At 41.4% G+C, this 110,722-nt stretch overlaps 1 protein-coding gene across 1 annotated transcript; it reads right to left on the minus strand.

Moving 5' to 3' along the window:
* Window positions 1–15,386: 15,386 nt before the first annotated feature.
* On the minus strand, window positions 15,387–87,787 carry CLMN (calmin). The gene is made up of 13 exons (XM_058853627.1): window positions 87,576–87,787; window positions 38,571–38,632; window positions 36,014–36,109; window positions 34,444–34,527; window positions 31,847–31,939; window positions 30,419–30,606; window positions 28,419–28,612; window positions 27,378–27,460; window positions 24,849–26,162; window positions 23,556–23,734; window positions 22,283–22,346; window positions 21,216–21,277; window positions 15,387–19,717 (listed from the first exon to the last, which is right to left on the minus strand). The coding sequence occupies exons 1-13, from the start codon at window positions 87,655–87,657 to the stop codon at window positions 19,564–19,566; spliced, it is 2,655 nt and encodes an 884-aa protein (XP_058709610.1). The 5' UTR covers window positions 87,658–87,787; the 3' UTR covers window positions 15,387–19,563.
* Between the last annotated feature and the right edge of the window lie 22,935 nt (window positions 87,788–110,722).

The following is a 110,722-nucleotide window of genomic DNA, read 5'->3' on the forward strand; positions in this document are numbered from 1 at the left end:
ACGGATCTGGGGGAATGGGCTTGTTCCATCGCACGGCACGCCCTAGGGGAAAAAGGTGATCCCTTTTGGCAGTGTGGATAGAGAGCAGAACTGGGCTGTCTCATGACTGTGTAACAAAATCCCACCTTCCACACACATAGCCATTTCCAACAGAAGTCACCTTCCTGCCACAGGCAAAGTGCTACTTTTCCACTGGGGAGTCTTCAGTCTTTGCTGGTGCAGGGCCCAGAAGGTGGAAGAAGAAAGGACAGCTGGAGGTGGTTGTGTTATGTGGGCTCCCAAGGCAGCATTTCCTTCTGTCATTGCATGAGACAGATTGTTGCCTGGCTGGACCACTGGTCCCACTCCAGCATCTTGGCAACACTCCATTGATTCGGTAGGTGTTACTGGTGAATATTTTTTAAAGTGCCCTGAAATGTCTGGGCAAAACCCTTCAGCCAGAGATGAATGAGTTACATTTGTGTTAAACCAGGGGACCAAGTGAGAGTCTCCTATTGATTGCATGTGGTTGCACAAGGACTAGAGGGTGATCGGCCTTGGTGCCTGATAAAGAAGATGACCATAAATGCGATGCCACTTCTTGCCAGCCACTGCCCTTGCAAGCTGTGCGGAAAGCAGTGTGTTTTCAATGGCAGATGAATGTTGCTGGACATCCAGCTTTTCCCATCTGCTCTCTATCAGGGACTTGACATCGTAACACAACTGTGCCTATGAAATCAGTATAAAAAAATAAAGCTGACTGGAGCACTCCTAAGGTTCATTTCAAACAACCTGAGTAAAATTACTTCAGATTCAAAGCAATCTAGAGGTCTGGAGTATTAACAAATTAAGTATTTTTATTTTCTTGGCACAAACCTCTGCTGCTGTTCAGAGCACATCTTCTGTAATGCCCACCATTATGTTGTTAAATGTTACAGTACTAGGTATTTTTCTAGGATTTTCTAGGATTGAAAGGGCATCCTTCTGTTTTTTTTATGGATGGAAGAATAATTATATCCCATGACAAAAGCTGAGGAAGAAGAGCAGCTGTTCAGACTTATCCAGTGGGAGCTGTCAGAGCATATGGGTCTGGTTTTCCAATTTTAGGTGAAGTACTGAAGGAAATTGGCATTCTTGATTCCTTCTAACATAAAATAGAGCAGAAAGAAACACTCCTTAGTGCAGGCCATGGTTAAATAATGAATTTTATCCATTTCAAGTAGGTTCAAAGGGAAAGCAAGCAGAATACTTAGAAAACAAAACAGACAAATGCCAGGAGAATTCTGGAAGTTATTTTCTTGTAAAACCGGGTGTCTCTCCACAACTACTTCCTCCTTGAGCCTGCCTGCTGACAGGAGTTTTTGATATAAAAGCACAGGATAGAATCTCTGCTGTTCCTTACAATCCTGTCCCCACTACCCTCTCTCCATTCTAAGAAACAGATATTTGATGTCATATATTTGTGTAATCAGACCTAACCTTCAGAGTTTAAGCCCAAATTAAAAATTTACTTTTACATTGATTTCACAAATTCCTTACAAAGATTTTTAAAGTGAGATGAACTCATCAATGTGAGATACAATTGAAAAATTCCACATATTTCAAACTGGTTGGCATTCAGAGTTTGGTAAAAAACACAAACAACCAACCATAAAAACAAAGCAAACAGGCTGTGGGATGAAAAGGACACACTGTCCAACTATTAAAATCTGAAAAAGAGTAAGTAATAATGTACCAAGTGACAGCCTTCCCCATATCTTTAGTACTATAAATACAGATACTTACTTTAGAGGTAACTTGTTAGACAACAAGAAATTAGAGACATTTATCTCCCTTGTAAAAAAAAAATCCGTAATGGATGGGGAGTGGAGGCTTTTGTGTCTTTTTCTGTTGACTAAGATTAAAAAAAGATTCTGTTTGGGTTAGAAAAGAGGAAAACTGACATTAAAAATCACTTTATCACAGTGAATTGTCTTTGCTCATGCTACAGAGCTCACTAATCCCACTGGTGGAAACCAGGCATTTTGGCTCCACTGGTCACATCGGGTTCTAAAATGGACTCTGAAGAGATTCCTTCCTGCAAGACAATGGTGACCTCTGTTGTTCCCTGCGGTTGGTACCAGCCATGATGTCTTCTGGCCTCGTGTCGCACACTGGTTCAGCAACACACTTTGAAACAAGCTGGCAGTTACCTAGGAAATACATACCCAAGTGTTGCATTCTAGTTTCTGGCCAGGAAAAGATGTGTCTATTCTGCACTCCACGTGGGAAATTTGTCCTTGAGGCTTTCCTCTCAAGAAGCCCCTAATCTGGCTACCAGGTTTTCCAGCTCATAGCTGTGAGCAGGAACTGCAGGAAAGAGCAGTTGCAATCATTTTAAACCACAGTGCTAATAACAACACCTGCAATGTATTGTTGTTGTAGTTGATAGCTTGAAATGTATTTTTCTCATCTTTTAGTTGTGATTTCCCCCCCCCCAGCTTCTCTTTCTCCTAACTGTTTACCTGGCGTCAAGTTACCATGGTTACTGAAGTTTCTCTCCTCAGCCCCACGGCGAGAGGCCGGATAGAGTAAAGAGAAGACCCTGCTAGCATTTCCAGCTGCTTGAAGTTTCTTTAGCCCAGGAAAGCACGGGGCTGAGAGAAGAGAGACCCCTCTTTCCAACACGGAAGTTTGTAACTTTGTTTTTCCTGTCCCAGGATGCCTCTGAGCTATGGAAGCTGAGAGGGCATGCTTATCTTCCCTTTCTTTCCCCCCTGTGTTGCCAGGAAACCAAGCCCCCCCTCTCTCCCCCTCTGTCCCTCTGTGGAGAATACTCCTACACCTCTGTGGGCATTTGAAGAAGTTGGTGTCTGTTATTTCTTATCTTGATGTGTGTAACCTTGATTTGTAGAAAGTTTGTAAGATGTACTAACTGAGAAAAATAATTGGTTCTTTCTCTGATGTTCCCACCCTCCGAGAAACCCTGTTAAAAGAAACCCCCCAGACCCCAAATCCTTGGTCTCTCGTCCTTTGGATTCCCCTTCACAGAAATAAACTGTGGAATGCAAACCAGAGAGAGAGTCCCCCCCTGATTTCTTTACTCGCTCTATAGACTTGGATTCTTGAAGAAAATCAGTGAACCCCACAAACATATGCTGGCTCGAAACTCGAGTGAAGAGAAACCTCATCACTGAGCTAGCCGGGCCACTCGAGAAGATCGAGTCAGGATGGCGCCCAGAACGTGAGGCTGGCCTGTCCCTCAATAAAGGGGACAGAAGAACCACGGAAGGTGAGATTCTGACCACCGCTGGGACGACATCTACCCCAGAAACGTCTCTTCGCTGTTCTAAGTGGAAGACGTGTTGGGGAGAAAAGCAAGAACCCCTCAGCACCGAGGGGCTGCTTTTGAGAGCGAGACAACGGCAGGAGCATTCTGAAGACTGAATTCCCCAAAGGGGGGAAGTGGTGAAGAGGGAGTGGGTGAGAGAAGAGTCCCATCCCAGGTGAAACTTCTGGATGCAGAGCAGTTTGGAGCCGTTGGTGAAATAGCTGCGACGGACAGGTGAGATCACAGAGATGGGTGCAAGACTGTCTGTAGCACAAAGGGGGATTTTTAATCAAGTGATTGGCATTTTGCAAATTGGAGAGAAACCATTTTCTAAGAAAAAAGTGAAAAAATTAGTGAATTGGGTTTTTTTAAATTTTCCTCAAGTGTCTCCTGCAGATGTAACTTCTGTTTCCTTTTGGAACAGAGTGGGGACAAAATTGACTGAATCTGTGAATGCTGGAGATAGTTCAGCAGAGAAAGTAATCCATTTGTTTGTTTTGATTAGACTAACCCTTATTGAGAAAGAAGAAAAAAGGTTACCCAATCCTAACCCTGATAACCCTGTTTCTTTACCTCAACCCTGTTACCCTAAGCTGGGGGAGTCCTCTCAGCACCCCTGTTCCAGGAGCTCTGGCCAAGCTGTTGGAAACCTTTCCCTAAAACCCATCCCAGCTCCCTCTCCTACCCCTCTTTATCCTGAATATCCCTCTCCTTTTGTTCCTGGTGATCTTTTGGGTACACAAGATGGAGGAGACCACATGGTGAGTCTCCCCCCAAGTGTTACACAAAGGGCCCAGGAACTTCAAAATGGTGGTGAGCACATGGTCGACCCTCGAGTTGCTTCTTCTTCCCACAATCCCTTTGTTTCCCCTCCCCCCTTCAACCCTTTCCTCCCTCAAAACCTCCCCCCTCCTGGTCCTCCAGACCCTCCCTCCTCTGCCTCAGCCCCACCCCTCAGGGGTGTCTCCCTCCCAAGGCACCCCGCCCCTGACCCCTCCTACCCCCCCTGCAACCCCGCCTGCCCCCTCTCTGCTGCTGGCTCCCAGGTCACTCCCTCCAGCTCACACAGTGTGGAGAAGGGAGGGGGTGAAGGGACAAACCAGGAACAGAGGCCTGCCTTCTTTGCAGCACCTGTAACTTCTGGGAGGGGAGGAGCATTACCAGAATGGAATGCAATGTCATTTCGGTTGAAAATGGAATTATGTAAAGCAGCAAAAGAGTTTGGAAAGGAAAGCCAATTTTTTAAAAGTCTTTTAAAGGCAACCCTCTCCTCCAACCAGTTCGTCCCCCATGATTTGAAGGATTTGTTTTCCTGCCTTCTATCCCCAGGAGAATATTTGCTCTGGGAAGGGGCTTGGAAAAGATTGTTGAAAACCCTTTTGGGAGAATTACTGAGCAGTGATTTTGAAGCTTTAGATGAAAGGGGTAAAATAATTACCATGAATCATTTATGTGGTGAAGGTGATTGGAGTGAACCTATTGACCAGGCCCAAAATTTGCCAAAAGGAGTTAGAGAGAAAATACAGAAGGCTGCAGAGAAAGCATTTTTTAATATTCCTCTTTCTGAATCTGTTGTTCCCTATGTTCAAGTTAAACAACGTTTTGATGAAAGATTTGTAGATTTTGTGAATAGATTAAAGGTACAGATTGAAAGACAAGTGCAGAATACCACCCTGCACTCTGACTTGCTGTTGGAAATGGCTCGAGTGAATGCGAATGAAGCCTGCAAAGCACTGATTCGGGTGCTGCCGAAGGATCCACCACCGACCTTGACAACTTTGATTGAGATGTGTACGGATGTAATCAGCACTTCAGTGCCAAGGACTGAGGATTCCCAGAGAACCCCAGGAAGGATTGCAGCCACAGCTGTACCTACTCTGCCATCGCCAGCCAAGCCGAAGGGACCATTCACCTGTCATCGGTGTGGACAGCCAGGACATTTTGCAAAGTTCTGCCAAGTGCCATATCCTAACAAGCAAGGACAGGGAAACCGGGAAAAGGGAGGGGGTCCTCAGAACCAAAAAAACTAGATACACAGCGCGAGTCTATTCCGCGCAGAGACACAAGTGGAATAGAGGTCACAGGTGGAGGGAAAATTGAATGTGATAACACTCTTAAATGTGACATTTCTCACAGGTCTGACTTCTGCCACCGAAATAACACCAAGGGTTGTGAGGTTTGGAAGCCAAAATTACCTCTCAAATTGTTCACTGTGAAAGATCATTTTTTTAGATCTCGCCACTGGACGGTTGTTTCCGTTGACCCGCTGAGGGAAAAACTGACCCCTGACCTGAATTGTAAGTTTCTTGTTATTGGGGACACAAAAAACACACCCCCAGAGATTGAAATTTCTCCTGTCACTCTTTCAGCTGACTTGGATGCACTCATCCTTTTGGCACGGTGCATCAACCCACCATTCTACCTGGCACAAGGGCAAGTAATTGCTCAAGCTATTCCCATTCCATCAGGGATCCCAGTAGATGATGTAGCACCTCAGATCTACTGGGCTCAAGCAGTGGGAGAAAACAAACCCATCATCTCATGCCATTTGAAAAAAGGTAGTGAAGGCATGGGAATGACAGGCATGATAGACACAGGAGCAGATGTGACTGTCATCCCTGAAAGGAGATGGCCACCGCAATGGGAACTGCAACCGATGGTTAACCACATCCAAGGTATAGGGGGAGCCCAATTGGCCAAGATATCAAAGGAACCCATTCAGATTAGAGGACCTGATGGGAAAATAGCATCTATTCGCCCCATTGTCACTGACTTCCAGGTTCCCCTGTGGGGAAGAGATGTCATGTCCCAATGGGGAGTCCACCTTGAAATTCCGAAAACACCTCGGGATTTTTGATTGCGGCCACTGAGAAGCGCCAGACACAGAAACTAGAATGGACCACAGATTCCCCAATTTGGATACCCCAGTGGCCGCTGAGTAAAGAGAAATTAAAGGCGCTAAATGAGTTAGTAGATGAGCAATTAGCCCAAGGCAATATTGAACCTACTTTTAGCCCTTGGAACTCCCCTGTGTTTGTCATTAAAAAGCCAGGGAAGGACAAGTGGAGATTGGTTCATGATCTGAGAGAAATTAACAAAGTCATTGTGGACATGGGACCTCTTCAACCAGGAATGCCGTCTCCTGCCATGCTTCCTCAAGATTGGGAATTGGCTGTGATTGACATCAAAGATTGTTTTTTTAAAATTCCTCTAGACTCTATCGATGCCCCCAGGTTTGCTTTTTCTGTGCCTTCCCTCAACAGAGAAGCCCCAATGAGAAGGTTTCATTGGAAATCCCTCCCTCAAGGGATGAAAAATTCACCTGTGATTTGTCAATGGTATGTTGCCGCCTTGTTATCCCCTGTGCGAGCTGAGGTGGGGGAAGCCATCATCCTGCATTATATGGATGATGTGCTAGTGTGTGCCCCCCAGGAAAAACTGCTCCAGTCCACACTGGACCGGGTGACTGAAGTTTTAACAACTGCAGGACTCACCCTTCAGGAGGAAAAAGTACAAAAGATACCTCCTTGGAAATACCTAGGTCTGGAAATCACTGCAAAAACAATTGTTCCTCAGAAATTGGCTTTTAACAGCAATCCCAAAACCTTAGCCGACTTGCACTCTCTATGTGGAACACTGAATTGGGTTAGGCCTTGGCTAGGCATTGCCACTGATGACCTAGCCCCTCTTTTCAATTTATTGAAAGGGGGAGATGAGCTGAGTGCTCCAAGGACACTGACTCCAGAAGCCAGGGATGCTTTAGAGAAGGTAAGCAGCATGATGGAGAAGAGACAGGCACATAGATGCCATCCAGAGCTGCCTTTCAAATTTATTGTAATGGGGAAATTGCCACACCTTCAGGGGTTGATTTTTCAGTGGGACAAGGACCAGAAAGACCATTTGATTATCATAGAGTGGGTCTTTCTCAGTCACCATCGATCCAAAAATATTACAAGGCCACAGGAATTAATGGCCCAGCTGGTTGGAAAGGCCAGGCTGAGACTGAGAGAACTTGCTGGTTGTGATTTTTCATGTATACATTTGCCCCTAAGTCTCTCTGAGGAAGAAACCTCCTCAGTGAAGATGACCAGGGAAATGTTTGAGCACCTCTTGAGGAATCAAGAGACCCTGCAAATTGCTCTGGAGAATTTTACTGGGCAGATTTCAGTTCACGCCCCTGCACACAAATTGTTTAATTCAAAATTTAATTTGGTACCAAAAGATAAGAGGAGTCAGAAGCCCCTTGAGGCTTTGACTGTTTTTACTGATGCTTCTGGAGCATCCGGAAGGTCAGTAATGACCTGGAAGGATCCTCAGATGCAGCAGTGGGAATCAGATGTTGATTATGTAGAAGGATCCCCTCAAATTGCTGAGTTAGCAGCAGTGGTTAGAGCATTTGAGAGATTTTCAGAACCATTCAATTTGGTCACTGATTCAGCTTATGTAGCAGGAGTAGTTTCCAGAGCAGAGAATGCAGTCCTCAAGGAGATCTCAAACAGAACTTTGTTTGAATTGCTCTCAAAATTGATTTATGCAGTGTCCCATCGAGAACATCCTTATTTTGTTATGCATACCCGGTCGCACACGGAATTACCTGGTTTCATAGCAGAAGGGAATGACAGAGCTGATTCCCTGGCTGCTGCCCCTGTTGGGCTGGCCAGACTCCCTGACCTGTTTCAACAGGCAAAATTAAGCCATGAAATGTTTCATCAAAATGTACCAGGTTTGATTCGACAGTTTAATCTGAAACGAGATCAAGCCAAAGCCATTGTGGCCACATGTCCCCACTGTCAGCGCACAACTCTGCCATCCCTGGGTGCTGGAGTCAATCCAAGGGGACTTGAAAGCTGTGAAGTATGGCAAACTGATGTAACACACATTCCTGAATTTGGACAGGTAAAATATGTACATGTATCTATTGATACCTTCTCAGGAGCAATTTTTGCCTCAGCCCATGCAGGAGAAAAAGGTGTGCATGCCACAAAGCACCTGTTGCAAGCTTTTTCTGTGCTAGGAATCCCTAAAGAAATTAAAACAGATAATGGACCAGCATATATTTCGAAAGTGTTTAAGGAATTTTTGCAAGAATGGGGAGTGAGACACAAGACAGGAATCCCCCACTCTCCAACAGGTCAAGCAATAGTAGAGAGAGCACACCAGTCACTCAAAAGAGTTTTGAAAAATCAATGGAAAGACAAAGTAAAGTTAACACCACAAGAAAGATTATGCAAAGCCCTGTTCACTCTCAATTTTTTAAACTGTTCTATGGAAGATCAAAACCCCCCAGTGGTTAAGCATTTCTCCCCTCATAGCAAACACAAGATCAAGGAACATCCACCAGTGTTGATGAGAGACCCTGAGAGTGGAAAAATTGAAGGTCCTTACAAATTAGTGACATGGGGAAGAGGATACGCTTGTGTATCAACACCCCTGGGTTTACGGTGGGTCCCACAGAGGTGGGTAAAACCGTACATTGAAAAACATCCCACAAGACCCCCTGATATTTCAGTGGCAGAAGTTAAAAGAACAAACAGGTATTTGGGTGGAGAAGGAAATCCAGATTCTCCATTCTACCCTGATTTTCCTCTGTTGAATCTGTTTATTGATGAATTCAGCTAATGTTTTTTTTTTGTTCCTTGTTTACCTGTATTTTAGGAAGAAACCATCCCCAGCGGGGATTTTCGGGATGGCTGTCTTCTGTTTTTCGGACTGTTTTAGGGTTTTTTGCAATTGTTGTTGTTGTTTTGATTATGTTTTTTGTTTTGTAACGTTGGTGTGTTACCACCACCACCAAGTTAATTTCTCCTGCACCTCAGATAAATGCTGTGGAATTCCCAAATCCCAACACAACCCAAACCCCTTCCCCTTGGTTTGAAGAAGTAAAACCGAGTTCCCTTCCTTCTTTTAGAAAAAATTAGGGGGAGATGTTGTAGTTGATAGCTTGAAATGTATTTTTCTCATCTTTTAGTTGTGATTTCCCCCCCCCCAGCTTCTCTTTCTCCTAACTGTTTACCTGGCGTCAAGTTACCATGGTTACTGAAGTTTCTCTCCTCAGCCCCACGGCGAGAGGCCGGATAGAGTAAAGAGAAGACCCTGCTAGCATTTCCAGCTGCTTGAAGTTTCTTTAGCCCAGGAAAGCACGGGGCTGAGAGAAGAGAGACCCCTCTTTCCAACACGGAAGTTTGTAACTTTGTTTTTCCTGTCCCAGGATGCCTCTGAGCTATGGAAGCTGAGAGGGCATGCTTATCTTCCCTTTCTTTCCCCCCTGTGTTGCCAGGAAACCAAGCCCCCCCTCTCTCCCCCTCTGTCCCTCTGTGGAGAATACTCCTACACCTCTGTGGGCATTTGAAGAAGTTGGTGTCTGTTATTTCTTATCTTGATGTGTGTAACCTTGATTTGTAGAAAGTTTGTAAGATGTACTAACTGAGAAAAATAATTGGTTCTTTCTCTGATGTTCCCACCCTCCGAGAAACCCTGTTAAAAGAAACCCCCCAGACCCCAAATCCTTGGTCTCTCGTCCTTTGGATTCCCCTTCACAGAAATAAACTGTGGAATGCAAACCAGAGAGAGAGTCCCCCCCTGATTTCTTTACTCGCTCTATAGACTTGGATTCTTGAAGAAAATCAGTGAACCCCACAAACATATGCTGGCTCGAAACTCGAGTGAAGAGAAACCTCATCACTGAGCTAGCCGGGCCACTCGAGAAGATCGAGTCATATTGTGAGATAAATCTGCAGGTATGGTTATGGAGAAGGAAATTGGAAGAAAGAAAGAATCCATTTTGAACAGATTCCATTTCTAAAACTGAAGCTTAGATTTTAACAAGGTGTTAGGTTGCATGAATCTTTGTTTCACCCTAAAATGCATTTTAAAAGAAAACTGGCATGCTTTCTCATTTCAATGACCCAGACTTTGTAATTCCAAGGATATTTTCCTTAGTGCAAGAAAACTTTGGTAATTTTTTTTTTTCCTTTCTTTTTACCCCTTTAAATTACTGACAGAGGATATGAGCTGATGTAGTTTGGAAACTGACCCTTCTCTTCTGGCAAGATTTCCCTGCTTTTTCCTTGTATTTCTCCAGACTGATGATTTCCTCCATCATCTTCTACTTACAGTCCCTATAGTGTCTCTATCACAGTGACACATCACTAAAGAAACTAAATGAATTTAAATCACTGGTAAGGAAGAAGGAGAAAAATAAATGTTTTGTTAGGAAAGAAATCCCTTTTTGATTCCCTATAGTTACCAGTGGATGAAAACAAATGGGGAACAAAATTTGTATCAACCATAAGATTTGTATTCAACTCTGAGCTTGTAATTGTGTTGGCTGTTCTGGAATATTTTTAAACCAAAATTGGCTTCAAACTTCTCTAGAAATCATTTTTGGCTTATTTTGATGCCACCAAACCTACAATGGGTATGGATGCTATGATTAATTTTCCTATAAATTTAGAAATACATCAAAAGTAGTCATAAAAGACTTTGGTCTGACTAAAAACATTTCCTGAACATGGACAGCAAGAAGGAAAAGTTTTGCTCAGGTTTACTGATGATGTCAGACCTTGAATAGCTGAGCACTGTACTGTTTCCTTTCAGGTTTGTGCCAGTAGGAAACTAGAGGAGCAAGGGGAAAAGGCTCTTCTTTTTTACCTTTTCTAAAAATGGGTGCAAGGTTTCTCTTTTTCCAGCCATCTGGGACTTCACCTGATGGGGTTTTTCTCCTGAAAGAGGGGAGCAATTTCACAAGTAGCTGCAATGGCACAGTGCAAAAGATCTGTCATACAACAGTTAACAGGAGCTCCTCATGTCTTGAGATATACCCTTGTTAATGCTCATTTACACCTCAGAACCAAGAAATACCACTTTACAACGTATAAATCTATGTTGATTCTTGGTAACATGCAGAAAATACATATCAGCAGAGTGATCAATCTGTTCCCCAGGGTGCAGAGCAACCATAAAAAAGAAATGTAAAAAATAATCAATTCAAAGTATTTACAGCAGATGGAGCTATACATTTTGCTTTGATCATATGTTATATGATACTCCAAGCTAAAGTGTAGTTTGCCAAGGACTGTGGTAAGCCAGTGGTACTGTGTCACCAAGGAATGGAGTTAGTCACAGAAGGCATCTCATAAATTGCTGCAATTAGCTCTCCTGGAAATGATCTGTGTAACATCAGTAGAAGCAGCAACTCAAGAAAAGATTACCACCTTATATTGGTGTCTTAATGGAGATCACAGCTCAAGTCAAAGGCTTTGCTATATCCACTCACCAGTTTGAAGGTTCTCCAGCTCCTGCTGGCTTTTGTTTACTGCCCAGGTAAAGTGAGCCCTGAAGAGAGGATGAAGGTTTCAGTTTACACTATGAACAAGAATATGTGTGATGGCCACAGGTTATCCTTAGGAGGCCTGGGCTCCTGCACAGCCCAAGTACATACTCAGTATCAGCTCCTTATCTGAAATGAACCCTGTGCTTGTCTTTGTTGCTGCCGAGATCCAGATAGATCCAGTGTTTTTCCAACACTGTATGTGCATCATCTTCAAGCTACAAAAATTGTGATTACACACCAAGGATAAAGGGAGATTATTTTTGAGTTTCTGTCAGAATTACTTTTATCCCAGAGTAGTTATAAGAAAACCAGTCCAACAGTTCCTGTCTTACTGTATTTGAATTTAAGTTTGGATCTCATACCACCGTAAAAGTTTACTCTGCTTCCACACACTGAGGTGATCCATCTTGCCTATTTGAACTTCACACCTTCCTATCCCCAGTGCACTTGAAAATTCCTAACTACAGTGTCATTAGCAAAAAAAAAAATAAAAAAATTAACCCAATTAAAAACAAACCAAAACAAAAAACAAACCAAAACAACACAATCAACAAAAAAAAAAAACCAAAAAAACCCCACCACCGAAGTGTATTTAGACAGTTTAAAGTCTTGGTAATGAAAAGTGGTAGTTCCATGCCACTGGAACATTTGGTTCTGGAATCCCTGGAAACATTTGGTCACACTGGACAGGTCTTTGAGCAACCTGATGGTGGAGGTGCCAATGGCAGAGAAGTTAAACTCGATAACATTTAAAGATCTCTTCCAGCCCAAACCGTTCTGATTCTAGAAATCTGCATTGCTAACAGGACTGGACCCAAATATCTCAAATTCTCAACAGCACCATGAATATTTTCTTGCTATGTACGCTTAGGTGTGGGGGAGGGTGGTTCAACAGGCAGGTACAGCTGCTCCAGGAGTGGTTAGAAACACTTTGAAAACATGTGGGATGATTCAATTTTGCAGAAGGATTAAAGGAATATTTACAAGTCCAAAAGCATGAAATTTTTAGTGAAGAAGCATTCCTATGCCTTTCCCATATGCCATTTTCTTTCTTTGTGTTTATCCAATTTAGATATATTTTTCAGGACACACATCATGGGGCTGATTTTGAACTGACTTGCAAATCTATTGTACTTTATTTTATTTTTCTCATATACTGCAAAGGGAATTAAGGTGTAGGGGGAAGTACATAGCAAATGTAAAATGGTACTGCAGCTACTAATTTACTAACCCCCAAGTCTAAACATGTATATAGAAACAGCCCAGATAAACAAATCTGTGGCTTCCTTTTATAATGCCAATTTCTGTGTATTAATAAATTAGAAATTTTTCCTCTTTATAAAAATTTAAAATTCATCTCTCCTAAAAAGTGCATTTAGTTTCAGGGCATGAAAATGTGTAAATAGATAAAAATAATATATAATAATAACAACAATAAATTAAACAATTAGAATCCACAAATACAAGCCCACAGGTAACAGATTAGATACAGGAAGCCTGTCCATTTATTTCAAAATTGGAGATTCTGTAAAATAAATTGGAGCTATTCACTAGTAAATACTATTCTTATTACAGCATAACAGTTTCTAAAAACATTTTGTTTACCAGCTATACAGAAGAATTTAGTTATTTGTCACAAAAAATTAGCTTTGATCAACTAGTGCAAACATCCAATACAAGCCCCTGACTGAAAGTGTTCAGAAGAAATGTATTTGAAAGTACATGAAAATGCATTTCCTTCAGTATATCTGGACACCACTCAAATCCTCCCAGCATTTGTTCTCGTTTTAAAAAAAATCATAATTCCTCACCACTTTCCAAAGAGAAACATGTATTTTAAATATTACATTCCTTACTTACAAATTACTTATTTAGGACAAAGTCCCTCATTAACTCTTTAGCCGTGTAGCACTTTACGTTTTAAACTAGAGAACTTTAACAAGAAAGGTAAAACAGTTTATTCAGCTTTTTACACAGCAGTATACAATAGCACAAAGTGGTATGCCTACTAAAATGTTTTGTTCAAGACAAAAGTACAACTTTTTATTACAGTAAAAATATTTATTTGACTTGTGTAACTTATTTGGCATTAAAATGTGACTGCGTTGTTTCTGTCAAGAACTCAGCAGCGTATATGTTGAAGGTTACTTGATTCACATCAGACCAGTCATTTTGAAATAAACAAGAGTGATTTTCTGGTTTAGTTTTAATAATGGCCCTGTACAAACTGGTCCTTGGAGACAGAAAATCTATTCTGTGAATCAAAGAGATTCCATGAAGGCCCAGTGAAAGTAATGGAACTATATGAGAATAAGATATTACCTGGCCCTAACACAGCAGCAACGACCTGGAACTAGCCTTTCTTGGAATGGTAGGTTTGAGTACTTCTTACTAAGGTAAAATCCTTTTTATTGGTCCTTCTAACATTTTCATGAAGAAAAAAAATACTAATCACTCAGGGGTCAATTTTATGTTCCAGAGACACAAACTTAGACATTTCCTCCCACTGTGGGGAGAAAATAACATGGGTCTCATCTTCTAGTATCAGCAGTAGCAGCTGCTTGGAAAGGAATTGTCAAAAGTGCCACTGAGGTGAAGAAGGTTTTCCATGTCTTCCATTTAGTGGAGGAAAGAAATACTTTGATGTTCCACAATTTAAGATAACCCTGAAATGACTATGGCACTTGAAAAATAAGGATTAATTTTTCATCCTTTGCGAGCTCTGGAGCTGTGTGAAGTGATGGACAGAGCAAGCGAGCTACTCCACAGAGAACATAACTTTTCCTTATAATTTTATGTGCATGTATCCCATCCTCCTGCATGAATGGCTTCATGACCTTGGGCTGGTATGGGTGAGGAAAAGCCATACTGTGTGTCCTGTTTATATACAAACCTGGAACGTGAACAATGGTAAGTTGGGCAGCTGTAAATTAGTGGTGTGCCAGGGGAAGTTATTTACTGGAAAAAAACCTGCAGAAATACAAAGGGTTTAGTGTTTTTTACCTTCAGTCAGATCTGTTACCTATAAGCTCAATGGAAACAGCAGGCAACTTATTGCCAGGGTATGAGCTTTCAGCTGTAGCAGTTTGGGAACTTCCATGGCCATACCCAGACTGAAACCTCACCCTTGTTTTCCAGTTATTTGTTCCCTGCTGCTGTTCTCTTAATTGAAGATAGAAGTAGATGTTAACTTCCTCTCCTTAGAGGGTTGCTTCTGCAGAATTTAGGCAAACAAATGCTCTGTGTAAAATGGGAGTAACTGCAGTGAGTGGTGTATGGTTGATGTACATTGGATTTGCATGGGCATTGCATAGGCTTCAGCAACTTCCTGGCCTATGTGGTTGATGTTGATTTAAGTGCCCTCGGGGCCAGATCTTGTAGTGTGCTTAGCACACAGATGTGTTGCACTGACTTCCACAGAAGTAGAGGAACTGAACACATCACTGGATGCATTCACGTTTGTGCTTGGCAAGAAAGGACTCCCAAGTATTTAAAGCTACCATAAGTGATAATGCACTATTATAATTGTTATTGTGTTAGATGGCTGAATGTGATATACATTTGCCAAATGAATCTCCTAAAGCTCAGATTCTTTGAGGATTAGTGCAGAGAACCTTAAAAACCCCCAATGGTACCCTTGTAAACTCAGTGGAGCACTACTTGAATAGAGAAGTTACAGTCATACTGAACAGGAGTTAACTGAGAGTGTCCAGAAAATGTACGGGACTTAAGTGTGTTTAGATGCCAAATATCAACATGTAGAAATTTCAGCCTCAGGAAGTTTTAATGGAAGAAAGTAGCTCAATCACTCAGTATATTTTGCAACTTTAGCTGGAAGTTTAACATCACAAAATGGCTATGCAGCTTTAAGAATCACAAAATGTATTCAATAATTTTCCCTGCTTTTCAGATCTGCTGTTCATTAAAAGCTCTTCTCCTGTTTGCAGTTTCCAGTTTTCAAATGGATGACACAACCAATGCATAGCTTAATGTTCATTCTCATGAGTCATAATTAATAAATAATCATATCACATACATAGAATTTTACAGGTACTCTTAAAATGGTTTTACAGTTCTATTAAATATATAGTTAAAATAATCACTGCTATATAAAAAAAATCATTTTAAAACAGCTGAACTCTCAAGCTTTGCATAAAATTCTGTAGACACATTCATTACAATCTAGAAACTCAATAAAAATACATTTTAGAGCTCAATCTCTCAAAAATATTCATGGCATTGAAAATTGATTGTCGTTTTTTACTGTAGGCTGTGCTTGCCCTGCCTTTGCACTGATAATTTCCTACAATTTGGCAAAAGCTATATTCTGGTCAGTTTGTAGATTATGTGACTATTTAACTCATTTCCTCAACTCTAAGTCATCTGCCCCATAAATGTTTAGTGGGGTTCTGTCTTTAATAGTGTATCTTTCCTTGCACTTTCTATAAAATCATGATGAAACACTTTGCAGTTAAGTTTCATAACTACAACAACATTAAACCATCCTATTACAGCTGCCACTCAGTCTTTAATGCTGCTTCTGTGAACACCAAACATCCTTTATCCAGTGATCCTCAGGCACTTCCTGACACATTTCACAATGCTCTGCTACCCACATTTGCTCAAAACCAGCAGGTTTTAGAAAGAGTCTTAACAGATCAGTATCTGTTGTATCTGAATTCAGATGCTAAATCAATATACCAATTGTGGCCAGTTCAAGCTTAGCATTTTTCAACCCAGGCAAAAGTTCAGCAAAACCTCCTGGTCAGACCCTGCACATATCGGCTGGAAAATGGGTAGACAATGGATTGGCCACCAGGTTTTATATCCTCCACTACCACCAGCCAGTCCTCTGGGAAGCAAGTTAAAATAGGCTTTGCCATAATAAATGTTTCATAATCAGGCTTTTAGGCAGTAGCTCAGAATAGACCACAAATGCCAAAACCAAGCAGTGTTTCCAGAACAGGGCACTTGCATTTAAGGAATTGGATCTTGCATTGTGGAAGAAGAGATGCAGGCTCGTGAGTCAGTTTAACTGGGAGAAGCTGCTGCTTCTGCAGATGTCAGTCTTTACAGTTCCAGGTAAAGGCAAAACTCTTGAAGAGTTCAGTTGTTTTTTAAGTATAATTGACACCACCAGTTAAATCACTCTTAGCGCTTCACCCTGGATCTTCTCACCCATGGAATGGCTGGGTAAGGTACACTGCTTCTGTTATAGCATACAAAACAAACCCAAAAATTGAAAGCAATGTAATACCAAGTATCATGGAATGGCTTAGTATTTTTTTTTCATCTATTTTGGATGGAAGAAGCAATTTCTGTCACTCAGTGGGATAGGCTGGAGTTTGTACATCAATTGAAACACTGGCTGAGATGACCAATGCAATTGCAGGATGCTGCTTGACATTTGAACTGCTCATTTCAATGAATCAGTCACTATTCATCAGTGGCAGGTAACAAAGAAAACCTTGGGTTTTCTCCTTGGACAAAAATACTGTGTAATGACATTTCTGGCATAGCATGTTCCCATTCACCTTTCCATTCTTTGTGGATGTCAGTTGTTTAGCTAAGACATCCAAAGAGCTCCTCATCCTGATTAATTTTCTTTGGAGGAAGGAAGGAAAGAAGAAGGGAGCATACTTGATTGAACTTTGATAGCTGTAAAGCCCTATAAAGGGACTGTAATCCAACTCCAAACAGCCTCTGCTGAAGATTAACACACATGGAAGAACCAGAGTAAAGATACAAAGGCTCAGCAAAAGTTATCATAAACCAAAGAAGCCTATGAAGAGTGGAACAGAATGAAAAGCTGTCAACAGTTTTGCTCCAAACTAGTGTAGTACACTACTGCTTGCTGCTATTAAATAAATGCTGTACCCCAGCCTGGTATTCCCTGGTTTTCAGGAAAAGCATAAAACGTTTCTTGTACTAAGTTTTATTCTTTCAGAGGAAAAAATCGCTAATCCTTCAACTTTCTATTTTAGCCTACTTCCAGAAAGCACCTTCAAAAATTCTTACATTGGTTTTCTTTTGGAAGAAAGCATCGCTGTCTTCCACAACAGGCACAAACAAGTTCATGTATTACAAATCAGCTGACTCAAAATCTTGACTGTTTTCATGAACAAGATGAAAGAAATGTATTTTTTTTTTACTTAAGCTGATTTAAACCAAATTAAGTTGGGACATTTGGATCTCTTCCTCACCAAGAACAATAGATCTTATTTCTAGGTTCATGGAGTGAATCCAGCTCTAGTCAACAGTGACAGGACAGAATAGGAAAGATTTCAGCTTTCTTGAAAGCTGTTCAGAATTTTATCTTCAATGTTTAAGATCTGTCATTCCTTACTTCTATTGAATTCTAACTGCAGGTCAGAATCTAAATCCCAGGGGAACAAAATGCTGATGAAAAAGAATGAAATGTGATGCATGGTTAGGATTTCCCCAGCAGATAACATGACTACAGACAGGTTTTAAATACCTGCAAATAAATTGCTATATATTTTGATGTATCTTGATTCTATTAGTTCATCTGAGAACTTAGCCAGGGTAGGGATACACCTTATGCTACAACAAAGTATGTAAAACTTACAGCCATGTCATTTAATTTTCACTCAGTGTAAAATTTTAGGAAGCACATTGCAGTCAACCTTCTGAATTTTCAGGTGGAAGCAGCAACGTGATGTAGTCTCATAAAGCATACCATGAAACTGAAAATGTGCCAAAGGGAAGTAGTGACTTCACTAAAAGTCACATGGAGAAAAATTGCTGCTATGAAATTGAAGACTTCTCTTTTGTCCTATAAAACATGGATTACACCTTCTCTGGCAAAAATCCTGTATCAAATTTCCTAAAGTGATTATTGATGTGGACAAAACTTACAAGAGGCAGAAGCAGCTCAACTGTGCCCATGGATAAGCCACAGGAATCTCTTCAGTTGCACTAGAAAATCAATACTGGTTGTTAGCATTGCTCTGTATTTAGTTCTACATCTGTCATTTCTATCTCAATTGAATTGGACACAAAAGATATTTCTAATTCTTTTACTATGCCCTAGTGCCTTAACAGTAGCCTCAGCAAAGCTAGTTACCTATTATTTTTTGTATCAGCAAAAGACAGAAATCCTTATGCGATTTGTAAATAAAAGCAGCAAAGAAATTGAAGCAGAAGCAGACTCAGAAGCACTGAGGTACTTTTAAAAAACTTTAGTTCCTGGCCTGAGAGTTCCCAGAGTTCCCATATAAACTCTCCTAAGAAACAGCTAGGATGTATATTCTTCATACTTCTTCATACCCAATTTATTCCTGCAAATCAAACATACCAAAAGGTGCAGGATAAAAATTACTTTAAATCTTAAAAAAAATTAATCTTCCCTACTCCAATAAACCCTCAACCTGATTTTGATCCTCCACTGGATTTGCTAATGGAACTGTAATCAATTCCTGGTGTGTGATTCACCGCCTGTAGCTCTGCCCTGCCTCCAACTCTTTCAAATGGAAAATATGAAGAAGCATTTCTAGCCTTGCCCTAGCAGGTGGGCACATCCAGAGGTAAGTCAAAACCATCCCTCTTCCACAGCTATCAGGCCCTATATAAGAAAATGAAGCCAGAAGAATAATTTTTGAAGACTAGAGCTCTGAATTGTTCATACTTCTACTGATAATTATCTGGTTTTATTTAGCATCTTATAAAGCAAGGCACAAATGTACAAAATTGCATCTACTAAATCAGATAGTTTTTATATATATTTACACAATTACCATAATATAAAATGTGCTCTGACACTGCCATAGCACAACAGTAGTGGAATTGAGGACAACCTGATAATAAACACAAATACCAGGTCCTGGATTTCTGTTTGTGCTTCACCTGAAGGAACATATTCATATGCAGATACACAAAGCAATCCAGACACCATCCCTTTATTTTCCACACCTCACTCAGATCAAACTTTGTTGCTAAGAAGCTGTGGAAGGAGTAAAAGGCAGTAGACCAGCACCCAGAAGAAAATGACAAAGTAGAATATCTCTGGCTGCTCAAAAATAGCTATCTCATGAGTTGGTGCTGGAGTCTCGCTTGCTTCCAAGTCCTTTTTCTTCCTGAAAACAGGAGAAAATTCATTAAGAGGCAAAGAAAAAAAGAAGAAACCTTCTGTGTTAGTAATTACTGTGAAGATCAGAGGTTAGACTAAAAGAAAGCAGTTTAATGAATCTTTTCAGTCTGGTCAGTTGGAGGGCCCCAGCTGGACTGGGAGGGGCATACTGGGCATTAGCAGTGTGTTCCTTCCAGAGTCAACGTATATAAGAATCAATCTTCTGAAAACTCCAGACAAATTCTCAGGTAGTTTAAGTAAGTGCCATTACAGCACAGCCCTCTGATGTAATGTGATTCCCACCTGTCAAAAATATGCCCTTTGATTTTCAGAACAGTAAACACAGCACTGGGCAACACATCTCACACACAGTTTTGCTTATTCACTGGATCTGACTTCATATACTTTCCCCAGATCATCTACTTTCAGAGCCCCTCATGCTAGGCACTAGAATATTAAACAGAAAAAGCTCAAGACTTCCAACCAAGGAACCAGCTAGCAATTGGGGTTTGCAGGACGACTTCAAAATTTCAACTTTCCAAATTTCCAGCTGTGGTTCATAAGGGCAAAGCCCGATGGATTCTGCCAGCACCACTGAGCTCTCACAAAGACAAGGAAAGGTCTTATTTTAAAAGGCACAAGATGGTTCAATCATTTTATATTTTTCTAGTACTGTAAGAAAAACACTCCAGTAAACTGTTTTTAATCTACTTCTGGAGAAAAATGGTGTTTTTCTCCTTGGAGCCTCCTACTGGATATATACCTGAGTATTACACAAAATTCACTTAATATCAGCGAATTGTACAACTGATACAACTGTAACAACTATTCATGTATTTTTTTAAACAGAGAGACAGGCCAGTGGATCCTGATAATATTATGTGTGTTTTCTATGTCTAAATATAACAATCATTTAACCTAGAAGTTCTGAGAGGTACTATTCAATATCAGCTAAGAGGCAAAACCTAAAGCAGTCCTTGTTTCTTGTAGGTATTTAGACCTTAATACCAAAGAGATGCACACTCTGTGTTCATGACCTGTCACCCTAAGTCTAAACTAAACACATACAAATTATCAAAACTCATAATGCTCCAACAGAGGCCAGTCCTCCACTGAAGTAATTGACTTTCTCTGGCATTGATCTCACTAAACATTGTTTTGACAGCCTTCCAAACCTGGAAAGAGTCATTGCTGCCAGAGGGCCTAACATTTGAAGTTCTCCCACTCTTCTCTCAGCCTGAGATATCCACCACATGGGGAAAATGCTCAGAATCTTCCTTAGACAGCTGAATCTTTCAGGTCAAGAAAAAGCATTTTAGTCACGGGACAGATTGAGCAATAAGGAAATTTTGTATCTTACACCTATGGGAAACAAGGACTCTGAGCCATTACAGAAGACAGTTGCTACCATTATAATTAATTTCCAGCTCCCTTTGTATCACTGCTAGTAGTACCTAGGAGTTACGGCTTCCTTGCAAAAGTCAGTCTGAATAAGAAACACTCACCCGATGATCAATGGATTTTCATCCATATCTGTCATCTTCTGCTCATTTGCACCATAGGTTTCCTTAATAAAAACAGGAACAGATAACAAAAATGAAATTCAGCATCTCACAAAGGTGGTAACTGTGTATTTTATGCAAATTGTTTTCTCAAATAAAATGAAAGTGAGCTTATAATCATATTTCCCATCAGCACATCCAGGACTGTAGTTTGGTGCACACACAGAAAAGCAAAAAAAGTTGTGAAATAAGATTTTTTTTACTTTCAACTGCTTTCATCAGTTGAATAAAACTCCCCTCATTCATATGTATTTCCAGTAACTCTGACAGCATTGCAAAACTAAAGCATCTGTGTGAAACCTCCCTTTCATTGAACACTGGTGGCAGCATTTTTTTAAAAACTCCAAGATGGTCAGAATTTTATTTTTGTGTTGAAAAAAAGCCATATTCCTGTTCTTGCTCAGCATGCCCAGATTGCTGATGCTGTCCCTTCCTTCTGACTTTAAAAATAAATATCCAGATCTCAGTGTGCTCTCAAGAAGCCATCATGAATCACATCTGTCATTAGGGACGCAGTTTCACGTTACAACTAAAATTCTTTTAGGGTTAGCTGCTGCTACTGATAATATAATACACTGCTACTGTGAGGAAAAGGGACAGAGCCCAATTTTTCAGAAAAAGTGCTCTTCAGGAGACACCCATCATTTTTGCAGGGTTGGGATCAGGGCACCAACATCATACAGAGAATGCAAAAACTAAAAGAAACTGGGACGGCAAACAAAGGCAGCTTCAAACAAGCAAAATGTTGCAGCTATACAGCTATGATGAAGATTTAAAGCTACAATAGATATAACTGTAGTATTGGTACTCCTTTGTGAATTTGTTCAAGGTTCAGTGAAGTTTGGTATGTATTTAGGACTTCAGTAAAACTTTGCAACTATGCCCGGTTTTAGCACTAGAATTATTAGAAGTCACAAGACTTTCATAGTGTCACGGACTTTTTACAGTGTGTGAACTTCTGGAGTTTAAGAGAACCAGGGAAACACCAATAAATAAATGTTTACACTTACCTCCTCAGAAGCATTACGAGAAAACCTTTTCCGGAGATGAATGTTGGCATCATTGGCACTGCTTCTGTATGAAAAAGCAAAGTTTTTAAATTCATAAAATTAAGTTAAAAAGAGACACTGAAAATGGATGTGATAGGTTTAAGCTACACAAAACCACAAATATGCATTGTTGCATGTATTAGAATATGGACTGGAATTTATCAGTAACATGATAAAAATGGTTTTGGGAAAATCTTACCAACAATAAAAAATTCACATTCTCAAAAAGGAATATTTTCTGAAAAATTGTATCTGAGAGCATTCTTGCACCTTTGACATCACTGACAATTAAGTGAGAGAATACCCAAATTTTATGGCCATTGATATTAAAAAGATGGGACTGTCAGGAAACAGAAAGCTTGAAGGGGACAACGGGTTTTTCTAAGTAAATTTTCAAATTCATTAGAGTGGTCCAGTGATAAGAATCAACAAGTGTTCATGTCCTGCTCAAATAGATTACCTAAGAACAAATTAGAACATAAGAAAAACCAGAAGTAAATGGAGCAAAATTAGCTGAGTTTCTGTACTGGGCCTGGCTGGGCTGCAGTTAAATTTCCCTAGAGCAGTGGGCTGGGGATGGGCAAGAGGCTTGGAGGGGACACAGCCAGGAGAGCTGACCCAAACTGACCAAAGGGCAGTGACACACACACTTGTTCTTATATCTGTCTTTTGAAGCAACCACTACACCCTGCTTCCCAGGAAGTGGCTGGACACTGCTGTGCTGATGGAAAGTAGAGAATAAATAAATATTTTTTTGGTCTTCTGCTAATTTGCTTCCACACACGGTCTTTGCCTTTTCATTAAAATGCCTTTACCTCAACCCATGAGTTCTTAATCTTATTTTCTCTCCAACACCTCATTTACTTGTTCATAACTAGAAAAAACATCCAAAAAGTATCTACTAAAATCAAACAGTGTCATGCTTCCACATACTGTCACAATGCACATGGACTATTTCATCTACGTTATAAAATACTCTCTCTGTTAGAAAAGCAATTACAACACTTCCACATTCAAAATGCACTGGGCTTCCACTTGGGTTTTGTGTGGCAAAGTTTGTAGCAGAGTCAAGTCCCACTGAATCTTGAACTCAACATGTTCAAGAGAAACACAGGAAGAAGCCAATGAATCCAAATACTTCCTCCTAAAACAAGACTACAACAAGCATCCAATGGACAGAGCAATTTCAAAAGACCGGTTTAGGTGTCTGTAAGACAAAGTTAATGTGAAATACCTGGTAAATTCCTGGAAGTCAGCATTTTCTTCCAGGTCATCTTGTGATAGAGTAGTAGTGGCAACTTCTGAGATCTGCAAATCATCTTCAATCATATTTTGCTCCTCCTCCTCCCTATTATTATTTTCTTCTGGTGTCTTTATGGCTAATGGTAAATCCTCTAAATGTTCTACTATGGCCTGTTGAAATTAAGAAATGTTTTGCTTTAGGCAACAAGACTGATTCCCCACTCTTCCAAATTCTTAGTAGTGCAGCCTAGTCAGACACTCAACTGCAGATAGAATGAGACTGAAAGTCTCACTAAAGAGAATAAAAAAGCAATAAATTTCTTGAAAATCTTTTGGGATTCAGTTCAACATACACACATACATACATACACACATACATACAGTTGGAAAATCTGATCTTTCTATTAAGAAGTCATGACATGACATGGCTCTTTGAAGCAATCCACTAGACTTTTTAAAATCTACCCCCAATTAGTCCTTCAAGTTAACACAAACTGACTTCATTACTGCAGTTAGAGTCAGCAGCAAAACACATTCAAGCAAAGTGTCTAAGTAACATATAGAGCAGCATTAAATGGACACTTGTTCCTGAAAAACGCTAACAAAAATTATGGGCTGGAAAATATGTAAGGCACTTCAAAACTTGTGTCTGCAAGAGGAGATGCAGGAGCAAACTGCCTAAACCAAATACCTACAAAGTACCCAGCCCTTTCTCCTCCGCCAGTGCAGACAAGCCTTCATATTACCCATATAATGTATCCTACTCAAATTGTTTTTCTAAGTTTTTGTAGGCAAACTTACTTGGATTGAGACTATCATTGCCTGTATCCTTTCTGTTTCTTTAGAAGCAATAATAATTTCTGTTCATCTCATTACAGATTATTAAAAATACCCTCTCTGGTAATCTGTTATGCCTAAGGATTATACAGAAACCTCTAACTATTTTAAAACATTATAAAAATTCACACTTTTGCTGTATTTTTATATAATCTTTTATCCTTAGGGATTACAGAAGCCTCAAATGATTTTAAAACGTAATATAAATTCACATTCATGCAGTGCTATTAGGACTTATTATCTCTTTAAACGTCAGATCTTCCCAGGTATCTGCAATTCCATTCATTCCAGTAGGGGGCTGTGGCAAACAGTGTAATGCAACAGGAAACCAGCTACATTGCGAGTATTTCTCCCAAGCGTTGCAAAATGAAAGCAAATGAAAACCACTGGGATCTGATGCTAAGCCCACATACATACCCAAAGAAATGCTAGTAATAAAATAAAATACCTCAGGATGTTGTGGAATAGCGGAATCTTCATCGTTGGTGTCCTTATTGTCATGCTCTTTTATTTCTAACTCTTCTACTAGTAATGGCACTTCTCTTTCATCTGAAGAATTCACGTGACTGCTTGTTTTTCTAGTTTCCTCCTCGCTGTTCTCAGTATCTGTTTCTGATGGAGGGGTACCTAGCTTATTCTCCAAGTCTGGCTCTGGAGCATCCTCCTTGTGGTCCTCTTCTGGTAAGTTCTTGTCATGTAAAACATCTGTTACTGTTTCAGAAGAAGCTTTTTCATTTTCTGTATCATAACCTTCGATACAAGGCTCGAGGTAAGCGTTCAGAACTGCTGATATGGGAACATTATAATGTGGATAATAAAAGAGATCATGGGGTATTACGGATACTTTTGAAGAACTGGGTAGCACTTCAGCTGCAGACTCAACTTCATCACAGCTGTCCAGGTCCTCTGGAGTTTTAGGTACATCTGAGAGAGAGTCATCAGATGTTTCAGGCTGTGTAGATAGTTCTTGGCTTTCGAGATTGGAACCATTTGGTGAACAAGGGCTCGATTCTATTGTCTCAAGGCCAGGTGATTCCTTTGTATGTTCATCTTGTGGAAGTGTCTGTATTTCCTCATTTAGAAGGTGGAGAACGTACTTCTGCGTATCTTCTTGTTTTGATGTATCTTCTGGTAAAAGAATTGAAGACTGGGGTTTGCTGTCTTCAACTTTATTAATAGAATCATCTGTAAGTATGCCTGAAGTCCAGGATAATGGACTCAAAGAAGATGTATTGGCTGAAAGGCTCTTGGTTTCATTGTCATATTCAGTAGGGGTTTCCTTAGTTAATTCTTCAGAGTATTCTTCAAAAGAGTCAACAGAATTTTTCTGATTTGTCAGAACCGCTGGAGAAGGGTCATCATTCTGTTTCAGTGGATCATCAGAGATGCTCCCTTCACCTGGCGTGAATTTGTCATTTAGATCCTCCCAAGAGGAACTGGATTCAAAACTGACAGGTCCTGTAATTTTCAGTGAGGTTGGCCTTTGAGGCTCCTCTTCAGACATCCCCTGTAAATCGCCTAACGGCTGACTCAGTTTCCCATTACAATTTTCAGAAGTGGTTTCTGATGGGATTCTCTCAGGGATATCGTGAATATGGACCTTTGGAGGAGCTGGATGACTCCTCTCATGATTAACAGTATACATGTTTTCTTCACTTTCACTTAAAATCAAGATTTTGCCTTCCTCTTCTGATGGCGTCTCTTTGATGCGGACATATGTGGACTCAATTGGAAGCTCCTTGTCAGGATCTGTAAAGTCTTCCTGTAAGTGATGGACATTAGAAAACTTTAGAAGACAAACCTAGCTCAGATACCATTTTACATTTCCCAAACACGATGGAAGGAATAAATATTTAGTCTTTCAGTCCATAGGCAATTAATGACTCACTTATCTTGAAAGTAGGAAAACTAATTTGGCAAGTCAAGTGCCTTGAACAAAGCTCAACGTCAAGAAGGCATTTGTACAGGAAGATCAGAATGCAGACGAGCCTACTCCTCAATTGTAAATGTATTTATCTCTCCCTGCTGCACCTGTGGAGACAACTGACTTGGCTTTTTGACACAATCCAAACCCTGGGAATAACATAAATCTAACAAATCAAATAAATTCATTGTGAAATATATTGATATACCAGATTATTTCCTTCCAACAGACTCTATTAAAAGAAAGTTAGCTTTTAACGTCCATTAAAATGCCAACAAGTCTTAATGTCAATCAATCTTATTGCTCATCTAATCTACTAATAATAATTATATAGATTAATAACAATTAATATAAAATAATAATTAATAACAACCAGTAATAATCTATTATAATAATTTTAATTTCAATTACTTTCATAATGCCCACCAATTTTATCAACTACAAAATATAACCCAACTGTAGCCTTCAGTCAAGAAATGAGAGAAAATGCCTGTTTCTCCAAAGGGCCTCTGCTAATTCTTGACACTGTCAGTCCTTGCTTAATCCTCAATTCTTTATTTTTGCCTTGAATTCCTGGTCATTTAAATTGCAGTTTATTTCATGCTTATAATGGGTGCTTTTTACTGTTGCATTGACTAGATTCAGCTTCTTGTGTCTCATACCTGCTGAATATAGACTGATTATGGCCCTCAAACTTGAGAAGATAGAAGTAAAAATTAAATTCAAAGTCCAATGAATCATTATAGATAAAGGGATAAAATTCCACCTTATTTAAAACCAATATAGCAAAGCCATAGAGTCCTATGAAACCAGTTCTAACCTCTGAAAGTTACAATTGGATGTAAATGTATAAAAGCACTATTCTACCTAAAGAATTTTAGTTATCACTAATGAAAGCCCTTTTCACTGGATTTAACAAAAATGTGAAAAATTAAATCCAGGTTTGTTGTTTATTTTAAATAGCTTAGAAAGAAACCTAGAAAATAAATCTGACTTTATTACGTACACCAAGGCAAATTTAAAAAATGACATGACATAGGAGTAAACACATACCCCTTCCAGCTCTGGGAAGTGCTCCAGAAATTGTGCCACATATGTCACAATTGACTGCTCATCGGGTGACTCCACCATGATATCTGTGGAGACAGACGCGAGGGGCTTGAGCACACACAGCTTCGAAACGCTCTTGCAGAGGAACAGATTGTCAGACATTTATCCTGCCATTATGGTCACAGAAATAACAGCTACAAACGCTTCTCTTTTTTCTGACAGATAAGAGAAATGCTCTTCACTGCTGATGGTGCTTGTCAGAGTTCTCAACGTCCTATTCACGTTCATTTTTTCCTATTTCCAAACACACACTGAACCCCGATCAGGGTTCCCTTTTCATTCACTTTCATTCTGCCATTTATGCTGTTGTCACTAGACAGGTGACTGTTGTTGAGTGACAATACAGAGGTTTATTTTTAGCAGGATAGCCCAGTCTTCTAACAGGTGATTGAAGTGCAATTGTGCTTTCAATCATGACACCAAGGCCTAGCACAGGTCTAGCAGAGTTCAGTAAAAAGAACAAGAAATCCATTTATACATATTTTATATACACATACACACTTAGGTTTATGTGAATAAATACCTGTGTGTATATATGCACTGTAAAAGGAAAAATGAGAGATGCAGATGCATTTGAATGGGTATCTCTCCATTTGTCTGGTATGGCAGCCTTGCACAGTTCATCCTGGAGTGACATTTAGTCTCTGCAGCCTCGGTGTTACAGAACAGCGCTAATGCACTGAGACACCCCTCAGAACAACAATTAATGCCCTCTAAGACTGCAGATTTCACAAAGCATCTAAGCATGAACCAGGACCAGTGTACCTAGATAAAACCACGGTAAGATCTTTGACCTCAAGGAGCTTACAAATATGACTGGAAGCATACAATTACAAGCCACTGACCATTTTTATTTTTCTTATCAAAAATCTCAGCACACTGATCCCATCAGCAGCCTAATCACTGGGAGGTTTTTGGTATGTATCACAATGCAATATTAATGAATTCATTGTAGTCTGAGCATTACAAAGCTGTTGTGTTTACCTTCTGGTTCGAGGAGCCGAGGGACACCCAGTTTGTTCTGTGCTATGCTGAAAGCGTCCTCCAGGTTTTCTCGTGCTGATTTCTCCAGTGCATGCTTCATGTCTACCAAAGTACAATCTATGGCTTTTATGACAGCTAAGAAAGCAAGGCCACTCCTCCAACTACTTGTAAAGTCCTGGACTGCAACGCCATACCTAAATAGAATTACATACATTTCACATGGCTGGTTTGTTACACAATCCAAAGTAAAGGCATCATCATTTTCAGACTCCTGAAAGTTAAAACGTAAGGTTGCTGAGTAGCACTTGTCACATTTGTGATATTTTTGGATTTCAAAATCTAGAAATACATTCAGAAAACACATGGGTTCACAAACTGAATTGGTGTGGCTAACAGCTGACACCAACCTGCTTGTAGGAAGTAGTTAGTAAAAACAAAGCCCTTAAGAATACAGTAACCACATTTAACATTCACAAAACCAAATGTCTCTGTGATTCCTGTTTCTTTCGCTCTCCAGCATTTTAATGCCATAGCTTGGGAAAACTTCCAAGATTTAAATATTTAAACACATAAGCATAAATTATTCACATTCCTGTGTACTTGGCCTTCTATAGCAGAAAATATGCCAAATGCAAATGGTGTCAGCATATGCATAAACCACAAGTGTGTTAGATGCCCAAAGCTTTGGATGAAAAACAGCCATTAAACTTGCAATGGAATACAGCCCCAGAATAGAAAATTCTGCACAGATCATGGGATAGTAGGATTACAGTGATGCTATTATGTTTTAAATACTACAATTGCAAAAACAATTATCTCTTACTAGATCTTTTCAATTTGCACTCTTTGACTGGGCTGAAAAATCTGTGGTCTTTACTTCTCAGGTCCTCACTTTCTTTATACCACCTATTAATGATGACATCAGCATTGTTTTGGACTAAAACGGTACTTCCTCTATGATCTGCACGGCAGCAGTGAACTACACATCTCAATGGGACAAGCTTATCTGCTCAACAAGCACCCTTAGCTTCACTGGAGATAACCAAGGGATGATGTTGTCACAGGACCAAGTATTGGAAATGTAATGTAAAAATATAAATTTTTAATGTAAAAATGTAATTTTTTGTCTTCAACAGTTGACACAGAAAATTTGTGTTCAAAGGCAAGATATAAATCCAGAGACAAAAATGTCAAATATTCAGCTAACTAACCTGTATAAGTAACTTTGACACATTCCCTCTTTAAAACTCTCTGCCAGTCACTACTTTAAATAACAATACATGTAAAATACACTCCAAGAATTTGCATGTGCATGAGACATCTTACACTACATTTTTTTAACTTGACAGTAACTCCGCCAGGATAAAGCATTACTAGACAAAATGCTTTGGTGAAAGAACCACTTTTTTATTAAAGAGGAGAGAGATGTCTTGTGCAGTGGAAATGTACTCAAATGTTACACGTTCAAGAGAAGTGATTAAAGTTTCACCTCCTTCCCCTCTTTAATTCTGAGGAAGGAGGGACTCTAGTAGGGGCTCTGTCCTTCAAGGCACTCTGCAGCGCACAGAGAAACTTCCTCTGGGCTACTGCTTAATTTAAAAAGCTGCTGATAAAGTCTTTCAGTATATTTATGTTTCCAGTTCATCCCCTTGTTATACCTAACCTTTAATCAGCAAAAGATGTCAAATAGACTGCATGAAAGCCGGGGTCCGGGGAGTAGAGAGTGATCCTGTTTTAAACAGCACCAAGCAGGTTAGTGCAAGTTAACATTTAACACCCAAACCATGGAGCCAGCAGCAGCCTTCAAGGTCAGATGGCTGCTGTAAACACATGGCCAAAGTGAAACACCCCCCTGCAGAGACCCTCTGCTGCCAAACTTCAAAAGCAGAAGAAGCCACACAACATGGTAACACACCCATGGGGCAGGACAGAGAAAAGAGACTCAGCTTCAAAGGGGCAGGTGGCAAGACACTGTTTTGTTCGAGGGTTTGTTAGCTTACTTTCTGGTTTTCCTCTGAACCCAGATTAGAAGGGCCCTGATGGCTTTCCGCTGATCCTTCACTGTAATGAACATGTTTCTCTCCACGCTGGGAGTGCCAGGGGATGTGTCTGATTCTGGACCACTGGGCCCAGAGGACAGGCTGGAGGAGGAGGAGTTCCTGTTGAGGTTGCCTGTAAGCTCCTTAATCTGTAATAAAAGGTGAAATACACAGTGTTCTGCTTTATCACTGGCTGCATCGTGTCCTTGTTTTCATGCAAACTTTAAAGAGATCAGTGCCATAACTGAATTTTAAGTGATAATTATAAACCTGTTCATTTTAACTCTCAGCTTGTATTTTACAAGCATGACAGCCAGCAGCAGCCCACGCAACAGAAAGGGCAAGCTACCAGTTCAGGCCGAACTGAGCAAATTAAATAAAAAGCAGAGAAACATGTCTTTGAAAGAAGTTAGTTTAACTGAAATTGTTCTCTTCACAAAGAGTGAAATATTTTTCATCAAGAAATGGTGACCTGCACTACTGCTGTACTCCTGTCCTTGGTCAGCACTGACATCTTGAGACTCTGATGTTTTTGGGTCCCCTGTGCCAGATTGACAGGTTCTGCTCACACTGTCTTTGCCTGTGAGTCTGCCTGGCCAAACTGGTTCTGTGCAGCATTGTTCAGCCTGAGGAGCTCAGCCATGGAGAGAAGCCCCAGTGCAACATTGAGATAATTTTTGTAACCTTTCAGCCATTTTTAAAATCAGATGAAGAGAATGAAAGGGCCTCCCAGTCTTATGAGAGTTGCAGAACCCTCCCTCCAGCTCTCTCTGTCCATTAGAATTTGGGATTGTCTAGAAGGTAATTTTCAAACTATGTGTAGGTTAGGGAGCAGTTTTAATCTAAGCCTGGAGATAAATAAATTTTCAGGCTCAAATACATGCTATCAGTTCCAGGTCCTTTGAGATCTTTCATATAACCATGTGTGTATCAGTTGCAAATTTTTGCTGTGTTGAGTAAGTCTCCAGAGAACAGTGATTCTAAATAGAATTTCCCACCACATTGGACCAAATCCAATAAAGATTATTGAAAATAAACTGTGATCTGGAACCATACCCAGGACATTGGTTCAGATCCAGGGAATCTGGAACAGAACCCTGAGAAGGCACAAGAAAGAAGGGAAAGTAGTAATCTGAAGCTCTAATTCAGGTCCAAGTTAAATGAGGGCTTAAATTATCTCAAATTTACATCAAAATAGGTCCAGTGAAGTAAAATGAAAGCAGCTGCAAGTATAAAATTAGTGTATATTAGGAGGGAAAAAGCTCAGGTGTAGCATGATTAATTATGTTCTTTAGGATTAAAAATCAATTTAAAAATCATTATTCAGCTGGAATAGATGGATACCATGAAGACATATTACTTATGGTTAAAGTATTCAAATTCTATTACCTGAAAAAACAAGATTATATTCCATATTAGTCCAAGTACCAGAGAGGAATTTCCATCTGCTATTTCTGCTGCATCAATGCTAACAAGCTTTACCTGTGGAAGAGATCATAAATTCAGAGCCAAATTCAAAGCAGCAAGGTATATGCAAAAAATGCACTGAGACTACTGGATATTTCCATACCACTGCTTCCACTGACACACCAGCAAAAAAGCAATACTGCAATCTTGTATTAATGAAAATTTGCCCTGATCACAATCACCCTTCTTCTGGAATTGCTGGAACCCCAGCATAGTCTGCAGAACAGAAGTGAAGTCAGCTCTGCATTTTTGGGACTACAAATGCATTTCCTCCATACAAAAATGGAAGAAGAGGGGGCCCCCTCCAGTGGACCCCACTCATAAAAAGTAGAGAATCATTTCTCATACAAAAATCTAAAATCCTAGTAAGATCTGATTACTTCTTTTTTTTCTAAGCATCTCCTTTCTCCTTCCTTATCCCACCTTACACAGCTTGTCACAGAGTTCTGATTAAATCAGTTAGCAACGGATAGGGTTGCCTAGTCCAAGCAAACTCTAGACTTTCCCACACTGAGGTTTTTTCCAGCTGATAACACCAGGATGTTATTCTCTTAGACAACACAGACTTGGTTTTGGCAAAGGTCACAGAGGAGGGAGGAAACAAGGAAGCTGTCAGTGCAGCACATGGCACCCAGGCTGAGTTAAAGCCCAGCAGCCCATTGATCACTGAGAAGTCCTGGACACGGTGAATCACTCAGCTGGGCTCTACCCTGCTGCCCCAGTTCCACGGGACTGGACACTGCCGGGTTCCACCCACTGTGGTTTAATATGAAGCTCTTGGCAGCCAAGACATTTTGCCAACACTTTCATCACCACCTTTCACTAACTGGTTTGGTTAAGCTGAAAAAAGGAAAGCAAAAAAATCTTTTTATCTAGTGGTTTGCACAACATTTACAGTTTTAGCAAAAAGACATCTATAGCTGTCATATTTCAAGGATCAGATTTCTTGCTAGCTCCAAGGTATTTGGCATAGGAAAACCTTTAAGACTTTGTACATTTGAATAGCAGTTTCTCCAAAATGCAAGTTGCATTTATCATTACACTGCTTAGTGTGAGCTCTGTCCTCTTACATTTGTCACCCAGCCCAGCAGAGATACTCAGCTAGAAAGATATTGACTGCTTACTCTTAAGGGAACAGGAAATCCATAGGAAAGTAGTTTTTAGCACTACTGATTAAAAATCCACCTTCGTTCCTGGCCTTGCTGATTGAGGACCTAGTGAGGTTCTGGAAACCAGATATGCTTCAGCTGCAGCTCTGCCAAGTACCGGTACCAACAGAGAGAAATACTCTCATCTGCCAGTGGGCCTTAGCTGGATTTGGGTAAAAAGCATCTACTGGGAAACTGTTAAGAAATATATGAATATGTAAAATATTTCTTAGCAGTTCTACAGCAGGACGTGTAGACGTACACATTTAGGGCCAGATCAGCCCTATGATGGAGTTTCCATAGGGAGACTGGAACACCTGGAAGTTGCTGGACAACTTCTTGACCTTTCACATCCTCTCCTGGGGAAAAAGGCAAAGGATGTTAAACCTCCCACACCTACAAAGTTGTAAGAGATGTGCTAAGACCTCACATCATGCCCATTTCCTGAACTGGGTCTGCAGCAACTCTCCTGCGTGACAAGCACTGCTGCTGGAGCAGGAGCTAAGCTCAGTGCAGGGAAGCAGCAAAGTGACACCAGTTGCTGTTGCAGCATCCCATACAAGGTAGGGTTTTGCACACACTGATCCCTCCTCACCCATAAAAAGTTTAATTTTGCTGGAGTCCTTTATAGGAAAGAGCCCAGTATCTGCTCTTTCTGGAAGATCTAGGTATACCTTGTATACGAACTGTTACATGGCTGGGGATTCTCTTGACCCTATTTCAACAATATACTGGCCACTTCCACAAGGCTTTGGAATAAACCCATCACAGGAGAAATTAAAAAAGGAATGAAGCATTTCCAGCTACAGGGTCTGGTCACACTTGGTCACATAAAACTGTAGGAAGTGGTGCTGTGGTAGTACGACACTGACTATGAGGGAAGTTATATCCCTGTAAGGCTCTGATTCCTGGAATTATGCATTTATATCATATTCCCAGATTTCACTTTCTCTTGCTTTTGACTGATGATCAGCTGCTGCAGCAATCAGTTTAACAGATAAATACATGATTTCTAATAGTGGAAGTATTTCTGAGAAAAGAAAGTTATCTACCATCAGTCTAACTGAAGTAATGCCACTAAGACCCAGATCACAGAAATTACTTGCATTTCTTTTTATTTTCCTTTAATATTGGATTCCTGATCCTTTAATCCCATTGAACTTTAACATATAAAATGAGCAAATAATCCTTTCTTTAGACTCCATAGGTGTTCTTGTGAATTTTTATGTGGCTTTTCAGCCTTGCTGCTAAGGAAATCACAGTCTCTTGAGCAGTACGCTCCTCTTGCACACATGCAGCACATCAGTTAGCAACAATTACAACAGCATACATCAAGAGAAAATACTAAGACCAGTCTTTGAAAATACTCACATTACTGTCCTCCAAGAACTTAAGTGCTTTGGCTATGTTGTTCAAACGAAAAATGCGATGGGTTGAAGATTTGTATTCATGCATCTAAGAAAAAGAAGTGCCACACTGGTTTTAAAACTGGTGGAATCATTCACCACATCACACAAAGCTTGAAACACTACAAGCACTTAGGCAAAATAAAGCTAAGGAAATCTCTGAAAAATTATTGCCATCTTTTGTGAGCAATAAAATGCTTCAGCTATGCGATTGTAGAAAAACAGGGTTAGCAACCAGCTTTCCTGTTCTCCAGATGTTATCACTCTCTTGGACCAACCACATGGATTATTTATGTAATCACTCCCCAGCCATGTTCAGTCACAGGATCAGATTTGCCTAAAAATTCATAATAACAGATTTTCTTTTGTCTTGAATTAAATGAAATTATCCTAATTAGGAAGCATGAGCAATTTTAATAGCAGGCACAGGCAGGTGGGAGAAATGAAAGGTTTCACTTTGGCAGAAATGAAAGGTTTTGCATGCCTGTCTCCCTGCAATTCCACTTTGGCACACTGTTTTTGTCCCATGTGTGCAGAAACAGCTAACAAGAAATGCAGCCAGCTGACCTTATCCCCTTCTCTCACCTCCTCCCTGACCTCCCAGAGCACAGCCTAGGGTTTACCATGATGTATCTCCCCCTTCAATTCGTTTCAAGCCTGGCCCTCAGTGCAATCTGTGTGAACGCACATAGAGACATTGCTACTTCTGCTGCAGCTCTGCCAATGTTTTTAATTTTAAAAAATATTCTTGACTCTGAATGTGTGAGCACACATTCAGGGGGCATTCCTGCTGCAGGGTATGCAGGTGGTCAGTCACTACAGAGCATCACCAGGGGCATCTGCAGTGGTGAGACAGCTGCTCCTCTTACCCAAGTGTGATAGCCACACATGTGAGAGTTCTGATGACATGACTGATGGAAAAAGAAAACATTAAAGTCAACTGGGCATTTATATTTGCACTGGGTGTTCCATTTCTGGTATGTGGAACTTTACACAGCTCTTACAAAGAAAGGAGGAGAGAAGAAGTTTCTGATTAGAAAAAGTCTGCCCTGCTGATGTAGACCGTACTAGTAAGACTAATGAAACCTGAGCCAGGATACCAGAATGAAACTCAGACCTACAGCAGGCATCAGAAGACCTACTGAGTGTCATTATGATCCTAGACAAAATAGAAACAGAACTTAGGGATTAAAAAATGATACAGCAAATATGTGTTTTCTTGGTAATATGATTTGGGTAATCTCCAATTGGAATGTGAGAGCATTAAAGTATTAAAGCCTTAAAAACCCTCAGGGGTTGGAACGTTAACACTGATCACACACCATTTACACCTCATTGTTATAGTTCCTTGAAATCTACAGTATAGCTCAGGACACCCACCTGTAGCGTAAGGAAATTAGAACAAAGTTGCTGAAATTCTTATTATGTTATGTAAGACATGGGCCCAAATTCACCCTGTTCCTTGGATGTCCAGGTACTGATGCTTGTAACATACCGAGCTCCTAGGTATGTAGGTTTCCCCTCTCTGTACATACCAGCTTTTGACCCGACAGGACTTCCAGAAGTGCCATCAAGATTTTGCCATCTTGTATATCAATAAACAAGTCTTTCACTTTCAAAGGAGGCTTGCACTGTCAAGAAAAGAAACCAGGTAGTTTTTAAAGCACTACTTTTCTATAAAACACCATGATTTCAGAGAGATGGAAGGAGAATTTTACAAGACAAGAGTACAATTAGTGAATCACAGCCTGCTGCAAGAAAGAGCTGATTGTTCTTCACATTGGTGGCAATTCAGTCCTATGAATGTTGGAGGTAAAACCGAAATCAGAAAAGGACTAATTCCAGATTTCCCGTAACAGAATGTAACCCTAAATATTCTGCCTAAGAAATAACCACCCAGGGTTTGGGTGCTGATCCCTCAGACTAAGACATGTCCAGCAGAAGCAAGTATCACTTTGTGCAGAAATAAGACCATGGTCCAGCCAGCCACAATGTCCCTTCTCATGTGGGCTTCTGGTGGTGCCATTCTGTCTCCCAGCATTTTCTGAAGTGCTTTAGAAAGCAATTTCTTGTGTCTCTCTTTTCTCAGCAAACTCCTCCAAAGGTAACCATGTCCTTACTTCACTCTGGTATCGGTAGATGTGTGCACTTCAAGGGCCAAATCAGCTCAGCCCTTAGGGGTAGTCCCAGCAGCAGCAATTACACTCTGCTCCAGTGTCGCTCACTCACGTGTCCCTAAAGAGCCTAGTCTTTTCCTCTTTGGTTGGGCAACACACTTCTGTTCAATTCAGAACTGCTCCTGGCAAACTGGGACCACACATTTCCATTACTGGTCTTTAATCTAGCCAATGCTCCATGGAAGAAAGCAAAGTATCTTTCATTTCAAAATTAAATAACTTATCTGAAAGACTAAAACCCAAACACTTTCTATTATTTCAGTACTTAAAGCAGGAACAAGCAGAATTCAGAAATTCAGATTACTCCCAATTATCCCATGACCAGCAGAGCCAGATTCTCTCAAGAGATGATCCAAGTGAGATCACACAAAAAATTTCCTGAAGAAGTACAAGAAGACTTCTGCTGCCTCTGAATAAAAGAAGCCACTGCTTCTTTGAGGATAAAGGCAGAGGCAGAAGACACCTTTTTCAGTGAGTGTCTTCAGGGAATCACCTGTAATTAGAGACAGCTTTGGTGAAGTCAATGGTCATGGTTATGGTTATTACTCCACTTCCAGGAAAAACACTAATAAAGCAGAAGGCTTTCACCCTTTCTCCAGAAAAGCATTTTTATTTGTTGAATCAGAGAGGACAAAAAATTTGTGTGCACTCCAGAGAAAGCTGACCTGCCCACAAAGATTCTAAGACTTCAGATGCCTGGCACAGAAGAATTAACAGTACCCTACAGCCTTTTTCATGATATAATTCCTTCTGTAAATCAAAGACCTTCTTTGCAGTCACATATTTGACAACCCTTTCTGACAAGTTCCAAAACTGCAGTTAGTTTAAAGCCCTAGAGCCTGATTCACAAAGGCATCACGTAACACTGTCTTCGTTCTGAGAGGCCTTTGGGAGCAATTGCTAGTCAAAACATTTCCAACTAGCCTTATTCTGATTTTCCAGTGAGATTTGAGAGGATCTCTTTATGCCTTCAAAAACACTCACTGCAGAGTAGCAGACTTAAGCAGCTATATACGTGATGCCTTTCTTCTAAAATGCCTTTACTGTGTCTGAAATGCAATCACTTCTCAAGAACTACTAAACTGAGAGTCAGCTCAAACCTAGTCCTAATCTGTACTTTCTGAAATTTAGCCACACATACTAAAGCATTGTGAAGCTCAATCACCAGGCCGAGTTAGGGCAGTGTCTAGATCAGGAAGCTGGTCTCATTCCTTGATCCTGCACTAAGCATTGCTGCTGCCTCAGTAATATTACGATTTTTTTTTCTCTTTTCAACCTAAACAGCAAAAAAACCATTCTCTGCATGACAGACTACTCAGGAGAGGTAGTACTTATCTACTGTCAATAAGAAGAATAAATTAGGTTTAAGAGCCATATTAAGAAAAAATTACAACTTAAAGGTATGATGTCCAAACATTAGTTCTCTGATGTAAGTGGATACGTGAAGATCCCATCATATTATCCCCCATAACATGACTGACAATCTTCAGATCTGGGATGAAGACAGGTTCTGAAGAACGGTTGTCTTTAGCTATGATTCCTCAGATGTTCAAACTTCCAGTTCAGGGAAGAACACAAACATCATCACCTCAGAGCCTCAAACATATTTGATTTATGTGGGTGCATTCTATGGGAAAATTCTACCCTCATGGTAACAGGCAATGGCATTAATGATTTAAATGCACCTGAGATGCTAAATGCCAGTCAAGCATTCATTGTGCCTGGAAATCAAGTTTAATTAATCCTGAAACAGGCTTTGAGCTTCCACTCATTCTCCTTTAAACATCCCTATATGCACAGATGTCAACTTTGTTTCACTTTGTTTCCAAAGTTTAAGTACTTTTGAGGAGTTAGCTGCACGCTGTCTATGGCTGTGTCCTTGTATCCCAGTATCAAGACTGTTTGTCTGTCTTACCTTTCCCAAGTGCAGGTTTATCCATCTGGTAAAGGTCCTCTTCTGTACATTTTCACGTTCGACTAGAAATATCAGAAACAAAAAACAGCACTTAACTTTCCAGAAGAGGGAGAACTGGTAGTAAATCTCAGAAACTGTTGCACAAAAGAGTTAGAATTCATGAGAAATAGGTGAAAAAAACAAATATATTCTAAATCAGGAAATATAAGGTCCAGTTTCAGTGTTTTATTTGATTTTTTTGCCCAGACATGAGCTATACATTTGTAGATGTATTTTAAAGACAGGAGGAAGGCATTTTTTAGTTTTGCAATCTTCAGTGTTCAGCTTCTGAGAGGTGAACATTTATGTGCTGTGCACAAGTCTCCAGTGTTGTCACTCTCTGAGAAGGCAGCTTGACCCTTCTATGTCAGTTTATAGGATTATTACTCTGACACCCTCGTGCAAATTGGGCTGGCGTGGATTCCAATGCATACACAAGGAAACAGGACCAACACAACATTTTTGTCTTCATTCTTAAGAGTGGAAAAGCCTCATGAAAGCCCATCTTCCAAGTCTCCTAACTAGTGCATTTAGAATCAAAATTCCAGGCCCCCAGACTGAAGAATCATTTTATTTATATTGCAATAATAGGAGTTGTTCCTCGCCAGAAGTGCTGTGCACTGGGTGCTGTATAAACAGCTTTTTCGGCCAGCTGAAGAGTTTTTAATCCCATCTGCCATTTCCTGAACCCATTTCCATAGTGAACTATGGCAAGAGTGTAAGGAGAATCATATTACTGACCAGCTTTCATTTACCTTCTAATATAAAAAAGTAAACCATATATTTAATATAAATGAAGTAGACTGTCAAAGTAATATTTCACTTTAAAGACAATTATTCTCAAGAGGTTCTCAAGTTTCACTTGAATTAAGGAAATCTGGCAATTTATGAACAAAACCCATTAAAACTAGTTATATGCTAGTATTTCAATTTACTCATAGAGCGTATCAAATATATTTTAAAACCATTTTGTGTTTCTTCAGCCCTACAAAAACAGCTAACCTATCTACTGGGAAATCACATTCTGAAAAAGTCTGGGTTGCTTTTATTGGTCAGACTGATTATAGGCCAAGCAGTAGCTTCTGTAAATCAAATTTTAATATTGTTCTTTTTGATCATTTTAACCAAAGGGTCAGCAGCCTCTAATCATATGTGTAACTGTTTTCCTTATTTTGATGCATTGGAACAGAGCTTTTCAGCATGAAATGTATCTGTCACTGATGTCCATTCAGGCCTTTTAAGTAGTCTTACTCCATAAAACCTGATTTTTCCCAAGATTGGTTAAAAATGTCATTACCCTTTAAGTGCTTTAGAAAACATAGAAAATGCCAAACTAATTATTGCTGTTGGCTTTTCTTTTAAAATGTCTTAGAAGAATGTGCAAAGATTTGAAACAGCTCTCTACAAATGAAACTGTAAACTATATTAGAACTCCAGAGTATCTGTAAAACACCCACAGCATTTACCACCTACAAATCCCAAAGTACAATAAACTGAGAGATGTGTCACATATTTCTTGGGCTTCGCTTTCTTCAGCACCTCAGCTTCAGAACTGGGTTTCCATGCACTCACTCCCACAGCCACGGCTGAGCAGCACAAGTGCTGTGTGTCACCCAGGGTGTAACTTCAACAATCGAGCTGTTAAAATTAACCTTTGACAGTGGGTGGAGGTTAAGCCAGAATTGTTCCCAGATATACTTCTTTCTGTTCAAATACAGGTACTGGTACAAAGGGAAAGGTAGAACAGGCAGAGGAGCTAGCAGCAGGCAACAGGGCCACCTATTAAACTTGTCTGAAATGCTGAGGAATGCTTGGATGGGTACCAGTGCCAAGCTTCAGAAAAGAAAACTGAGACCTTATCAAATGGGCTGGATATACACATTTCCAATGTCAACCAAAATCAAAAAGGAAACACAGTAAGGTTCACAGAAGCAAATATAGTGTTTTCTGGTATCATCAGAGGCTTGGTTTCTTGTCATATTTTTCACCAGTCACTTTGGCAATCTTCACTTTCAGTATAAATAAGGATGCAAAAGAGAGCTGTGTTTATTTACAGATCACCCATAAAACTGAGCACACACTGCCTCCTAATTTTGCTGCAGAAATTCTGCCATGATGCAAATCAGGACTTGCACATATGCCTCAAAGGATGGGTGAGCCAAGCTGGTATTACTGCTTCGGGAAGCTCACACACCAAACATTAAAAAAAAGGCACATTCAGGAAAGCACTTGCATACAGACAGGTTTCTGAGATGAATTTGTCTCTATGGGAAACAGCTTCTTTCCAGGAAGAGTGATGACCCCAGAATGGGCACTATTTGACTCTTTAAAATTCTAAAGCAACAGTAACTGGAAGGGGAAGAGGAAAGGAGAGGAAATGTGTTTATAAAATCCCTAAGGCACGCAAACCCCTAATGCAGTCCATATGCTCGATGGCAGAATTAATGGGAAAAGTTCAGCGCAGGTATTTACTGGTGTGTGCCTTTAACTGCTACTCTGCTTTGGACCCCCCACTTTCAGTACCCCCTCTTCTCCACAATCTTTTCATTTAAGATGATTGTAGAGACTCTATAAACTTTATACAGTTTCTATAAATTAAATCAAATCTTTTTTTCTCCTTCACACCTAATATTATATAAAAGTGAAGAAAATCATTCCAGTCCAAAGTTCCTATACTTACGTACATAGTTTACTAAAACTGCACTGTATTTACTGGGCAGCTAGAGAGCAATAAGACTATTATAAAATAATAATTACACCCACCATATGGCTGGCCTGAACACAAATCCTACACTGGAAAAGACGGATGCCTGCTGTGAGGGTTGAATTGAAAGATGTCATGCTGGAAGGTAGTAAAAAGTCAGGAATTGCCTTTTTGATTCCGCTCAGCTCAGACCTTGATATAAGAGAAAAATTATAGAGACAAATTCTGACCACTCACAGAAGCTGGGTCTTCCACATTCTTCCAGTCAGCCCAGCTACATCATGCTTTCACAGGAGGGTGTAAGAGGCAGTGTTTGTATCAAAGTGCATGGGTTGGGCACTGAGAGGCATTAATGGCAATAATTTCAGGGAAAGAAGCCACTGGAGAAGGAAAAGCTGCAGGATTGTTAGGATTTGGTATACCCTGTTGTATAACCCACATAGTTCTCTGCCCCACAACTGTGTCCTAGAGGACAGCAGAATTTAGCAGGATTTGGCTCAGCCCCAGTAACAGCACCCTAGTCAGTATTCAATATTCACAAATATATACTGCTTTGTACTATCTTAGTTGCAAAGGCAACTAATTCCTCAAAGAGTAAAACTAAGCTAGTTCAAAAACCACTTGGGCAAAATTCAAGGTTAAGCTGCTAATGCACAAGGGAGTTCAGCTGCTTTCCTGTGTGGCACTATTTCCTTCCCCATCAGTCTAGAAATTCCTCCGGCATTTGCTAATGCCATTTCTCCCCCTCCCAAATCTCCTCAAAGGTCACTACTGTTTGCATCACCTGCAGGAAGCCGATCCCTAAGAGCCTCTATGTTCAACAGCAAATTGGAGATAGCAAATATTGATTTGCTTCTAAATACTATTTATTCTGTTGTTGTAGAACCAGTTATGAATAATTCTCTGAGGCACACCACCACAGGGCTGGGCACTTCAAGGAACTATGAAACATGGAAGCTGATTTGAGTAGAACTCTTGTCAGTGTGTAATTACATAGCTTCAGGAAACTGCTTGATTTGCATGTATGGATATTATTCCCAAAGCAAAGCAGGTCACTTAAATTTGCTTCCAAACCTATTAGCATTTAATCTAGGATATCATCATCAAATGACATTAAAACCCTCACAACAGGCCAAGCTGGCTTGTAGATCCACTTACAATTCACCTTCCGGACACCTTGCCAAGTTCCACTTTTATAAAAAGCACAAAATCCAGCTTCCTTCTTCTACCACATGCTCAACCTCTATAGATACACTCACTATGAACAAGAAACAAGTCTTCAAGATAGAAATGCTGGTGCTGGCCATCTAACTGTGACAGAGGATGCTTTAACCACCCTTGGTTTCAGAGGCAATAACTTGCCAAGATAATCGCCCCATATTCACTTCTTAAGTACCAGCGGCCACCACAGAACCAGTTCATAATGTGCATGGCTCTGGAGGTACACCAGCATTTGCCAAAGTCTTTGATCTGGAGAAAATGACACTTCTTATTACACAAGAAAAATATATGGGAAAATGTATGATAATTAAATACTACAGCCTAACTCCGAAGTGGAACGTGGCTCAGACACCCTAAGTCTTGGGAAATGCAAATTCCTCTCCTTCTGCCTTCCTCACCTCCAAGCCCCCATTCATAGAGTTAAGCAATCAATCAGTCTCTAATGAACACACATTGAACAATCCACTTTTGAACTCCAGGCCACTAAATAAAATGAGAGCTGGATTTTCAACTGGGCTTCATGGTGCTCCTGCACCGTGATGCAGCTTAGGTATTTCTGATTACTAGGCATCATACTAACAAATCTGAATGCTCCTTTCTCTGAAAACAGTGTTCACAAAGGAAGCCAGACTGACATCCTAAAAAATGGATTTTACCTAAAATTGCTCATTTGAGATGATGATAGATGCAAGTAATTGCCTACGGGCAAATAAAGACCACGCCATTAGTTAGAGCACGTGGTCAGGCACTAGATCCAGGATGTTGACGATAGATACCAGATACTGACAACCCCAAGGAAGTACGGATCCTCGTCTGGGAGACCTTCTAACATTCAAATACAATATGTGGGACAAAGTCCAGGTGCATGGCCCAAGGACAGAGCACATGCAAGCAACGCATCTGACGTGGAGAGGATGGTTAAAGGTGTACTGTAACAAAAGTAAAAGGGGGGTGAGCAAGGGAGACTGGGTGTGGGGGTAGCAACTGACAGCAAAAGAACCAGAGAGTTTAAGATGAAATGTGTAAAGCAGGGTAGGGAAAAGTGCAATTAAATGTTGCACTTTTGATTCATCTCCACACAGAGTTATATTAAACACATTGAACTATGAATGCTCAGAGACATAATTTCTATTATATGTTTTCACAAGAGGATGAAAAAGTAGCTCACACCATTCCTCTTCTGTATATCATGCAGTCCAGCAACACTGCTCTGTGAGCACTCAGTACTTTCACATAAAAATCTCCATATTTGTCAGGGTGTGAATTTTAAAGGCATAATCAAAATATAAGGAATAACTTTAGCCAAACTGCCCACAAAATTAATTTTATAAGCTTATGAATTCCTGTGAATTCTATATTTTCCTTGTGCGTAAGAAACCCCCAAACAGCTTAGAAGATTAATATAAATTTTCTGTTTGATCTATACAGGGGTTGAAGGCTCTGTTGTGTACCATATGCCAATTTGATGTAATCTGGAGCACATGAAATATTAAATCTTAAAACCCTGGTTTTCTAAAGGAAACATTAACTACACTATATAACATGAGTCCGATCTCAAGTTACCTCTTATGAACAGGGCCTCTAAGCCCTCCAGATGAAGTTGTTAAGTTAATTGTTTGTTGAAACTGACCCATTTATTAGGGTCCTTATTAAATTTCTATGGCAGGTGTTGAAAGCTTGAGGCTTTTTCATTCCATCAAAGTTGCAGAGTCCAAGTCTTACTGGTTCAAAATTCTTTAAAACTCAGGTAGGTGCTGTAGAGCATAAACATTGTAAGATCTCAAGCATTACATTTTCATTAGCTGCAGCTAAACAGGTTCCTTTTGGACTTCAGTGTCTGGTTATAGCAAAATATTTACTGCTGCAATTGGTATATTAAGATTACATACACCAGACAAATATTACAGGATGAATATGAGATTTCTAAGAAACTCTTAGTACTTCAATCCTCATAATGTCTGAGACAGATGTTTCTCTTACCAAAGAATTAGATGAATTTACTTGTAAATTCTATTTGGCTTTGGAAGAGAAATTCTACATAAAATATTACTATTAAAGCTGATCAAAATAGCTTCCAATAAGAGGATTTATATTTTCCCTTGAAAACTAATTTAGTAGTAGCAGATGGTAAAGATTCCCCTCCATGTACCCTTCAATTACAAAGCAAACATCTTTGTTCGCATGACTCTCTATATACATGGGAAATGTTATTGAACAGAATAGCAAAATTTCTCATTTACATACCAGGAATGTCATGAAACAAAATCTGACGAGGTTAAAAAAGAGAAATACAGTTCTGTTCTGAACACTGAATGAAACAGACATCAGTATTTACTGTGAAAATTGCTGGACCCAAATAAAGTATTAATTAGGTTAAATTCAATGGGTTTGAAATTGATCTGAAAAGTGACATAAGTGTTGACGCAGCAAGGGATCAACAAGCTGTGCAGAGCACCTCTTGTGGTTTATTACACACTGCTCAAGGACCATAATACCTCCCCTTCTGTGCACGAAAAGAAACAGGACTTGCTGTTACCAGCAATTGCCATTAGGAGAAATGCAACAACAACCAATAATGTCGCGGTTCGAGAGTTGTTCCTCGCCCAGAGTTCATGATGTTCCAGTGATGTTTGCTGCACTAATACTGGCTTCTCCAAATGGTTCACCTCCTGGGACTGCTGAAGTTTCTTGAAGGGATTGAGGTCTCCCATCTCTGCAGTGGGTAAAATAACCCAGCCCTGTCATTGCTGGCATTTTGAACTCTGCTTTAAAGCACAATGCTTAACTTCAATTTCAACCTCTTGCACCTTTTCTACCTACTTGAGTATATCCGGTCAGATTCTCTACACTTGCTCAAAAATAAAACCAGGAGCACCCTTCTGAAACTAACAAAATCATTTTGCCACTCTCAGCCAGGTACCAGTTAGGCCTATCTTCTTATCAGAGAAATGGCTCTTGAATAAAGTTCACATTGACATGGTTTTACTAGCACAGACCTTTCCCTCCTACATGGAGAAGTAGATCCCACAGCCAGTATTTATGTATCACTTCTAAGTGATCCATGGCAAGATCTCCATTCTCATCCTGTGGCATCTAAAATGAAAAATACATCATTCTCCAGAAACCATCCTACATCCAGAAGTAAGGGCTAGTCACAGAGTCCAGTCCATCTTCACTTCACATTTACCTTTATCTGTTATAGAAAGCTTAAACTGTGAAGCATTCCTTATTCTTCATATTTTTTTCCTTTCTAGAGAGGAAAAAAATCCTTTTGGCTGGTTAACTTTGTTGAGACATCAAAATCTGAAATGCAGTAAGATATTCTGCTATACATCAGATTTGACAACAGTGCTAAAGCCTGAATAATTTGAGATGAGCAAAGAAGCCAAACCAAACCCACATTATATGTCAGGGTTATTTCTTGACATTCAGAATCAGATGAGAACTAGCACGTGCCCAGAGTCCCACTGTTTCCTATATTTGTCAGTTAATGCTAACAGGTTGGTGTTTAACTGTATTTTTATGCATTTGAAACCATTGTAATTAAATGTGCAAAAAGAATGAAGAAAACGCAGGTGAAGGGGACTGGCAACATGTCCACTTTCCACTGAAGAATCTCAGGCAGTTTCCTGAGCTTCTTTAGACAAATTAGTCCTTAACATAAAATTTGAACTCTCACTATTATTCACCAGGATCTTTAAAGCACCACAGGATGGTACAGAAAGGCTGAGAAGACAACTGCTAGAGGCATATAATCTTCTTTGGAATTTACCTGTGGGAAACTTAAAAGACAGTAGTTTCATTTTCTAAAACCGGGTAAGGAAAGGCAACCACAAATGTGTCACAGAACTACCTTGCAAAAGCCCTGAAATCAAAGAATTGCTTGTTGGGGTGCCAGTGGCTTCTGGATTTCTCTTTTCTGCTTCCCCCACTGTCCTCAAACAACTCAAGATTACCCAGCCAATACATTATCTAAACTAGGGAATGCTTACAAAGCCTTCTGGACACCACAGCACTAGAAGAGGTTCAGAACTAAAATTTAATTGTATGTGTGCAGTACTGAAAGAGCAGTAATAAAAGCTAGAAAGGGTAACCCAGTGCAGGGACCACCAAAACCTACTGGTGTGCTCAAGGAATGGAGTGGCCTCAGATGAGTATGCAGAATCCAGAGCCACACTCCCTTCTGCCTCTCTGCCACTTATTCATCCTTTCAATGTCCTTTATCAAAAGCAGTAAGCAGCACAGAAAAATTAGAGTGAGGAGCACGGTATTCAGGTGAATATTAGAAACATGCATTAGATACATGAAACTCTTAAGAGGAAAAGATTGAAGAGATTTACAGAGATTAATATTAACTAGAGAAAAATCCTCTGGCTTTGGAGGAATAAGCAGATGCTTTGTTCATTGTGGGCCAGACACATGATCTGAAGTAGAGGGTACAAAACTTTTTTGGAGGGACAGACAGGAACACAAAAACCAAAAACAATGTAAGAGGAGGGAGCTACACTTTATAAGGTGCTGTACTGCAGTGCAAGGCAACCACCATTCAAAACTGGGTGAAGGCAGACTGTAGGCTGCCAAAGTTAGATTAAAATGGATAAAAAGCTGAACCACGGTAGAAATCCTTTTTAAGATACATTTTAAAAAATGCAAGAGCCTAGCAGCAACCAGTGCATACTCCTGAGGAGTTGCCATTTGACTTAAATGACCTGTTGGGAGATATTCTAGGAGGCTTCAAGAGAGCTACTCCTGCTTTTCTAGAAAGGGTGGCTGCCACAGAAGTTACGGACAGACTAAGGGTGGCAAAATTCTGAGTGTTGAGCAAGTCAATCACGCAGTCTCCCTCACAAGCCCACAAGCCTGGCCCCTCTGGCACCAACGCAGGCTTTGTGGGCAGCACAGCAGAAAGTCTGGTCCCCTCTGCACCCCGGAGAGCACTGCTTTAGGTGGCACAGGGAATTGTGAGCTGCAGCTCCTGGGTATTATTCTGAGTGCTGCTATCCAGCTACCAAAAGTGAGCAGAGAAATTATTTTTCTGAAATCAGTAGCAGTCTTTCCTCTGCTCCAGCAGGCTCTAAGACCAGGTTTTAATGTATGAACATAGTTCAGAAATAGTACTGGCACAGCTTACCAATTATTCAAAACTAGAAGGTATCAGACAGAATCTTGCACTGGCTTTGGATTAAGGCCTGCAGTAACATTCAGAATCCCAGCTTTTCCTCAGTCTCCCAGAATGTGGAAATGCAGCCCTCAAGTGACTGAGTAATGCTCTTGATGGAACTCCACATTTTTAGCTATATGCCTGAAGGCAGGTTTGAACAAATCTACCAGGATGAAAACCCAAGGAAGAGCAGTGTGTGCACGAGCTCTCTTGTTCTGAGGATCCAGCAGTAAAATAGTACCATTTTATGCTATTAAACCAATGTCATCAAAAGCCACAGCACAGTGAGCTGTAGACACTTCATGCATCTTCAACACTGACACTGACATGCCTCCTCACTTTTCTATTAAATAGTTCACCTGTAGCTTCCAGGACAGCCACCAGCTCTCTACCTTGGTATTTTTTGCAAGTGTTTTCCAAATTTCAAATGAGAACATGGCAGGAACCATGAAAATTCACACTCTGTCCTTCACAGCTGACATGGAACATCCACTCAGAAGGAAAGGCAAACATAAAAGAATTTGTATTTAAGTGCCAAGCAAATATTTGTGTTGTTTACAGACATTTCCAAAGACAAAATTTACCAGAGAGACATTCCCCATGTACAGTATTACCCACAGCAAGACAACCTTCTTTCAAGCAAAAACCCTGTTATTTCCCTGTTAGAGAAATAACTATGCTTTGTGTTTGCACTGTACCTTCAACCTCATCAGCTCTGTCATCCTCCTTATCATACTTTTCCATCCTTGGGGACAAGACATAGCAGTGTCTTCTGTTACAAAGAAGGAAATGGGGGCAGCAAGAACTTCAGGGACCAATTATCACGCAAGCAACAAGCCCTTCCTTTAATACAATCTGCAGTGCCCATATGGCATCATCACATCTTTCCAAAAGCCAAGTTCAAAATTTCAAAAAAAAAAAAAAGCTCATAAACATGTATTTTGTTGCTTTGAACTGTGTCCAGCATGCATAACAATCCCTCCTGAGATGCGTGTAAGAGATACACTTCAAAACAGGACATAATTTATTTGCTGTATTAGCTCGTACTCAGAAGTTAATCTGATATTCCAGAGAAACGCGAACCTTCCAATATATGTCATAGTCCTTAGCAAGAGGAATAAAGGTATTTTGGCATGAGAGGGAGGGCCAGCACAAGGGAGGGTGTCAAGCCACATTTTGGCAGCAGAGCTGGCCTGTACAGCTCTGTACAGCAGCTTTGGCCCAAGAGCACTTACATTTACAAACAATATCGCATGAGCTCAGTCTTGCTCCCCACACAGCACTGCCTTGCACCTCTCACCCCAAGCCCTAACAACAGGATTCTGGTTAGTGCATGTTCCTCCTGGTTTTTTAATCAATTTGCCATATCAAATCAGGAATGTTGCGCAATGGGAGTAACGCAGAGCATGAGGGCTGACAGCATTCCTGCTGCTGTAGGAGTGCTCTAATCAGTCAGCTTCTGTTCTGCCTCTTTTTCCTCTCTCTGACAGGCACAATTTCAGCCCAGAGGAAGGTTGGTATGTGTAGGATATGGTTAATAGGTGATACCTCCACCTTCTTTAGGCCTTCAGCTGCCTTTAGAGCTGGAACATGCATGCTCTCCAACAGGAAAAAATCAGTACCTTGGCCTCCATTTTTCTACAACCATAGAAAATGAGATGGATGGATGGATGGATGGATGGATGGATGGATGGATGGATGGATGGACGAAAGAGGACACCACTGCTGTCAGGATTACTCACTCCAGTTCCTTATGGCAATCCATAAGGAGCTGGACAATCCAGTAAAACAGGAAAGGACAGCAAAAGCATAAGGAAGGCTGCGCTGCACACAGACCCTGATGCCTGAACACCTTGTCCCCAACACTGAGATCAGGTGAGCTCATACAAACACAGCCACTGGCACTGTGGGTGAAGGGGATGACAAAATCTCCCCGCTCAGGCCCTGTCTATGCTCAGACCTAGAGATTTCAAAGCTGTTTTAAGACTGTTTGTATTTGACTTGTACAAGATTCTTTTATAAGAAGCCCAGGTATCTCACAGAGCTATGTTAGAGCCAGGACAGAGACATTCTACCTTTGCATGGTGCTTTCAGCTGAGAAGCTTTTGCAAATGGTCATGGTCCAGTGCAGCAATCAGTGCCTTGCCCAGCTCATGCCATCCAGCAACTGCTTAGTTTCGAGAGCCGGGTTTTCAGCTGAGAAGCTTAACTCTTGTGAGGAATTTCTACTCTTTACAGCTGTATGAAATGACTTAAAACAAATTAAACATTTCAGAAATATAAGATACGACTCATGGATTTTGAGAGCCAGAGTTCACATATCCCCATTGTGTGTCATTTTGAGATCATGGAAAGACATTATTAAGTATTCCAAGGACTCTGGCAGGCTTGAAGTGTGCATGGCAATGCACATCAAAGCACTATCAAAGCACTTGCAGCATCCATAGTACAAGCAAAGCCAGACCAGAGAATTGAGTAATCATGACTAAAACATGATCATACAGTCAGCTCCCCTCAGGATCAGAAACACAATGAAATCTTCATAGAGAAAAAAAATAAATAAATCAGGACTGCAACAACCTGATTGCAGCCTCTTGCATGGCAACAGGGAAACACCAGGTCTTTAAGCAAAAGATGCTACTTTGAAACTGAGGTATTATTAAAAAATATAAAATTACTCTCAATGCAAAACAGCATTTGGACTCTGCTACAAAATATTGCTAAGAAGGTCATGGACACCAGAGTACGACCTATATCAAAAAACCCTCTGTAAAGTATGTCAAGGAGAAGGCTCAGAATCTTAAATGCCTGTGGGAATTCCTTTAAGGCCCTAGGTAAATTTTCATGCTCTGTGCTTCTCATCTGTAACAGTGCAATCATTCACACTTTGAAACCAACTTGAAATTGAACCCACAAACACTAACTGCAAAGTGAAGCCTTAATGTTTAGAAAATAAGGAATTCATAAGATGACTTTCATGATTCATCTATCCAACAATACCAAAACTGCTGATCAGTAACATCATTTGCACAGCCAAGGAAGGAATGCCAACACGACTTGATACAAAAGTGCGCCGCTCTTGTGCTTGCTTTACTTGCACCTGAATATTGGCACTGGTGCAGTGAAGTGTTATAGACAGAAACACCTTTTACCTACTAACCCTGGAAGTTACTGATACTGGAGGTAACAGAGGAGAAAATGTTACAACTAAGCTTCATCAGCAGGCCATTCTTCCTTTGCTCACCAATACGACATTCATAAGAAAGTCACCAGAAGAGTCAGGATAGGAATTTTGTTTTAGTGTAACTTCACAGAGACTTTTAATGGTTACTCTTTAGTTTATTTTTTCCATTAATAATTATGACTGCAATTTAGCTGTATAAATGGCTTTGAAAATATACCTTCTCCATTTCAATTTATTTCTACAGCTGCAGAATTACATTGTTTAACTTTTCTTTCTTAAGTAGATTTCCTTTGGCTTTGACTCCCATTTAATAAAGTGACGAGTTTACTGAAAACAGCCTTTGCAGTTTCAGTGGATTAATAGGGTAAAGCCTAACTTGATTGAAAAATAACTTTGCTCCATGTTGCTTTACTGCCAGTCAGCTCACACTATTGCCTACAGCTGCGTCTGGCTGACAGACCAGTAATTTCACTTTTTGTTTGTTTTCAAATGGTCAGCAACAGCAGCACCAAAAACATGAACACTACATGTTTTGTGGTGTGTGCAGAGTAGGTGGGAATCCTCTAAGTGGAGACACATTGTCAGAAGAGGGCTTTGCTGCTCTGCTGGAGATCAGCAGCTGATAAAAGCAAAGAAAGCATGTATGGACCAAAGACAGCAATATAATTACTTACAATTCCATGCCAGATGAAACACGTGGGTGGCAATTAAGTACAAAAAGCTTGTCAGAAATCCCTAAGCACATAATTTAATCAGGATTTGATGCTATGACACCACAACATGCTGCACACCTCCTTAAGGTCTGCAGAGCCTTCACTCCCCACTCATTTCACTGCATCCTGCAGCATTCTGGACACAGCTGTGCCCCACAAAGGCTCTTCTTGGCAGCACCCACAGCCCAAGACAGGCATCAGGATTTAGCTTTTGTCTTCTAAAACAAACAGATTTAATCTGTGGATCATTTCATTTTAAATAAAATAATAAATAACAGTTCCTCTGCTCTTTCAACATCGAAAAGGTTTAATTTTTTAGCTTTTTTTGGTAGGATGGTCACATTAAACCTCACATGTATAAGAAAGACACTTTGACATTAACAGATGAGAAGAATGGACCATGGGTCATTCAAATTCCAAGGACAAATCTTGTCTGCCTCTCCTACCTTGGCCAGAAAATTGAAATTGGAGATAACTGGTGACTTTTACAAATTCCAGTATTGGCTTATATGTCTCTGCTGAAAAAACAATAATCAATTGATTTACTTCTATGACCACTAAATGTAAGATTTTAAAGCTTATTTATATAAATCCTTCCACTTAGACACTTTCAGACAACTCTCTCCATCAAAAAAAGAAAAAAATTAAAAAGATATAATCAGGTATAGAAGTACAATTATATAGCAAAGGACATATCTTTGTCACAGACAATATGAAGGGAAATAAAAACTTTGAGTTTATGAACAGATTAAAATATACAAAATAATGACAAAAAGTACTTAGAAAGTTCATAGTATTTACAATTTCAACAGAGATCTCCTTGCATAAAGAACATAAACTTTTTGTTTTGCCAAGTGAGATACAGCAGTCTTCTAGAGAACTTTGCTAGTAAGGAAGCTGCCAAGGGGTTAAGAGATGAAATCATCTGGTTTCAGAAGAAATTGCCAGGCAAAGGAAAAACTTTCTGCTGGTATAAACTGACCCTTTTCCTCTGGATTTTTAGACACTTATAAAATTGATCCATGCAATTTCAGGGTGAACCATAAGAAATTATCACTATACCAATTTTACAAACAAGTTACATTTGATTGATTTGTCTGATGTCATACAAGAAGCCAAGTTACATCTCAAGCCTTGCTCTTTTAAATCACACTTTGCATGGTATGCAAGGATATGCTTAGAAAGCAATGATTTGATTTGAGTTGCTATGCAAGAGATAGATCTTTGAAATGCAGCTTGTGTGGGCCCTTTTCTTAATGAAATCCACTGAGATACTGAACTCCACAGTTAAAATAGGTTTTACCATACAGGTTTGAAGCGAATGAATTTGGAGCAGAATGTACTTGCTATAAAAAGTAAGGGGAAAAAAAAGTCTTCAAACTTAACATTTGTCCCAAGAGTCACATAAAATTTCATATCTCAGGGTTGTCTTCCAGGGAAACTAATGTTTCCCTGGAAACATGTTTCTAAATACAGTTGCTCCACTCATATCTTGTACTAACAGTTTGTTCTTCAAGTACAGAGATGGGCTAATCAATGCTGAGTTAGTATCCCTCAAACTTGCCCACTAGTCAAATCCCACAATTTCTCAGGATCCACCTACTTTTAATAACATAACAACATTACGTAACAAACCTAACCTATGGTGCAAGTTACTTCCAAAAGTCAATGCATGCAAGTCCTCATCTCATACTTTAGCAGTAGCCCTAAAACGTTTTTAACCTCTGGCATAAAAATAGAGATGCACAGTTAATTGCTCCTCAAGCCTGAGACAGCTGGTGCTCAGCCAGGTACCAGAGGCATTCCAGGAAAGGGACTGTATCCTGACTTCTTATCATGCCTGGCACACTGGAGCACCAAACATTTCTAGAAGCAAGATCCAGAGATGTACCAGTTAAGCCAGGATGAATTACACATTTCGAGCGGAGGAAATTCTTGAAGTCACCATGGTGTGTAGTTTCAGGAGGAGGAAATCTGTGAAGTCACCATGGAGTGTGGCTTCCCTCCTTACCCAGGCCCAAATGTAAGCATTAGTCTGTTTCCTCGTGGATAAAGCATAAATGCTGGTGAATATTTCACTTTGAGTGCAAGAAGAAGGAGCTGCATTTTCCAGCACTCCTTCTGGTTACCCTGCATTGAACTTCTTGCCAATATCCACCTACAACTAGTGCTGGTCCTGGCATGTTTCCTAACAAGATCTCCAAGCTACAGTGGGTTTGGCAGTGTAATTGCTGTCTTGTGTCTCTGCCTAGGAAGAGCTGGCTCTGAAAAAGTCGATGGGTGATACCAGCATTTGCCCTGTCATCTTTATGCTTTACCAGAACAGAGGTGCTGGAACATGTCACGCTAATCTCTTGTGACTACTTACCTGGCAGATGGATATTTTTGGGGACAAACAATTCTTTTATCTTTTGATACAAGAGTGGTGGCAAGAGTAAGATTATTTGATCTGAAGAAACAAAGACTTAGGATTTGACAGATTATTTTTTTCTCTTTGCGTGAAGTGTCTCATGAGTGGCACTGAGAGACTAATTTGCTGTCTTCCCTAGCAAAAGAACTAAGGAACATCAAATGAAAACACCAGGGCACAAGTTTAAAACCAAAACTAAGGGAATTGTCTCTTGACACAGTTGCACTATGTCAAGAGCCTTTCACTCACTTTTACTGGTAAAAACTAACACACCTTGTTAAAGCCAACTGTTTTAACAAATTATTAATTTAAAATGTACTAATCTATATATATAAAACAGCTGGCCTTGCTAAACTAGATATCTGTTAATAAAACAGCCATGAAAAATTTCTGCAGCATATGTCTTTAGATAGACAGAGCCCAGGGTGGGAGACAAGTATTGTCATCCCAAGCTGGACACACAGAAAAACCCCTACAGTAAGCATAAGAACCAAAGTAAATAAATAGGTCTCCTGTCACACCCTGAAGGTTGCCACCTCCCAGTGCTTGCCAAGGAAAGCACATTCCAGATATGGGGCCCTTCCTGACTGCCACAATTACTCCCAGAAACAGGTCTAATCCATCAGTCTCTAGATCTCTATGGGAAATCAAAAGCCAGAGAAAAAAGTCAGGAAAGTAACACAAAATTATTCTCAGGTCACCACAGAGAATATTTTTAAAACAAAAACAGTCTGCTCAATGTGGACTAGAAGCAAAGAGCAGTTACTTGCTCTTACCCTCATAGTGAGCACTATTTCACTGATGCCAACATTCTCCAGAGATTTATTTCTCCATCCCCTTGCAGATCGGTTTATCTTAGCATGACCCCTAACTCTTGGAGATCAGAAAATGACATTTCTGCCTGCTTTGCCTAGGGCTGTCCCTGCTTTCCCTTGGGCTGACTAGGTTGTATGAACACCCGTCTTCTTTCCCACCCTTAATCAGGAGAGCTTTTTGTAGTTAAGCAGGTTTGCTGAGCACTTAGGGATACAGAAAATGCTACTATTAAGGGTTTTCCTAACAATGCAACTGCTTGACAGACAAGCTCACCATTGTATTTACTTGCTTTAAAAAGGAAACACTACAATATCAACTGAGTGTTTCTAAAGAAACCTGCTGCTTTCAGGCACGTCAGCATCTACTGTCCAGTGTTCTTGCCTTTGGCCTGTAAGAGCAACCTGGCAGTTTTGGAATAAGCTCTGGTCAGAGAAGTTGTCAGTCAGAGACAAAAACAAACAATTTTAAGCAATGAATTTTTTAAATTCTGTGGGTGTGGTGATATAGAGAATGCACCTTCAATTCAAAGCATCTCATTGCTGCCTCTGTTCTTTTCTGAGACGGAAAAAATAGAGGTTTCTTAACTGGCATTTTTTTCAGGAATTGCACCTGGAGCAAAAGAGAATACCACAGTTATCATAAAGGACTCTGTGTTCTTACTGAGGAAGCAGCTCAGTCCCCAGGCACTGCGACTGCTCATGACCTATGCACATGGTGCATATCCAAGCACTTTTCCCACAAAGTCACCTGTGCTGCACCCTCAAGGACACATTCCCTTCAGTCTACCTGCCACCCCTTGCAGTTCCTGGGCAGGAACTTCTCACACTGCAGTCCTTAAACCTCAAATGTTCTGTACTGGTCTAGCCACACTCATCAGCAATTTCTTATGGCTTGGAGACTTTGTATTCACTTCAGACGTAAGAGGTGAGAAGATAGAATTGTTTTGCGTTAAGGAATGCTATGAGCAAGCCAATTTTGGAGAAGACCTTGCTTTCAAAAGTTTATAGTTTCCCAAGCTGCAGCATGGATCAATGAGAAGCTGATGGCCAATTATAGCACACCTAAATTTCTACCTTTAGTTTGGAAGCAGCAACTCATGCTTTATCTTTACATGCCCTTCTGGTTCTTGTTTGACATTGTACAAAAATGTCCCTGAAACCACGTTACACTGTCTGCAGCTGTCTATACTGAAGAGGTTCACAGGTGTTCGAACTAGCTCTGCACACCAGTATGCTCATTCTGGGTGAATGCTCATTCCAGTGAAACCCTGTGCCCTGAATGGAGTTGGTGGTATGAGTAGTATCAGATATCAGTCATTGGAAATGGATCATTTTTGTCCTCTACTCTGGTGCTTTAGAGAAAAAAGGGATTTCCTTCCTCATTACAGGCCCGGTGAAGCCTAATTCAAACCCACATGTCCTCTGGGTGCCCGTTTGCAGATGCACATTGTTGTGCTCTACACGGCTCCTGTCAGCATCCCACATCCCAGTCCCAGATCTGTACCCTCCTGCCAATTCTTCTCAAAGCTGCAGAGGTGCTCACAGCTAGCCCAGTTCTGTTGAGATGATCCCCATTTGCTGGATCACCTGTGCAGCCACAGCCACGGCAGGAGCTCCCGGGGCGCAGCAGCAAAGCGGCTCCCGGAGCGGCAATGCCGCGGCTGGAGCACCAGCCTGCCCGGCACCCCAGAGCCTGCCCGGCACCCCAGAGCCTGCAGGCACCAGGGCTGCCCCACAGCACTTCTGGGGCATGGGGGGAACTGCTTCCTCCTCCTTTGCCCCAACCTCCAGGGAGGAGTTTTACTCCATACTTCGCATGCCACCATCTAACATATGCACACTGGATAAGATGCTACTTTTTCTGTCTTCATTAATCTCTTCGAGTTCCTTTAATTGCAGCCTGGAAGCTTTTTCCAGACTAGTGGCTGGCATTATTTTATCATTTCCCTGAAGAGTTCATCTGCCTTTGCAATTTACAGGCATTTCTCTAGGGCTGAATTTCAATTTTTCTTGGGATATGGAGTCATGTGTTCCACAGATTATCCCACCACCATCCATCCTCCTTCTGCTTCTTGAGTCAAGTCAGAAAAAAAACCCAATATGCATGCTTCTCTCTCCCCAAAAAGTACATTCTATCCCATTAAATATTGATGCAGCATGTACTTCAAACAGCAGAAATAAATCCTGCAGATTCACCAGCTTGTTATTTTTCCCCCATGTTACCACTAGACAAAAACACTAAGCGAGGTTTGAAATTTTTTTTTTTCCTATGGTCCTCTCTGCACTCAGGTTCTGTACCTTTTCCATATACAAGCAAGCATTATTTGCCAAGGAGCCCTTTTTTCCAGGTTATTTCTGCTGGATGCCCTTCTAGTTATTGATACTTTGCTTTCCTGTTCTATTCTTTACTTGTTAAATTGATTATTTGATTCTATTACACATATCAAGAACCAGAAAATATAATGTTTCAGAAAAGATCAGAAAAAGCTGGTATGAGAAACACCTCAGCTAATTCCAAGACCAGCTTGTCTTGTGTATCACTACGTGCACACAGACTCTTGTGGGGCTCTCCAAATTCCTGCCCTCTGTGACCTGAGTTTCTTCCTCAAATTTGAATGCAAATTGCTCCCTGCTGCTTTTCAGCAGTTCTTGTTTCCTCATAAACATGCTACATGTCTGTCTCTTCTCCAAGTTTGATAATTTGACCTTCAGTAGGAACATTTTGAGGAGCAAGGGAAAAATGTAGGTGTAAATCACAGGCACTTTCATTTTTACTTCATGCATATGAAAGGCAGATGGAAAACCAAGTACAGCAGACCAATACTGTAAATAATTCAGGGACATGAAAGGTTCCTCTACAGAAGCATCATTATGTTTTAAACTGCTTTCAGCTTAAATGTTTTCAACAATTAGGAAACAGCTGCACAGGCTGCTTCCTTTTAAAAGCATCACTCCCATCAATAAGCACAGTGTTGCTCAGCTGGCTAAATGCTATTTGTTAGGATTTCCAAAAGGACCACTGACTCCTGTTGTATAACTTGGGTACGACTCCTTAATAAGATTCATCAGCAGCTCAGAGCTTGTGGGAAGTGTGCAAGTGTGATACATCAAAAAGAACCATGCAACTGCGGTGTGATGGAAAATAACACTTTCCATGCCAAAAGAATTCTGGGTGAAAGAAAGGAAGGAAGAAAGAAAAGGAAGGATTTATGCACCTTATTAAGTAAATATCAGTCTGTAGATTTTATCTTTGGAGTCATGTCAACATCTCAGAAATTTCTATAGCTCCAAAGATGACTATCCAATTCAATTCACTGAAGCATTAAGCTTCTGTAAGTTTTGGTTAAAGTTACACTGAGCTGACAATTGTTTTTTGAAAATGCAAAGTGTACTGAGTTTTACTGAATCATAATCCATCATATCTGTTGATTTTCTTAAACTAGTTCTAGTTCTCTCTACCTATCAGAATGAACTTTTTTATTACAAACCCCCAAATATAATACTGTTACATGCAAAATATCCTTAAACTGTGACTAGGCTATAAGACCTGCAGCCACACCTGCAGAGAGACACCTGAGACTGCTCTCCTGGCACAGAAGCAGGAAAACGATAGGGAGGTGCCACAGGGAGACTGGTGGTGCTCACAGGAAAGGACAGATATCCCGGTGCACCTCTGGAGCTGAAAGCATTATATGAAGCTTTCAAGTCCCCTGCATGTTAGGAGCCCAGGCAATATACCTGTTGCCTAGCAAACCATTGAAATTACTCACTGGGTATTTCTTTGGTAAGCTGCCAGTGTTTTCTGGATGTTTATTTAATTTTTTTAAATGGGATGACTTCATCATCTTCTATTCCTTTGTCAGTTTCATTTTTATGCTGCATTCTGAAACAGCTGAAGTACTTGCTTAAAGCTTTCAGTAAAATGCACTCCTACCCTTTCAAAAAATGTCATTTAAAAACATTTATTGATGTTCCAAGACTCGTGACAAGAAACACAATTAAAGCCACCCTGATTTTCCCCATATGCGTTCAATTTCTCTATTTCCCACCATAGCTTGGATCCCAAGGGTAGGTTATGCAATTTTCCCAGAAAATCATTCAAAAAGATACTTTTAATACTGGGTTGAGGCTGTTTTCCCTAGCCAAGAGTTTGCCTCCTAAAACCTTTACAAAGCAAAGTCAATTTTTAGTTAATTTTCATTATCTTCAGAGATAAACATAATAACTTAATAACATAAGCAGCAAAGAACAACACTGTAGTTCAACAGTACAGTAAATCCATCCTAAAGCTTGTTGGAACCAATTTTTTTAAAACCCACATCATACAAAATGCTGAACTAATATAATCTTAACCTAGCAGCTTTATTATGTAAAAAAGTTGGAAGTTAACTCAGTATCTCAAAGTTTTGGATCACATCAGTTACAGTCTAGTGTTCTGCAGCCAGCAGGTCAGTGCAGAGATGTCAAACTCTTCACTGCACATTCTGGCAAGTGCAGCTGAGAAGTAAATGTGAGCCCATGTGTGATCTCAGTTACCTTCACATTGTTTTATTGTACAGTAACAACATATAATCCATATTACCAGCAGTGGGCTAGGTAGTGTTAAAATAACTCCTGGTTTTAATGAGCTGGGGCAGTAGGATGCACTTCCCTCATGAGTTAGCATCCTGGCACCCACCAAAAGGAGGGAAACACTTAATGAGAAGTTTGGTCTTGGCTCAGCTTGTATTTTAGCATAGCCAGTTGCAATCCAACCCAGGAGAGCCTCAGACCTCCTTTTACACCCTCTGAGAGGACCTGAACGCACAGCAAGAGCAGATTCTGCCTGTCCCATTTTACCTTCAATTCCTTCCCCATGAGGGTCTGGAAACAAACTAAAGCCCTTATGCCTAGAAAGAGGGTGGCTGTGGAATGTCTGGATCATAGCTTATTTGCAAGAGAAGGGATATTATCATAGTCTTCAAAAGCAAAAAAAGTTTTGTTTGCTACTTTTAATGTGACTGTTGTATTTGAGTATGTTTATAACTCGATCACGTAATTTGTTATAGCCTATTCTTGGAAACAGAGGTTGCAACTAAAATATTACTACTATTTTAACTTAGAAGTGTTCATGTACTTGGATTCAAATCTCCATCCTAGGAAGCAATCAAAAGCAGAAATGCCAGCCTACAACAGGCTTCATCAGCCACATAGCACGTATCCCATGACCGAGCTGCAGGTCTGCAATACCCCATCAGGTAGAAAAGACCCAGAATGACAATTCACTTTCTTCTTCATCCTTTAGTGCTACATGACTAAATGTGGCGTGTAGTGTCGCATCTGTTTTTCCCTACCTTTATCACGGATTCATGGTCTACATACCCAATGAGAGCATGCAGGCAGCTCTTGTGCAAAGATTTGCCTAATGTTCTCCATCAGCTCAAATGACTGGGAGTGGGGGATAGGGAAGAGCTGTCTAAATCCTTCTGTAATTCTGTGGGAAACCAGATGCAGGATTTGATGCCAGCTAAAGTTAACCTGATGGACAAAAGGGTTTATTTTAACTTGGTCACTCGATCCAATTCACTGCACAGTCACACAAACACTTGTGTCTGTACGAGCCAAAAGGGAAAAGGGTGTGTGTTATAGCTCTGCCTGTCTTGGCAGGAGCACTGGCTTATTTCTATTTAAACTGTATGTAAAAGTATGTCTTAACAGCCCTTGAGCCATTTTATTTAGTCTCTTGAGTCACACATACATCACACAGATTTTTGCTGCTGTCCAGACTGGAGACACTTCATAAACAAAGCCTGAGTCCTCATACAGGAGGAAAATTATGACATGTCTAACAAAATACTCACTGACCCAATGGCTGCGTATAATGGTTGTATTTTCAGAAACAGTTGCAGTTTGGTAGTTAAAGCAAAGGGCTGCTGAGGTATGCCACCATCATGAGTGAAGCAAACAAATGATTTTTTTTTTCATGCCCCAGTCTCCCTACCTTCCATAAGCACTTTGTAAGGTCTCAGGATGAGAACTAACATTTTGATTGTATGTCTATGAAAAAAAAACAGCTGGCAAAACCTTTAGATTCTCAAGATTCTTAAAAGCATTCAAAAATGTAACATAGAGGTGTGCAAAAAAGGTATGTGTAATGTCTGTCAACAGGTTGACTGTCCACTCTCTCCTGTGTTTTTGCAGGTTCTGCACTACAAGAAAAGTCTTTAAGAGTTTCTTAATTTTCTCTCTTCCTAATACTTACCTTTGCCTATCCACTGATAAGCCACAGAGAAAAAGTACACTTACTGTTGATTTATAACATTTAAATTACATTTTGTTAGCTGCTCATCCCAATTCAATGAACTCCCAATGATGTAAATGGAGGACTTTGTTTTGCACAAGTGGTTGGAGACATAAGGATCCATAACTATCTTCCTCCTTGCCTGCTTTGCATTTCTCATTCCTACCTCTCTGTTTTGCTGGTGCTGATTTCCCAATTCAGTCTTTGATCTTGGCTGTAATCTTGGCACACGGTTATCTCTTCCCTTCCCTGTTCATTCTTTCCATCTCACAGCTGATAAATTGGTGCAGCTCTATAGAGGTAGTTGCTTTGCTTACCAGACAACAATTTGGAAAACCAGAGTAATCATAACCTATTTCTGATGCTGCTCTGTGATAGCTGTGGTTAAGGGAGCATTACACATACCTAGTCACTCCAGCTATAACATTTCAGTCCAGCACAAGATGAACACAACACCCCTCAGGCATCTCTACATTATGCTGCCCAAAGGCAGCAGCTGATGCACCATCTCAGGAGGCCTGATAACAGCATTCAGTCCTCGCTCATGCATTAAATATCAGAATCACAAGGGGCTGCTACCTTTTAAATCCAGCTCACCATAAAAGGATCCTCTGTGTTGGTTATTTCATAGCTGAAGGAATGAATAATTAAAAGGCAGCAGGTATTCTTCACCAGAACTAAATCTTTAGTAAGGAGCAGAACAACATCCAGCAGATCAAGACTTTCATATAAGAGCTTAGACAAGTCAAAGGTCCCTTGGACATGTGCAGAGCAGGCTGGCAGCAGAGGTCTGACGTGCAGAGCACACACCCGCTGATCCTGAGACACTCTGGCTCTCCGCTGGGGAATGTGCTCGTCACACAGGGATCCCTGTCTGCTGCACAACTGTCCTGTTTGAACCGTGCTGGTGGCACATCACAGGCAGATGAAGATTCCCTCCCTTTCAGTTTAATTTTTCAAGCTGCTCCAGGATGAAATATGTCACATGGTTAAACAAGAGCTGGGCTCAGGGTGTGGGATTTGACTGGCATTAGCTCCAAGATGCCATATCAGTGGAAATGAAACAAACTCATCTTGTCCAGTGACTTAATGCTGCACAAACAGAAGCTAGTTAAATATAGACCATGGCTGAAAATCATTTTCCATAGGTGAAGCCTATTAAAATCCCTGCTCTCAGCAAAGCTGCAAAGCTTGCTGCTGATGTCCCTGGCAGCTTCTCCAAGGGGGCTTCGTGCTGCCAGCTATGCTGGGGCACAGTGGGATGAACTGGTCACACATGGCATGATCCACACCTATCTAGGTAGGATGGGAGGTGCAACAAATGCTTTTTGAGTCCAGAAATCTCTGTGTTACAGCCCCGCGATGGAGGCTGGCTCTGCTGCCTGCAGACACGTGTGAGGTCTGCAGTAGAGCTGGCAGCTGCACTTTCCTCCTTAACAGCCTGACAGCTCTAAAGTGCCAGTGGCACAGTCTGGAGTCCTCTTACCCTTGTTAGTGCAGGAAAAGTACTATGGATAGACCTCAGGCTAAGAGGTGGACCTATCATTTGAAGTAAGGATGTAAAAACAAGAAAAATAAGAAAACAACTTTTGATGGCAAATTCGCTTTGAATACTCAGCTTTCTAAACAGAACTAAATTACCTGAAGGCTGATCATGGCAAAGTCCTGACAAGCTCCACTTGTGAGTCCTCACTACTGTAGGATGAAGTGTTTTAGCATCAGTCACAATCAAGATTCTCCAAGGAGCAACCACATTGCATTTGGCATTTGCTGGCTGTGGAAGGACAGCTCAAAGGGCAGTGGGCACAGGGCTCAGCTGCAGGTCTTGGCTTCTGGAGAGAAATTCCTGAGCACTTCAGTACTGCAGACCTTCCAAAAGGAGCAGGCCATTCTGTAACACTAACAATAGGTGGCATGAAAATCACTTTTACTTCCTCCTTCAGTTCCTTTTAAAAGCTGGGCTATTTTAGACAAAGAAAAGCCATTGTTTTAACAATAGGTCAATACCCAATAACATTTTTCCTGCCTTAACATATTCATCTTTTTTCAGGTCTCCTATGGAAGTGCAAACAGGCACATTTCAAGTAAAACTTTGGGATAAAAACACAGACAAATGCAAGTGTTCAGAAAAATGCAAGTGTTCAGGAATGCACCATCTCTTAGGCAAGCGCCCTTCCACAGCCAGTAAATGTCAACTGCAGTATGATTGCTCCTTGGAGAAGATTGGCCGTGACTAACACGGAAACACAGAAGGCAGTGACCTTCCCAATGTAACCTAGAAGATGGCTTCACTTATCCATAGTCAAGGTGCATTGTTGGGTTGTTTTCAACTTGCAGATCTACTGGCATCTTTTGGCATTCATGGTAATACCCATGTCCACATCAGCTGGACCACGCCACACAGCTGCTTCCCAGCCTCTACTACTGCAAGGGGTTGGTCTCACCAAGTGCAGACCATTTTGCTTTCTGAGCTTCATGTTGGCCTCATCACCAAATTAATCCCTGTGGATTTAGGCTCTCTTATTTGCTGTTGCTACCCCTAATTTAGTGTCGTTCACACATTTGAGGAAGGCACACTCTGTGCTGATCAAAATGTCGAGCAACATGGACTCCAGCAGAGTACGCTGCTCACTACTTGGTGCCAGCTGGATGTCAGCCTTTTGATCTCCTGGACTCCAGCCGAAGGTGGTCCCAGCAGATTTCAACCCATCTAACAATCTGTTCCACCAGATTGTGACTGCAGTACCAGAAAGGCCATTTCCCACTGGCAGAATTTGGCAGCTTTGAATCTTTCCTACATTGGCAAGGATGAAAGTATGCAGATGGAAGGGAAGCCATGGTATCTCTGAATTAAATTTTTAAAGTCCAAAACCATCTGAGACCTGGGATTGCAAAGGTCAGCATTGAACTGTACCACAAATTTATCAGCACAAGTCACCTTTGTGGACTTTAGCTTCTGAAAAAGGATGATGATGTTCACAAATGAAATTGAGATCCAGCACAAATTTAAGTGCGTGGTATGCACAACTTGCAAGAACTGATTAATTCCCACTGTCTGTGACTGTGATTTAAGTATTCTTCCAAAACCAAAGAACATCTCTTTAGTGAGGCCTCCTTAACAGTTAACAAGATCACTCCTTCCAGAAGATCACAGAACTTGTGAGAAGAGATCTTGTAGCTTTCAGCGAAGCCATTAAAAAGAAAGACTATCATACAATCCAAAACAGAAGTAAAAAATGGAAGCAAAACCACACTGACTCCAGTGAGAACTGGGTGTTCAGATGAAGAGATTACCATTTTGGGTGTACATACACAAATTAGCAATTAGGGGTAATTGCACTCAGCTGCACTTTGCTGCTTAAAAAAGTATTAATAACTTGTAATTAACATTAATTTAAAAACAGATGAAAGCCCATGTTGGTGATGAGAGTAGACACGCCTGACAGAAAACAGCTACCCCATCTACAGTGCTGGTGGTTGTCAGCTAGAATATTTCTTGTGTGTTCCCAAACCAAAATTACAACAGCTTTAATCTCTCTGTTCTCTCAGGCACTTCCTGCCCACTAATCTCTCCCTTTAACCATGGTCAGATCTTCAACGAAAGTACCACAGAGGAGGAAATTCACTGTGCACAGGCAGCCAGGTATCACCCAGACACTGCTCCTCGGTACCAGGACCGTGGCACCGGACCTGCTGTGCCCTGGTGAGCTGCACCACTGAACACCAAGGGCAGGTCTGCGAGCCACACTGCCCTGCCATACTTCTGCTGCCATGTGAAGAGATAAATGTAGCCAACATTTAAGACTAGAATGAGTCTGCTGGAAGATTTCCTCATAATTTGCCCTGACAGCGCTTCCTGCCTGGAAATAGAATCTGTCCAGCCCCAGGCAGCCCTGGTTGTGTTCATCACCACACCAGGCAAGCCCCTGCACAGGAGGCAGGAAGGGCAGAGCAGCCCCTTGGCCAGCCACGCCAAGGTGAACCTTCCCTTGTGCTCCCAGGGCAAACCAGTTAAGGGTTAGGGTGATGCTGGGGAAGAGGCTACTTGGCCATTACAGAGGTGTGGCTCTGTGGCTCCCCTGAGGTCAGTGAGCAGGTACATGGCACAAGGCACCCTGCCTGGTCAGCCATTCAGCCAAAGGCAAGTCCATCTCTTGAGTGCCCCTCCTATAAATTATAACTCAAGAATATATTTTCAAAAGTTTACCTATTTCCATACTTCACTCTGTAAAACTACATGCCTGTTACAGGCTTAAAAGCATAAGGCTTGCAGATTGGTTCCAAAGAATTGTGCTCCCAGCATCTGGTTACCCAAGCTATAAAACCTTTGTGCAGAGTGGTTTAGTATGCACTTTTCTGGACAGAATTCTGGATCACGCCTAAATGTCCATTTGACACAGAATCTTATCTGGGTCAAATGGATGTGGACTTGGTGTCCTCAACAGTAGCCAATACCACGTATTTGTCAATAAACAGGACAAAGGCCAATAGGGACAGTTTCTCAGCTGAGTTCCAGATTATAGAACACTGGGCAAGGCAAAAAACCTCAAATCTCAAAAAAGGACAGTGATGCACCAGTCCTACATGGCATGTCCATTTCTATTAACTATATTCCCTCCTGTTAACTATTGTTGAATTTCTAGGGTTTTTTCCTCCCACCCCCCCACCCCCACCCCACTCTAACCAGTGGTTCTATTTGGTCAAATGGGCAGCCTTCAAACAACAGAAGCATTTCTCAAGTTATCCAGTGCTGCTTTCCTGAACAGAATTACAAAATATTCTGAGTTGGAAGGGACCGATGAGGATCACCGAGTCCAACTCTTACGTGAATGGCCTGTACAGGGATCAAATCTGCGACCTTGGCATTATTAGCACCATGCTCCAAACAAATGAGCTAATTTCAGGGTCAGGTACTGACCTTCCCCACTGGGGCTGGAGCTGTGACTAGAGTTCATTGCCCAATTCCCATCACCATTCCAGCACACTTCTGGGTTCACCATACATCATCTTTAGTGGTGGAGCTGACCAGACTGAGGTCCCTGCAGTATAACTGCTTGTGTAAGGGTCATGTGACTTTAAAAATAAAATAAAAAAATACTTAAAAATAATAATTATTATTATGAAGCTCCAGCCTGGCATTCATTCTCCCAGCAGTGGAGAAACTCAGAGATCTAATTTCATCTCAATTTCCTTTAACTCCTATTTTATAGTCTGGGGTTAGAGGGTCAGGAACCTTTCATCACTAAAAGTCTAGATCCTTATAGTCATGATGAGGGGTTCAAACAGACTCAGAATAGAATTCAGGCACTTCTATCACCAAAACTTAACAGCAAACAAGTTTCACTGTAAACAGGATTGGCAACACACTATTCAGACTATTACTGGAGCACAGGACCATCCTCCCACCCCCCAACTTGTGATTGTGATTTTCAGTTTAGCTCCAGGAAAAACATTTAAACTTTCCACACTGCCTCTATTCTACCGATTTTGCAAGGAACACCTCCTTACCTGTTCTAGACCATTAACGAAGTGCCCTTTTTGTGCTTCCTCGCCCTCCCCCACAGCATTTGGAGAAATGCTGCAGAGCTGTGAACCTCCTCAGACTCCATTGCCAGTTGCCCAGGAGCTGGAGAAGGCAAAGAGGAAGGTGTCCTCTGAGCAGGGGTGCAGGAAAACAGGAATTTCCCTTTAGGGATCGGCTGCAGTGAATTACCTGGTTGCTTAGAAACATGAGATTAACTACAGCTCAGTTTCCCCTTGCACTTAAGGGAAGGCTGTAAATTAGCTTGGTGGGAGAGCCAGGATGGCTGGTCTGCAGGGTGAGACGCAGGGTCACCACGCAGGGTCACCATGCAGGGGCAGGCAGGGGGAAGGGCATGTTTTCTGCTCCCCTTCCCAGGCTGCGTGAGCTCCCTTTGGTTTGCAGTGAAAAGTTTCTCATTGCTGAGTTTCAGCCACCAGGATGAGAGTCAATCATGGAGATCCACAGCCACATCGCCTGTGCCAGAATTTCGGCTTTGATGACAATCAGTTGAGGGAATGCAGTTAGGGCAAAGCATCTGACAAGAAGAAGCAGATGAAATTTGAAGCAAATTATATTTTAAGCTAAATTAAAATGATATTTTAAGCTATTAAAGTTACGTTAATTCCTGCACCTCTTTGTAATATTTTCTATGTGAGCTGCCAAAGCATCAGTGATTGGCAGCAATGAACACACTCGCTTCTTTGCATCCTTCATACCTCAAGGAGCTGGACAGAAAGGGTGATTAGCAACCCAGAGACCCAACTGCTGCTTTGCTTAACCACCATCACATAACACAGAAGAAGGAAAAAACAATCTAGATAATACAGACGTGGACTTAATATCATATAATTTATGGTCAAACCAGTTTAACATGAAAAATACCACTGCTAACACAAACATGAGAACATAGGCCACAGTGTGTGCACAAGAGCTTTAATGAAGTCTCTGCAAGAAGAATACTCTTCTGACATAACAGGTCAAAGGACAGATGAACTGGTATCTGCCTATAAAGTATTAGAATTCAGAAAAAGATACTGGCAAGTGTGCCTAATTTAGACTCTTTCACATTCATTCACATTCACAGACATCAGCTCCCAGACACAGAGTGGAAGGGATATGCTGTGCAGTACATGCCCCATAACCTTGTGGACAGGAGCCAGCAGTGTGGTTATCATTATGCTGGATAGTTACTACAAGCTGAGGGTTAATTATTAGCACAACTTTAAATCAAAGAGAGTTTGATCCAGACTGCATAGCTACACACACACACACACACACACACACAGCTTCTACCCCAAAGCACTTCCCACCTCTTTACAGACAAGTTCAGCATAGTTTAGACACGTCACACATGGCACACATGGCACACCATGCCAAGGCAGCAGTGACAGGGAGACTGTAGCCAGGCACCTCTTGAAGAGTCAGCACCTACAGGAATGGGTCTTGGGGGCTTTTCACTGTTTGGTTTTGTTTTTTTTCAATACCACTTCAATGGTTCTTTAAAAACAGTTAGCATGACTACAACAAAGTTCTGTTTGGAGTATTATTTGTAAGTTCTGCACACAAAAATTCTCTCCTTGATGTTGGAAATATTTTTCAGAAAGGACTAGAATTACCTTCTGCTCCACATTTGCATTTTCCTTTACAATGAAAAGCAATGACCTCTCCGTAAGGACAGGTTTGCAAATATCAGCGCTCTGATTTTTAGAGATTACTTAATAGTTATATTTAATAGTGAATTCAAGCTGGTGGGATGGGGAAGCCCAAGGGAATGAAGCAACAATCAAAAACTGCAATCATCTGACAAATTTCTTTTGTAGATTAACAGAAACTCAGATTTGGTAGAGTTGTTCTTTTTTCCACAGCAAAATGCTCTTTGGGCCTACATAAGCAATCATACCCAAGGGTTTTTTCTCACTTAATTGTCCTGCTAATTCAGCATTAACCTGATGGACTCAATTATAACAAATAGTTTTACCTGTGCATAAGCACTTGATATTTAATCTGCATTCAGTAAAAGAAAAGCAAGAATGTGGGTAAGCAGATCAGGTTGAGTTCAGAGTACACAGTGACGGGGTGAAATCACCTCTTGCAGTGTGGGATGGTGCAGATGTACAAACCTGGAGGTTTCTAAGGCAGACACAACGAGCAGGTACTACATGCAACTAGTAGATGGAACACAGTCTTCTACCAGTGCTACAGAAGAAAAAGGAGTTCACCCTACCAAAATGAAATAAGAATGACGAGCCAAGCTGGCTAAACAAGGCAGTGTTTGTATAGGGCGGGGGGGCTCAGCTGACAACACTGCTCTTTTATGCACTCTCATACTGTGTTCAGTGCATAAACATGGGCTGACGTGACCAAGGGCTCCCCGCGAGCGAACGGAGCAACTTTCCCCTGGCAGAGAAGGATTAGTGTTTGCTGACCCTGTCAAAAGGAAATCAGGGCGACCTCTGTCTCCCCCCTACCAGTCCTGCCACCTCAGTAGCTGCAGGGCTTACACTGTAGCCTGCAGTGTTTACATTGCTGGCCCCAAACCTTTTTTTGTGTCTGCAGAGTTACAGCAGAGGCTGAAACTGAGCCTAATTCTCTCACAGCAAATGAGAGTGCTTTCCCACCCTAGCATTTAGCATTTCACATTCTCATGTACTGCAAAACAACCATCAAACCCAGGGAAAAGTCACAGCTGCAGGGGAAGTCTACATGACCAGCTGAGAAGGTCCAACTTCCAGTTGGTTAGGGCTTAAGAGAAATGCCACCCAGCGAGCCAAAATTGTTAAGAGAGTCCCGGGAGTCTTATGAGACAGGGCAGCTAGGTTCAGGGATCACATCCAGGCCCTGCAAAGTGCCACAACTCAAAGTGTTTGTCCTTAAGAGTCACAGCTGTGAGAAAGGCACAGCTTTAATGAGGGCTAAGTCAATAGGAGGGACCTTCCAGGTGTGTAATAGCAGCAGCTACAGCGACTGCAGTAGATAGCAGTGGACTGTACTGATCAAGGAAACATTTGCTGAAGTAGTTTGGAAGTGAGCAGTTCAAACAGTCTCCCTACTGTTTATACCAGTGTCCTCCCAGACATGGAGCTCTTGTTAGTACCTCAAATATTTCTTTAGTAAATTAAAATATATTTCCACTTAGCTCTACTAGCCATTGCAAGAACAGAAAAGGTGAATTAAATCCTAACACTGTTTTTGGGAATGAATGATCCCAGGACAATGTCAACAGCCTGGCGAGGGCTGAGGAAACACTCAGGCATCTCCCAGCCTTTACTCATGCCTCCTCCCTGAGGTACTCCTCAAGGACTTTCCATGCATAAATAAGCTAAGGGAGGATGAACTTTAAATAGGCCTCACCCTACACAGTCAAATAAACTAGGGAAAATGTATATATGATTTGTAATATTTGCATTTCAAGCAGTGAAACTTCTTGTTTTGATACATTATACATGCTGGGATTACTAGCAAGCTGCAGACTGGACAGGTATTTTTGTGTTGCTTTTTACCATGAAGCACAGATGGTTGACTTTGTTTGGGGACCGGGCATCACTGGGAAAACTCAGGTTATGGCAGTACAGCTAAACAGTGTTCTCTTGCTTACAACTGTACTTTCATTTATCCATTTACTACCTCTCAAGGCCAAACTACACATTTGGCATCTGCAGTCAGGCTGGGCCTTGGCTATGCTGTTACTTGTCATTCTCAGTCAGTTACTGCTGTAATCTCACTTATTTGTAGCCAAGCTGTTGAAAGTACAATGATATACTTTCAAGAGACTACCCAGTATAAATGAAAGAACTGATTTTTTTCTTAATGGTCACAAATTAGATTTTAAAAAGAAATATATGTGAGACAGTAAATAAACTGAGTTTATACAAATTAACATTGCATTTATTTGTTTCATAGTCTGGAAACATGGCCACTTGCACTAGGCTAATGTCATTGATTTCTCTTGCTCAGATAAACATGTGTACCAAAAAAAGTCGGAGGTGAGGTGGGAGCTTTTATTAGGCCAACAAACAGTATCAGGAAAAACGACAAAGTAACTTAACAGCCAGCCTGAAAAAAGGCTTTACCTCTCCCTACAAACCTTGCCTTGCTTATATCCTGGCACTAAATTCACTACTACAATATTTTTTATCCTAGCAATTTTACATTTACCAGAAGTCTAAGAGCAGCTTAAGTTTATAATTGATTTTGTTAACTAAACAAGATTTTCAGCGCAGAAGGGCAAAGAAAGCATGAGAACACTGGTACTGGAAACACAGCTTGTGTAATTTGGCCAGCACAGGCTTTGAATCTGCGAGTTCCCCCACCCCCACATGCTGCAATCCCAGCATCCATGGAGAATCCCCAGCAGCAAAATGATGGGCCTTGGGACCAAATTACCTCCCAGCTGACACTGCCCAGAATTACCATCGCTAGAGTGGGTGGGTCTGTATCCCAAATAACTGATTTGAGAGACAAGCTGGCTCTCTTGCAGGCGTGCAGGATTCCTTGGGGACTCCTGAGAGGAGGCAGCAGCAAGCTCCTGAAGAGGCTGAAAGTCGTCTTTCATTCCACACTCACCGCCACGGCACTGACTTAGGAGAGAATTTTTTGTGAGGCTGGAGGAATAATTGCATGCCATGGATCAGCAGATGAACAGGTAATGTATAGCCATGGGGCCATGTAGGCATTTTCCCTGAAGCATCCTCAGTCTGGAGAGGCCTAATAAACTGCTTACAGGAACCATTATAGGTATATAGCTATTAAGTATATAACCCTGCTTTGTCAGCTGCAGAGTAAACACACCCACACACAGTGGTCACTTTCCAGCATCCTTGACATTAACAGCAGCTCAGGCATCCCCAGTGAGCTTCTTGTTGAGACAGAAAAGCAGGAAAATACTCTTGAAATTAATTCCTAGCCTATTTTTGTTTAGAGTAGCCACATAACTCCTCCTCCCTGCCTCAAGGCGATGTCAGATTTACAGACAAATGAGCCTCAGCCCCACTGCTCCAGCAGGACAGGGCTCTGTGCTCAGCCTTTCCAGCTAAAGCACTTCCTCTGCCTGCCCCTCCCAGCACAGCCTCCGCACCAGCGGCTGTGAATGAGCCCAGCTCCACAGGGATTGATCCTGGGACAAAGCACACGCTTGGCCCAGCTATCTGCACTCAGGGTCCCCTCCTCTTCACCCTCACTGCTTTCTCTGCCTCCATGTATGCTGTCAGGGTCGACTTCAAGCCTGCAGTGGAAGATCTGCACTGCTAACACCTTGTCTCATGTAGAACACTAGCAGAGGAAAAAAGTATCCTTAATTCAGTTTATATTAACTGTGAACAGCTGAGGCAGAGCCACCTTCATTCTTCAGGAGAACCATTACACCAGCATCCAGGCTGACTTTCAGGAAAATTAATTCTCATTAACTTTTGAGGGTACTCATGTTGATACAGCCTATATTATTCCTTAGCTGCACCAGACCAGAGAGGCAGTGGCCACGTTTATGGCTCCATGGTGCTGTAAATAAATGCTAAACCTGTGTTTTAATGGTGGCAGGTGGGCAGCAGCTGTTGCTGCTGAATGCCCAGCAGATTGGTATTGCTCTCAGAAGGGAAGGCACTGAATAGCCTTAAAGGTATCATTGTCTGCGACAAGCACTTTCTTTCATAAACACCACCTGAAAATAACAACCAACCAGGCAACCAACTAAAGAAGTTGTATGTTGGAAATAGATGATGAAAAGGCTTTCCTGTGCCCCTGCTCTGGGCACCAGGCTGTCAGATTTTATGGGAGGGGAAAATAAGACATTACATGATCAGAAAGAGCACGTTAGAGAAAGGAAAGGCAGGATACAGAATAATGTGCATAATTCATGGCTTGTGAAAGCCTTGAGGCAAGACCTTTTGGACTTGCTAATTGCTTTGCTGAGAAATAGGCCAGAAGCCATAAGAATTACTCCTGCAGCCAGAAAAATGAATGCATAAAGCATTGCAACATCCACCCAGGGGCTTCCACATCACTCCCCTTGCACAGGTGCACTGCTGGCTCACCTGGCAACATGCCAACCCAGGACAAGTGCATGGGATATCTAAATCCAAGGATCTAGATTTAATTCTGGTATGTAGCTCTGTACATTCAGGTTTCTGAACTGCAGGCAGATACATTTGTATAAAATGGCTGCAGTCACACTGCAGCCCTTGGAGGACCCTCACTTCATGCTCAGAGCCTTAGAATGCAACTCTGTGCACGTGAGACAGGCAGAGATGAGCAGTTCCTCCACTGCAGTACCAGATTTAGCCTCACTGAGCTCAATGGCAAAAAATTCAGTGGGTGCAAGCTCAGATCCCAGTTGCAGGCAAAGAAATTCATATAAGTAGGAAGGATGAAGGCAAGCTTAACAGCTTATAGTTACAGAGGCTTGCACAAGAGCAGGGTTTGATGGATTTAAGTCATGAACAAAGCATCAAAACCTTTCAGCTTCCTATATTATAACTACCTCCTCCTCCACGTCCCCAGTGAGCAGCTTTGGATTTTTTCATCCCAGCAGGCAAAATCATAGGATTTTGTCTACCTACATGTTCAAGTCTCTCCTACTGACATTCTCTCATTTCAGAAAATGCTACTGCAGACAATTCTCTGATAATATCCTGCTGACCACCACCAGCCACTCCTCTTCTTTTGTAAAACCTCACCAGAATTTTGCCTTAAGGACCTAAGAAAGGCTTTGCTATATCTGTTTCAGATTTGTTCCTGAATCCAGTAAGAGTCATTCACTGTGTCTGAAGAAAGATGGACTTGCCCTCAAAGCAAAGGGATCAGGCACCTTCCTTCTCCACCAGCTTGTCTAGCTTCCAGCCCCAGCATCTACTTGCTGTCCTGTCTTCCCCTGCAGTTTCCTTAGAGAAGTCCGACCCCTCAACTGATACTCTGAATCCACCAACAAAAAAAAATCTCTTTCAGAGCCCTCTCCTTCCCCTTTGGTATTATTTACTGATGTATCAAAATTACTATAAAAATTCATTAATAAAACAGAGATCTGCATCTTCCATAACACAGCTTATCTCCATGAGTTTGCAGAAGTAAAACTACTGAAAGTACAAGAAAATAGAATCTGTCCCTTAATTTTACTTTGCTCAGTCATACTACATCAATTAATTTACTGAAGCAGATTAAATTTTTACTGCTAATATACTTATTTTATTACTTAAAGATGTTCCATCTATTTCTCAGTGTCAAGAGTCTGAAAAAGAAGAATTTGACAGAGATGAAGAAAGAATAAGATGATCAAAGATCCCTGGGCTTGACAGGTTTCATGGGGAAACCATGAGTACCAGCTTGTGAGTATGAATGAAGCTATCAGTTAATATGATAGTGATATAAAGTTTCAGAGCATATAAAACACTTTTTTTTCAAATTACATAATGGTAAGAAGACAGACTGCTTTGTAAACCTTCTACATAAGAATCTTAACTATTATTCCAAAAATATAAAAACAGTCACAATGAAGGCAGGAGAATTTAAATAGCAGTTCAGACATCAGTGGTGAAGTACAGTGAAGCTGAGGATCCCCAGCCTTAGATCAGACTAAAACACTCTAGAGGCATATAACCTCTAAGCTAGCTTATAACTGATGTGCAACATGATTCAAACCAAGCTGCAACACACTTAATGGGCAACTCTCTTTGACGCCTTTTTTAAACCTGCCTGTAACATTTTATCTCTTAATGCTACTGGCCCTTAGGTTTTGTCATCTACAAGGGGCATACAAGGAATTCAGTTTCCCCAAGGCCAGAGGTTCCAGCCCAGATAAAACAAGGAATGTCAAAGCATAAAGAAGTGAAAGTGACAGAAAAATGTCACTTAATCTGTGAGTTCCACCTTTAATAAATGTTGGTAGCTCCCACATTGGATGTAAGGTAAATAAGCATTAGCAGTGTTTGGTGTAGATTTATTTTGTTCTGTGACCTATCCATTTGGTCCAAGAGAGAAGGCAGCAAAAGCAGAATGGGTCCACTGCGATCACAACACAAAGAACAGTCTTTCACTTCATGCAAAGAATACTAGCACAGATGGTGAATCCACATTTTTCATGAAAATCCATGAGCTTCCACATTAATGAGACATGGGTTAGAAGAACACAGTATTATACACTGCCGTCATTATGTCAAAAGCGATTTGTTGTCCAAGCTTAGGTATCCAGATGGTAACAAAAATACCCCAAACTTTCTATAAGCATAAAGCTTTCATTATAATTAAAACACGGTCTCAGAAAATATACTGGTTTCTCTGAGTATTTCTAGTTCACTTTCAACTGCTGAACATGCCATGTATTTTGCTTGCAGTACTTTAACAAGAAGCACATATATGCACTAGAACACCTCAAAAGGCAGAGCTGGGGAGTGATAGCAGAGGAGAAGGGAGATGGGCAGAACCATCACATTCCAAAGCGAAGAAACGAAGGAACCAGGAAGCCAAGAACTATATGGCGCTTCCTTGGGGGACATACTAGCAAGGTCTTCAGAAAAGAACTGGTGTCTGGTCATGCAGCATGGCACAAAAGCAAAATTGCAGAATTAAGTGTTCCACATTCAAACTGTTAAAATTAGCCCCAATGAGGAGCAATGGCCCCTTCTGATTCAGATCACGTTTAACCCCTTCTGTCCACAATAGTTTGTCCATACTGGAACCAAAAATCCAAACCAGCTGGATTTTGTAACTAAGTTCCATTACCAGCACACTTAATTTTCTGATAAAAGCCTAAAAAATCTGTATAAAAGCTTTCAGTGAAATAATTGCTTTATTTTCACTTCACTCTAGCTGACTCCCACAAGTTAGACTGCATTTTTTCTCTTCAAAGTAAATTGTATAGCTTCTTTAAAAAAGCTCACCTTTGAAAAAACAGCCTAGAAAATACCAGGCTAAATTTGACAGTTGTTCCTTATGTTTCAAAGCTAGGGAAGGGTTTTTCTTGGAAAAAAATGACACCTTTTTTACTCAGGAAGACTGAAAATCTGCTGGGGAAAAAAAAAAAAAAAAAAGAAGAAAGAAATAAACTGCCAGGACAGTATGTGGGTGGCAGGATTCAGTCTTTAATCTGACAGGTGTATGTCAGCACTTCTCCACAAACATACTTATAAGGGATCTGATTGTTTTCCTTTTGTTATTGTACTGTTTCTAATGAAAGTCCTTGTTTTTTAGGTTAGCTTCCTGCCAATCTCTTTGTCTGATGTCCAAAAAGTGAACAGGTTAACAAAACAAGAGAAGCTGATGCCTTTTGTCATTGATGTATTTGCTTTTCTCAAGCAAATTCATCTTGAAATTAAAAATCATGTTATCAACTGTGCAGTAGACAATGTGATCCAAAGACAGATTTACAGACTGGTAACTAAGGAGCAGACAGAGGAGATGGCTGCTCAGCTGATGGATATAAATAGTAAAATCCTAGTCAACAGGATATTATTGTTCTTTGGGGTTCCCAAAGAAGCCTTAAGCGATGGATCAGCTCCTACGCACAAGCTGATCGCAAGCCAGTGCCTCTGTGCAGTGGGAAGAACTGCCCAGGGAAGACCTGGGGCTACTTCAGGACTTACCTGGCCTCAGCACTTCCCATGCTCTGCTGGGAAGAAAGACTGAGAAGGTGAGGTAAAAGTGCTCAGCAAAGCACTTGTCATTTATTCATTCTTCTTAGTATTAATCACTCACCTCTAAGAATGAGATTAAGCAACAATGCTTTCCTCTGCTCCTGCAATGAAACCAAGCCTAGATGGAGATGACCAAACAGCCACCAAAGAGCTTGAGAAACTGGGAAGAGAGAACGAAGAAGGAAAGGAATCTTCCAGGAGTGGGTCAGAATGGCTTATTTATCAAGCTGTAATTCCACAAGACACCAGCTTCAACTAGGTTCAAATCAAGGCAGCTTACGCTCTCAGATATCAGAGCTTCCATCATAAAACAACATTTAAAGGTTAGGCAATTAATTGCCTCATTCCCCTATGACCTTTGCAGTAAGAAAACAGAATCTGATTGCTGTCCTATTTCTATTTTTGTTTTTATTAACTCTCTGCTTTCTTTCTCTTGCAGAATATATTCCTATGATCATCCAGGGCAGACACACATCCTTTGATAGATATTTCCCTATGTTCACATCCATGCCCTCAGCAAGCTCTTCCTTGGTCTTCTCTATCCCACCAAGCTCTTTCAGACCTGTGCACAAGGCAGACAGGTTTCAGGACAATGGATATAGCACTGTTCTCTGTTAAAATAACATTTGGATGATTCTGAGAACTGAACTGAAGAGCATGAATTGACAGCAAGTTCATGCTGGGATAAAATTTAATCTGATTCATTTATGCATGCAAGCAGAAAGCTTTTATTAGCATACATTTCTCAAAGAAAACAAATTATATTTCCTGGAGATGTTCATCATTAATTACCCTCTTCCATCTAGCAGGAAGTTTTCTTCCTTTCCCAGCTTCACTTAATCTTCTTTCTAGAAACACATACTCAAAACAAAATAAACAAAACTTCTGTAACAAACTCAGTGAACTGAAAGCGTAGTACAAAGAGTCAGAAGGAGCACAGCTAATTTGGATCTTAACTGAAGTAACTCCAAAGGCCTAAAAGGAAAAAGGAGTTTCTACCTGAAGATGATAACTAGAAACTCATAGAAATTATCAAAATGAGGCATCAAAAAATACATCTTCACAAATGGGGAAAATGTAGAGCAAATCAGGTTTATTTCATTCTACAAACATTTTTTTCTTCTTGCATTTAAAAAACACCAAGTCAAGCCAAACTGAAATCTGATTGCATTTAACCTTCACACCAACTGGTGTACATTGCATAGAACAAGCACATGCAAACCCAGAGGGGAACCACCTGCCACCAAATGGGAGAACACCACATGGAAGATGGCTCTGTAGCTTCATGGTAATTATCAGCTTGAAAAGGTTTACTATGGAGAAGGCAGTACAGATGTGTTAGAGTTCACATGAGTTGTTAGGGGACATTGTTAGCTTTTGCTGTAATGTAGTGAAGGAGAGAAGATGTGAAGAAAGGAATTTGATCAGGTAGTTCCAACAGTCACCTTGAAAAGAGAATACCAAAGATTCAAGGTCTGGTCCACACAAATTTTCCATGTTTGTACATAGAAAACCCTGTCATTAGATTGACTGGATAATCTTGAAATAAATCCTCTGGCTTTCATGTGTCTTTAATCCTCAAGCCTAACTTAAGGGCATCATCTAGAGAAATACATTAAAACTATGAGACACTCAAACACTGAAAAAATATAAATAAATCCCTGCTAGAATGCAGGAGGAACACATTTCAGTTTTAGTCAAGACAAGCACAAAGCAGTAAGAAAGAAAGCCTAAGGGCATCAATATTATTTGAGTACCAGAACTCAAGTTTGGACCCTCTCTGTAAAACCAGAATTCCTAAATGCTACTTCCACATCCATAACAACCCCTTCATTCTTCTTTGAGGATGCTGCATGCAAGAATACACATGTGTAACAGGACCAGAAAGCCAAGAAGTGGGCAGCCCCTGCCAATCTTTCTGTCACATGGCCATCACATTACCACATTACGCTGTATTTTCCATGCAGCTCCTGTGTTTAGGCTCCAAAACTGATCATTAGTATGATAAATTAAATGAGTGGAAACTTTGGCTCAAAGAGCCCAAACTGCTGCAGCTCTGAAGTCAGTCACTCTTCCTAAGCTTTGGTTCATTAGTGAAATGAGAATATAAGAGGTCAAGTGAACATTCAGTTCATAATTAAGTGCCTAAATGACAAAGCTGTTTACTGGCTTGAGTGACGCAGCAAGGGGGTCTCATCAGTGTTTGCTGTGGGCATCCAGACCGCTTCTGCAACTGGCTTTCATAATCAGTCTCAGCATAAAAGCAAAGGACTCACTATATATGCAAAAAGCTGAGATCCTGCATGAAAAAAATTGCTCTAGAGCTGAGCCATCTGTGGGATAGGCAATGAAATAATGCTTCAAACTTTCCCAAAATTAAAGCGTGTCAAGGACTGGAAAAGTACATGAAGATCTGACCAGTTAAAACAAAATCTGAGTATAATTTGCTGTATTAATTAGTTTCCAAACAATTTTGAGACAGATGGATATGAGCTGGAGATGAGATGGATATGAGCTTCCCAGACCTCCTCAGCTACATTGGGACCTCTCAGCACCTGGAACAGCCCCTCTCAGCTATGCCTGGGTGTGGACAGGAAGTGTGCACCATCCTACTCCTGCAGAAATGGGCTCCCATCACCAGGGTCAACCCATCAACCACTTCCTGACTTCACAGGAGTCACTCTGGTGCAACCTCCAAATTCTTAAATTAAAATAAACTCATGATGAGTGATACTGTCAACTGTAGCTTAGACAAGGAATTTTACAGCATCCCTTAGCTGTGCTAGCAACCAGAGAACATGGTGCTTCCTCTCTTCATACACATAGCTATTGAATGAAGATCTATCTTCTTTAATCCTTCTGATAAGGATAAGAAAACACATAATGTTTTAAAGTTTTGAAAGGCCAACACTGAATATATCAAAGACTGTCTACCTTCACAAGAAGAAATGCAGTTTAGCCAGTAAAAATTCATACTCTGTCTTCTTTCCAATTACAATAACTAAACAACTTCTGCAAGAAAATTGAGCACAAGTTCTTTTAACCTACATTAGGTCCCTTAACTTTTTCTCTATAATGGCAGGAAACAGAAAAACTCAGGCAAGAGTCTAAAACTTCAAATTACTCCTTGTCCTGTATCCAGAGAGATCTTAAAAAAATCCCAACCAACCAAAAAAACCAAAAAAAATCAAACCAACAACAAACCAAACAAAAAACCAACAAAAAAAAAAAAAAAAAAAAAAGAAAAGAAGAAAAAAAAAAGAAAAAATATGAGAGCAACAGGAACTAAATGTTGTTCGGTGGCATTAATCATCAGGCCAGGAAGTCCCCTACACAGCCTGAAACCTCAGAACAAGGAGAAGGACCAAATGTTTCCCAGCTACTCTTAACTCTTACTCTTGGAATCACTCAGGTTTTGTATCAGAAATGGACCTATGGAGTACCTTTCAAAAAGGGAGAATCAATGGGAATTTTGTCTCTGAAAGATCATCTTCCCATTTGGGCAGGATTTTTACGTTTCACCAAGTTTAAGTATGACATGCAAATGCTGGCCACAGTCCCTCCTGCACTATCTAGGTTTCTGAGGACCATGCTCTTCCCCAGGGGCCTGCTTCTGTTTGCCTTGTTACTCTCCCTGGGCAAACAGCCCAGACAGATTTATGTTTCATTCCTTGTATTTAAGACAATAAGTCTGAAGTGGACATTTCATACTATGTTATTTATAAATACTGTATCTTTATTAAGTTAAAACTGCAGTTCATGTTTATCATGAATATCAGTAAGAGCCAGAAAACTTTAATCATGTGTCCAGATGCAGTCATACGAAGGATCAGATTTTAAGTTATCTTCACTGGCACTGCTCTCATTTGTCACAGAGCCAGGTCTCTCTTGCCCTTCCCATTTCTCACTGAGCCAAGAGAAGCATAATCAGCCCTCAGTTGTGACCTACCCTGACTGCATACACCAAACACCTATTGACATACATTAGAGTTCTTCAAAAAGACTGAAACAAAATGGCAAAGTACTTCTATCTGGCCATTAGTGCACAACAGAAAGACAGCCTGTTCATGTAACTGCTCCCTCTGCTTTGGCTGCAGCTCAGAGCTTCAGCTGGAGTCCTGTGAAATGGACACTTCAGGCTGTGATAGGACTCTCACAACATATGAATAACACATGGCCTCCCAATTGTCAGCGGGGTTACTGCATTGTTATTTCTTGAAGAAAACTTAGGGGAAACAGGCTGGATGAGTAAAAATGTATGTGGGTCATTCCATGGATATGGGTAAAACATATCTGACCTTAGCAGGGCTCAAGTGGAACTCAGACATATGGAACAACTAACAGACGTGTTTCCTGGTAATGGACACTACATAAGAACAGCTTTGGACACTGCAAAATGCACTCATCTCCATAGTCTTAATGATAAAATGAAGATCCAAAAGGATGAAAGCATTGAATATAATGAGGACTGGAATATAAATCTTTGTTGTTAAAATGAACCCTGTGACAACACATTTAACGAACATCTATTTTGTAAACAACTGGAGTTATACTACCAATTACACTACCAAAAGAGAAAAAACATAATGAAGCAAATCAACACCAGATTTGTTAGAAAGCCTAGAAAGGTCTCATTTCTGACTAACAGTAAGAGATACTAATATTAAGAGTATTAACTCATAACATAGGTCAGTATTACATTGACCAACATCAGGAGTAACTTTCAAGACACTATGGCCTAAAATAAGTTTTAATTTATGTCTCAAATTAATTAGTGGAAAGTTAATAGAATCCCTCAAAGTATTACATTATTATAACAAATATGTCTTGAATCACACTATCAAATTAAGTAATGGGCACGGGATTAGAGTTATCTTTCAAGTGTTTTTGATAACATCTATTCAGATTTAGTGGGATTTCTGGTTTTATAAAGAAATCCTCTGCTTAAAGCTTACAGGTCCACAGGCATTCACTCTGTAGATATCCAGGCTGTTGCTATTACGACCATCCCTAGAAGATGCTGATTTAAACTTTTGCTCATGGCTATGTAGCCTCAAACTACAGCTAAAATACAGCTCAGCTCTTTGCACAGAAATATGCAGCAATTATAATGAAGTAAAATTCATCCTGCAATCCTCCACCTACAGTCCCTGTATTTAACTGGTTGGGGAGATATAAAAATAGAATAACAGGTAAAGAGACATGTAGAAAAAGACACTTATTTATTATAAGGTGCTGTGATGCCCCTCACCACCCCAGCACTGATACACATCTCACTGCTTATCTGATCATTTCTACTCCTGAATACGTTTTTGAGATATTTTGACTTCTACATGACAAGACAGATATTTGGCTCTTTCCCTTTAGTCATAAGCCCTTAAGACTCATTCTGAACAACAGTAAGGTTCAGCAATTTAGGACATAAACAAATAATGGGCACTGACAAGCCAAAATGCCCAAGGTTGCTTCTTCTAGTCCAACAGAAGTCTGTCTTTAAAAGTGAAAAAGGAAATCAAGTCATCTCTTTGTAGTATTTTCAAAATAAATGCTACACATACTTCAGAAGGCAAGTGACATAACCCTGAAACTGTCCTTAGGAAAACTGTTTGAATTTCTGTCCAAGTCAAGTGGACGAAACAAAAAATAAGCAGGAGGACTTTATAAGTCCATTATATTTTAAAATCATCACTAGTTTTAACACAGTGCTTTGAAGACTGTCATTTTTAAACTATGACTTCAGGCAAGTGATATAATCTGAGGTCTCACTAGCTCTCCTAATGCTGAGGTTGGTAATGCTGAAGCTGGTCAGCACTTGAACAACAGCTCATTCGGGAAAGACAGAGAAGGTGATGCTGGCAAGTGACAGCACATCAATCTCATGCCTTGAGTCAGGTCCATGCAGTTGCCAAACAGAGTCTCTCTTAAGACAAAGTGTCAGCACACAAGTGAGCTCATATGACCATGGAGCTACTGGGTATGATTTGAATTTGGTGTCATTTCATCCATTCAATGGGACAGAGAGCCCAGACTTCTAATTTGTTAGAGAAATTAGGCATTAATCTTGTTCAAATTGCATGTTGAAACATGCAATCTGCACTTTGTCTCACCTCTTACTGCTCCTTTATTTCAATGCCAGGGTTTACTACATCTGGAGCAGGAAAGCCCTCCTTCCATTGCTGACAAATGCTGTCAGGTACAAGACTGCCCTTACAAAGAACACCCCCAACAGGACTTAGGTTTCCATCATTAACTTTGGCTTCTTATACCTGGATCTGAATCTTTATTTTGGGGTTCACATTTATAATTCTCAGGTCTACTTAACTTCACTTTTATATAGAAAAGGATCACTTTGTAGTTGTACAGCGTTTTGCCTAAGGTTCTCCACACAATTTAATCTTTCCAAGTGCCACCTGAATCTACAAAGAACTCCACTAAATGAACATGCCTACAGGCAGAATGAAATCCTGCTGAGTATGGTGACAAGTTATAGAAGAGTTAAAGTAATGAACAGTTACAACACCTTACTTTTGTCAGAATGAATGGATACATTAAAAAGGTTTCCTCCTACTTGTGAAATTTCCATGTATTTGAAAAGCATGTCAAACTATAGCAAACAAGTTGAATGCTGCTGTATCTTGTAGTTAAAGGAAAATTATTACTCTCTGTAGTTAAGTGCAAATGTCACTAAAAATATGCCTCATACATAAATAAAAAGTACAGAGAGAAACATTTTCAAGACTGACTACAGCACCTGCCTTTGGTCTTCCATCAGGGATGCTTGAGGCCCTGCAAAGATACACAGATACTCTCACTGCCAGACTTAACTTCTTTGAGTTAAGGATTTGTATTACTTCTTGAGACAGAGGCTTCAGAATGTGTTACCTCATAAGATGCTGAGATTCATGTTAGTGGCAATTATTGTTATTACTGTCCAAAGCTTATAAAGTCTAGATCTCAAGATCCAAACAGCAAGTCAAGGAAAATCAGAGAGTTCTAGGACTTTGTGACTAAGTGATCCACCCAGAGATAGAAGCTACTAGCAAGGATGGAGAAACAACGGTGCTGATATTGTTCAGGTTATTTCTTCCAGTCTGTCACCCTTTTTTTTCTCCATTATTTTTGTCACTGCTACAATACACTCCTGTGTAGCCCTCCAAATACTTTTGAAGGTCATGTGTCCCTAAGCAGAGCAACAATGAGATTGAAGAAAATATTTAGATCTACAGAAACCAAGGAATAAACATGTACAGGTTTCTGTGAGTTCTGGATCAAACCCTGAGTGAGTAGTGAAATAACAAGCAGCAGGACCTTGACTTGTCCTCTGATAGCAGAATGGTAGTTCTACCACCCCAGTCCATCTACTCTATTAGAAATATACAAAATAAACATTCAAACAATAAGTATTTTAAAGTTGTGGTAGCAGCACTTGTTTGCCAAAGATGAACAATATATCTGACCACACAATTATTCATCTCTACATATTTCATTCCAAGGAATGTAGGGAAAGATATGTACTACTCAACACACATTTAGACTACTGCAAAGGACACAACCAACACACCATCCAAAAGAGGATGAGGATGTTGCTTCTTTCTAGTGAGTGCAATTCACCACATAAGGAAGTATATTTTTGATGATCCTATATCAAGCTTCCAGTAGGGAAGATTTTAAAATACTCTTGTATTGTAACAAAATGTTCCCAATGGTGTTGTAATGAAAGAAATAAGAGGAAAAAACCCATCTCCTGGCAGGAAATTAATTATTGAGCATTCCCCTGCTTGACGATGCACTCCTACATTCTGCGCAGGCTTTCCATTTTGCTCTCTCAGTATGTGGAGAAATTCACTGTGGAGAATATACAAACAGAACAAAGAGCACAAGGGTATCAGTTTATTAAATGCATTTAGAAACCGAACAAACCAGGCGGGAGGAACTTGGTTTGTGCATCACCACACTTAGTGTTTATTCCTTCTTTATATTCCTCTCTCCTCTTCTCCATTAGACTGTCATTTCTGCTTCTGTCCTCTGAAATCACCTCTGTTGAGAATGGGAGAATTGTGCCTGGCTTTTAGCATCACTTAGCTGACACAGTTTTGAAATGTCACTTCCTTCTTTTAAAAAATAAAATGGAAATTTTATTTTCATTTGATGGAAAGGGAAAATAGAAGCTTATCATTATACGCCTAAATATCAAGATGTAATTCCATTTTTAAAATCATTCTTTTTTTCCACCCCCAAGTGCAGCCCATTTAGTAAATTTCACCCCTTGCTGTCAGTTTTAGTCTACCTAAGAAAAAGCTGAAAAACCTACTGAGGCAATAAGTTCATCCATTAGTTACATGACAGAACATATAGTTCCTGAAGCTACTTCTGCAGCCAGCACATGCACCTACAACATCTTCTTGGTTTGGTGGGATCATACCACTGCAAAAGCATCTTCATGAAAGCAGACACTTCCCAGTAACAGGAATTTTGGATTTTTCCTGATGTGGAACAACTAAATTAGAGAGGGAAGATGCAACAGACTGAAACAACATATGCTATCTTCAAATAGAATTCTATGTCAGGAATGCTCTATAGCTTAACTAAGACATAATGAAGAAAATTTCAAGAGAAATTAACAATTTTCACTTTTAAAAACAGAGCCAGAAAGAGTACAGAAAACTACTATAGCAGATGTCTGCATGATTCTTGCAGAAACCTTAATACCAGCTGGGCTGCTCAGGACCCTTTTTCACAGTCATCAGTACTTGGGCTCTTGCAGCTCTTCCAAGCTGGATGGCTCAGACACAGCATGGCTGTACTGCCTCTGCCTTGCAGACCTCACATTTCTCTGGCTCTGTGCATCAGCCCAGAAGTCTCCACCTCTGCATGCAGACATGCCAGTGTTTGCATGTGTTGTACATATCTGCAAATATTTAGCTGCTGCCTCCCCTCCTCTCCTTACTCCTTTTCAGGTCTATATTAACATGATGGGTTCCCCAGCGGAAAGGCACCTCCACATATGCAAAATGTCCCACTGAATGGGAACATTCTGGAATAAGACAAACCATCATACTTCATACTCTAAACACAGCTGGTGTAACAAGAGAGCGCTGCAGGAGCTGGAGATGCAGCAGCAGACTTCACTGCATGAGGTCCTTCATGTGGCTCTGGGCAGCAGGGCCCTGTGGGCGGTCTGATGGTGCTGATGGAAATTGTGCTGTTCTCACCTAGTTTTTCATCCTAAACTCTTGACTTTATAACACATCAAGGCTGTTATTGATTTTGCAACTGATAGACAATGATACTGGCAATGATTCAGGTTGCATTGTTTTGAGAAGAGAGAATGAATTTTGAATTATAAAGCAGAAGCAAGTTTAATTACTACATATGAGCATAGAGCATATGCTGCCATTTTACAAGAAACTGTTCTGAAGAGAAGCACCATGCTCTGCCATCAAGCTCCCAAGCGACAAAAATCACACTCTCGTGAGTATCAGACTCGCCATCTGTAAAATGTTTTTCATCTCTAGAAGACAGTGTGAGAATTATGTGTTACAAATCATGTATTTTTTGACAGCTATTATCACTTGTTTTGGAGCAGCACCTTAGAACAAATGTTTTTTTCTGCCCTATAAGAGCTCACGTGAGGCATGAAACTTTTTAAAAACCTATTTAGGAGTGCAAGCAAGGTGATAATAAATAAATGTTTCAAAATTTTTCTTGGATGGTGAGAAGAGAACAGGAGGTTTTTTTTCATGAACATAATGTCATTCTAAGGAATTTGCTCTGTAGGATGACATTCTCCTACAGTACAGGAATTTTAGATAAGGCAGTGTGCATCTGTATACATGCATTTTAAGTTTCAGAACGGGAAATTAACCATTCTCTCACAAATGATTGAGAGGCAAAGCCAAAAGCATATTACTCTTTCTAAGAACAGATTACTTTTGTATTCCTTTTCAAAAATGCCCATGATTAAACTTGGTTTAATTACTACAGTTTTGAGCAACAAGAGATCAGAGGCAGGCCAGCCATGCTAGCACAGAGAATTGAAAAGAACTGAGACAGAAGCCAGAAGCATAGAACTACAATGTAATGAGAGACTGTCAAAACCCAAGGGGAGCGCAAACTGGAATCCATGGCCCTGACCCTATCCAAAATCTGAATTTCAGAGGTTAGGATGATGCAAGTCAAAATGACATGGAGTGACCCCATCAGCAGCTAACTGCATTAATACACCAGAGCTGAAAGAATGGCTAATTTGACTCTCTTTTCTAATAAATTATGTATCTTCTATAATCAATCCAAATCAAAACTAATTTCCAGCAATTGCACTAGTCTGCCAGTAGACAGTGCCTTAATATAATTATGCATAGACAGGAAGAGATAATGCCCTCTGATTAAAGTCTATTATTTTTACGGAACATGAAGATACATCGCAGTACTATGTGAGCTATTGATTAAGATCAGTATGTTACATTAAACAAGTTGCTCTCCCATAAACCACTGCTGGTTTTTTCCTCTTCATTCGAATCTTGCTGTCCTTTCCAATGACGAGGAGTTACCTGGTGAGGGGCAAACATAACTTTGGAGGAACTATAGCTACTACTACTACTACATTGATACCGATCTACATTCAGAGCCAGGTATTTGCATCCCTTCCGCCTGCACAGCCTGTGGCAGAATAGGACAGCATCTCGTAGATGATTTATCCAAAAGCCCCGTCCATGTTTATTCAACAGTAGCTTATTAGAAGATACATTAAATCGAGTCCTCTGATAGTCATCGGCTCCGCTTCAAACGGCGGTGCTCCGGTCCCGGAGCCGTGCCCTGCCCGGGGCCGAGTGACCCCAGCTGTCCGCGGGGAGCAGCGGCCGGGCTCTGCCCCAGCTGGGGCGTCCCGGCCAGGCCCCGCGGGGACCCCACAGCAGCGTCAGCCCCGGCGCCGTCCGGCCGCACAGATCTCCCCCGAGCTCAGCCGGAGCCCGCAACCCTCGCCCCGACGGTCCTCGGGGGAGGCCGTGGGTGGCAGCACCGCCCGGGGGGACACGACGGTGCCATCCCCGCAGCATCCCCAGAGCCGCGGAGACCCCGCGCTCCGTCCCTGCCCCAGAGCCGGGGCTCTCCGCGGCCGGACGGGCCGGCACCGCGCTCGGGGGAAACTTTGGCCCCGCCGACCTCCTCCCCCGGCCCCGCAGCCACGCCGCCCCCGCTCCGCGGAGCTGCGGGAGCCCGCGCACGGCGGCCCGAGGGGCGGGCGGGGAGGAAGGAGCGGCGCGGGGAGCAGCAGGGGCAGGGGAGCGGGGCGGCGCGGGGGCGGAGGGAGGGGTTTCTGCGGGGGTGTTGGTTTACCTTGGAGGTTCTGCACTCGGATGTCGCTGATGTGCCCGATGAGCTCCTCGCGCTGGAACCAGTCCCACTCCTGCCCGGCCATAGGGACGCGGGGCCGGGGCCAGGGGGACGGCGGGAGCCGGCGGCACCGCCACCGCCGCCTTCACCGGCACCGACGGCGGGCGCGGAGCGGAGCGGGCGGGGGGGCGGCCCCTCTCCGCGCCGGCTGCGCCCCGCCCCGCGTCCCTCCCTCCCGCCGTTCCCGCTCGCCGCCTCCCTCCCTCAGCCCGCCCGACCGGGGGCGGCGGGGCCCTGGCGCGGGGCGGAGCGGGCTGGGGTCCGGCCGTGCCCCCGCCGCGGGCAGCGCCGCGCCCGCCGCCCTTTCCTCCCCTCAGCGGCGGCGGCCAGGCCCCGCTCCGGCCCCGCGGCGCTCGGCAGGGCCCGCTCCGGCCGCCCCCTCGGGTGCAGGCGGGGCCGGCCCCGGCTCTGCGGGGACCCCGCGTCCGTCCCCGTAAAAATGCCTTTATTGCCGAGGCAGCGCCGAGCGTGTGCCCGCGTCCTCCTGCCGTACCTGGGGACCGGAGGAGGATCATCCCTACAACAAATGTCATGCACCCACGGCAGCAATGGAAGAACAAAAGTAGCAGCAGCAGAGGGGTTTTCCTCGTGGGGGTGAAATCAGTGCCACTACACGTTAAAAACACTAAGAGTTGCATACTGATTTAACTTGCTCTTGGTAGTCTGTTCAGGCGCTCGAATTTCCTTTGAGGTGAATTCTCACATTGACTGTCTTCATGTACACCGCTTTTCATCCAGCTTGGACAGTAATTGTTACCAAGGCCCTTGGGTGTCACTGAGATCTCTACAAACCTGATGAACAGCGCGAGCATTTCATTTGCATGCAAGGCGTTTCATTGCAATATACCACTATTTGTATCTTCCAGCCGGTAAACAACAAATTTTAACATGATCGAGTCAGACCAGTATAGCATCAAGACTTAGACTGGCAAAACATATAAGCAAAAATCTACAAAGTTAAATATAAACAAACTGGGATCTAAAAATTGTGTCTCTTTCAAGTCTGAAGTGTTTATGTGATCCCAAGCAAACATGGCACAACCAGTTGTTTCACCCAGCTCAGGAATGCAACACTCTTCCCACAGCCTCCTCTGGTGATTTTGCCATTACGACTCAAAATCAGATGGAGATGGTAAGAAGGCAAAGTCATCCTTTAAGCATCTAGTAAGGATTCGTCACCACTATAACATGCAGCAGTCAGCTATCCCAAAATTAAGTCTCCAAGAGTCTGAGGCAGTCTTCAGCTGTTTACATATCAAGATTGGAAAGTTTTGCACAGGTATAAGGACACATGAATGCCATGACAACGAGTTCATAAACCTGAATGTAAGGAGCAGAAGAAACAGCTTGTGGAAAAGAAACAGTGTCTGAACTCAGACAGATTTGCACAAATCACAATGCTGGGCTTTGCCTTCATTTGGCACTGGGAAGACCTGTTTTTGTTTTTTTTCCAGGTACTATCCAAGTGGGCTGAATGCATCAGTACCACATTTAGAGGTGGAGCTGGAAACTGCACAAGTGTGGCTGTGGGAAAAATAGGTGAATGACTTCACAGCACCAGTTAAAATACTGCCTGCCAGAGGTGGCTGGAGATCCCTAATCCACGCTGCAACTTGAAGCAGAACTACTCCCAGTACCAGATGGGGACAGCTAAGGCTTTGTCCCATTGTGTGTGAGCATCCTCCAGGAGCTGGGGTATCATGAGCTCTCTAAAGAGCCTTTTCCATTCTGCACTGGCCTGCCTGTGAGACCTCAGAGTGGCCACTTGCTGTGGTCAGCACACCAGCTGGACAAAGGGAGGCAGTATGAGATGCAGGCAAATGAATGAGGATAAACAAACCAACCTGCAACCTTCAGCAACAGAATCATAGACTCACAGATTTGGAATTGTTTGGGATGGAAAAGACCTTTAAGGGCATCAAGCTCAACCATCAAACTAACACTGTCAGGGCCACCATGGAGACACGTCCCTAAGTGGCACATCTACAAGTCTGTTAAATACCTCCAGGAATGGCCATTCCACCATTTCCCTGGGCAGCCTTTTCCAACACTCAGCAATTCTTTCAGTGAAAAAAGTTTTCCTAATATCCAATCTAAACCTTCCCTAGCACAACTTCAAACTATGTGCTCTTGTCCTATCACCTGCTACTTGTGAGAACGACCCTCACCTGGCTATAGTCTCCTTTCAGGTGGTTGTAGAGAGCAGTAAGATCCTTCCTGGGCCCCATTTTCTCCGGGCTAACCCTCCCAGCTCTCTCAGCAGCTCCTCACAAGACTTGTGCTTCAAACCTTCTTCTTTGCCCTTGTGTGGGTGTGCTACAATCACCTCAATGTCTTCCTTGCAGTGAAGGTCCCCAAACTGAAAAGTATTCAAGGTGCAGCTGCACCAGTGCCAGTACAGGAGGACAGTCACTGCTCTGGTCCTGCTGGCCACACTTTTTCTGCTGTAACTCCTTGCTGCCAGCCCCACCTGACGTGTGATGTTACAGCTGTGATTCATTGTTGTTGCAGATTTTCTCTAGAGCTAATTACTGCCTTCACCCTCCTCCTTGTCCTCATGCAAGAGCTGCCCAACTCCACTCTCATGGGTGCATCCCATGTCACTGGCATCTCCAGGCCTGCCAGGTAGCTGCACTTGACCTGCACAGTCTGGGTCTCAGAGTCAGGCTGGGTTTAAGGTGTAAATGATTAACATTGTGGTTAGAGAGAGGAGGAAGGCATTAAACTGTTCTTACCTGGGAAAGCACCTGCTCTGTGTTGCCCTGTACTCTGAAGGTGCAATAGCAGAGGCTGGGGCTGCCAGCTCTTCCTGTGCCAGTGGAGGCAAAACCATCAGCATAGCAGCCTGCCCTTCTCTTGCCAGCAAGTCAGGCAGGACTTCAGCCTGGGGTTCAGCCTGTCTGCCAGGTCTGATCGCTCCAGTTTCTAGCCCAGCACACCAATATAAGCTTCATCAACCTCATCTTACATTAAGACCATGAGCCATAAGGTGCTGTGAATGAAAACCCTAATCCAGTTTCATTTAGCAGGTGTGCAGCTGTGTGCGGGGAGGCAGCAGCCACATCACCTGCATTTGTCCATCTGAGACTTTCAGATGGCTCTCCAGCATATTTCTCAAATCAGCTTTATGGTTAGCAGAAGCCCTCATATGTAGGACCTCCTTTGAGATAACTGTAAAAAACATTGCAATATATGCACAACCAAAGTGCTCCAAAATGGAAAGGTAAGCTTCTAAAATTGTAAGGACATTTAAAAATTGTAAGATCAACAGGGCATCCTGTATAAACATTTTTCTTTAAGTTCTTCCCTGCAACCTGGGGTCAGTGGATCAGCTCAGCAAGAAAGTATGAAATCTGAGATTCTCATATAAAGCTAGGACACCAAATGTTATGTTAGTTGTAAACTCTGTAAAGGCTTGTGGAAATTATCTGTGAAAATACTATATGCCTTCTAAGAAGTAACTGATTGTATGCAGTGAGGAGTAGAGAACTTCTCTTAAACAAAAAGTGATTTTAGATTTTATTAACAAAGTCCACTTGCCTTTTGATGTTAAAGGACTATTCTATAACTGAAAAAGCAGGTTAGATTTAATTAAGTCCCTTGGCTCAGACTTGTTACTTAGGGCAATGCTGTAAACACTTGGCAGACTCTAAACTATAATAGCAGGTTTATTAAAAAAAGTTTGGTCACATATGAGAAGGCAGGGAGTCTGATAGGAAGTTCATGGGGAACCTACCACTCTTCTGCATAGCCTTTATCTTTTTTTTGTGTGTGTGTATGCAGAATAAAGATGTTAAAAAGCTTTTCGTTTCCCATCCTTTGCCTGTCTTACCAGTGAGTGATTTAATGAGTTGAATTCTCAGTTTGAGAAGAAAATTTACACTTGAAGGTTGTGTAATAGTAGAGACAAAGCCATCAGGTTCTACAGCTCGGCTTTGTGCCTGTCCAGATGGAGGGTACCTTGTGATTCCTGCTAAAATGGCAAGGGAAAGTATCTGACACAAAGGAAGCTATTTCTTAAAATAAGGAAGATATTTATGCCATTGTAGCTAATTTGCTTTGCCTTTATAAGCTGAGTTCTCCATATGAACTCTGTCATTCTAGGAATGGATTTTTTCCTGCTTTTGTTTAAAATAGTTCCAGACCAGAATAGGTCTGGAAACTAAAATAGTGACCAGAATAGGTGTTGTCTATCTTGCAATAGGTGAAAATATCTTACATTTCAACCCAAACCTCAGAGTTTGGGTGGAGCTCCTATCCACCCATGCCTGAGCCATCCGTGGCTGCTCTGACCAAAGCTACAAAAACAACTTTCCACTGGTACTTTATAGACCTCCCTCTGCCTGCATTCCCAAAACATCCTTGTTGAATGCCACAGGTCTGCGAGGTGTTTCTCTGCCCATGACTAACAGTGTTTTGGGAAAGGTGGAAGGCATTTGGGTCCTGCCCCTGCACTACTGGCATAGTCCTTGAGTCTTTGCATGTGCTTATGGCTTGTTAAAGGAGCTGCAGAGTACGTGAGGGTCTCACTCAATTTTTAACCCTTTTTCTGAAGTCTTACAGGAGGAGGACTGAAAATGAATACTGCCTTACCCTATCGCTGAATGAGAAAAAAGGAAGAAAGTTAAAGTCTGTAACACAGGAAAGTAATTCACATTCCTATTAACTCTTGTATTTTATAAATACATTACAACCCAACTTGAGTGATCATTCCATTTAAAGGCAATAATCATGCCATTGTAGATCTTACCAGCATTTTATATTTTTATCAACATTTTATATATATTTTATATGAGCTTGCTTAGCTCATATCTGAAATACCAAGGAGGACCAGCCCAGAGAAAAGACTCATTAGCTCTCCCACATGAATAGGTAAGTGAAGATTTATTTTCTATTACCCTGTCTGACAGCAGCCACCCCATAGTCTGGCTCCTCTGCCCACACACATGTAAACAATGGGAGGGGTACCATGTAAAACGGATTTTCAAAGCAAAACACAAAAAAAAGTCAGGAAAGAAAAAGACAGTCAAATTCAACCAAGTCAAGAGGAGACACTGAGGAAAATGTAATAGGAGGATTAAGCAACTGAAGGAGGTAAGGTCATGTTCAAAAAACCCAAGTAATATATGAAATATATCTTTATGACTTCTTTAGAGGAAAGGGAGTGTACACCAAAATGTATGGTCTACTTGTCCAACCAAAGTGTGATAAGTAGCAATGAATTAATTTATAAAAAGTATATAATCAATTAAATGAGAACAGCTTAGAAATATGAGTGTTGTACCCCTACTAGACCCATCTTCCTCTTAGTCCCTTTCAGATAGTAGGAGAAGAGGGGTGATGACTCTTGGCCCTGCCTCAGTGTACCACTGAGCATATTGACAAACTCTGCATGTTAAGCAGCCTCCCTCTGCTGTGTCTCCTCCTTCCTTGACCCCAGAAATCCACCACGTAGGTCACACTGATGAACCACAGTGATTCACAACAACTGTTGCCACATACTGGCAATAAATAGACTATGGAAATTGCTGGAAGGTCTTTATGGGCTATGTATAAGTTTCATCACACAGTCCATGAATAATGCCAGGAGTTACAGTGGCTTCTAGCTTGGAAGGTGAGTTTGTTTTATTTACTTGCTACCAAGGTAAAGTTTGTTTGGACCAACTTAGTAACAAAATGCACTTGGGTATTTTAAAGTCTCAGTCTTTTGGGGTGTTGGGGTGGGATCACAGGGACAGCTTTCATGTGCTAGAGCTGTAGAGGTGAGTTCCTTCTGATTCTTCATCAGGACAGCTGGTGTGGTGGGAGCAGGCTTGTGTGGGTCACTCTTAGTCCTCTCTCCATTGATTTTTCATTTTCTTTGGTAAGTGTGGTTTATTTTAAGGTATGATTTATTGAGAACATGTGTGCTTTATTTGACAAAGGCAGTGGGAAAGGCTGTTCTCTGGCCTTCAGGCTGGTTTTTTTTTACATTCAGTTTGGTTTTCTGCTGTTCTTTCATGCAGATGAAAGTTGGAAGAAAAGGAGAGTAGTTATGTAAAACTCATTTGAATATTATGTACTTGTGGAGCTGATTTCTTTCTGTTGCCATGAGCCTTTCATTCAAAACCTCCCCTTACTAGGGCAAAACCCTTCCTTGATTCAGAGAGGACTTGACACAGAAGAAGTTCCATCTGTCTTTTGGAAACTTGTTTGTTATTTTTTTCCCCTTATTCTGCTTCTATTTTCCTTCTGTTTCTGATGGGTACGGGATGCAGTTGTCTCATCCATGTGACAGTATTGTGTAATTCTGCCCCTTTGAGCCTGACTTGCTCTCACTCATCTGTGACCAGCTGAATTCAGGACCTTCAGATTCCCTTCTGTGTGCTCCAGCACACTATGAAGATCTGTTTCCCCAGTAGATACTGAACAAAGGTTGCAATGTTTACCAGTAAAGGGATCATTTTTCCAGTTCTAGATGCTGTGTAGCACTCTAAAGGCCAAGGAGAAGACCAAAGAAGCAAAGCTTTCACCTTCAGAGCATCTGAGCATCTCCCAGGAGTTTCCATCTCTTTAGAACCTGCTCCCATAGCATGAGTTTCATGGTTTCATTCCGTCTGGTCTCCATGCAAAGGTAGAGATGCCAGCCTGGTGCAAGCAGTGCCTTAACCAATAACCCAGGAAACAGAGAAGGCAATTCTGTGTCAGGGCTTACTGCATGGAAGGAGAGAAGGACAGCAAGCAGTGGCATGGTGCATGGATGTCTCTGCAGACGACGATGGCAGCAGTAGGGTCCTGCAGAACGGTATAAGCTGGTGAAGTTGTGCAGGAAGAAGCAATCCAGCTGAGTGCTGCTCAAGGGTGGCCATCCCTGCACAATGTTCAGCTTTGAGTCACCCTGGCTAGCCTGGTTACCTTCTTCTGCTTGAATTATCTTGGTTAGAGAAAATTGTGGTACATTCACTGTGTACCCCAGGGATTCAAGTCAAGGCCTCTGCAATAATACTCTCTGGCAAATACTATTTCTGGACATAACTACAAATATTTAATATGCTGTAAATTATAAATCAGCCTTCTCCAACACCAACCAGAAGTGTATGCTTCAAGTGAAAATAGAGATTGCCTGGTCTGTTTTTTACCCCATGAATATTAGGATTGGAAACAGGGCAGCAGGTAATTATTAGTGTTCAAGCACTGCAGTTACTGTATAAACAATGCTAATATTGCTGACTTTTATACACAGCTTTCCATCTGCAAATTTCTAATCTCTTGTATATTACAATTTTCTGTAATTTCCTGGTATAACCTGTCTGAAACAAACTCTACAAGCCCTGAAATAATATTTGGTATTACAGACGGTAACCAGTATATTTTTGCAATAAAATGTTTGTGGAGGAATGACTTATGTGTGATCTACTCTGCGTACTTCACCATAGTAACAAAATGAATTGGTGTCTTAGAAGCCAGCAAGCAAGGAGGCTTCTTTTGAACTGCCTGACCCCTTTCACAGCACTGGAGATGTCAAATATTTTTCAAATGCAACATTCAGCTAAACTGCCTGTCAATGCAGCACCCTTCCAAAGCAATTCAACCTTTTCCTATTTGTTTGTTTCTGTTTGAAGAAGAGGTTTCAATTTTACATCTAATGTCAAGTCAGTTTGATTGTGAAAGAGATGTGAGAAGAGCTTCCTTCCCTGACCTTCCCAAACGCTATTAGCTTGAAAGTAACAGAAATATATAAATGCTTCAAATGGAGGGACTGTACCCTGTAGCTGATAAATAAACTGATAGTTTTTTGAGGTAAGAAATGGGTGACTCTGATGCATAACCTGCCAGACAGAGGCTTTTGCAGTATGAGATGCACTCACTAATGATTCCAAGCTCTTTCAGAGCAGGCATTTTCAAACCTTACTTATATTTCACTGAATATTTAATGTCACAGTTCTGCCAGAAGCCTCTGAAAATAAGGAGAATTAAAACCCATCAGTCATTCCTCAGCAGAAGAAAGTTGATGATTTAGAAAGCTTCTCTTTATCATGTTTCAAAGTGTGACCTTGAGGAGTGCCAGAAATGTCCTTGTGGTGCCTGTAAGAGGCAGTTTAGAAGTCATGGTTGGTGGTATTTCACCTGAGCACAGTTAAATGCAAGCATCTGTCAGGGCTTGTTGTCCTCTAACCAATATGCCCTTAAAGACTAATCACCTTAAAAGTCATGTTAGAGATCACACAGTGAAGCCTCTTTACTTATGCAGGTTTTGATGTCCTTTCTTTGCTGTGGTCAGCAGGGCCCTCAGTGTTGGTTTGGGGAGCAGCATCCCAGTCAGGAAGTGTTTCTAGTGAGAGGTGGCTGCCTGCTTCCTTCTGATCTATTATTTTCCTCTTTTCCAAGTGCATTTTCCAAATCAAGCTCTGGATTTCAAACCCATCCTTTAAACAGAAAAATCTGGAATCCAGAGAAACAACAGCAATATCTTGTGGGTATGGAGTACCAAAAAGAACTTTCTGTGCTCAGTTTGTAGGTGTTGGTGCGTGCATGAGCATAGAAATTCAGGCTGAAATGACAACTTGCCCATGGTTCAGTTATAGGGATTTAATTAATGTTGCCTTTCCCTATATCCAGCCTCCCTCTGCATCACACAGTCCCTTCTGTATCAGAGAGTTGGGCTGAGGGGATAAAAAGGGATGGATTTGTATGTCTTCATATGTTGTTTCCCCTATCATAATAACTTCTTTGCAAAAATGAACAACAGTTAACAAGGAAGGCAAAAGTATGAGGCATCCTCACTTAAATCAGCTTTGATGGAAATGTCTGTACTTTGCTTCTGAGAGAGGCTTACATATACATCTATTTATGTTGCAGCTCCCTTGACTTGAACTGGCAGATGATACCACAGTACAAAATCCAGCTGGTCTAATTTGAGAAGAAATTTTGAAGATTGAAAATACCCTTAGTTCTCCCCTTCAAAGAGACCTGAAAAGGCATTTGGTGCAATCTCCTATCTCTCAAAACCAATACAGTTGCAAGTGATGGGTTTGAATGGAAGTCCCAACAGCAATATTTATCTGCAGAACCGCTGAGATAAAAATCTTGGCAAATTTCCCAATTTTGTTAAAGTTCTAGTAACACTGCCAAAAGGTGCAAAACTCAAAAATCGAAGATATTATTTCTTGTGTTTTTATACAAGTCAATGGCTTATTCCATTTGATCCAAAAGAAATTTTATGGGAGCATTTTGAGATTCCAGGATGAGGTAAAAGTGTGACCACATATAGGCGTGCTGGAGAGCGCTCCCTTTTGTACTCAGTGATTTTTACCAGCATTTACAAATCTTGTTGCCATTTATTGCACAACTGATTTTAAAATATGTGTATGTCCAGGAGCTGTTTCCTATGATCATTGGTGAGAAACATCCCTGAAGTGTTTGATGAAGAGGCAAACTGTTCAGGGCTCTTCACACACACAGTTAATTTCCTTCTTAAGAAGAAAACACCAGGCCTTAAGGGGTTTTAAAATGCACTGGGGACAAGAAAGACAAAAACCAATGGCCAGAAGCCGAAGCCAAGATGAATCCAAATGAGGAGATTTTAATAGTGAGTCAGTCATCCAGAGAAATGACGATTTGCCAACTCTTAGTGTCTCCAGAGAGAGAGCGTGCCTTTCTAGAAGATGTGCCTTACTAACAGTACAGTTTATTCAAAAGTGGATTAATTGTGTAGAGTATAATGACTTGTAAAATAAAAGCCATATCAGAGGATCTGCCTAATGGTCCTTTGCCTTTAGTTTTGTGAGGTTTATCTAAAAAGAGTATTGCTTTTCTTTTTTGTTTTTCCAGCTCTTGCACAGACTAGGACAAAGTATTTTAATTCCATTCCTGACAGATTTCTACCTTGGAAAATGAAGCCATTGAGCAAAGCAAAAGTCATAACAGCAACTGTGAAGTGATAACAGTTTGCAGTTAGTGCTCAGCCAGTGGGAACTAATTCACTCATTCACAAAGCTACAAAGCTGCCGTCAGACGGCATCCTTTTTGTCACTATCAAACAGATTGCGATTAGATCCACTGACAAAGGTGAATGGTTTGATAGCCATAATTTAATCCTCTTCTATCAATTCAGCAAGACAGTCACTAAATCAAACAGTCCATTTTTGCAACTTTATCTTGAATTTATAGTCAGTGCCACAACATCTGAAAATACATGTCGCTAGATGGTTGTTTTAACACAGTTCATACCCGTGCGTATACCCAACTTAAACGGCCTCTCTGCCAAAGGTGTGTATAAAATTATCGTGTATATACATGTATAGAATTAATAAATGTGGGAGTAAACAGAAGAGCGTTGTTGGTGGAACATGAGCATGTGAATGTCTGGTTTGTTCAGCATTATTTCTGCGAGTCATACACATCTGTGCACGAGAAGCTGCTGCCTCCTGCTCCTCTTATGTAACTTCATAAGGACTCATAACATTGATATGGTATCTGCAAAGAGAGGCTAAGGGAGTCAGTTACCACGTGATACTTGTCAAGAGCTCATCTTCCCCATTCACGTGTATTCTGAGACTTAAAACACAAATAGTGACACACCTACAGAACGTTATCAGCATCATTCACTCAGTTCAGAGCACCTGAATTTGAAAAGTCTGGATATTAGCTTGGCTTTGGCTGTGGCTTAGGGAATCCATGATCATATGTAAGTCACTTAATTTCTCTGAATTCATATTACTTATAGGACTGAATGCTCTTGGTTTACTATGGCCTACTTCTTGCAGCTCTTGTGAGCTGCTACACTCATGTGTCTTCATGTGGAGGTAGTTTCAGGAAAGCTATGTGGTTTCATTATTGCCTCTATAAACAGAAAGCAATCCCTATACTTTGGCAGGTAAAAATGAAGCAACAGTGATCAGAGTTTTTATTTGTGCAATTTGTTTTAAAGTAGGGTGTCAGATATGCCCATGTTCAGTTCTCTTTTATGTCCTCTTCTCGAGCATCTCAGTTGCTACTGCATGTGCTTAACCCCTCTATGATCACCAGGAATGGTTCCAAAGTTCTTAACCTAAGGCTCTCAGTGCAGGGAAATGGTGTAATCTCCCCAGATTATGGAAAGGGTTACAAACCCAGGACCAGAAATTCTCAGATTTCTTCTCACTGCTGTTGCAAAAGATTGTTGCTTAAAAGTCGCTTTCCTTGCCAAGAAGAAAATTTGGGGGAGAGATGAAGTATGGTTTTGCTCCAACAGTATTGGAAGAAACCTAAGAAAAAAAGCGTTTGTTGTATCCTAGAGGTGAAAAGGCCAATCAAATAAACAAACAAAGTACTGCTCATTGCTTTGAGACACCTCATAATTTCTGAGCTGATTTCAGTTATTTTTGAACAGCTGCAGCCACAGGGATGCTGTACCTTTCCTGAACAGCTGAACAGATGATATATCAGTTTTAAATCAGTTCCCAGCTGATAGGGAAAGGATTGCAATCTGCTTAGTAGTGCTGTTGCTGCAGACAAGTAGACGTCATTTCTGAAGGAAAAATATTGGGAACACTGACACCAAAGGAGACATGCCCATCGGTTATATCTGGGTGCACCACGTCATGTGTGCAGACTTAACCTCACAACAGCAGCCTTGAGTGCACAACCACAGCCAGTGTCAGCTCCACCTCATGCATTTTATGTGCTGTAAAAGCCAGGGCTTTATTCCTGCCCTGCTCCTCAACCTCCACCAGCGCCTCTCTCTCGGGAAGCTGGAGCAGCAGCACACAATGCACAATATAACACCTCTCTCCCTGTTTCTTCCCACAGACCAGCCATTGAGCACTGGTCAGGAGCCACTAGCACCCAGTTCAAACAATGTAAATTCTATGAGAGCTCATTGTTTTTGTAAAGATCGCGTGCAATCTGTTGCCAAGCAGCCTACACAAATATTTAAAGCCTGCCTCTTTCTTCACACAGTTTAAAAAAACCAAACCAAAACAAAAATAACAAGAGCTTTTACTTTGTAAAGGCTGAGGTGGAATTAACCTCTTCCTGCACAAGTATCAGACACTGACCTGGTGGAATTATTGACATGTGCAAGCATTTCATGGGGATGATGCTGGAGAGGACTTGACTTGGAGGCTGGCTATGAATTTATATATGTATTGTTATACATCTTGCCAGTACAAGGGTCTTTCCAATTCCCTCTTTTCTTGCGAGGTGACATTTTTCTGGCTAACCCTAATGTTAAACTACCTGATTTCTAAGGACCACCTCCTCATCCCAAATATCTCCAGTGTCCAGGCCCACCTAGGAAGAATAGCCACATTTGATGATGTTTTTCTCTCTCCTCTCATTCCCGCCATCCCTCACATCTAAACATATGCTCAGCTGCTTTGCTGAAATCATCAGACAGGAACAATGTCCATTCTGTAAAAATGTTATAGGAGTGCCAGCTCTAGATTTCTGTGTAGAAACTTGGAAGTAGACACCTATTTAAAAATACTTGTTATTATTTTTACTCCTATCACACTTCAGTCTCCCCACTATGAGTTATCAGGCTAGGTTTTTCTGTCTCTGGGAACAGTGTCCAGGCACAGAGCTGTCTAGTCAGGCAAGAATTATCATTGGTATCACACCAGATAGACTTCATGAAAAAACAGACCAAGTACAAATATAAGCCATGGCTCGAATCCCAGCAGCACTTTTCCATAGGAACAGGCCTTCATACAGTATGTACCTTTGTGTGTGCAACTGCAATACTCAGGAGTCATTTCCCAGCCAAATGAAGCCTTTATCAGTGACTCCAGGGTCTGATTGCCAAGGAGACATCTACGATCTGTGAGGAGGCAGGATTATGAAGGTAATTAACATGCTCCTAAGATCTGCCTCAGAAGTTTGCCATTCGTTAATGCCATACATACCTATCCCATTAAAAAAAGACTGTTTTCAGGACATTTTCTGACCACCTCTTTATTGCATTTGATTTCTGAGGTTCACTTATTATTCTGCTTTTTGAAACTAAAGTTTCACGTTCAGGACAGAATCACAAAAGTGATCTGAGCTCCCTGAAGTTGTAAAATTTCATGATACATTTCATATAAGTTCTAAATCAATTCCTCCAAACTGATTTTAGAACTGCCTGAAACACCATTTAGTATGGCCTGACCTATTTCTGCTAGACAAAGTTTAAAACTGGCTGGAAAATGTCCCCATTTTAGCAATGACCTTGTTATTTATAACCAGGTCTAGATCCTATAATATCTATTAATTATAATAGTTTTCTTCAAAATGTCATTTATCCACATGTTCATAAGGACATAAAATCCTGCAATTTACCTAAGGTAGAACTGAAAGACCTTATTGTGGTTTCTTATTGTGGCTTTCTATAAAAATGCAAATTCCTACAGCTAATGTGCCACGATGGGATTTTCAGGGTGGTAACATCAATTATATGCATTACTGTTTTCTGCATCAAGACATTAATGTGTAAAAGGACAAATAATTTTCCAGAATGATCTTACTTTTAAATGTACTATATTCCTTCTTTTGTTGCCAGTTTGCTTCACCTGTGGTTCTCGTGCATTGCCAATGAGATTTGCAGTACACACAAATGAAAAGGATCATTTAAACTCAGAAGAAGCAACTGAAAGTAACCAGATAAGAGCTATTTAGAATAATTTGGTTTGGAAGTGACCTCTGAAGGTCATCTAGTCCAAACTCTCTGCAATGAGCAGGGACAACTTCAACTAGATCAGGTTGCTCAGAGTCTAGTCCAATTTATCCTCGAATGTTTTCAGGAACAGGGCATCCACCCACCTCCCTGGGAAACCTGCGCCAGTGTTTCACCACACTCATTGGAAAAAAAATTTCTTCCTCATAACTAGTCTAAATCTACCTTCTTGTAGCTTGAAACCATTACTCCTTGTCCTACTAAACATTTTGTGCCTCACCATAAAGGCCCTTTCTGGCCTTACAACCTGTGTGCCGTACAGAAATGGTTTGCGCTGCCGTCGGGGGAGTGAGGACGAATGCCCGTGTGTCTGGGGGCCCGTGTGCGTCACGGGCAAGACGAGGCGCAGCGAAGCAGCACATCTGAGTCCGGGGGCCGATGGAGGAAATGTCTCTCCTTTCGTGCCCTCCGTGGCTCGGGGCTGTGCGGAGCCGGCTGCCGGAGCCCTGGGCACCGCTGCCCTCTCCTGGCGCCTCCCATCTCGGCACCAGGCGGGCCGGGAGCGAGACAGCCCGGCAGGGCCCGGCCGCGCAGAACAGAGCCGGCTTTCCGGGACAGAACCCAGCCTACAGGTAACTACAAGCGGGTGTGAAAGGCCGTGGCAATAAAGATGGTTTCAGTGCTCCCCTGCCTTAGGGTCCCACCCCTGCTCCCCTCCCCACCTCTTTCGGGACGTGCCGGGGTGCCTGCAGCCTGCTGTCCTGCACCGAGGAAGGCAGTAAATGGGAGAGCTTTTCATTAGTTAGAGCCCCTAATTTGGGGATTGTGTAAAGCTTATTCCCATTCCTGTAGTTAACCTGAAACCTCTAACACATGCGCTGCCAGTCTCAGTGGAAAACAAATCAAATGCTGAGTGTTGCAATGCTCCACAGAGACATCGGGGAGAATTTGTCAGCCCTGGACCCTAGAGATACACAGGGCCTTTTTATTATTTCAACTTCGAGCAGTCATTTGTGACTGAGTCAAGAGAGCATAAAACTGCCACATTTCCCAGGCCCTTAGCATAGGCACCTTTGCCTGTACGAGACGCAGGGAACTCAGAGCAGGGTGCTGCAGATCGGTCCCAGCTGCTCATCTTCTGAAGTGCAGGACTTCAGCTCCTACCACATATTTTTTACCACATCTCTCCCTTTTCTCATCTGTCTCCATTCCTGGGGAACTCCTGAGGGTACAAGATTGCTGCACACCTGCAAAACACTCATTGACTTTCCCTCCAGCCAAGCCCATGTTCAAGGTTCCTGTCCTGGCTGGGGCAACTTTCCCTTCCAATACATGAAAAAAAACAAAGAGAGAGAGAGGAAAGTCCTCCAAGTCTCTCTCTGGCCAGGGGTGGAATCACAGGAGGAGGAGCAATCTGAGCATTCAAGACAGATCAGAGGAGAAAGGGAGAAAAATTTCAAAGGTGGTACATGGCTCTTGCAAGCACCTCACAGCCCTAACTTGCTGAGTGGTAAAAGAAAAGTTCCCCATTCCCTCTGTTTTATTTTCCTTCTCAGGGAACTTTGCATAGCTGGAGGAGGAAAAGAAAAATAACTGTCTTAGATATTATTTCAGTACTTTAATTTCTGTTTCAAAGAATCCAATTTACTAGCAGCAGTACCTGAGATTATACTCACCAAACAAATTCTCAAAGGAAGCCTCGCCACATAGGTGTATTTTTCATTATACAATAAACTCTGAACTCCACCAAAGGTGTTTTCTCGTAATGTTAAACTCAGTGCCTGACAATTATTGTCCAGCTCCATTTGGTGCCAGAAGTGCATTCAGTGGAGAAGTAATAAATCCTTTCATGCTGTTTAATAAAACGAGAAAATGTGTTGCTCACACTTGGATGCTAGACTTTATTACACAAACACAGCTAAAAAAATAAATGGAGTATTTCCTGTTTAGAAGTGCCTACAAGTCACATGATGTTGATTTTCTCCAGGTGTTGCAACTCTAAATGAAATTTTCACTTAAGTTATTCTTAAAGAAGTGAGTTATTTCAAAATGCAATAATCAACGTGTTGTTAAAGGTGCAAAAACCATTGTAAAAACCCCCAAAACATTCAGTGTGCTGTAATGAAATTAGATGTGGAACATTGTGGTTGCCAAATTATTCAAGATATTTGTAAGACACGTTGCCATTCACTCGAGTACTTTTCTGAGTTTCTACTGAGAGAAGAGAAAAAAAAAGAAAGGAAAAATCCTATGAGATCTGAGAAGCCCTTTCAACTTCTCCTGATTTTCTCTCTTTGTAGAGATCTGGGGTTATTTTTTGCTCTGGTGGCCTGGTCTTGGTTAGAGGTGCCACTGCCATTCTAAAGTAAATGCCTGATATAAATAAATATCTTCATCAAGGTGAAAGTGCTAAGTGAAAATCACTCCTTAAGCAGGATTGTCTGTTCCTTCATTTACACTAATTTAAATGAAAGAAAAAGTCAGTCACACGTTGTCTTTTAGTAGATGAATACTTTGGTTTTGGATGTGTTCCATACCGCTCATACTCGCACAACCCATGTGAACCTCATCCAGTGATGCTTTGAAGAATGTGATGAGTATCTGTCATGCATGCCTTATTCCTCCTCTCTCTTGCCTTCCATTTACAGGCTTGTGTGGGCGAGTCTCTCCCCGTGGGGACTTGGTGGGGGGCATTTAGAGGTGCTCAATAGTCTGTATTTCTGTGGGAGTCATGGAACAAGAAGCACTGAGCAGGATGGCTCTAATATCTTTCTGGAGTTCCTCCCACGGCTTCTGAACAACCAGCAGAGTGGAGATCCCTGCCCAGAGTAGCTTTATGCACAGTGTAAATTCCCTGCACGCCTGAGAAAGATGGATCTCACTCCAAAACTTCAGAGACATCTAGACAAATTCTGTGCCCCAACCATCTGTTATTCTCATCCATGGTAATTTCTTGATATTCCATTATATGAACTTAGCATTGCCTCTTTTGTGTTTAATAGCTGAAGTTGTAGCTCCCTTCTGTTAACCTCTTGCTCAAATCTTTCCCAGATTTGAGTCCCAAATCCACTTACACTACTGGATTTAATTACTCCTGTTGGTGGTTCTTACAGAAAAAAACCAGATCTCTATCATTGGGTGGTTCACGCCTTTTCTGTAGACTAACATTAATCTGAATATCCATAACAGGCACTGACACTGCACCTCTATAAATGTCAAAGAACAACATCTCCTCAGATATCATCCAAAAAGTTCTTGTACCTGAAAGAATGACTCAAACAACCACGGTTTCATACACAATGAAACAGGTCAGAAGCGACTGCAAATACTTTCCAAATGACACAAACTTTGTAACAGGCCCTCAGAGCACACAGAGTTTCATCACCAGTTTGACCAGCTGACAGCTCTGCAGCCACCAAAAGAGGTGGGATCACCCTGTCCTCCCACACCTCCATTTTGTGGGACAGCACCTGCAGTCATATGAGCCAAGGAACACACCCATCTGAAAATTATTGGGCTTTTTGGAGGATTGTTTTTTCTCTAGATCAGTTTGCTGATGCAGTTGGTCAAATAGAGTGGTTGGTTGCTGTTCTGGGGAAACATGGCAGGGAGAAGAGGTGGGACATGCCTTTTTAATAACAGTGCAGTCATTAGAAGGCTGGAAAGGCTTGTGAAACCATCTCATAGGGTTTTGCAAGCCTAGTGTGGTGTGCATCTCCCTGGGGTCCTTTTCTCCCAGAGGCCCCAGCTCAACATTGCAGTTAAATGACTGAATTTCAAGCTCATGAGTAGTTCCCAAGGCATTTAATATTTAATTTCAATTTAATTGTACTCTTAACTTAGATTTAATGATAAGCATAGATTTACTTGTATGTGCAGAGCTAGGTATGTGTTCATGTCCTTCTCAAGAGGAATATCACAATTGTGTGTATGGAAAGTAATTGATTTTTCCTAATGGGTGATTCCAGTTATGAATTTATTTGGCTCATTAGTTGAGGGCTGATTTATTCACTCTTTTTCTTTACTGACAGCAGCAAGTTTCCTTCCACCTGGATGTAACTCCAGGACTCAGAACTTTCCACTTAACTCCCTCTGCAGATTTAGTCAAACTCTCTCTTATCAGAGTTGGTCTTACAAGAGGGCTTTTGTATCTTAAAAATTTCCAAACTCAGCAGGATCAAATGTAGGCTTTTAAATCTGCATTTGAGCTCCTCCATACACTTTGGGGGCTGTGAGCTTCCCACGTCATCTCCAATGAGAGATAAAAAAGAAAACCTCTCCGTGACTGTGAACCAAAGGAGCACTTTGCAGCAGTCCTTTTTCCTGTTGGGCAGCGGGGTCTGCCCAGCAATGCAGAGAACATCTCTGTAACCTTGTGAGGTCAGATGAGCACAAGTGACATGGGGAAGAGTGATAATAATAGAAAAAGAAAGGTGAAAATAGTTGATATTTAAAAAGGATTTCGGAAACACTCCAGGAATACTAAATATTGGTATTACACAATTAAGTGAAACCTTCTGCTGGTCTAAAATATATATTAAAAAAATTGGTCTGTCTGAGTTGAAGTGTGATGCCATGCTGCTTACATTATATATGAATAGTAATTGGAAACAGGACATCTGCAGAAATTAACCATTAGCTGTTGAGCACTAAAATCTCTAATTGAGTTTGTAAGCCCTTAATGGCACAGTTAACCTTCAACATAGCTCAGTGCACACACTACCTGGTTAACACTGGTTAATAACTCTAACAGCTGATAATATTTCACACCCATGAGAGCAACAGATTAGCAAGAGACTTGGTGGAATGAGCTCAGCTCGCTGCTCTTTTGGACCACAGACATAACAGCTTAACCTTTCTGAGCTCAACCTTTCTGCTGTAACTGGTCTTTTTGGGCTTTCTTCCTTGCAGACCTGCACGTGATGAGAGCACCCCTGCACGTGTGGCTTGGAGAACTGCAGACACTGCTGTGTTCTTGGGGCACTTTGTGGCATTGCAGCAGACGGAAGCTGCATGGATATGATGGATAAATCCACCTCAGGTGGGCTGGAAGAGGTGTCTATAACTTGAAGTGTCCTTGAAAAGGAGCAACACTGTAATTTACACAAAAAGGGCAAATTTTACCCCAAAGTATCGATGGGAAGTGGAGACATCAAAGCTGTGAGGAACAGCTCATACTACATGCTTGGCTGGGGATTCATTCATAAATCTTAATCCCACATCCTCTACCATTAAACCCTGTGCCCAGGAAACCCTAGGACTGTGCAGCCCAGGCAGACCAGCTCAGGAAGGACAATTTCAAAAGTGTGGGTGATTTAAAGTGGTTGGTGCAAGGGGCAGAGCTGACAAGCAGGTGGAAGAAGTGTTGTTGAAAAAGCACATAATTCTTTGTCAGCAGTGAAAAGTTAACTGGACAAGTAGATCCAAAGCACTCTCAGCTTTAGGTGTCCTAATTCAGAGGCTTGTAAAAAAAATACTTTGTTACTGCCAACTTCCAGCACATATCTAATCAAATTCATTCTGCAGCTGTTCCAGAAGCAGCATGTGTATGTGTATATACATATATATATATATAGATATATAGCTATATAGATATATATATTTTTTTATATATATATATGTATTTTTAAGAAGCAAAACCCTTAAATGTGGATTGAATAAATTTCTGAAGAAACACATAAATCTCTGTTGCAGACCTGTGTTATTATGTGTGCCACAGCTCCTCTGAGGCTGGCACTTACCTGGAGAAAACCAGGTAAAGTCTGCACCTTGGGTTGAGGTGTATCCTCAGTTGAGGTGGGTGGGTCTGAGGGCATCCCTGCAGAGCCCATGCAGAACTGTGAAATGCTGCCCTTGCCCACTGATGGTAAAACGTGGGGCAGTGCAGCAAAGCATGTGTGCAGACCTGCCCCTCTGCAGCAGTGTGTGCTGGCTTGTCAGCAGCTGAGAGGTCAGCCTGGCCCTGTCTGCCCTGTCCTGTCCTGTCCTGCCCTGTCCTGCCCTGACCTGTCCTGCCCTGTCCTGTCCTGCCCTGTCCTGTCCTGTCCTGTCCTGCCCTGTCCTGTCCTGTCCTGTCCTGTCCTGTCCTGCCCTGTCCTGTCCTGTCCTGTCCTGTCCTGTCCCATTCTGTCCTGTCCTGTCCTGTCCTGTGTGTCCTCTCCTGTCCTCTCCTGTCCTCTCCTGTCCTCTCCTGTCCTCTCCTGTCCTCTCCTGTCCTGTCCTGTCCTGTCCTGTCCTGTCCCCTGTGCTCCCCAGGCAGCGGTGCAGCTGTGGCACAGCCCAAAATCGCAGATCTTCCTTCACCTTTTGACAGCAACTGCTCTTTTATGGCTGTGAACTGCAGCCTGTGACTTAAGCCAGGAAATGAAAATCGCCTTCTTTCCTGTTTACTCACGTGCCTTAAAAAATTGTGCTTGTTCCTATGAACCCTTCTTTTATATAATTTTCATTAACAGTACTTTACATGACAATGACTTTGATGGTAATTGCCCATTTTTCTGGCTGCTTTTGTGGTACATGAAAATTCACAATAAGTGAGCATGGATCAAACCTTTGAGCTAGCAGATGTCTCTGAAAACAATTTTTTCCTGTTCACTTATGATAGAAATTCTCTAGCATTTTTTGTACTTACCAAAAAGTTTTGCTGACCAAGATAAATAAAAAAAAAATCTGCAGCTCTGTGCAATGTGGGGTTTGGATTTAAAGTAAATCTTTCTCCCATGCAGAGATTTAGCCCCTCTGAGGCTGCTGTTTTGTCACCTTTTACAGCTCTGTCTCCTAGGCACCCTCAGAGTTTACTGCAGCTGACACGGCTTCCTGTGGACTTTCGCCTACGCACTGCCCCTAGGTACCTGCAGGAGTTGATCACTTTGCAGCCATTACCCTTTTCCTATTTTCCCATGTGCTTTTACCACAACTTGTGGTGATTTTCTAGACTAGCTGGAGTATCTGGGGCTCCTTTGTGCCTTTGTTAGATGTTTTGTTTTTCTTTCTTTTTCCCCAATGGCAGTTATTTTATTACATCCCAGCCTGTGTCTCCAGGCCTCATGCTCTGGGATTCTTGTTTGGTTTTCTCATGGAGCAGCCCTTTTTCCTTACCATTTCCCTGATGCCTTGTATTGCATTTTTATTACAGCAGAGGCTGTGTCTACAGGTCCTTCAGGCTATTTGTTCTGAGACTTTTATTGGATTCTCAATAAATATGCTTGCCATTGGGGGTCCTTAGCTGGTTTCCTTACCTATTTTTATTGAAGCTGTGCTTCCAGACAAAATGTTAACCAGCTATTTCAACAGCAATCTGGTTTCTCTTCTGAGCCCTTGCAGAGTTTCTTACATGTTTGCATTGGCTGAGCTACATGTCCTGCTTTTTTTTTTTTTTTTTTTTTTGGTGTTTCCCTCATGTTTAAGAACTTTTGTTGATGCAGTCTGGGTGCTTTTCTGCAGCCGTCTCCATTTTACCTGACAGCACAACTACACCTTTGTGGCAGGCAGCAGGTGGAATGAAAACAGTTCTCTGCAAAGCTGAGAAATCCTAGGATTTCTCAGACAAGCAGGAGACATTCCTGCAAAAAAGGAAGAAAGACAAGCAGGTCACATTCCTGCAAAAAGCTGCTGTTTGCTAAATTGACCCGATGGTTTTTGCTTGGGTAATGCAGTGCTTCACTGAGCTACATCAGGGTGCATCATCTTCATCAAGTGAGATGGATTTGGTGCCTTGCAGGATGGCGGGTTTGTTGTTCTGGGGAAGGTCCTGTAAGACTGACAAACCCTTGCAGGCACGTCACCAAATCCTAAAGCTGGAGGCTCTCAGTGGGCCCTGCCATGAGGATTTTGGTCCAAATTTTCACAGAAGTTCCATCTTGGTTTAGTCCTATTTACATGGCTATTTGTGATATCAGTATATGTAACTTAGGGGGAAGTGGCATTCCCTGGAAAGAGTCTGTGGAAAGGATGATGTGGCAGCCTAGATACAAGGGCAAGACCGACAGCTTTTCCTCCCCAAAGGCAACATCTGCACCCCTGTCCTAGTCCTTTCGGGAACGGGGCTGTGGTACAACCCCACAGAGAAACCACTGCCAGAGCTGCTGGGTTACCCTGCACCCCATCAGCCTGCTGAGCCCAGACAGCAAAACACTGATGGGTAATACTAGAGAGGGGAAAAAAAAGCCTCTCTCCAGCCTAAGCCTAAGCATCTTTTATAGTGGTTTTTATGCATTGCATTGGTTTTCTATTTTTAACTTGGGTTTAAAGGCCTATGTGGCCAATGTATATATGTGTGTTTGTGCATCTCTAACTGCTCTTCCCATAGTAACTTTTAAATTTATGGACCAGTTTCAACCAGATTTGACTGAGAAGGAGAAATCACCAAGATAGGATGCTCCTGCAATTTCTGTCTAAAATAAACAGCTGGGTAGAGGAGAGAATATCAGAGAATCCACACAGGAAAGAGCCATTCTAAATACTTTAACTGCAGGAAAAGTTTAGATCACAGTTAATGCTTTATTAGACATAAAAATCCACCAATAATTCAAGTTGTCTTTCCCGGATGAAGACCATATCCTGTGTGTAGTAAAAGGTAATTCTGGTTTAGCTTTTCTGGTGCTATGGACATTCATAAAGTCTTCTCTCACAAATGCATGCTGCAGATTTAGCCCAATGTAGTTTTAAAAAAAAGAATCAGCTACAAGATGCAAATTCATTTGAAACCAGTATCTGCTCCTTATGATACAGATAGACATAGATATTTGCTTAGAGGTAGTTATAAAGCTGTTCTGGGGCATTTATTTTATCAATACTCTAGAAAATATCAATAGATATTTTCCATTTAATGTGACACACACATTAATAGCCCTATTTTTGAGAGGGAGTATTTGTATTTTGGGACCAGAGTATTTGTCTCAGAACAATAAGACATTGATGGCAAAGAAACGAAGACAGTCCATATCAAACAAGTCCACTGTCTTACCATGGAACACAGTTTCTCCTTCAGCATGAAGCTGTTTTCCAGGCATAGAGAAAGGTGGAACTATCTAATGCTACACTACATTTTACCTCAGAAAAGGAAAACTGGGACACAGTGAGACTGATACCCTTGGCTTGTCTGGAGTCTACAGACGATCTGACTGAACCATTCCCAGGTCAGCAGTGAGGCTGTAAATTCACTGCGAGTCACATCCCCACAGACAAAGCTATGAGACATTACTAGTAGGGAAGAAGCTGTTTTAAAAATTCAGTTTATTTGTCTATTTTGGACACAAGAAGTAAAACTGGAGCTGAACAAAATAAATGAAAACAGAAGCTGTAAATTCTTATCCACTGTATTCAGATGAACAGAGAGAACTTTGTGATGTGCTGTTGGAGACTTGCTTGGCCCAATAAATCAGTGGTTCCTCAATGATTTGCCAGAAACCCTGCTCCTGCAGAAGCCATGGGGATTGCTTTTTAACTTCTTCAAGAGAGTCAGAAACCAGGTGTG

The sequence above is a fragment of the Poecile atricapillus genome, chromosome 1 (genome assembly GCF_030490865.1).
Source record: "Poecile atricapillus isolate bPoeAtr1 chromosome 1, bPoeAtr1.hap1, whole genome shotgun sequence".
In the NCBI taxonomy this organism is placed as follows: domain Eukaryota; kingdom Metazoa; phylum Chordata; class Aves; order Passeriformes; family Paridae; genus Poecile; species Poecile atricapillus.

Bases quoted from the DNA above. Each gene is read 5' to 3' on its own strand.
- CLMN (XM_058853627.1), bottom strand. From the start codon at position 87,657: ATGGCCGGGCAGGAGTGGGACTGGTTCCAGCGCGAGGAGCTCATCGGG. The intron at 26,163-27,377 runs GTATGTGTTTAC...CATCACTTACAG, and splicing joins ACTTCCCAGAGCTGGAAGGG to GAAGACTTTACAGATCCTGA. The intron at 19,718-21,215 runs GTGAGTGTTTCT...TCCTGTTTTCAG, and splicing joins GAAAATCCATTGATCATCGG to GAAGAAAAAGGACTTGGAAG.